At 34.2% G+C, this 121,896-nt stretch overlaps 6 protein-coding genes across 10 annotated transcripts; 1 reads left to right on the top strand and 5 right to left on the bottom strand.

Annotated features, from left to right (window-relative positions):
• Positions 1-49,016: 49,016 nt before the first annotated feature.
• On the top strand, positions 49,017-53,609 carry LOC128224692 (uncharacterized). Its single transcript, XM_052934666.1, has 2 exons — positions 49,017-49,478; positions 50,893-53,609. Exons 1-2 carry the CDS (start codon positions 49,165-49,167, stop codon positions 52,247-52,249), a joined length of 1,671 nt encoding a protein of 556 aa, XP_052790626.1. The 5' UTR covers positions 49,017-49,164; the 3' UTR covers positions 52,250-53,609.
• Positions 53,610-55,957: 2,348 nt separating this feature from the next.
• Positions 55,958-66,940, bottom strand: LOC128224004 (N(G),N(G)-dimethylarginine dimethylaminohydrolase 1-like). Its single transcript, XM_052933581.1, has 6 exons — positions 66,687-66,940; positions 64,766-64,870; positions 64,338-64,440; positions 63,868-64,067; positions 62,742-62,873; positions 55,958-61,252 (listed from the first exon to the last, which is right to left on the bottom strand). The coding sequence occupies exons 1-6, from the start codon at positions 66,870-66,872 to the stop codon at positions 61,070-61,072; spliced, it is 909 nt and encodes a 302-aa protein (XP_052789541.1). The 5' UTR covers positions 66,873-66,940; the 3' UTR covers positions 55,958-61,069.
• Positions 66,941-73,247: 6,307 nt separating this feature from the next.
• Positions 73,248-78,863, bottom strand: LOC128224528 (bifunctional protein HldE-like). The gene is made up of 2 exons (XM_052934405.1): positions 78,806-78,863; positions 73,248-74,798 (listed from the first exon to the last, which is right to left on the bottom strand). Exon 2 carries the CDS (start codon positions 74,759-74,761, stop codon positions 73,325-73,327), a length of 1,437 nt encoding a protein of 478 aa, XP_052790365.1. The 5' UTR covers positions 74,762-74,798; positions 78,806-78,863; the 3' UTR covers positions 73,248-73,324.
• Positions 78,864-82,350: 3,487 nt separating this feature from the next.
• Positions 82,351-90,245, bottom strand: LOC128223127 (bifunctional protein HldE-like). 5 transcript variants are annotated; one of them, XM_052932394.1, is made up of 4 exons: positions 90,108-90,245; positions 86,827-86,899; positions 86,276-86,613; positions 82,351-83,901 (listed from the first exon to the last, which is right to left on the bottom strand). In XM_052932394.1, the coding sequence occupies exons 3-4, from the start codon at positions 86,278-86,280 to the stop codon at positions 82,428-82,430; spliced, it is 1,479 nt and encodes a 492-aa protein (XP_052788354.1). In that variant the 5' UTR covers positions 86,281-86,613; positions 86,827-86,899; positions 90,108-90,245; the 3' UTR covers positions 82,351-82,427. The 5 variants fall into 5 exon arrangements, with proteins under 5 accessions (XP_052788354.1, XP_052788358.1, XP_052788356.1 ...); XM_052932398.1 differs by having other exon boundaries at positions 85,552-86,613; XM_052932396.1 differs by lacking the exon at positions 90,108-90,245 and adding an exon at positions 88,446-89,160.
• Positions 90,246-93,969: 3,724 nt separating this feature from the next.
• LOC128224442 (uncharacterized) lies at positions 93,970-111,165 on the bottom strand. Its single transcript, XM_052934283.1, has 9 exons — positions 110,026-111,165; positions 108,364-108,392; positions 106,555-106,590; positions 102,186-102,245; positions 101,662-101,787; positions 100,985-101,067; positions 99,995-100,122; positions 99,206-99,329; positions 93,970-98,491 (listed from the first exon to the last, which is right to left on the bottom strand). The coding sequence occupies exons 1-9, from the start codon at positions 111,163-111,165 to the stop codon at positions 98,370-98,372; spliced, it is 1,848 nt and encodes a 615-aa protein (XP_052790243.1). The 3' UTR covers positions 93,970-98,369.
• Positions 111,119-119,229, bottom strand: LOC128224076 (N(G),N(G)-dimethylarginine dimethylaminohydrolase 1-like). The gene is made up of 6 exons (XM_052933722.1): positions 118,976-119,229; positions 117,055-117,159; positions 116,627-116,729; positions 116,157-116,356; positions 115,031-115,162; positions 111,119-113,541 (listed from the first exon to the last, which is right to left on the bottom strand). The coding sequence occupies exons 1-6, from the start codon at positions 119,159-119,161 to the stop codon at positions 113,359-113,361; spliced, it is 909 nt and encodes a 302-aa protein (XP_052789682.1). The 5' UTR covers positions 119,162-119,229; the 3' UTR covers positions 111,119-113,358.
• Between the last annotated feature and the right edge of the window lie 2,667 nt (positions 119,230-121,896).

Here is a 121,896-nt window from a genome sequence, read left to right on the forward strand (position 1 = left end):
CAGATTATCTGTATAATATTAGCATTAGACACTGAGAAGTGCCGGAGCTGACTGTGATAACATAACATGACGGAACAGGCCATTACATTAAGTTTTATTGTTTCCAAGATGAAAATTGTCAGCAGATGTGTATATATTTGCGAAAATTAATATTGCTTAAAATATATGACACTATTCATAAACAACTAAATTCCTCAAATCAATGAAACACTGAATTTATCAAATAACTAAAAAAAAATCTCAAATGACTGAACAACTAAACTGCTCATATGACTGAAAAACAAAAATTGTCAAATGACTAAACAACTAAATTTCTGAAATGACTGAACAACAAGCTAGTGAATAAATATGCTGAACATATTTTCGCAAAAATTGCATATTGCATTAGAACTGCAGTTATAAAAAATACTGATGTTGGAAATTTAAGAATAAAACTGCGACAGTGTCAAGGACAATTGTCCAACTTTTTACTGCAAATCATTCTTACGAACTATAACTATTAGTGTAATGTCAATATCAACACTTTTATGATGGGCAGAGATAAATAAATAATACCAGAGATTTACAACACAAAATAATACAATTTCCCGGTAAATCGGTAAACTCTGATGGGACAAACCGTTAAAACTTTTCACAAATTTGAACATCCAGAACATTTATAAAGTGCGTTGCTTTCTCTTGCTTGGCTTGATATATGCTAGTTCTGAGATCAAAGTGATATCTTTGTGCAAATGGAAGATATTGGACCATTCATTTCTGAATCATTTTCGGGCAGATAGAAAGAAACTTATGATAATAATAACAATAAATCCCTTTCGGTTGAAAGGAATATACCATTAATTTCCTAAAGTCTGGCACCTGTTCGTTGCTGATATTACATAAGCAATAATGTATAATCTTCGCTTTCTATATACTTATAAGCATATTTTTAATAGTGTATACGAAAGGAAATTCATCACTCGGGAATAAGAATCAATATAAACAGCTATTTTTTCATTATATACAATATTGCAACTGTATTTATTTAAACTATTGTATTGGAAGAGTCATTCCCTACCATAAACATACAACGTGGAATTTCACATTTTTTTGTGACTGAAAAAAACCTAAATTTTTACCAATTAAGGAACGAGGCATGTTAGAAAAATATACCTTACATGTAAAAAGGGTACTAACCAAGAAGAAGTTTGCAATTTTTGAAGCCCAATGCGGCTTTTTACTTTCCAGTCGCTGAGGACATTAGTATCAGCAGCTATATTTTTCAATGATTAGGTAAATGTCACTAACAGTTGTTTTCAATTACTGTGACTTACTTTTCGCACAATCATACGTGAACACTTCAGGTCAAAAAAATGATTGACGACTAAATCTTGATCAAGAAATCTTCTTAAGCGCCCGACAAAGAGTATCGTTTTGATATTACAACCGACCTTTTGATCTGTTTGCCATAAAACAAGATCATAGAAAGCATTTGGCTGTCTGCGCTTTTCCCCTGCGTTGATACATCAGATTTTTTCACCATTTCTGGGGTCGTGAGATTAAGCTGATCATTTAAGTCAATAATACAATAATCAAAATGCCGTCGAGTATCCTTCGAGATATAAAAAGGTAAATGATTCGACAGCTTTACGAACAGTTGTCTTATACATAAGGCAACATCGGCAGCAGAAAACGGTTTTAAAGATAACTCTAAATCTTCGAGAAAACCAGTCGCGAACTCCAACGCTCACCTCAATTAAAAACGAAGTAGAGAATAATATTTTGATATCGAAAAAAGGAGTTGAAGCAAAAGTTGAACATTCGTCTATGTTTCATAGTAGGAGAATAAGAGCATCGCTTAAGGATCTAAAATAGACATGGTATAAGTGTCATAAATGTTAGTAAATTAATGTTGATCTATTTCCATTTTTTTTTCTTCAAAACCTAAAAGACATGTATCATAGTTGTTATTTTCAGGACCTGTCAAATAAATTTAAATAAGTCACTGAAGCCACACACAGTCTACCACATTTGATAATATCAATTGCAACCAAACATGCCTTCATCGAGTGATATTACAAAACATTTGGTCTCGAATTACAAACTGGAATTTTCCGATGGGAACTAGTAAATGTCACACTTTAAAAGATAAAGACGATTTCCAAAGCTTTATATCCCCCGATATTTCAAATGTCATAGAGAGGACATCAACACCAAACGATCTCCTAGTTTATTGCTTAGGCCAAAAGGAAATGGTTTAGTAAGGGTAACAACCTTTTCAAAAACAGATAGGGAAGGTATTTTTTGTTATTTTTATTAGGCTTTATATAAGAACGCTTTAGACATCTATGGGGAATGGCGTCAACCTTATATTGTGTATACTGTTTTAAATTTTTAAATTACATATAAAACACATGGTACGGTCGGCGCCTTATTCGTAGATATAGGTAAGGCAACCCAAGCCAAAAGGGATAAACAGATATACCTTCTTCAAAAAAATATGAATATGTAATCTGAAATTCTTATATTTGTATTTCATGTCATCACATGATATCATTTTTTAGTAACGCTTTAATTTCATTTTCAAATGCGCTGGCACCTGCTCAACAACCCGGTAAATTGCAACGTGTATAACAGTATAAATGCACAGCATCAATGCAGATCCGATATGCACTATCATGATTTTGGTAACATAATCTAAAAATCTGATACTGACTTCACAATATTTTTCTTCTTTATTTCGACAATTGTGACACATTTTCTATAACATCATAATTAACGGTAGTTTTTTGGCACTTAAAAATGATTTGTTATCGCTATTGCGCATTTTAACTACTTTGATAAATAACTATGATTGATTTCCATAGCAAATTGCAGGCAAATTGGAGACGTGTAATACCACACATATAATAGAGTTGTTCTGTCTTGGCATATCAATTTTCCTTCTGCAAAAGTGTCAATGATCGTTCATGTAGACATAACAGATAAATCTCTTTAAAATGTATTTATTTCCAAATTTATACGAAAAACTACAGAAACACGTACAGTAGTCAAAAGTTTAATCGTAAACCTCGTGTAATGGCACAGGGTCAACGCCAAAGACATAAAACACAAAAGCAAACAATCACAAACCAGAAACATGAAACACCAGCACAAAACTTCACAAACAACACAATACTTATACATTATATTAAAAACTAGGGTGTTTATGAAGGATTGTTAAGTACAGCCTTGTACCGGTCAGTAAAATGTTACTTTAACATCTACACGTACGAGTAGCTACAATTAGCAGTACACAACAGGTGTTCTGTTTTTGCAAACAATTATGCCTCGTGCAAAAGTGTAAGTGATCAATCGTGTAGACATTAAAAGAAATAATTCGAAATAACATTACATTTTGATTTAAATTTAACAACAGCGATTGCTACACATAGCGGTTTTATCACAAATACTGTTTCACAACCTCCTAGTAGTTTGGTAATGATAACAAACATATGTCGAAATAATGGGGTACAACTAAACATGTTCAGATATGGACAACTTATACCAGACTTAATAATCTCTAAATGAAGTCATAAATAGGACTGAAAGACAATCACCAAATGAATCCAAAACACGTTACCTTGTTGGAAATCCTCATGTTTTGTTCGGCACTATTTCACAACCTAATCTATTGGTTTATATTTGCACTGTAACATTTTTCCTACATGCAGTTACTTAATCCAATATATCTAGGAACTTCCAGCGCGCGCGTTAGAATATAAATATTAAATAGTAGGATTAAACCCATAAGAATAGGTGAAACAGTGCTAGTAAGAGCACCCCTATACACAATAAAATGGACCGAGCTTCTTTACCAGATAAAAAAACGATAGTGCAGACCTAGAATGGCACTTTTGTTTACGACCATATTTATATATAAAATAATTCTAGCATTTTAATAATAAATAATAAGTTTAAGAACGAACACAGTTGACAATGTAAGTTAATATTCATTATCATGAATGTATTTCCATATTACCGTATACACCTGTAAAAGTCATCAGTCTAGGAGTTATCATAAAACTATTAGGAGCCTAACCCCGCCTGGTCATTTGTCCGCGGCTGTTTGTATTAATAAACTAAAACCAATACGAAAGTTTGTTCGTTTAGAATGTTTATGTTATAGCGTTGTCATGTACTTACATGGTTTGGGGAGGGGGATTTTCTTCACATTGGATAAAAACCGCATAACTTTTCAGCTAACTATGTTATCAGACTTACAATTAACATTCCTAGATCCGCGTTGTCATTTTTCCGAGGTTGTTTGACAGAAGGGGTCCAAGAAATCCATTGTATTAAAAATCAATGCATTAATATATTCAGACTAATAAATTTGGTTAAGTCAATGGTTGCCCCACCTGGTCATTTGTCCGAGGTCGTTTATCTACAAGAACTACAACCCATACGACAGTTTGTACGACAGAATGTATATTTTATAGCGTTATCCTGTACTTAAACGGTTTGGAGAAGGGGATACTCTTCACCTTGGAAAAAACACCGCAAAACTGATGTACACTCTTCAGCTGGATTTGTCATTAGTCTTACATTTAACCCGCCTTACTCTGCCTGGTCATTTCTCCGAGGTTGTTTGACAGAAGATGTCAAAGTAATCCATTGGAATAAACATCAATGTGTCAATATTTATTGACATAATACATGTCGACTCCCTAATTTGGTTAAATGTATGGTTGTTTGACAACAAGCATCATGTTAATTATGAAGTTATTACAACAACAATCACATAAACGTGATACAATCAAACCTTCGAATATATCCCATATACACGAATGGAGACACGCAGATTTGTCATACCGCGCAACCAATTAACTATTAAGGACTACGAGACTCGAATTATAAGCGGATTACTTGTATTTGACATAAGATATAATGACATGAGACAGAACTGTATGTAGTGAAAAACATAATTATTTCCATTTAATGGATATAACGTAAGTTCATATGTGTCGGGGCTATCTGTGAAAACAAAGCATGACTGATTCCATGTATTGGACATACGATAGGTTGACATGTGCCGGAGCTGTCTGTGATAACAAAACATGACGGTTACTAGTATTGGACATAGGTCAGGTTGACATGTGCCGGAGCTTTCTGTGACAACAAAACATGACGGATTCCATGTATTGGACATACGATAGGTTAACATATGCTGGGGTGGTCTATGATAACAAAACATGACGGATTCAAATTATTGGAAATACGATAGGTTGACATGTGCCGGAGCTGTATGTGATAACAAAACATGACGGATTCCATGTATTGGACAAACGATAGGTTGAAATGTGCCAGAGCTGTATGTGATAACAAAACATGACGGATTCCATGTATTGGACATACGATAGGTTGAAATGTGCCGGAGCTGTCTGTGATAATAAAACATGACGGATTCCATGTATTGGACATACGATAGGTTGACATGTGCCAGAGCTGTCTGTGATAATAAAACATGACGGATTCCATGTATTGGACAAACGATAGGTTGAAATGTGCCGGAGCTGTCTGCGATAACAAAACATGACGGATTCCATGTATTGGACATACGATTTGTTGACATGTGCCGGAGCTGTCTGTGATAAAAAAAAACATGACTGATTCAATGTATTGGACGTACGATAGGTTGACATGTGCCGGAGCTGTCTGTGATAAAAAAAACCATGACGGATTCAATGTATTGGACGTACGATAGGTTGACATGTGCCAGAGCTGTCTGTGATAATAAAACATGACGGATTCCATGTATTGGACAAACGATAGGTTGAAATGTGCCGGAGCTGTCTGCGATAACAAAACATGACGGATTCCATGTATTGGACATACGATTTGTTGACATGTGCCGGAGCTGTCTGTGATAAAAAAAAACATGACTGATTCAATGTATTGGACGTACGATAGGTTGACATGTGCCGGAGCTGTCTGTGATAAAAAAAACCATGACGGATTCAATGTATTGGACGTACGATAGGTTGACATGTGCCGGAGCTATCTGTGATAACAAAACATGACGGATTCAATGTATTGGACGTACGATAGGTTGACATGTGCCGGAGCTGTCTGTGATAACAAAACATGACGGATTCCATGTATTGGACATACGATAGGTTAACATGTGCCGGAGCTGTCTGTGATAACAAAACAGGACGGTTACTAGTATTGGACATACGATAGGTTAACATATGCCGGGGTGGTCTGTGATATCAAAACATGACGGATTCGAATTATTGGAAATACGATAGGTTGACATGTGCCGGAGCTGTCTGTGATAACAAAACATGACGGTTACTAGTATTGGACATAGGTCAGGTTGACATGTGCCGGAGCTTTCTGTGATAACAAAACATGACGGATCCCATGTATTGGACATACGATAGGTTAACATATGCCGGGGTGGTCTGTGATAACAAAACATGACGGATTCAAATTATTGGAAATACGATAGGTTGACATGTGCCGGAGCTGTATGTGATAACAAAACATGACGGAGTCCATGTATTGGACAAACGATAGGTTGACATGTGCCAGAGCTGTCTATGATAACAAAACATGATGGAGTCCATGTCTTGTACATACGAAAGGTTGACCTGTGCCGGAGCTGTCGGAGATAACCCTTCATAGCAAAACGTTTATTCTCCTCTGAATAGCTACTGCGTTGATTTTAACTAGTATCAAAATCTCAATCGCCAGAACAACTAACTAGGAATTTGATAAAAAGTAAACCAATCACCTTTTTTGGCAAACGCCTATAAACATGATAAATAAGAATCGCGAACATTGCAAAGGGAGGATGAGAGTAATCCGGTTGTTTACCCCATCTACATAAGGTAATGGATTATATCCCAATCAGGGGCACTTTCTCATTGTCCTTAAGAATTGATGCCAGTAATGTTCTCTACCCAGAAAACGGATGCGATAATGATTATATAAGCTATCAGCTATATTCACCATCGATCTGAAAGAATATGGTATAAATGACATTGCATAAGAACTGCGTCAAAAATGACGTCGTTTTCAGACGTCTAAACATAATTTAAGAATAAAACTAAGACAGTTTCATGACATGACAACTTTGCAATTTAAAAAAGCAGTTCATTCGAACGACGCCAAATAGGATGTATCCATTATGCAGTATTTCGACGTGCTTGATGTATGCTAATTCTTAGACAAATATATGATGTCTGATGTGATTAAATGGACGATATTAGATCATGTCTGCTTGAACATCATGCAGATTGCAAGAAAGTGATCATAATAATTGCTCACGATATCGAAGGATATTTTTTATTTCCCAATGCTACTCTAATTGATTCAAGGATTGGAAATTGAGGTGGTAATATCAATTTATAATATTACATTTCGAAAAATGACATTTACGAATTTTCCATAAATCATCCTACACCTAACAGTACGCGAAAACTTGCTTCAATTAATGTACTGGTAAATCAAGCTTAGGGAAATATCTTATGTCTTCACCGTGTCAAAATTTCGGAACATTAAAACGTATAGCATCCAGTTGCGTCAAATAGATTTGGTGAAGAAAATATTTGGTTGGAATCACATCACCAAGATGTATTTGTACTTTTATTGCGGACTAAGATTAACTATTCATTAATTCTATTGTAAATATTTAAGGAATGAATTGCGGGGTTGATGTCATTATCGGGGTATGAACGCAATTGGGTTGGTCAATGTGTGTGGAGTCCCGCAATTCATTCCTTATATTTACACCAATAGTACATTATTTCATTGAAGAATTGTTAAAAAAAAATCATTTCATTTAAGAAAACCTTTAAGTAATCCGTTCTTACCCATTCTGAAAATAGAACGACCCGACTATAACCGGAAACATTTTTTCAAATGACGTCACAATAACGCGGGAAAAGATCAACCACTTGAAATCACTTTAAAACGTAAAATTGAAACACTTCTGGTACCATTATATTTAAAATATAATAAACTTACACTTTTAAAAATGTTGATCTATATTTTACGGGACCTGCAGACACAATACAACCAATAACAAGAGCAATAGCTTTCATGTATATTGTTATGCAATGAATTACGATCCGAACATATCCGAAGATGTTGCGTTCATCGATTGATGAACGCAATTGCCGAAAGGCAGTTCATTTACGGAATGGAAGTTGAGGTGTAAATATATATTAGTGGAAAAATGGTATTACGCATGATAACTGTTTCATGAAACAGTGGATGAGTGTGTACAGTTTATACATATTTGTTTTGCATTTCAATGCACGTTTTAAACAAAAGGGTGTATTCATGAAACATGTGCCAATTTCCAAAAAAGAAACTTTTATCATCTTGTTAATTCTTAAGAATTAAATGAAAAAAGTATTTTGGGCAAGCACGTGTATTTCATTCCGCTATTGCACGAGGTATAAACAACGGTCCAACAGACAATAGCGTCACAAAACAAAACTAAACAGACTACAAGAACATCAAGTTGTCATTATTCCTGGAAATGGTCAGGGAAACAGGATTGTACTCGGAATTTAAACCTACTGATTATATCTTGGAAAACACAGCAACACGTCACTGACGTTTTGTTGATATTGGTGTAAAGACACCACGCTTGTGTTGTGTAAATCTATATGTAGTAACAACACTGATGTTGTGTAAAGCTATAAATAGAACCAACACCGAAGTTGTCTAAATCTATTTATAGTTACAACACTGATGTTGTCTAAATCAATATATATTAACACCACTGATGTTGTCTTAATCTATATATAGTAACAACACTGATGTTTATATGTCCATTCGTATATAGTATCGACACTCATTTTGTATAAATCTATATAAATTTACTCTTCTCACCGTCAAATCTAGCTATTAGCGCATCAGTCGTTTGTTGATTGCATATTCAAAGGCGTTTGTAGGACGTTTTATATACTATGTATTTGTGACTATGTTGCATGGACGTTGTCTCTCGTCCAGTGCTTGTTAGTCCTTTGCCTTGTGATTTAAAGCATGGTCTTTGTCAATATTGGGCTGGGCTTTCCATTGCTTTATTCTAATGTGGAAACAATCCGTTTCAAACTAAAGTAAACGTTAAAACATGCCAGATTCAATAACTGTTCCTAGAAGAAGAAATGCAAAACATCGTTGATGTTATTTCCCGGACCACATTTATGATCTACATAAACAATTTATTCCCATAGGCGATGTAAGACTATATTTGTGTCGGCCCTCAAAATGATTGGAGCTTTCCGAGAGACCTGTTAAATGTGACACGTCAAAACATTAAGACATCTCTTTCCTACAAATTAAATCCCCGTTATTCCGCATGTGATGAGAGAAGAGTGATATGTTTAGCTCTTTCCTAGTGTCTTGTTTTCAGAATTACTTTTAGTAGTACCTCAAATGTGAAAATTTGACCACGTAAAAATTAAAATTATACTGGTTATTCATAATTTGAGTATTGAAACAGCTACTTTATTTTTATTTCCCAACGCACTGGCAAGAATTGGATCATTTACTATATCGTAATTAATAAACATTTCAATTTATAAAGTTTCAAAGCTCTTTACTATCTCAAACAATCTTTATCACATTCATTGGTAGTGTAACGTGCGACGCCGTTGTCTCCGATTTCGTCATTTGCGTCACCTTTTCGTTAACGCGCTCATCGACGGTGTTATGTTGGCGTTTACAGGATGCTTTCAAATCGAACTTTTTTGTTTGACAAACTTAATTAAACAGGAATTCCGCGAAAAGAATATGACACCTGCTGAAATTTTAATTTGGTCAAATTATTACGATTTTAGGGCAAGTATCATATAATTATAGAGTAAATTGCGATTCAAGATTTTATGTCCATGAAGATAGTAGCCAAGCTTGGATAATAAATGTTCCCGTATGAAAGCGGAAACGAGTGTGATGCCGTGGTCATGGACGACGACACCTGGCAACATTATCCGAATAAGTCTGACATGCTACCCAGGTGACATAAACAATATCAGATATCGGACAGGTACAATAACGAAACACCCAAATGCTTTCCAAAGTCATAAACTGCATATTCAAACCTAACACAAATATGTATATGAAAAGTAACAGAAACAAGTTCAGAACTCGGAAACCACGTTTAAAAGCACAGGGTCACGCCAATAACACAGAACAGCAAAACAAACATGCACAACAAAATCAAAACTCCAAAACAACACACTCTATCATTACCGTTAAAAAACGGACATTACTAAAGCATCAAAATTGACAAAATTTCCGTGGCTAGGCCATTTCAGTGAAGCTGCCGATCAAAGATCAAATAAAAAGACCTATAACAAACAAAAACAACATCAAATGAACTTTAAATGGATTACCCTAAAAGTATAAAAGAAATAGTAACTACTTTTAGGTAAATACTCCACAACCACATAACCAAGAACGTATATGTCCAATGCAGCGTTAATTTCCAGCTTACTTAACCCATCACCATAGCGCACGTACATCTCACACGCAAATCTCTAACGTAAATCTATCAATTATTTAACACAAGGATTAAAACCGTACGAGTGCGAGAAACAGTGTCAATAAAAACCTTTCTCTGCTTAATTAATGGACCAAGTTTCTTTATTGCAGAGGATTGTTTTAAATATACAAATGGATCGATGGCGTTTTTGTTCATGACCTTTTGTATACGCAAATCAAGTAACGAAAACTAATATTTAAATTTTCAAAAATAAGTAAAACAAAATTGGAATTTGGAACTTGGAAATTGTACATTTTAAAGAAACTCTTTAAAAGAAAACAAAATTCCGGGAATCGGTTATGCCCCTGTCAGAAACACTCATCATTTGCTAGTATATATTACATTGGCCTTGACTGTTGACCTACTAACCCAATATCTACAACAAGTCATTTAAAGGTATTGATCGAAAACGAAAGTGTGTTGTGAACAACGCTGAAGACGCGGTCGACGACGCCTGACAACTGTAATCCATTCGAAGGCGTCACATTCTAAACATTTTAATCAATCTATAATGAATACAATCTTTAAATGCATGCTGCTATTTTATTTAAAGATCCACACACCTTTTTACAAGAAGTGTGAATTACAATTTATATTTTATGAGTATATTCTATACTTGATATAAGTCGCGAAACTATAAAGATATTTAATTATTATGTAAACAGATATTAACGTTTGACGCTTACTCTTCTGCTTGGATAAGCGACTTTAGTTGGCTATACCATCAGTCTCAGAATGGTATGTCGAATCTTACTAAACGAATGAACACCAGTAAATTTGTCGTGCCATACATATCAAGTCCCGGCGCTGAAATACTTTATCAACAAATTTACGTATAATATTAGCAATAGACACTGAGATGTGCTGGAGCTCTATGTGATAATAAAACATGTCGGAACAGACAATTTCATTAGTTTCTATCAGTTCAAAAATAAGAATTGTTAACAGATATGTATATGTTTGCGTTAGTTATATTATATTTGCTAAAATATATGGGACGGTTAATAAACAACCAAATTTCTAAAATTGCTAAAAAAAAAAATTCTCTAATGACTGAACAACTTAATTTCTCATATGAATGAAAAACTTAATTTCTCAAATGAGTGAACAGTTTAATTTCTCAAATGACTAAACAACTAAATTTATCAAATGACTGAACTTCAAGCTAGTGAATGACTATGCTGACCATGTATTCGCAAACTATTGCATAAGAACTGAGGATATAAAATAGACCGATGTTGGGTCGTTTTTCGAACACTTAATTCAATTTATGAATGAAACTGCGACAGTGTCAAGGGCATTGTCCAACTTGTTAGAGCAAATCAAAAAACGACACTATAACTGCTCTTGTAATTTCAATATTAACACTTTTAAGGGCAGTCAATACAACCAGAGATTTACATAAAAAAACAATACTATTACCCGGGAAATCGGTAAACCCTGACGGGACAAGTTTTGAAGACAATTCGCAATTTTGAACATCCAGAACATTTATGAAGTGCTGTTGCTTTCTCTTGCTTGATGTATGCTAGTTCTGAGATCAAAGTGATGTCTTTGTGCAAATGGACGATATTGGATCATTTATTTCTGAATCATATTCGGGCAGATCGAAAGAAACTAATGATAATAATAATAATAAATTCCTTTCGGTTGAAAGGAATATACATACCATTAATTTCCTAAAGTCTGGCACATTGCTGATATTATATAAGCAATACTTTATATTCTCCGCTGTTAACTTATATAATAAATCTAGAATTGGTCAGGCCACACTTCATAGAAAGAGATGAAGAAGACGAAGAAGGAGAAGAAGAAATGCGTTGATTCATTCATAGTATATACAACTTATGTATTTGAAATAGGTCAAACTGAGCCTTTATTAAACATTTCAACATAATTCCATGCATATAAAACAAAGAAGAACAGGTCTATACCAATGACATTTTTAAATTCAATAATATATTTGACTCGTGATATATTTTAGGATAAGGGCCTATCTTAAGTGTTACTAGTAATCAGTTACTAATCAACCTATAATCACGTAATATATTAATTGTTTTAATAATGTATACGAAAACATATTTAGCACTTGGGAATACGCATCAATATAAACACATATTTTAACATAATTTAACATATAACAACTGTAACTTTGTTGAATTCCATTCTTGGTGAGTCAAATTCCTTACGTAAACTAACAACGTATAACTTCACAAATTTCTATGACTGTAAACCAACCTAAATTTGTTTCACCAATTAATCAACCAATGCATGTAAGAAAAATACATTTAACATTCAAAAAACGGTACTAACCAAGAAAATAGTTTGGCAGTTTCGAAACCCAATGCTGCATTTTACCCTTCAATCTTTTATGACAATAGAATTACTATATGTAATAGTCTAAGTGTATTTTTTCACAGAAATGTCACTTAACAATTGTTTTTAATTATTGTGACGTACATTCAATTTTCGCACAATCATACGTGAACACCTAAGGTCAATAAAATTATTGACGACTAAATCTAGACGTGTTGAATGCCTCGCCGTGCCATAGTTTACTGGTTTCCTGTGTTCAGAAAGTGTCTTGCACCTGATTAATCTTCTTAAGCGCCCGACAAAGATTATTGTTTTTATATCACAACCAACCCTTTAATCCGTCTGCCATTAAATAAGATCATAGAAAGAATTTGGCTGTCTGCGCATTTCCCCTGCATTAATCCGTCAGATTTGTTTCACCATTTCTGTATGTATGCTTTTCTTTAGACCTTTGGTCAAAGATAACCCGTAAAAATGCAAGCACTTATTTCCAACGGGGTTCTGGGGTCGTCGGATTAAGCTGTTCATTTAAATCAACAATATAATAATGAAAATGCCGTCGAGTATAACAATAGCTGTGACAGAGACAGCGCGCTCGACTATTCCGCCGCTTTTCAGTGTAAGGATTGAAAAGTTTTGGTGAAACATGAATGGATCACTGTAAAATTAGGTTAAATTTCAATGCAATATATGATGTATTTGCTGAGATATTAACATAAATGTGGTTACATGCAAAATTTTAAGCAGATTTTCTAAGTCCAATAATAAAAGGCCATTATTTGCAAAATACAGTTATCTAACTTGGTTAATCAAGTAAGTTGGGTGGTTGAGTACCATTGTACAAAGTCTCAATGCAATACATTTATTTTAATTAGTAAAAGTGACACGTTAAAAGATTAAGACGATTTCCAGAGCTTTATATCGGCAAATTTAGTCCCCCGATATTTCAAATGTCATACAATGAACATCAACACCAAACGATCTCCTAGTTTATTGCTTAGGCCAAAAGCAAATGGTTTGGTAAGGGTTACATTCTATTCAAAAACAGGTGAGGAAGGTAGGCTTTTTGTTATTTTTTAAGCCTTATATAAGATTGTTTTCGACATTTTTTGGGACTGGCTTCAATTTAATATTCCTTATAAAGTTTTAAAGGTTCTTAAACTACATATAAAACACAAACTTAAAAGCAATCGTTCAATAAAAATGGTATGATCGGCGCCTAATTCGTAGGTAAGGTCGGATAACTCGAACCAAAAGGGATAAAAAAATATTTCATCCAAAAAAACATAAGATCATGTAATCTGAAATCATATTAGTTTTTCATGTTATCAGTTCATATTATTTTTTAGTAAGGGTTCAATTTCATTTTCATGGGAGTGCACCAGCTGAACATCCTGGTGAATTACTACATAAATATTAGTTTATTGTACAGCGTCAACACAGATATGATATGCAATATTATCCTAAGAGTTTTGGTAACATAATCTATCTTTTTCAATCTAAGACAGACTACACAATCTTGCATTCTCCAATTTCGACAATCGTGACACATTTCCTTTTACATCATAATTAACAGTAGTTTGTTAGCACTTAAAATATATTTGTTAACGATATTGCGTGTTTAAACTAATTTGATAAAATTAATTTGATTGATTTTCTAAGGCAGAGTGGAGACGTTTATGAACATTTCCCAAAATATCATAGAGCTGTCCTGTTTTGGCAGATCAATTTACCTCCTGCAAAAGTGTCAGTGATCCGTCATGTAAACATAATAGAGATCATTCGAAGACTGCTTTACTTTCAACTTTACCATCTACCCGTGAGATTAGTTACACATATCAGTATACAAAAGTACCTGGTGTTCTGTTTAGGTAAACCATTATGCCTCGTACACAAGTATCAGAATCGGTCATTTAACTACTAAATATGCTAGTAGCTTGGCATAGCAGTACAAAAATACTGTTTCCCAACCGCCTTATAGTTTGGTAATGATAATACGTATACGTCGAAATAATGGAGTTTCAACACGTTCAAATATGGACAACTATATCCAGAAATGCAAGTCATCAATAGGACTGAAAAACAATCACTTAAACAACATAAAACAATTCCACAACACTTTACCTTGTTGGAAATCCTCATGTCATATTCGGCTCGATACCACAACCTAAACTATTGGTTTATATTGCATTGTAACATTTATTCCTACATGCATTTCCTTAAGCCAATATACCTAGAAACTTCCAGCCCGCGCGTTAATATATCGAAAACTAGGATTAAAACCATACGAATGCGTGAAACAGTGACAGTAAGAACATATCTATACGTGATTAAATGTGCCGAGTATCTTCATGGGAGACAATAGGTTTTGGAAAACGATATTGTAGACCTGGAATGGCAATTTTGTTAACGACCTAATGTATACACTAGAAAACTCTAATCAGATAAAAATTGAACAGAGTTGATAGATGGACACTGTATACGAACTCCATCACCAATGTGCAAACCAAATTTGAAGCATCTACAGCAAGTTAGAAAAAAATATTTTAGTGTTGCCCGGATGACGAGAAGTAACAACAATGAACCGATCTTCGTAATTTTCAAGATTCTTTTAAATTAAAGAACTTCAACTCGTAGGACAAAAGAATAAAAAGAATAATTTTATTTTATAAAGTTATCATAAACTTGATATAACACAGTACGGTTAATAACTCTTCATCTTGGATAAATGCCACAAAACTGATGTAAACCATTCAGCTTGCTATGTCACCAGTCTTACAATAACCATGCCTAGCCCAGCCTAATCATTTCTCCAAGGTTATTTGGCAGAAGAGGCCAAAGTAATACACTAGATTAAACATCAATGCGTTATCATTTATTGACGAAATGCATGTGTTATCTCTAATTTCGTTAAGTGAAAGGCTGAATGACTACAAGCAACATGTTACTTGTGAATATATTACAACTTGAATCCCATGAACCTGATAAAATCAAGCCTTAGATTATATCCCATATACACGAATGGAGACACGCAGGTGTGTCATGCTCCGCAACCAATACACCCGAATGACTATGAGACTTGAATATATATGTGGATTGTGTTGTATTTGACATAAGAGAGATTAACATGAGACAGAACTGTCTGTTATAAACAAAAACAGAAAATATTCTATTTAGTAGATATGACATGGGTTGACATGTGCCGGAGCTGTCTGTGTTAACAAACTATGACAGGAAAATGATCAAATTAAGTGATCTCCTTTTTTAAATATTATATATATATATGACACTAAAGATATATAAAAATGTTACTAAACATTTGGTTTTGATGTACTAGTATATTCCTTCTTGCGACATTCGTTATGAGCCCTTCATGCAAAACGTTTACTCTCCACTTAATAGCTACTGCCTTTATATAAACTAATATCAAATTATCAACTGGCAGTATAACTGGCTATTTAATATAATCTAACCAATCACTTCTTTGGTAATCGTCTATAAACATGATGATTGAGTATCGCGAACATAGAAAAGCGAGGATGAGAGTTGTCCAGTTCCGTAGCTGTTTCCCTCTCATCCATGAGATTATGGATCCATCCCCGCCAGGGGTACTTTCTAATTGTCTTATTGACACCGGCTATGGTCTGTAGAAAACGGAATCGAGGGATTCTATAAGCAATAAGCTATCGTCACAATCGATGTAAACGAAAGTAGTATAAATGACAATGCATAAGAACTGTGGTTAGCATGAGAAAACATAGGGTCGCCATTTCAAGGAACTTTGGCAAAAAAAACTAGGAATAAATCTGCGACAATTTTAAATTAAGTAAGCAGTTCATTCAAACGACGCTAAATTTTCTATAGATACAATGCATATGCATTCTTATAAAACAATCGATTGACAGTGAACGAAATCCAAGGTTTCTATTTACAATACAAATGATTTATTCCTCGGAAAACCGGTAAACCTTGAAGGATCGAAACCTTAAGACAACCTCCAGTTCGTAATTGAAATCCTTTTGCTTATTCGTGCCATTTATATGCTAATTCTGAGACAAAGAGTGATGTCTGCTGTCATTAAATGGACGATATTAGATAATGTCTGCTTGAACATCCTGCAGATTGCAAGAAAGTGATCATTATAATTTCTCACGATATCGAAGGATAATTTTAATTCTCCAATATTAGGTTAGTTGATTAAATGCTCATTGGCACACGCAAAATGGGACAGGATAGATAATTAAACATATTAAATAAAACTACGCAATTACACGCAAGGAATTCATAATTTTTATTATCAGTATCGTTTGATCTGCCCAAATGTTCCTAAATTTAAAAGCCGACCAAAGGCCATATTTGTTGGTATAGATTGTTTATTTAAACTTATTTTGTATTTGTCTTTAAAATTACGATGACACTCGTTAGAACGCGTTTATATCAAATTATGAGTGGTAAGAAATTGGTAATTTTCAAACGCTTTTCAATTTAGAGAAGACATGATTGTGTAGTCTCTCTCATATTTAATCAGGAGAGATTACTCGTATTACCAAAGTTCTTGGTATCACATCGTATCCGTGATGAAACTGTACTGTAATAATGATGTACATCGAGTAATCCAGACTGTTCAGCAACTGCCATCGCATTTGAAAATATGGTTAAAACATTACCAACAATTATAATTTAATAACATGGAATACCAGTATTATAATTTCATATAACGTGGTCATATGTTTTATATGTAAGAAGAGTTATATTAAAAAATATATCCCGTAAGCAATAAACTAGAAGAAAGTGTTGGTTTCCGAGACCAGCTGTTTTGTCATATTACCCGGTTAAGGCATATTTGCATGCTACCGATATCATCAAATGCAATATATTGTTTATGTTGTCGATGAAACAATCTTTTTAATTAGATGTATTATACAGTTCCAGCAACGACGGTGATTTTATTGCATTTCTGGTTTTAGCTCTGTTATTAGAATTTCGGCTATTGCCCGCAAGAGATGTTATCAAATGTCATAGACTGTTTGCGGTGTCGTTGGAGCATGTTGTTTATTAAATTGTATTCTGGTCCAGGAGATTACAACTGTGATGTTTTACATTTGTAATTAAATTGCAATATCAGAATGTGTTTATTTTTTATTATCAATTCCTTTTTGGAACACATTCTATAGCGGTTTAACAAATTTGTTCAAACGCAGGAAAATAATAAGAGTAGGTGGGTGGGCAACCGGTCATAAGTCAACGTCTTTCGGTATGACGCCGTCGGGAATTGAACACCAGAACTTCAACACCCAAAGCTATCGGGGCGGTTGATGCCAATTTGTTTCTAATATATCCATATTTAATAATACCTTATGCAGGACATTAATTCTCCGTTTTGTATGTTAACTTATCTAATAAACCTAGAATTAGTCAGGCTACCTTCAATATAAGAAAACAAATAATAGAACACCTTTATTGAAACTAGGCATGGTCTTTTAACAAGTATCACCAATTAATGAACAAGGTATGTTAGAAAAATATATTTAGCATTTTAAAAAACGGTAACAAGCAAGAAAATATTTTGCCAGTTTCGAAACCAATTGCAGTCATTTACTGTTAAGTCTTTCAGGACATTGGTATAAGCAGCTATATTTTTGCATTGATAATGTAAATGTTACTCAACAAGAAGTTTTCGATATTGTGACTGACTGTCGGTTTTCGCACAATCGTACTTGCGAACTTTAGGTCAATTAAATGATTGGCAGCCACTTATTCCCCTTTGTCTTAAATCACCGTAGCAACGAAAGTTTTTATCATTCTGACTTTTTTTTAAATATCATGTAAAGTGACTGCCCATACTTAGGCAATTTAAGTTCTTTTTAAGAGATGCATGTGTGATCCCTTTATGCTATATATTAAATTGCATTTTATTGTGGTTGTCATGGTAACATTTTGATTGCCATTCAAAACTTTTATCATGATTTTACAAGACTTTTGTCACCAGTTCAATAATATGTTATTTTATGTATGAAATATAACTACAAATTATATAAAGACATGAAGAAACAGGTTTTGTTTTATTTCTATATCTAAAAAAATATGACACTTTTTGACACTTTCATGGAACAATTTATCGACCCCTGTGCTTCTTTAAGTCGTCATAACAACAAAAGTACGCAAGATTTTGACCTCAAATTTTCGCCAAAATGTTTCTAATGATGTACTCTATAACCTTTGTACCCCTTTTTACAGGCATCGACACATATTATTGTATATATTAAGTAAGACTTTAATAGTATTAATTAAGACTTTAATTTTATTTTCAAATGCGATGGTTCTGCTTATCGATTCGGTCAATTACTACATGTATAACCATAATTGTACAGTGTCAACGCATATACGATATGCAATATTATCGGAAGAATTTTGGTAACATAATCCTTTTTTAAAATCTGAGACATACAACCAAACTTTGTCTTCTCCAAATAGTAAACGGTAGTTTGTTGGCATTTAAAAATGATGTGTTGTAGATATTGCGCGTTTTACCTTATTTGATGAAATAACTATGATTGATTTTCTAAGGCCAAGTGGAGACGTGAATGAGCATTTCCCAAAAAATAAAAGTGTTATTCTGTTTTGGCGCATCAATATTCCTCGTGCAGTGTGTCAGTGATCCTTTGTGTAGACAAACATCTACACCTGCGAGTCGCTACACATAACAGTACAAAAAAGTAGAGTTCTATTTTGTCAAACCATTATGGCTCGTGCAAAAGTGTCAGTAAACTATCTATAGACTTTCAAAGACACATTTTGAAAACTACATCACATAGCAGTCCAAGCACAAGTACTGCTTCGCAACCTTATAATAGTTTGGTAATGACAACACGCATATACCGAAATGGAGTACAAGCTTATACTAGACTTCATAATCTCTAAATGCAAGTAATTAATAGGATTAAAAGACAATTACTTAAACAATATAAACTGAATCTAATACACGTACCTTGTTGGAAATCCTCATTTCATATTAGGCACTATTGGCTTATATATGCACTGTTACATTTACTCCTACATGCAGTTACTTAATCCAATATACATAGGAACTTCCAGCGCGCGCGTTAATATATAAATTATTGAACAGTAGGAATAAACCCATAAGAATAGGCGAACAGTGCCAATGATAACATACCTATACACAATAAAGTGGCCCGAGCTTCTTTACGAGAGACAAAAATACGATAGTGTAGACCTAGAATGGCACTTTTGTTTACGACCATATTTATACATAAGTAAATTCTAGCACTTAAATAATAAATAATAAGTTTAAGAACGATCACAGTTGACAGTTGATATTCAATATCATGAATGAATTACCATATCACCGTATATACCTGTAAATTTCATCAGTCTAAGATTAATCATAACGCGATTAGGAGCCTAACCCCGCCTGGTCATTTATCCGAGGTTGTTTTTCTACAAGAACAACGATCCATACGACAGTTTGTTTGCTTAGATTGTATATTTTATAGTGTTATCCTGTACTTAAACGTTTGGGACGGGGGATACTCCTCACCTTGAAAAAACACCGCAAAACTGATGTACACTCTTCAGCTGGCTTTGTCATCAGTCTTACATTTAACCTGCCTTACACTGCATGGTCATTCGTCTTAGGTTGTTTGACAGAAGCGGTCAAAGTAATCCATTGGATTAAACATCAATGTGTTAATGTATTTGACGACATACATGTAGACTCATAAATTTGGTTAAGTGAATGGTTGTATGACAGCCAGCGTTATGTTAATAGTGACTACAATCCCAATAACCTAATAAAATCAAACTTTAGATTATACCCCAAATACACGAATGGAAACACGCGGATTTGCCATACCGTGCACCCAATAAACTCTCAAGGAGTCAGAGATTTGATTTCTTGTATGTGACATGAGATATGTTGACATGGCTGTGATAAACAAAAACATAAATAATTCCATTTAATGGATATAACGTAGGTTGACAAGTGCCGGAGCTGTCTGTAATAACAAAACATGACGGATTCCATGTATTGTACATACGATAGGTTGACATGTGCCGGAGCTGTCTGTAATATCAAAACATGACGGATTCCATGTATTGTACATACGATGGGTTGACACGTGCCGGAGCTGTCTGTAATAACAAAACATGACGGATTCCATGTATTGTACATACGATGGGTTGACATGTGCCGGAGCTGTCTGTAATAACAAAACATGACGGATTCCATGTATTGTACATACGATAGGTTGACATGTGCCGGAGCTGTCGGAGATAATCCTTCATAGCAAAACGTTTATTCTCCTCTGAATAGCTACTGCCTTTATTTTAACTAGTATCAAAATCTCAATTGCCAGAACAACTTACCAGGAATTTGATATCAAGTAAACCAATCAACTTTTTTGGTAAACGCCTATAAACATGATGATTGAGTATCGCGAACATTGCAAGGGAGGATGAGAGTAGTCCGGTGCCGTGTTGTTTACCACATTTACATAAGGTAATGGATTATATCCCAATCAGGGGTACTTTCTCATTGTCCTTCAGAATTGACACCAGTAATGTTCTCTACCTAGAAAACGGATGCGAGAATGACGTCGTTTTCAGACGTTTACGAATGAATCTAAGTTAGTTTCACGACAACTGTACAATTAAAAGCAGCAGATCATTCGAACGACGCCAAATATTCAAAAGATGTATGATTTCTGCAGTACTTCGACATGCTTTAGATGCTTAGACAAAAAAAATATGTATGTTGTGATTAAAAGGAACGATATTGAATCATTTCTGCTTGAACATCATGCAGATGGCAAGAAAGGGATAATAATAAAAATTCCTCACGATTTTGAAGGACTATTTATATTCCCCGAATTTATGTTAATTGATAAAAGAAGATCAAATAAATAAGCAAACAAGTAAACTACGCTGTTACACGCAATGTCCAGTACAATGTATTATTTAGTTATAAATAGGGATATATTATAAACAAATTAAGTAAAACCGCCCCGATAGCTTCAGGTATGGAAGTTCTGGCGTTCAATCTCTGACCGCGTCATACCGAAAAAAACATTAAAATTGTACCAGTCGCCAACGTACTTAAGGCTCGTTAACACTTCATTTTTTTGGCATCGAAGCGTTTTTAAAGGCTACTCAAATTATATTCCAGCGTCTGAAAATACTAGTAAAATCGCTTTAAAATGTGCGTCCAAAAAGGATTTATATGTTACAAAACTACATCCTGATATTGCGATAGAACTAGAAATTTAAAACATCACCTTCGTAGTCTCATGGATTTAAATAATCAATATGCTTCAACGACACAAGTCTATAACATTTGATGACATCGATTGCAGGCAAAGGCCTATTCATTTATCCGAGGTTGTTTGACAGAAGAGATCAAAGTAATCCATTGGATTAAACATCAATGTTTTATATATATTGACAAAATACATTTGTATATATATATAATCCCTTATTTGGTTAAGTAAATGGTTGTATGACAACCAGCATCATGTTAAATATGAAGTAATAACAAGTAAAATCCCATAAACCTGATGAAATCAAGCCTTAGATTATATCCCATATACACGAATGCAGACACGCAGATTTGACATGCCGTGCAACCAATAAGCTCCAAAGGACTCCCAGACTGGAATTATAAGCGGATTCCTTGTTTTTGACATAAGAGTTACTGGCATGAGACAGAACTGTCTGTTAAAAAACATAACTAAATTCATTTATTTTATATAACATAGGTTGACATGTGCTGGAGTTGTCTGTGATAACAAAACATGACGGATTCCATGTTTGACATACGATATGTTGACATGTACCGGAACTGTCCCTGATAAGAAAAAAAAACATGACAGGACAATCACATAAGGTTTTCTCCTTCTTATGAATATTAGATATTTATTTGCGTAAGATTTTGCTAAAGATATATAAGACTTTTATTTAGCATATGGTGTCGATATGTATGCATTCTTGCGTAAGAGCCCTCCATTGCACAACATTTATTCTCATCTGAAAAGCAACTCCCTTTATTTTAACTAATATCAAAATCTTAACTGCCAGAACAACTAGCAAGTAATTTGATAAACGACTATAAACATGATGACTGTGAACATTACAAAGCGAGGATGATAGTAGTCCAGTGCCATAGCTGTTTGCCCCTCACTTATGACGTTATTGAGTCTATCCCCATCCGGGATACTTTTAAAATTGCCTATCAAAACGGAAACCAGTTATAGGCTCTACCCAGGGAACGGACTCGGGAGTGATTCTATAAGCAGTCAGTTATCTTAACACTCGATCTAAAAGAAGGAAGTTTAAATTGGCATTGCATGGGCTCTGCGGTTAGAAAATACACACCATATGGTCGCCATTTCAAGGCAAAAATTTAAGAATAAAACTACAACAGTTAAGACAATTGTGCAAATCAAATAAGCACTTCCTTCAAACGACGCTTAATGTTATGTAGATAAAAAAACTAAAATTCTATTTTTTTCTGTTTATAATACCAAATAGATATTTTCCTCGGAAAAAAACGGTCAAAACAGAATGATCGAAACGTTCAGACAACATCCAGTACATTAATCAAGTTATCATGCTTTCTCATTCTATATATATATGCTAATTCTGAGACAAACAAAAAATATGTCTGTTGTGATGAAATGGACAAAAGTAGATCATGTCTTGAACATCCTACAGATTGCACGAAAATGATAAGTCTAATTTCTCACGATTTGCAAAAAAAACTATAACTGCTCATGGCTTTTTTATCTTTTTATTTTCCGCGTTTTAATATACTGGTAAAATCGCTTAAAAAATACGTTTCAAAAAGGATTTATATGTTACAAAACCACATTCGGATGTTGCGATAGAACTAGAAATGTAAAACACCACCGTCGTAAAACCCTGAACATTTAAAATACGGTTAAAAAAACGATTTTAACCAACGACAACGCAAACAGACTATGACATTTGATGACATCGATTGGGTGCAAAATGGTAAAGTAAACGCAGTCTAATAATGATAATACCATGAAAACTACAGGGGCTAGCCACTCGTCTAAAATTCATAAATAACAACAAAACACGGACAAGCCCAGTAGTCGAAATTCATGTTAAAGGGCATACGACAAGGGTCCAAACGACAATGTTAACATATTAACATATTAACATCAATTACACTAATACAAACACCAAAAACAAACTAAACCCTGTTTAGAAGCAGATTGCAAGGGCCGAAACGAAGTCGAGGCGGAAAACTATTTACTCAAAACACACAAATACAGGCACCACAAACGAAACGATGAGACAAGACCAAGAAATGCCAAAATATCAACGTCGTTATTTCAAGGACATTTAAACAGACAGGTCTTCCAACGACACCTTTAATGACATTATATCGTGACATCGATTGAGGGCAAAAGCCGGAATTCTGAAACCCCAAAAAAATATACGGAATTTCCAGAACCTGTTAAATACATTACAATAATCAACCACACTATAAACAATCTACCATATTTGATGATAACGATTTCATGCAAACATGCCTTTACTAAATGATATGACCAAACAAATCATTAGGTGTCGGATCACAAACTATATTTTTCCAAAGAGACTAGTGAAAGTGACTTCTCAAAAGATTAAGACGATTTCCAAAGCTTTATTACCGGCTAATAAAGTCTATCGATATTCAATGCCGTAAAGAAAAGACCCAACACATAATGATATTCTAGCTTATTACCTTCTGAATATATTTTTCATAGCAAAGACATATGACCACATTAACTGAAAATATAGTATAATTATGTCTTGCCCGTAAAATATTGGTTGTGTTATGTAAATGGTTGTGTTATGTAAATGGCTTCATCGTTCTTAATTTTCAAATCATGACTGCTCTGGAAGTAAATCAGAGACTACACAATTTGTTTCCTCTTGTACTTAAAGAATGTATTATTTACTTCATTTCTCCTAACATAAACTGAATGACTTTTCAACGTTTATCTATGACCTCAAACTTACCTAAATTTTATTAATATTTACAAATTTAAAAAATAGATATATATATATATATATATTTATGCCTCATCGCAAGCATCAACCTGAAAACAATGACAAATAATGTAAATAAAATATCGAGCCTTAGGACACAGTTATTATAGTTCCTAGTGTTTCGATATCTGCTATTAAGCCGGTGCTTCAGGGGTTGCATTTATCAATAGTGTCATTTAAAAGCCATATCTTACAAGTGGCTTTGCCGCGAGGGAAATATTTACTTTTAGTGTTCACGTGGTGATATATATTGCCCTCTTACACTAAAACGAACATTTTTTCTTTGTAAAAAATCTTTTTACTTGCTAAGTAATTAACACAAATGTATAACTGATATTTTAATGGAAAACCGCGCGAAAATTTCAAACAAATGACGTCATACGTAAAACGAAATTGAATGACGTCATTTGCTCCCGGCATTGTATGCGTTTATGAAACCATGTTTACAATGAAACAGCTAAAATGGAAAAAAAGCAATGAAATTATGTCTTGATCAAATTCACTATTTCAAATGGGTGATATAATCCACCGTTATATGTTAATAAACAAACCGGAAAGCATTCTCTGTATTGGATATCAGATAGATTAGCATGTGCCGGCGCTGATTGTAATAACAAAACATGACGGATCACACAAGTACCAAATCTAGACATTGAATGCATAAGAGGGTGCTCAGCCTTTCTTTTGCTTTTTATATGCTAATTCTCAGACAAAAAAGTGACGTATGGTGTGATTTGAGCATTCTTGTATCTATCATTTTAGTAAAATACGAGCAGTACGAAAAAAAAAATTAAAAAAATAATAATAATGATAGTAATAATAATAATAATAGCAAGAAGAAGAAGAAAAAGAAAAACAATAATTAATAAATATGAATAATAATGATAATAATAATTAATAATAATAAAAAATAATAATAAAATAATAATAATAAAATAATAATAATAAAATAATAATAATAATAATAATAATAATAATAATAAAATAATAATAAAATAATAATAAAATAATAATAAAAAATAATAATAATAATAAAAATAATAATAATAATAAAATAATAAAAATAATAATAATAATAATAATAAAAAATAATAATAATAATAATAATAATAATAATAATAATAATAATAATAATAATAATAATAATAATGAGTGAACCGTATTTGATATATCACTTAAAACCCCAAGTTGCTCGATCAAGTGTCGTTCTTAATATTTAGGATAACAATGAGTTATGTTACCCAATTATATGATGGCCCTCTTCAATTGTTTGAAGTATAAAGTCAATTAAATAAAGGGTAAAGAAGTCATTAGTGAAAATTTCAACTTGTTCTAAAACTGTAACCGGACACAATGTGCCCTAAATCTTTAACCTAAGCTCCATATTTTTTATATTGGATTATATGGAGTTATGTAACTTTATTGAGTAATGGTCCTGAACATGTGTGTGAAGTATGAAGTGATTTGAAATAAGGGCGTTGGATTATAAATGAAAATTCAACTTTGCCCTGAAACTTTAACCGGACGCTGTCTCTGACTAAGCCGCCAACGCCGACACCGGTGCGAGTCGTATAGCCCTTCTTATTCTTCGAATAGTCGAGCTGAAATATCATTCAAATGAGGCCATAAATATTCTGTTAACAATGAGGAACGACAAAACACTTTTGACGGGCAGAAAAAATCAGACAGAGTTTTTTTTTGCTTTAAAAAAAAACAATCTTAGAAAACCGGTAAACCACGAAGGAATGAAACGTTAAGATATTTAAAACATTCAGACATCAGATACATTTTAAGTGCTTTTACTTTCTTTTTACTGTATATATGCTAATTCTGAGACCAAAACTGGTGTTTGTTGTGATTAAATGGATGATATTGGATCATATCTGCATTATTAATGGATCGTTCTGTCTGATCGCAAGACATCGATGACAATAATAAATTCGTCAAGATTCAAATATTATTCATAACGAGAGCAGCCATAAGCTGCGATATCACCCGCCGAATTCAGAACAGTATCAACTTCCCCTTACGACAAAGGATAACAATGAAAAGTAACAAAGGGCATATATCAAAGCATACAAATTGCAGACTATTGGTTTCTATGTACTTCTCTTTTCCTAAATGAGATATATCTGTGTATGAAGTTTAAAGTTAATACCTGAAAGACTTTCGAAGAAGTTATGCTTCGGATCAAATATTAGTATGAAAATTTACAAAGAGCAATATCTTAATAATACTGCACCCTGAGGTATGGTTTCTATGTAATGCCCTCCTGAATGAGAAATATCTGTTTATAAAGTTTGAAGTGAAAACCAAAGACTATGCAAGTTATGGTTCGTACAAGATTGCCCGGACGCATGCACGCACACACTAACACAAAGTCTTACCATTACTATATCCCCTACGCATCACGGCGGAGGATAACAATGAAAATATCATAGCATATATATAGCAAAAAATAGCATATGGTATAGGTCGTTTTTGAATAAAACATTGAATGCTCTTGTACAAGCCCTAGTTGTTACAGTTCAAAAATAAAGCCTTATATAATTATGACCTCGTTGGGTTATTTTTCATAATGATAAACAAAAGACTGCATATTTTGTTACTGAATTTGCTTGATTAGAAGTATAATATTATTATAAAGAACATATTAAAGGACGAAACATAAATGAGATTTGTATTTTAATACTGTCAAAGAAATAGTTTAAGTGTACACGGAATAGATGTCAATTCGATTTGATAGCTGATTACACATCCATTTCCAATTCGGGTGCATGACGTAGGCTTCAACTGCCTCTAGACAACGGCAACCTTAACTGTTAATCATAGTTAATTCACGCGTGCGCAGAGGGCACTTATGAAAAATAGATGACCTTAGCAAAGCAGGTAGATCGACAAAATGCTTTCAACAACAATAAATTTTTGTATTCACCGTTAAATTTGCTCTACATTATATGGAACTACAGGGTAAATCCTCAATTGTCATTGGCCCATAAATATGTGCGAACTCCAAATAATCGAAGGTATTATTTCACAGATATGGAAGACAATATATTTTCCAAAACAGTACAACAATAACTGAAAGTAAGAACAATTGATTGCGGCCCGAAACAAGCTCGTCTAAAACCGTTATTTAGACCTACAACCGTGACTCAATTCGACCAACAATTGTCGAGGTGTGTAGAGTAAGCCCCGTTGGATATAAAACAAGTAAAACTGTATTTTCTCCGTGTTTTCGTTATCTCATCTTAAGAAAACTAGAACCGATCTGAGCCACATGCAAGATGAGCCACATAAATAATTCGACAGCTCCATTGAAACCACGCGATAACACGCAAAGTCCTAATATAGTGTTAGTCGTTTGGGAGCATTTGGTATCTTGTTAAATGAAAAACACCCGCGCCGAAAATAGTAATGCAATAATACGCCGTGCATAAATTTGCTCTTAATTTGCATTAATGTGGCGCATATGTGTTTCGGGAAAGCGGTGACACAATAATCCACAATTTTTAACTGATTCAAGGGCCATCAGTGTACTTTAAGTCTATAACTTGGTATAGGAATGCGCTATACCCTAGGAGTTTAATTTCACGTGCGATTCGTGCAACACACGGCTGCATGTTTCAAAGACTATTTTTACAAATATTTATGCAAAAAGCTACAGAAACAAGCTCAGTAACAAAAGGTTTAAACATAAAACCGGTTTATTGGCACTGGGCAAACGCCAAAGACACAGAAAATCACAAACAAGAAACATAGAAGAACAGCACAAAGTCAAAGTTTATCACTCTAGTCTTACTTGAGGCAGCCACGGGCTTTACCCAATGAGCACAATTTCACGTGCGTTTTGTGCGACACAAGATTGCATGATTTAAAGATAATTTTATGGGTCATAACTCTGCACTTATTTTCCGAAGCAATAAAAAAACTCAGATGCACCACTTCACATGCTGTTCAACATTCTTGTCAAGTTTCATCACCATGGGTACTACATTTTTTAAAATACCAACGACATAAGATGGCATTGCTCTATAAGCTATGTTCACTGAGTCAAGGGCCATAACGTAGTATACATTAACCGAGGCATAAAAAACACAGAAGCACAACTTCACATCCTGCCTGTTACAAATACAGAACCATTTTTCAGTCTCTATTCTGGTGCTGTTTAAGACAGACTTCAAGGACAATCGTGTCGTCTCCAATTTCACTCATGCGAGACAAATTTTCTTTAATTGAATATTCAGCGATGGTTTATGGCTCTCGAAGGATGCTTTTAATTGTTTTTTGCACCTTTCCACAAATTTAAGGAAAATAACTGTCATTAGTTTTCTAAGACAGACGTGGATAAACATACAAGCGGAAAAGCTATTAAAAACACTGTTTCAATTCGCTGCACATGTGTCCAATAACATAAACAAGAGGGCAATGGTGGACTTAAATCGCTCAGCTAAGTGAAAGTTTTAAACCTCTGTTTTTTATGAGATTGGATTGTTTTGTTGATTTATGACAATGCAACTAGGGATAAACTATGATCGAACATTGTCAAATGTTGTAGTGGTTAAGGTCATCCAAGCACAACATTGATCCTTTTTTTTCGAATATGTACACATGGTCCAAATTATTTTGCTGTAGCTTACAAAATAAGACAGCAGGTCAAAACTCATAGTATACGTCATTGGAAGACAACATTAATATTTTATTTCAAAACTATACAAAAAACGAAAGTGCAATGCTGAAATTTCAAAAATAAGAAAGAAGGTCAAAAGGTCACAGTGAATGTCATCCAATGACAAAACTAATATTTGTTTAAAACAAACGGTGCAATAGGTCTAAATGTTATTGCTGAAGCTTCAAAAACAAGAACGAAGACCAAAAAATATTGAGAAATCTTTGACCCAAGGGGCATAGTTTGAACAAACTTGGTAGAGGGCCATCATATGATGCTACATAACAACTATCAAAGGCCTGTCCAAGTTGTTTGAGAAAAGAAGATTTTCAAAGATGTCCCTAAGTGTATAAAAAAAACACTTGTGAAGGGCGTGGCCAGTTTTGTCTCCAGGGGCATAATTTGAACAAACTTGTTAAAGAAACACTAGACAATGTAACACATCACATAGCTCAGCTCTCGGCCTAAATGATTTTGTTAAGGAAGATTTCTAAAATCGTAGACATTCCGTATTTGAAATAAACTAATGAACCAATTGTTGACAAAGTTCTCTGGCGTTTTATTCGTCATCGTGTGCAAATACACACGAAATAACACTACAAAGAAACAATAAATAAAATTCTACAAAACATTTAATAATACCATGTACACAAAACCGGCTCAAGCCGACGTCATAATTGTGTCGGTAGACGTCAAAATAATGTCACATATTATGCCTTCTCAAAGAATTCGCCCTGATGTGCGATACACTTATGGTGGCGTCTTACCCAGTTCTCATAAACGTTTATGAACCAGTCACAGTCTGATGTGCAATTGAATGTTTGTACCGCATGGCTGATCTCAGTTCTATCATTGAATCGTGTTCCTCGCAAAAATGTCTTCAACTTTGGAATATATGCGAAATCCAATGGCGCAAGGTCGGGGGATTTGGTGGATGGATAGCTCGCTGGAACCCTAACACATCGATGTCGTGTTGTGTGTTCCTAGAGGTATGGCTTGGGGCGTTGTCCTGGTGCAATACTACGTTTTCAATTTGAGCTGCCATGTCTGGGCGCTTCTTCCGTAACGCATGCATAACATCATGGAATCTGGAATGAGACAAAATACAACTTCCTTAGTTTGATGAATAAATGTTATAAGAGTTTTAAAAATTTAACCATTTAAACAATTTAACCAACTTCAAGCATAAACGTTTTTATTATTATAATAGTTTTATCTTAAGTTATATTTTTATCTAAAGTATTTAAGTAATTTATTATTAACCAACCTGCGAATAGTAGCACGAATTTCACTGTACTGCAATCCTTGTACTTCGGCCGCCCACGAGATGTACACTCTGTATTACCGGCGCTAAATCTACCATGCCATTTATACACAAGTGCTCTTGAAACATTATTGTAACGTTCTGTGAATTTCATCTGGCGTAACGTATTGATAGGTGTCATTCCTGATTGTACACAGAATTGAATAGCTGTTATGTGCGCCGCTTCTTCGTCTGACGTCGCCATTTCTGCTAATCACAGTTTGTGATGATGTAATACTATCGTGTGTATCGTTGTCAGTAATAACGTCAATATTGTTTTAAACTTAACATGATGACGTCAAACAACGGCGTCGTCATACGATATGATGTTTTCCCGGGGAAATTGATGCAAATGTCTTCTCAGAACACTTTTATCAGAACTAATGAATTTTCTAACGATTGTTTATCAGACTGCGCCGGTAAGGTATACTTGTACATTAAAAACAATGTATGAAATCTATACTAAACAATAACGATTCAGTTTTTCTTGATTTTTTTATTTGTTATATATTGAATAAATTAGATGCAACGTTTTTTTCATATGTGACGTCGTGTATTTTTTTATCAACAAAGTCTACGATTTAGTGGGACAGCCCTCGTAGCTCAGCTCTCGGCCTCAAGGATTTTGTAAAGGAAGATTTCTAAAGATTTTCATATCGGTTACCATGGAAACCAGAGCTCTGCATTTTTTTGAACAATTTTGATAGGTCGCCATCTGAAAAACATCCCTCTGAAGTTTCATCTAAATTGGCTACACGGTTTTAGAGGAGATGTTGTTTGAAGCAACTGTTAGCGGACGACGGACGACCGACGGAAGACTAAGAGAATACTAACCCTGAGCACTACGTGTTCAGGTCAGCTAAAACAAACATAGTATTGTAGTCGAACACATTTCATGGCATTGATTCCAGGCCAAATAAATTATTTTCGTTTTAAATATGCTTTTATATTTTGGTGATTGTCTGATTCGGAATTCCAACAAAAGTCCCCTAAAAAGTATTCGAAATACTACATGTAGACATTGACATACGTTCGAAAATAAGTCACCCCTACTTTATCCACCGTGTAGTTAAATTCTGCTCGTTTTGAAATACTATTATGACATATATTACCATCATTAGTTTTAATCATACCCGGGGTCAACTTAATAACATTTTTCTTAAGGGATCATAAACGGAAGACACCTGTTGAAACCAAATGTCACATCCTGAAGTCAGGTATCCATCCGTTCGAATATTTCTACCTTTGTTTTTTTGTGTTAGTATAATCTTTAATATGCTAGTTTTACAAAGAATTTCACATGACGTTTGGTGTAGGAGAGCTCTTAAATTTTTCAGTTTAGTGTTTTAACGTGTATATATATATATATATAAGGCTGCTTTAGATATTAAAAAACACAAAACGCCTAGAATCCCGATTGCATGGAAGGAATGCTTTGAGTACGAATTATGTGTATAAAACACATTAAGCATGCAACAAGGTTTCATTGTCAACATTTTTCAGCAATTCCACCATTATTCCAACTGATAATGATGTTCAAATTTATTGTATGCAGATCACCTTTCCTCCAAGTAAAGAATTTATTATTATTGAATAAAACGCAGATCAATTTCGTCTCCGATAAATTTGACTAGCACATACATCGGTGTGCACATTATTACCTACCTTCTGTGCTTAAATATCCGAGAAGAAGTTCATTGTTTTAGTTGTTAATTAAATTCTTCTTTAACTTAAAGATGCACTCTTACTCCCAAATAAGACTAACCACAATTAATAATATTGTTTTAATATTGCAAAAAGGATGAATAAATGTCGAAAATAATGTTTCAAATGAAAAATACCGAGTTTAATTTGAAAGAAAAGACCATAAAAAAGCTATTTCTACCTTATGAGACTATAGTACACCACAGTAAATATTTTAGCATTCACCAATCATTTAATATTGTTGCGCTTTCTGCTATTAAATACAAGGTTACAATCTTGTTCTCAGTAATTTATATTTTCATTAAATGCATTATTTAGTAAGTAGTTAAAGGTTTATCAGTCAAAATTGATGTTTGTTATACATGTGAATGTATTGATTTTGAATAAGAGTGTCACTTTAAAATGTAGAAATCTGCTAAAAAAAATGGCGTCCCTCCAAAACGTTGGTGTCCTTCGGATCTCGGACATCGTCAGAGTCGAACACTGTAAATTATAACACACTTAAAAGTTAAACCATAGGAGGCGGTGCAAGCCAAGCGAGCAAAACTTCCATAGACATTAAAATGTTAATAATATGTTCTACCTTATAACGGTTTCCCAGTAACAAATTTATGATGCAATTCTTCACAATTAAGCTTAGTACATAATAAAAATTGACATTCATTGTCTGGAAAAAAAATGGAATAGTGTTTTGTTTTGTTTTTAATATTTCTTGAAAATTGATAACAGCTAAAAAGGACTCGTTAATAATTTTGCGACTAGAAACTTTTTGAGAAAATGATTTCCTGGAGCAATAACATATTATTGCTAATCGTTATTTGAAGTAAAATCCCAAAAGCTTGTAGCAAAATGAAAGCTTGCATCAGACAAAATGTAACCATAGGTATAAGTTATTGAAGGGCTACACTCTCGGGAAGCGTGTGCTATGTATAATTTCAATAACTCGGATAAAGAATGCAGTTATTTATATTTTTACGGATATCAGATTCTAATTTGACAAGACAACAAATGCCAAGGAGGTTATGTTTTCTTATAACGACATGTTGATGTTGCATACCGATTTTAAGTAAAACGAATATAGACAAGCAACTAGCAGTTTTAAAATAATCACGCATTTTCATCTATGATTACCTTTTAAGGGTGACATTCTGTCTTTACACTATGCTTCAAAGGCTATTATGAGTAACAATCTCATCGGAGCACTCAACGAATGGGCATTGCCCTAGTGCGATTATAAAAAAAACTTACGCATCCATTGCTGAACACATAGTGAACAGACAAAAGTGGCCTGTTGTAAAAGAATGTGCCCCCTAATAGATCATAACGGCCCCAGGAAATTAATAAACATAAATTCAGACGGGTAATCGTTGGTGAAAAGTATAACATTTGCGATTTCCACAAGTACGTAATGAATGCTTGTGATGTGTTATTTTTTAACCAATTACATGTTGAGAGTAAAATCTTGGACATGGACCGAATGCCTTAAAGCTAATAGATAAGCTTATAGATAATTAGTTTCTGACATCAGGAAGATATCTGGGTCATAAGTTTGCTTAAAGACATGAACTTCAATCAATATTTATATGAAAAATACAGAAACAAGCTAAGTAGCCAAAAGTCAAAACATTAACCACATTTAATGGCACAGGGTAAACGCTAAACACATAGAACACAAAAATAAACAATCACAAACCAGAAACATGGAACATCAGCACAAAACTCCACAAACAACACAGTACATATATATTGTATAAAAAAACTAGGTGTGTTTATCAACGATTATTAGGTACCGCCTTGAAACGTTCAGTAACATGTTAATTTACTAGGGGTTTAAACCAGTTTGTGTGCACTACCTCATCCTTATCCCAATAAAAACTAATTATACAAGTTAAGCCTGAAATTTCAATGGTAAATTCTATTAAGTTGACAGCATTTTTTGTGGATTTTCTTTCTTTCTTTCTGAACACGTTGGCGACTCCAAATATTGTATATACAAAATGGCGTGTACGGTGATATATGTACATAAAAGATATTTTCTGAGGGTGTTTGCTCTTTTCAAGTTAATTGCAGTCTGATTGAATATTGTTAAACTCTTTGACTAGCCATTACTCCATAGATGTATTCATCTTTTCGAAAATCTCAATCACATACTGACTGTCAGTAAGCTGAATAATATATCATCATCGAAGGCTTTTGCATTGGTTGCAACCATACAGTATGGTTTAACAAATGTCTGACTTTGTAATCCGCAGCTAGGCATCCCCTTGTGTCACATCAGGGTTCCTAAAATTGTGTGTTCACTGGCTTATTACCAATTAGAACTGTGTTCAAATAAAAGGGGATGAAGGAGAGGTGATGTCAAATATTGCACACCCTTAGAGACGCCCGCTCTTACGTCGATTCCAAGATACGCCTCTGCAACTTCCCATGCTGGTTAACATTCCTTGTAGGTTCCATAACTCAGGCGCATATGTTTATCGCGAAAAGGGTGACAAAAGTGTCCATACTGTATATGGAATGTTAGACTACGTTAAGAGCTATAACTGGAGGCGGCAACATGCTGTACCCCTAAAGCACAACCTCATGTGCTTTTTAACATAACCTTCAAGTTTCATCACTCAGCCTAAAAGGCTTTTTGGAGACACAAGCTTGCATGTTTTATAAGTTTTTTTTAAGTTAAGGGATGACTCTGCGCTTATAGGCCGAAACAAAACAAAAACAACGCCAACAAGCTATTAACCAATTAGCATGCTGTTTTACATTCATATCAAGTTTCATCATTCTGAGAAATACATATTTATAAAGATACGCGCGAAACAAAGAGCGGATGCTTTGTAGCATACATTTTCACTAAGCCAAGGGCCTTAACTCGGTACTTATTAGAGGCGACACACAAAATAGTATAGAAGCAGAGTTTCACGTGCGGTTTAACACTTCTGTATAGGTTTTTCCCTCTGGGTAAAAGTGTTTGGAGATACGCGTGACAAAATATTTTAAGTGGTAACATAAACATTAATTACAAATCTACAAGCTTACAGAATCATTTGAAAGTCTCCTTTCCAGGGCTTTTGAAGACAGACTACAAAAACAGTCGTGTCTTCTGCAATTTCACTCACGCAACTCATCTCTTCTTTAATTGAATATTCAGCGGTGGTTTAGGGCTCGTGCAGAATGCTTTTTATTGTTTTTCGCTCATTTTAACAAATTTAAGTAAAATTATTGTCATTCGTTTTCTAGGACATGCGTGGGTGAATATGCAATCAAATCCTAGATCTCGGCCTGACACACGGAATTAAACAAAAGTCTATTGATTTCAAAGGCATGTTTTTTCATCGACTTATGGCATTAATTCAGAGGAAAAAAAAACATATTTTTCATCGATTTCCATATATTCAAAACTGTGTTCAAATTAACAATTATATCTACGTCATCGTTATTAACTTAAAAATATATACTCCCCTGGAAGTTACAATGATACACTTGTGATCTGCAGTATTTCTAAGAATATTTGACATAACTGTTTTAACTGTACTTGCGTTAAATAAGTCATTGAGCACATCCTCAACTATTTCATGTTTAAAAGATAACAAAAATGATGAAAACAACATGTTAACTTTAACAAAGTTCCGAATATCGGCCCAATAGTGTATAATGGTGATTTCCGATACGTCTCCTGAAAAGGTATCAGAAATCCTACATGAGGACATTGGAAAAATTATTTTCGAAATTAACTCAATTAAGTAAACTATGTTATCATGTGCTACCCTCTTAAGTCGTAGCTACTCGTTTTTGAATATCAAAGACAAATTCTACCTTTGGACATTAACCACTACTATGTTTAGTCGTAGTCAAGGTTAAAATTTAAAAAGTCTAAGGTGGCGGTGCAAATAATCCAGCAAGCCGTTTATGGACTTCTAAAATGTTACATAATATGAACTACCTGATTATAACGATTTCCCAGCAACCACTTTATGATGGCATGATGTGTTCAGAAACTGCAATTCTTTACAATAAAGCTTAGTTCATAACAAAAGCCGACATGCAATGTCATTGTCTGGAAATGTAGGTTATCATTTAATAGTTCTTGAAAATAGAGAAAACTTTCTCCTAGTTTTGCGACTCGCAGCTGTTAAGGGAAGTGTCTTCCAGGAGAGAAAACAAGTATTGCAAATCGTTTAAATTACATGTAGTACACATAAATAACTGAAAGCTTGCACCAGACATAAATGTATATCTTTTTTTCCGTTTAATGTTGTCTATTTTGTAATACGATTGCACCCAGATTGCGCCGCGCATGCGTAGTCTTTCACGTTAGGTTCGTAAGCAAACTGTTTGTATCCCTGTCGCTCAAAAGAATAGCCGCAAACACGTTTTATGAACACATGGCTGTTCTCGCTCAAGTTAAAACCTAATTCCCGATAAGTGCTGACACGGATTGCTGTTTCTCAATACCATCAATAGTCTCACAGAAAACAGCTCAATATCGAAACTTAATGTATTTTAAAGATTGTATGAATAGGTAATGCATGCTGGTGCATTCTGGTGCCTTTCTATTTGAGAGTCCACATTTAGCTGTTGTTATGGGGCGTTGAAAGTGTTCCACAGAGCATACAAACGCTATGCCACATTCCATGACCGAAATGCGAGTTTATGTCTCTAATGTATAGTTTATTTACAGCTTGCTTGTCCAATAAACCGAGCGCATGTTTATCTTTTAAGTATAAGGCTACATTATTAAAACCAAACAAGTGCATGAAACGGTGCCAATAAAAACACTATTCACATATAAGCAATTCATGTAAGGTTTCCTTACGGAGAAGTATTGATTGTATGGCCACACCAAATTAATGTTTAGTTCCTCGGATTTTTGCCAAAAAAAATTGGAGCGAGCGAGCGAAAAAAATTGAAAAAAAATTGTCAGTTTTCATAAAAACCGAAGCGAGCGAAGAGCGAAAAATATATTTTTCCTTATATTCAATATAAATGAGAAAGATTGTTCAAATAATTGCCCTTAAACCCATTTTAATTCCATCTTGAACTGAACCTCTAATGGACATTGGGAAAATGTCGGAATACATACTATTTATTCATCCGTGTTTAGTACAAACATTATATGGATAAATCTAATTTCTTATATAAGTAAAACATACTTTAATATGACGATCATTCATAATAATAAATAACCCTGCTTTTAGTAAAAAGTTTGAAACGACTTATATAAATCTACCTGAATCAGTTTAACATAATATGCAACTTCAGACATAACTTAGGATTGATTTTGGATTTGTAAAAAATGATCACTTACACACTCGCATCATCAAACATCAGACTCCATATAACAAAGACTAAATTTTGTTTTTATTATCACAGGAAATGCAATGACATGTGCTTATTAAAACAAAAAGAACAAGAGTATTTTTCAGAGTACTTTTTTTGGTTATTAAGATGTTTTTATGCACCAGCCAATTGTATATGCCCCCCCCCCCAAGTCCGGAATAGCGGGGACTTTGACTTCCGGTCTCTCAAAACCCGGGTAAAATACCCGACCTGCAGGGACACACTGCTGGTAAAATCCCTGCCAAATGGCCCCGCAACCCCGAATACCTATGTGAGGCCCATTCCAGAATATTTTCAATATGAAGACAAAACCACATTCACTAGGCACTGCGGGGCCACCTGAAAGGTAAAAACACAGCCCATTGCCTCTGCTGTACCCGGTATACCACGGGAATAAGGGTGAGGGGTAGGCGGGGCAGTGGTTACAATTGACAAGTGCATTACAATCCCGGATTATGTTGCAAATAAAAACAAAATATAAGGTGATAAACTTAGGCTTACTTATATTGAGGTATATCCAGACCAGTGATTATATCGCTATTTGTGAAAAGATATTTGTTCAAAACTGTTGCTTTGTCAGAATTTGATCAAAAATGAGCTTGATACATCAATCTGGACCAAACAATGACTCATGTTCCAGTTAAGTTGACCTGTGACATCTTCAGCATCGTCGTAACGAGGTAAAATGTTGGTCCCTTGTATTATGACTTGAATAAAATAGTACTAAGTTGATCATTCCGAGTTCCATTCAAATCGAGTCACTAATTACGCAAAATAATCGCTACCAGTCTCAGATACACATGCTTTATTGCGTAATGATTGCTTTAAATAATGATCCTTTAGTGTATGAGACGATCAACAATGACTTCAAGCATGCTCAAAACATATTTATTGTCAAAAATAAGATTTAATTTCCAAACTTCGAGCCACATTGTTTATACCGGAAGCGGCCATTTTGATTGAATTTATTGAACCCATGCTAAACCGATCGATATACAGTATAAAAACACTACGCATCGGTAACTTCCCTTTACAAAAACAAGAAAACTAGCGTAGAAAAATAATACTTGATTATTTTTAGCCTTTTAATAAATTATTACCTGAAAAAAATCTGCTTGGCGATCAAAATGGAGGTGCGGGCGCACAAAAAAAATAAAAATATTTTTTTTACATTTCCAAAAAAATAGGAGCGGTAAATCCGCGGAACGAAATATCAATTTGGTGTGGCCTATACAACCATTCGTTTATTTTTTGATGAATTAAGATCATCTCTTTTAATGAAAATTTTATAAGAAAGCAGCATTTTGGTGATGGTGATGTATCTGCAAGTTCATTTTCACAATCCTTTAATGATGCTGAACATATACATTTACGAGGAGTGGCTATTTCTTTTCTTGTAAGACGACGGTGTTTTGTAAGGCCATACCAAATTGTTGTTTATATTTAGCGTCAACCCTTAGTATTAAAACCTATCCCGATATCCTAAAAATAAGAGACGAATCCCCTTAAACGAATTCAGCTATAAACCATGTTTACATGCACAATGCAAGCGTTCAAATGACAGTAAACGGTACATATAACACATAAACACGACAAACATCACACATATCAAAATAAATTCATCAATAAATGATGGGATAACCGCCTTGGTGGTCATATATTTCAGAGATTACATGAATAACAGAGCTAAAGACAAAAATATATATGATGACTATGCTGTTTATATTCTGTCATAACTAAGATATTTTACAAACCTAAGGATGCATTCTTTTCATTTTGAGTATTTCGAGATACATGATTTGAAAAATGAATAAGTCTTACAATAGGCCAGTAATAATAAAAGCGAATGACAGTGTGGCATTTAAATATCTGTCGGTGAATAGTCTGAAGGGATTTAACACTTATTAACAAGGAAATAGACAGTTAATGGGCCGATTATATAGAACTTTGTTAAAGAAACAACGTTGTTAACGTCATCGTTGTTAACTTTCAGATTATTTTCCTACTCTGGAAGTTTCTCTTGTACTTTGGAGTTTTTCAGACAAAATTTGAGACAAGCTTTTCAGCTGTACTTGTTGTAAATAAAAATACTAACATATCACTTAATAGTTCACAGATTTACACGATGTTGTAAATCATGTTATTAACTTTAATAAAGTTATGAAAACTCGGCCCTTTGTTCCAAAAGGGTTGAATCTTTAATACTATAGCAACATTGTATTCTGCTCACTGCAAAAGATCTTAAATTAGAGCGAAACAAAACTCTTGAAACAAAATTCATGCATTCTCAACTTCATGAACAATCCATATCAAAATATATCTAAAAAAAATACTACAAAGTATATAAAAACCCAATGTTACCCCTCGTTATATAATATTCCACACATATATGAATGATTTGCCATGCCTTACAGCCAATAAACACCCATGGTGCCATTTTTATTAGGATATGAACTTCCATTATACTAAATCTGTATAAAAGTCCCAAATGACAACTAATTGATTGCTTAACTTCGTCAATTTTGAGTTTAATTTTAATACTAACTAAAGTTCAATTCTCACAAATATGAAGCAACATTACTAAAATATAACAGAAAGATAATTTCAATTTAAAGCTTAAATCGAATAAGACCTCTATGGAAACGTTCCCATCTGTGCAGACTCGAAATATTTCATCATCGGATTGCCTTTATTGTGTGTAAGAGAGATTGACATGTGGCGGAGCTGTCTGTGAGACAATTAAAATGTCGGAGCAGACATCTCGTTTTCAATACGTGAGATATTGATGGATTTTTAGATACTTGAGTACTTTATTGTCGGAAACTGTTACAAAACGGTGTCCAGGTCTGTTGCTCACTGTGATACTATTTTCCCAGCCAAATCATTAATGCTCTGTTTAGTTGACCCTGCCGTTTAAACTTAAAACGTCGCAACCATTAAAACAGTTACATACGTAACAAGCGTATGAAACACACCTTCGTTCATTGAAGTTCTCAATTGGCAAATATAGTAATACTGTATCAAATTGAAAATATTCCATAACTTGTGTTTATTCTCTGCGTGGCGTATGCGTGACAATTTATAAATTAATTTGTAAATAATTATTCCTTTAAATCGTGTTAGCTCGACTCGAAATTGCACATTGAAATGTTTTGTATGCCGACATAAAACTGTTATTTTGATCTAAATTACGTATTGAATGCGTTTGTTTTCAATCGGAGGACCTTTTTGATAACTGATTCAATGCGTTTGTTTTCTAGCTGCGAACTGTATCGTAGAATACCACAATCCTGTCTAATGTCATCTTACGTTCAGTGTGTGACTGTGTGAAATAAGGTTTATTTCAAAGGCAACGGCAACAGTGTCATTAAAGGGGCACACTATAGATTGATGACAAGAAAATCATAACAAACAAGTGACTTAATAATGCATTCAATATTTCAACAAACATCCATCAACCTATATTGTGCCTCTTTAAGTACAACCATTGACTATGAATGAATATATGCGTGCATTTGAACACGTTCATACTTTAAATACATCTCAGATCTGGATTTCAAGTTAGTTCATTGGCGTGCATGTACATATGGTTATATAAAGAGCAAGCGTAAGAAAGTGGATACTCATGGAAAGAAACAGATAGTGTTTACTTTAGTTAAGTCCTTGCAAATCACTCATTACTATTACAAATTGCATTTCTGAATCACCAGTGAAGTTTTTGTTATTGGAAGCATTGAATGCTCCTGTTTTTATTCCCGCCCCAAACCATCAGGTGCATTTCAAATTAATGAACATCTGACGATTAACTAATTTACTTTAAACATAAAACAGACTGTAGTGAATTGGCATACTAGTATACCTAAACGTATCACATGAAACTAACTAAAGAATAGACGGGTGCGTGACCCTGCAAAGCATCTACTAGTATACAAGATTAATAATTTGAACTGGTTCTCAAATTGTTGTGCAGACAATGTTTTCACAAGAGTAATGATGGTGTCCTTAAGCTTTGACCTACTGAAAAAGTATATAATTGTCTGGTCAAGGGCTTCCCGCTTCTGACGATACATAGTCCTAGGTCAAAGAATTATCAACATGTTGTTCGGACATAATTTTCGTTTGAATATATATTGACCGTGACTTTGACCTTTGATCAAATTACATCAAAACAAGTGAAAGTGAAAAAGGGTCGAAAAACACTCCTTTACTGGTCAAGGAAAACTAACCACCTGAGTTTTACCGTCCTACATCAAACTGTTCTCAATTTACAGCTTTAAGTAAATGAACACTACACAAAAAAGGATGGGGGTATTTGGCGTCTTTTCGTTATTTTTATGCGAAGTTACTTTTATATTTATAAAACACGTTAAAATTTCAAGTGTTTGGGTTTTATAAATATGAATATAAAGAGATTGAGCTAGTACTATTAACATACCAACTAATAAGTTGCAATCAACTTTTCAGGATGGCAATAGTTTTACTACTTTCTTCTTTGATTGGAAATAATATGACTTTGTGTGTTGCTGGAAATTGGAAAATAAACACATTTTGTTTGGTAATTAGGCACATATTCGGCCCCTAAAAAAACCTGAAAAAGGGGCAGAAAAAACGGAGATATGAATCAAATTGTAGTTGTTATATTACCCTATTACGAAAGTTGTTCAATTGTTCTGAAATGTAATAAATTTAAATTTATTTATACCTGGTTTTCAGCTGTGTTTTGCTTTCCTTTGTTTATCTTCTTAGTCAATGTTGACGAATAACTAAGGGCAGTTACTCCGTCAATTATGAACTGCCCTTAGTTATTCGTCAACATATTCATACAACTAATAATTATAGACTATGATCGGTATTAAACAGCAATTACATTTCAAAACGATTAAACTTAATAAATATAGTACAATCCATATGCATACCGATTTTAAAAGAAATAAAAGCAATACTTACGTGAAAAACTACAGAAACAAGCTCAGTAGCAAAAAGTTTAAACATAAACCCGGTTTAGCCCGGCAAGCCACTGCCACTTTTGAAAATAATCAGTGTTGTTCGATAATAAAAAATAATGCAATAATATTTAGCTCTTGATCCTTTTATAAGTCGTTGGGTTTATTCTGTACAAATAAAAAAAAATTATAATATTATTATATTATTCCAATCAAACGAATGACGATACTTTGATGTATCATGCCTAACAACGCGTCCATTCGCTGCATTTTGGTGGGAGCTCATCACATTCCAACATAAAAAGGAGAAAGTAATTTACCCAACGAGAATAATTTAGCAAAAAAAAGAATGTGATAATATAACATGAACCAAAGACATCTAAACGTTACACGACCTAGAAAAGAGAAGGAAGAGTGGTCCGAAATGGGGCCGAATGGGCTCTGTTTACGCCAATATGTTTCGTTTGCAGTGCACCGAGCCCAAGGGAGGCTAAGAGCTTCGCCTATCCGATGTTATCAGAGCAAAAAAGAGACTCGACAAATAAACAGCTGATTCCCTTTATTGGAGATAATGCCATGATGGATTGACAATGTGTCGGAGCTGTCTGGGATTGCAATAGCATGTCGGAGCAGACAATTACATTAAGGTTTTTTGCTAGTTGTCTGTATATTTGCGTAACTTATCGCTAGAAATATATTAATTTGCGTCAGTGATATGCGCCTTGCTATAAAATGGTGAATTCCCTGTATAGTTTATAGCTTGTATCATATTTGATTGTTTTCTTTGTTTTACTTAATGAATTAATTATCATATCAGCACGGTAACTAGTAAGCTGTGCTCTAACCGTGCAATAAGGATCGCGAGGATAAATTTAAACTACATTTCAATCTATGCACGCGAGTTTTTTTAACTTCTTTAGCAACATGGTAAACTTGCAGCTACTTTACCCACTATCATACTTAAAATTATTGAAAGAATACATTCTCGGGAAGAGTACGTTGTGTATAATTTCTATAACTCGGGTAGTGAGTACAGCAACGCATGCTTAATCAGGTATTCAGATTCTAACATGACAGAACACCTAATGCCTAGGCGGTTACATTTTTATAACGATATGTTGATGTTTTTGTAATGTGTTTTATCGTCTTGTGGTTTTCAGGGTTTCCCGTTTAGAGTTTCTTCATCCGTAAACCTTTAAATGTGTTTGAACTAGAACTTTTTTTCTAAATGAAAATGACACTGATGCATGCTTTATGCGTCAAAGAATTGTTGCTTAAGAGTTGCATAGTGGTAGATCCGTGGTCTAGTGGTAACACTCTTGACTCTCAATCCCAATCCCCTACGCAATGATCTCCCTTGACAAGCAGAAAAGATATCTGCCACCATGAACAAGTATAGCTGGATTCCTGCTGTTTAAACTATATAAACCTTTTTTTCTTAATGTTTTTTCTTCTATATTTTTGGATGGTTTATTTATAAAATTTCAATCAGTCAATTTGCAATGAGGTACAAAAATATATTTTGAAATTAAAGATAATTTACAATCTTTACCGATATGATGTATGGTCATGTGATGTGTATGTTGGCAGAGAATAATGTACTGTAACGGAAGTAACACTGCGAGGAGTTTGTGTCAATCAAGTGGTCGCAGGTCGATTCCCTGCCGCACCATTTAAAACAAACTTATCGTCTTCCGCGAGGGACGTTAAATGGGGGTCCCGTGTGACAGTGTTATACACTGGTGCACGTTAATGACCTAGGGTAGCTCTAACCAGGGTTACATTTTGTCTGTGCACTATGCTTCAAAACCTAATTATATGACTAACAATCCCATCGAAGCACTTGCCGGATGTGCCTTGCCCTAGTGCGAGTATAAATAAAATTACAAACCCATAGCTGAAGACAATGAGTACACCAAGAAGTGGTCCGCTGTGAAAGAGTGTGCCCCCAATAACTCACAACAGTCCTTGGAAATTAACAAACATATATTCAAATGGGTAATTGGTTGTGAAAAAGATAACATTTGCGATTTCCACAAGTCGGAAAATGTATGCTTTGGGGCGTTTATACCAAACACATTTTGAGAAAAAATCCTGGACATGAACAGATTGTCTTAAGGCTAATTGATGAAAAGTTTCTGATAACAGGAATATATCTGGAACATGAGTTTGCGTCAACACATAAACTCCTGTAAAACAACTACTCGACAGCTCGGGAACAACTATTTATGTCTCTTCAATCTAACAGAAATATCAGTTCTGTGACTACTATTTATGTCTAAACACGTTGACGACATACATTTTATATACCTAGTAGTTTAAGGTAATCAATAAACACATAAATGAAGCTCTCTGGTTTTTTCATTTCTCTTTTGAAGGTTATTGCAGGCTGACTTTATATTGTTGAATTCCTTATTGAATATTCAAACTAGCCAATTCTTTAGATGTTGACATTCGTTTCGGAAATGTCTGCCACATGAAATCATGTTTCCGTCAATACCATACAAACATTCAATGGATTGAATAGCATTGCATTGCTTGTGTACGACACACCGAATTCGACAGTGTGTCGTATACGACAGTTTGTCGAATCCGAAAGTTTGTCGAATACGACTAATGGTCGATTCAGTAAATAAGGAACTTGGTTGAATATATAAGAGAGTGTTTTTCTCTGCAAATTGCATGTATATCTCATATCGGAACGTTTAAAAGTAGAGTAGGTTTAACAGTTCTATACCTATCATTCGGATAAATTACAACTAAGTTCACTTATGCAACGCGCTTTTTATTGAATATTTCCCTTGACACCTTGCAGTAACGTCACCTGCAACACTCTAGATTCGAATTATACGCTATAATCTCAATAACTCGGGTTGCTGATCAAGTGACTTTACTAACACTGCTTCGCGGAGATTTTTTTTCCGGGTATAAATCGACAAGCGTAAAATATAGAGAAAATGATCTGGAAATGCTTGTTCAAACTGTCTCAGGCAACTCGTGTGTCAAGTTTCAATGCAGATTTATGAGATAGCTTTTACTTTTTCTTTCATAGTAAACTTGATCATGTCCAAGCTCTTTTTATGGGCATCCTGGACCATACCAGTGGTTACCTTTGAGTAAATAAAAATATGTATATCGTGTTCTAATAAAACCTAACCTATTACTGTGAAATCATTAATGTTCGTGGGCATGAAATTTCGTGGTTTGCCGAAAAAAAAAACTTGAATTCGTGGATTTTCATTTTTGAAAAAAAAAATCGAAGATGCGATCGTCCTAGATCGTCTGCATAATATCCACGCGATTGCCCGTGATTTCCGTCATTACGTCACTCGGTTTATGACACTCACTAATGTGGTACGACATGCCAATTAGTGCATATACCCATGTCACTTATCGATTTAATTGGGAATAAAGGTAATAAAAGAAGATGTACCCTGATCATAAATACAGATAGGGGAAGCCATTGAATGCCAATTAAGAATTTTGCAAACTGTGAAAACACCGAAAAGGTGCGTATATTGTCACGTTCGGTGCTTAGTAACCTTCAATATACTAGTAATCGATTAATTATTTTATTAAATAAAAAAATCGAGTATGGACACTCATCACGCACATCTTGTAAACTTGGAGATTTTCATTAACAGCACACGTTTAAAACGTGCTTATAACTGTCATTTGCTGCATAAAACACATTTAATTGATTTGGTTAATTATTTGTTAAAGGCAGTTATAATATATTAACAGAATAATGATCGTAAGTTATACAGTGAGACAGGTTTTAACACTGTATACTGCGACCTCTGTAAAGAATATACTAGAGTATGTACGTCACAAGGCAATTGAAAAAGTGAATAAAGGGTTTATATTTCGTGGGATCTTGAATTCGTGGATCACCCAACCCACGAAAACCACGAACATTAATGCCCCACGAACATTAATGATTTCACAGTATATGGTTTCGAATAACAGGTACGCTGTCTTTTGACGAAATTACAGATAGTCAGTAAATGTTTATACCTAGCATTCTTTCTATACCACCACGCATGCCAGGCTTCGGTAGCTAAGTATAGCGGATATTCAAAATTTGAACATTTCGCCCCCCATGCATGTTCACGCATGTGTGAAGTACAGATGCAAGCGAATGCTAACATAATGAAAAAATATTGCAGCGCACATTTCAAGTGAAATGTATACTTTCTTAATTGTTCATCTGATAACATTCTTAAAGTATGTCAACCGCAGATGTTTTTGCTACGCTTATTTGTGAACTCTACTCCAAGGGCAGTAATGTCAGTGCGTCCATGCTTCCCGGTTCATTGTTTTAAGTGGAAAACGTCCTCGATTCGGTGAGTATTATCACTGTTTTCTATATGTTTCAATGATAATTTTTAGAAACGAACTTGTGCACCGAATGAAGAGCTGGATAAATAATTTTAAACAAATGAAACTGGGATAATATCACTTTTACTATGTATATCCAGTGTCTCCTTAACTATCTATGCGACCCTTTGATGCATTTCACGTCAAAGTAGATCATATAATTATCTTAAGTTAACTGATATGCTGCTATCAAATATTATTGTAACAATCTTGTCAAACTGATTAATTAATAAGTTACTTTAATACCAGAAACATGAAAAACTGCACTGTTCTTAAATATGAGTATTATTTTAATTGTTGTCAATCGGTAATCAATTGCTTTTTATATATTAACATGCTTTGCAGACAATTCAGCTGGTGTTCGTCTTCCTGATTAGAAAGACAAGATAATAGAGTCGGCATGCTAACTTGAGACAAAGCCTGGACCATACATGCGTATACCTTTCAGTATAAAACAATTAACATGTTTAACTTGTTCTGCTTCGACTGCTTATTCTGATTCTGCATCGAACAAAAATTAAAATTAAAACGCCAGACATAAAAGGTGTTTAAACATAAAAAATGGCCGTATAGTGCCCATGTTAAGTGCGCAAGCCGTCGAAAAGAAAGAGATACAAAAAAATAATTAGCTAAAATAGGTACAAGAATGGTACACTGACTAAAAACACAGTTTCAAGTCACGCAGTTTTCTATTTTCACTTTGTAAACAAGCAACCGTTCAGCTTATACATTCAATAACTTTTTTGTTAAGGCCTCTAGAAACATAGGTTTAGAAACGAGAGATGCTTACAGTGATATAAAGTAACTTACCAGGTCATAATATCTTCCAATAACACTATAATACTTTAACAAACCGCCATTTTGTTCCGCATCCAACATTTCCCTAATTTAAGATGCCGCAAAAATAAATTACGTTGGAACCCCTGATCTGTGGCCAAGTGAATACTATTCAAGCAGAGAAAATAAATCAAAAGTTATGTCGTTTATTAATTGTATTTGTTTTGTACCATAGTGTCAATAACAATGTTCAATAAATAGTGTGCGGTTTAAAAGGGTTATTAGTACTGCGTGTTGATTCGGGTGGTTGTATTCGACTCGAATGGACTTTTCAGATTCGGATTTCATGAGTCGGATATGACAATTCAAATAAAAATCCAGTACAACTAACCCTTTTGTTATATTGTTTTACAGGTTTAAAAAACTCAAAAGACACATTATTGCATTATAAATATCACTTTAATGACGCACTTATTTGTTTATGACGTCATTTAAAGATCGCGCAATAATACTTAATACTAAGTTAAATTGATATAAATTTATTTTAGCTCGAGCGTGTATGAAACTTACAGCTTTATAAATACTCTCAAGTCCGCTTCTTTGGTCAAATTCAGTGAACCAGTACTGAGTGTCCATCTGAGAGGTCACAAGAACGTTCCCCGACCGGGAATCGATCCCGAGACCTCTTGGTCGGGAGGCAAACACTCTTTTTGAATGGAATACAGCTGTATTGCACAAGGGTGTAACACGGACTACCATTTCTCACTTTTTGCATTCATAACGCATAGTGTTGTTGTTTTTTAAGAATACAGTATTCAACTTTTAAAAATAGCATTCAAGTTGGTGCTTTTACATGGTACAAGAAAGAGTAGCGAAATAGTATTGAATTGTTGTATGCTACTAGTGTTGTCTTCTGCGTGTTTGACAACATTTATCTCCCCTATATATAAATTTACATTTTTCACTAGCCTCTGCTGTTAGATTGAATAGTTGTGTTCGCGGTTCGCAAATAATCGAGTTTCAATGTTTTATGTCTTATTGCCCTAGTGCAGATAATAAAAGTGTATGTTATAAGTTTCAACGTACATTTTAAGAGTTAAAAAATACAGTATTTTTGAACCAGAGAAGAAGAATGGCTTTTAGAGGAAAATCCATTGACAAGGATTATATCCTGATTCACGACTACAGTTGTTGTAAGTGTGAGGAAAATGACCTGAGCGCTGAAGCCCAGCACTTCTGTCCCCAGTGTGAACATTATCTGTGTGATAGGTGTGTAAGGATGCATAGGGACTATTTCAAAAAGCATATTGTGTATGGGCGTGGAGAAATTCAGAAATGGGTTAGGTTCTCTATCGACAGATGTGAACAACATGGCAAAGAGCTAGAGGTCCACTGTGATGATCACCAGGAACTTTGCTGCTGTCTCTGTGTGGCCCTCAATCATAGGTATTAAAGTACTGCAAGTTAAGTGGCATAAACTTAATAGTGTTTTTTGGAGGTTTTTTGAGGGCCTTCTGCATGGGTAAAGTCCAAATATTTAAATGTACCGAAATTTCGTTTCTAGCTCTACTTGCCAAAGGAAAAAAAGAGCTTATACGATGGCGGGTTGTTTGTCGTCCCTGCGTCCGTAAACAACTGCTTGTGAAGGAAAAAAATCTTCATCTTTGTTTTGGTTGGATCTCAATCAAACTTTAACTGTTGTTAGATATCCATGAGAGATCGGTTCCCTTCTGCTTTTACAGCTTCTTAACAACTATCAGGTATTGAGCCTCAATTAAGTATTTGATCATCACCAAACCTAAATAGTGGTTAAATATTGATATATTAATTAGAACTCAGTTTGTTCCGAAAACCAGCCAATCCGCCAAGTTCATGACTTGATCATTGGCCTTGTAATTGTCAAAATTGCTTCGTACAACTTGTAAAAACAATAGAGCATCCATTAAATACCAAACTAAGACTTAAGTTGCATATTGATGAGACCTCGGTTCCTCTCGAAAACCAGCTAGATTCGCATATGTATGACTGGATTATGCCCCTAAAATTGTAAAACAGTAGTTGAAGAAGAAGAAGTCAACTTCCGGGTAGTCAGTGCCGCTAAGAACATTGTCAGACAGAACACTCGCGTTGGCTAAAAAAAAATGTCCTCTCATTCAGTTTTCATACTGAAATTCAAGTGATCTAACGCAATAACCATTAATATTCACACGCTTATTGTATGAATATTTCTATTCACCACTGGACAGAGACAGAGGCTGTTTACACCGTCGTTAAATAACAGTTTTGTTAACAACAATATTTCTATCAGGCTACATGTCTCGACATACGAAATACTTACTGACGTTGATGAACATTGAAGTCAAATGTCGACGTCATGAATACAATGTATCGTACCTCATAATTCTTTACATTGTGTTATTGTTGTTGTCAAATAAGTAAGCCTTGACCGTTCGATTTTTTTAAATAGAACTTTTATTAAACACTAACACAGAGAGCACTTTTTTGTGAGGTTGTTTTTTGTCTTACCACTTTTTGCTTACAAGGAATACAACATTATGTCATTATAACAAATATTTTAACATTTGAAAACAGAGTAACTGGCTGAGAATCTCCTTTTATGTTATATAATAAAGTATATGAACAAATCGGGCATGAAAATATACACATATTTTCAGTTATATACCATGATGTTACATTGTTTTTGCTGAGTATAGTATAATTGATATAGGTTTGTGTAGAGTAAGATTGATTTTGCTTATTGGTAGAATTCAATTATTTTGTTCCTTTAATGTCATTCCATCCTTAGTCAATTATTTTGTTCCTCTTAATGTCATTCCATCTTTAGTCAAATGTATTCCAGACTGTGTAGCAGTATCAGTCACCTGCCTGACCTGGCCAGAGGCTTCCTGAAAACAGCAAAATTCAGACAAATACCGGAAGCAATGGACGAGATCAGCAGGAGATTGGACGAGCTTAAGAATACCAGGGTGAAAGACCAAGCCTCAGTTAATGACACTTACAATAACTTCATGGCTCAAATCAAGGCTCTCCGTAAAGAAATAAATAAGATATTAGACAAGCTTGAGAATGATACAGTGAAACACTTCGAAAGCATTATTAAGGATTTGAAGAAGGATGTGAAAGATGATCTGGAAAATTGTGACCGTATGAATGACCAACTTGAGACCATGTTTGACATGCTCCAGCAGATTACTGACAAACACAAGGAGACAAGTACTTACATTTCATTCAAAAAATGTCAGACCAAGTTGAGTGAAGCCTACAGTCTTGTGCAAGAAATACAGAAAAGGCCAAATGTAAGAATCGGGTTCAAATTAGATAAAACAGTTTTACCATTTCTAAGAAAGCTAAAAAACCTTGGCAATGTTCGTTCCATGCCAAAAGAAACCTATAGCATGCATGTGTACAAGGCTCAGAGTTCAGCTAAATATAATGTTAAAATAAAGGAGGATCTGAATGAATGCCATATTGTAGGTATATGCGAGTTACCAAGTGAGGACTTTGTTATTGCTGACTGTTACAACTTCAGAGTGAAGCTGCTGAACGTAAGTTATCAGGTCATTGATCATTGTAATCTTCCTGCCTGCCCAAGAGACTTGTGTCACATTGCAGAGCAAGAAATAGCTGTAGTTGTTAATGCCGATTGTAAATTACATGAGGTCCACTTCTTCACAGTGTCCAGAGGGAAGCTACAGGCAGTGAGACAGTTTAAAACGGGCCATGAATGCTTCTCAATTGCCCACCATCAGGGCCAGCTATATGTTGGTTCCGACAATGCCCTGTTCCTGTACGCAATGAATGGACAGCTAAAGAAAAGTGTATATGAACTCATTTCTGGTGTTCACACATGTGCTGTAAGTCCTGATAGGGAGAGAATTTATATTACAAATACTTCTGCTTCTAAACTGATGATACTTGACAAACATAGTCAAGTTTTATCCGCATTAGAACATACAAATCTAGTAGAGCCAACTGGACTATGTGTCAGCAACAGCGGCCATGTTTTTGTTTGTGGGTCTATGTTCAACAGTGTTTTACAGGTTGACATGGAGGGCAGACAAAAGCTGACCACAGTGGTCAGTGGGGAGGCTAGTGGCTTGTATTACCCTCAGTCAGTGTGGTTCAGTGAACAAACGGGCAGTCTGATTGTTGGGAATAATGAAGAAAACAGTATACTGGTTGTGAAGCTGTGTTGAATTGTGGATCAGACTCTAGTATTTCCAAAGAAAGAAAAGTGTAAAAAGGATAAAAAAAAACCACATGTAGTCGTCTTAGAAATATATATGAATAATACATTTAAATGAAGCAGAAACATCCCATGGACAAAACCTCCCATGTATGTTTTGACTAGGTGGACCAAACCTCCCACATCATTTTGAAAGGGTAGACAAAACATCCCAGATCATTTTGACACTCAAAGCCTGTTATTTGTTAACAGTAACAATCATTTACTTTTATAAATTATTAATTTGTAAAAAAACACATTTGTTCTGGTGATAAATGTGAGTCCATACTGACAAACATTTTTGGGATCTAAATGTCCAGGATGGGATGTTATGTCTACCATGTCTAAGTGATCTAGGATGTTTTGTCTGCCTTGTCAAAATCTGCATGTGGTATATTTTGTCCACCTTGTCAAAATCTGCATGTGGTATATTTTGTCCACCTTGTCAAAATCTGCATGTGGTATATTTTGTCCACCTTGTCAAAATCTGCATGTGGTATATTTTGTCCACCTTGTCAAAATCTGCATGTGGTATATTTTGTCCACCTTGTCAAAATCTGCATGTGGTATATTTTGTCCACCTTGTCAAAATCTGCATGTGGTATATTTTGTCCACCTTGTCAAAATCTGCATGTGGTATATTTTGTCCACCTTGTCAAAATCTGCATGTGGTAAAACCGTATATTTTATCCACCTAGTCAAAATGACGTGGTATATTTTGCCCACCTAGTCAAAAATGACATGGGACGTTTTGTCCATGGAATGTTTTTCCGGATCCTAATAATTACATACAGTTTAGACCTAACAAGAACTATTATGTGTATTGTAATATGAAGGCTGGATGCTCAAACTGTGTTGAAGAGCTCACATGTACATTTACATTTATATGGATCGCTTTCAGTGATTTTTGGTGCAGATTACTACTCTTTCCCTTTGCGAAATTTTTTCATTTCCCCCATTTTTATTTTTTAAATAAATTTGCAATTTGTTAAATGCAGATTACATTAATGAATAAAAAAGGGATAAATTTCTTGAAATATCAAAAAAATCTTGACATGACTAACTCTTTTACAGAAGTATGTATGCATAAAAAAGTGAAAACATATATATTTTCCAATATATTTGCTTTACATTAGCTATAGCCTCATTTTGTATTTTTTTCAAAATCAATTTTTTTCCCAATTTGCATGGCACAGGCGGTGAAAATTTTTCCCCAAAAAAATCACTGGCTTTTGTACTAAAATACTACTCACATGTTTATAACTTTTCTCGGGATAAATTGCGTTATCGTTGTAACCTATGATTCGAATTTTGTTTATTTAAATGTTAAAAATAATCAGCAAAATTGTTACTGTTGTAACTATGTTCTATTATATTTTTATTACTGTTAATTATGTTCTATTAGTTAAATAAACGTTAATCATTTAATTGACAAGTAGCTTTCTCGTGCTTACACAGGAGCTGCCTTCTTTATATGCGAAATGTCAACACACGGAGGGGGGGGGGTCTAATTGGAGCGTAATTGGATCTAAGAACGATGTAGTTAATCGGATTACTCGTTATTAATAACTGGCCAAAAGTGTGAAAGAAGTCAATGATGTATGACCATAAGGTTGACTTTAGCTGCATATTCAATACCACCCGTCTGGTCACTTATTGCTATACATACATAAAAGAACAGGGTCATAATGGAAAGATCCAGGAAAATTCATATTCAAGGATACATTTTAAGTGGGGGTTTTAATTATTTAAGACATATATATTAGAATATTTTCCGATCTTGTATGTGTTGCCTGTGTTGAACTATAATACAGTGCATACAAAAACATAACATATGTATTTACGGAAGAAATCCCCGTTATAAATTCAATACTTTTATCCAATTCTTATTAAACTTGGTCAGAATACTTGACTGCATGTTTTCTTGAACAATTGTTTATATGGATCACCTCAGATCAAAAACTGGCCACTTGATCAAATCTAAGGGGGAAAATCCCCGTCATTAATTCAATAAAACAATATCCAATTGTTATGAAACTTGGTCAGAATACTTGTCTGCATGTTGTCTCGAACAGTGATGAATATGGTCAGTCACCTCTGGTCAAAAACTAGGTCACTAGGTCAAATCTTAGGGGGGGGGGGGAATCCTGTCATAACTTCAATACTTTGTATCCAATTGTTATGAAATTTGTTAAGGATACATGGCTGCAGGCTTTTTTGAACATTATTAATATGGTTCACCTCACGTCAAAAACTTGTCACAAGGTAAAATCTTCGAGAGAGAAAATATCCCCATCATATATTCAATAAAAGAAATCAAATTGCATTGAAAAATGGTCAGAATAATTGTATAAATTTATGTTGTCCTGAACAATTATGAATAGTGAGTAGTTTTTTAAAGTAAATTTGTAAATATAAGTTTATATTTATTGCCAGTGAAGTGTTTTATTGCAAACATAATTGCGAATCCCAAGAGTTAAGTCATAAAGTTTAACTGCTAATTTGAAATTACTACCTGATCTTTTTGCAGTGTAGTTAAAGTTTACAAATTTCTGACATTGTTAACCGTCCATATACATCCGAGGTTGTTTTCAACAGAAAATAGCCGAGAAGTTCCGAATGAAATCTTATAGCTTCTTATGACCAAATTGCATTACGAGAAAGAAACAATCTGGGAATGAACCGAATGCCTTAAGGCCAATTGATCAATAGTTTCTGACAACAGGAATATATCTTGGACATACGTTTGCTAAAGGCATGAACTCTTGTGAAATTGGTCAAGAAAAACTAATTAGGTTCCATCAGGCTATATAGGTCAGCCTCTGTGTCTGAATTATTGCACCATTCATAAAGTGCTTTTAGACATAAATGAAGTTCCATCAGTCTAAATAGGTAAGCTTAAATTATTGCAACTTTCATATAGTGCTTTTAGACATGAACTCTTGTGAAATTGGTCAAGAAAAACTAATTATGTTCCACCAGTCTATGTATATAGGTTAGCCTGAATTATTGCAATTTTCATATCATAGTGAACAGAAACATGATTTTAGGGAACAATATTTTTTTTCAAAAATAATTTGACAACCACACGAGTGTTTAATCTACCGAATGGCGAGTGAGAAAATTCACGCTTACGACCAAAACTGAGGTTATTTTGTTTTCTTTTACGCAATTTGATGCAGGCTGAATTAAGGACGTAGAACTCGTTTTGGAATGGTCAAACTAGCCATTTCTTGAAATGTTGATAAACTTTGCCTCATCTTGGAACAAACGATACTAAACATGTGTAACATTATTTTTTTTAATCTGACCCATTCACGAGTTTGGTACGAAGACTCCGGACATCGTGTTTTGGGCAAACTACTAAATCCGCACTTTATGGCGTTAAATATTCATACATACATGTACACATAAAATTACTTAAATCTGTTGACCTTTTCATGAGTTTTCGTCCGGACAAAAAACACCGAATGACTGACTCGACAGACAAGCCAAAAAACACCGAATGACTGACTCGACAGACAAGCTCACCCCTATACAGCCATACAGTTTTGATTTGTGGGGGTATAATAATATTTACAACTAGAGGTAATATTTGACGTCAACATTGAACTGAAATTACTAGCGCCATGACGTCAAAAAACAATGGTGCGCAAGCTATTTAGTAAAATGTACAAACTAGCGTTTTCTATGTATATTTTACGGACATGGATAATTTAAGGTGTACAAGCAACATGGCCAAGCATGTGTACAAGTCAAAATAATGACAAAATGATAGATATTATTAACAACAAAATGCAGTTATGTATTATATAGTTTATTTAATATAAATTGAAGCAATTCCTACAAGGCAAAATGTATACTCTACCCGAAAAATACAAAATATTAACTTTAATTTGTTATAAAAAAATAAAATAAAAAAATTGCTGATTCTACATTTTTTCAAACTTACAATATTTGCTTTAATTGTAATTATACTGAAATCGTGCAGGAGAAAGATCTACACAAAGTTCACTTGATTCTATATATAGTCGAACCCTGTTTGCTCAACTCCCAGGGACCTGGCGAAAATACATCCAGCCTCGCAAAGTTTGATTTTTAGTATCAAGAAACTGGTCCTTTAAATCCAGTTCGAGTCTACGTGGAATTCGAATATTTTTCCACAAATATTCTTACTTCTAGTAGATGATCTACATCACATGTATTTTACTTAGTACAAAAATAATTTCATTTGTTGTTTAAGCTCCTTTTTCTTATATCAATAGCACAAAATGGGAAAAGTAGAAATCACCTGATAACAAATATGTGGGAATGATACAATATCAAATCAATTCTAAATATAGTGCTAGGAATTAAAAATTGGTTGAATAACATAATCGACCGTCAGAAATAATCGATTGAGCCATTTTCATCAGTTTTGTTTATTCGTAATTTACAGATATGATTAAAATAAGTGAATTTAACAATGTACTAACTTGTTTTTTGATCATTTTCAGTATTTTTTTAGTGTTAAAAATTTAATTTACTTAAACTAATAGGAAGTAATTTATACTGTTTGTGTTTCCATACTTTATATATTATAAAGAATGAAGCCAGATAGTCAACATCGATTATGTGATCGATTATCAGCGACCTTAATCGTATCGATCGATTATCAGCGACCTAAATTGTATCGATCCATTATCAGAGACCTAAATCGTAAATGATAGATTTTCAACAATACTATCCTAATTTAGTGCTATACATAACTATACATAGCTATTGACTGACATTTAAATGTGATCAAAATTTAATCTTGGTTTATGCTTTGCTTCAACAAGTGTATAGGTTAATTAACACCAAATAAAAAAATATCTACAGACTAAACACTTCTACAATTATGATGAAAAAAATGTTTGTACATTTCAAGGTGTAAAATCGAAACAGATGTAATACGTCAATTTTGATATCACTTCAAACTTTTCATACTTTCACTGCCTGATTCACACAATTGAGAGCTCAAAGTTTAGCGTTTGCTGTCATGACACATTCTCATTCATCAGAGGTTTAGTTTAAACTTATTTATTTTTACAATGATTGTGAAACAAGTTTTAACAACATTATATTAATCGCTCTCGTTGGCACGATGTTACGCGAGAGTGTGGTCTTGTGTTGTGGGGGAAACTGGAGAACCCTGGAGAAAACCCACTTGCCCGACTTGGTGACCACTGACCACTCACATGCGCTAACCACTGTGCAAGCCGGACAACCACTGCACTAACCGGACAACCTCATCAGAGGTTTGACAATGATATATCAGTTGAACGCATAGCATCATTGACCTGGTGTATGAGAATGTCAAGACAGGGCCCCCCCCTTAAGAGTTTTGTACACGTCTAGTCTAGTTGAGCTACATACATTCTTTAAATAGCTTAGCTAAGTATATGGGAAAAAAGGAAGAAGATATTGCGGGCTTTATACTAGTCTAGTTAAATTTCACAACCTTATTAATGTATACATACATATCTCTATTAAAAACATAAATTTCACATCAAATATGGCTATACATGTAAATTATATGAAGCAAGAAATTCAACACCTACATGTACTTAAAAAGCAACAATCGTATTCATCAGTTTAAACTTTTCTACTCATCATGCATAAAAGTCAATCATATAGATTATAGTGTTATATTGTTCATACATGTATGTACTGCAATTTTGCTCAATTTTAAAGGGACTCACTCACTCTGTTTTGCACCAAAAATAAGTTTTCCCCAGAAATGCATCTGAAAACACTTATATTATAATTAGTTTACACTTTGATATTGAAATTGCAGAAAAAGATATGATTTGACACTCTTTATTTTGAATTAAAAAAATCTGTTAAAAGTGCATTTCACAAACCATGAGCAAGTCCCCTTAATATCAAAAATATTTTTTTGCTGTAAATTTTAAGCAAGTACCTTGGCATCCTGGGATGCCAATTCAGTTTTCTAGATTTAAATTCTCAGGTATGTTTTTATGAGAGTTGAATTAGTTTAAATTGCTTAAAAATGAACATAAATATACATAAATCAATATTATTTTTTCATTTAAATGTATGCATGTTAAGTCATAGCAAGCGTCTATACAAATATCACTATCGCTACATAAGTATCAACTATTATATAAAATAAACTAGTATGTAAATACACATGGAAATGTTTGTGTACAAAATATAGTAATACAACTTCATAATTGCACTTAAAAGCAGATTTACAAATCTCTCAGATACATATGTACATGTTTCACAACAAGCATTCCATTAGAACCTGAGGCAAATTTCGAAACAGATTCGAGATTCGAGACTCAGACTCAGAAAACACTTAAATCTATCAAAATACAAAGACTTATCTTAATTCCATTCGTTTAACCAAAAATAAATGAAAATAATTGATAATTTTCAGAAAGTAATAAAACTGAACAAATTTCATCATCAAAACTCATCTTGAAGGAAAGTTACAATGGAATGAAGATTTGAACTTTTACCACTTGAGTCTGAACTCAGACTTACGACTTGTTTTTAATCATGACCACAGAGGCTCCATGAAAACCTTCAGACTTACATGGGCCATCCATCACACATAAAAATTAATTTATCTGTCTAAAGTCAAGTTATCAATTTTTATCAAAGTTTTTAAGTTCTTAGTCCAAAGATATTTTGTAGCCAAAGAATTTTGTCAATATTTTCAAATTAAGCATGTTGTGATAATTTTATGTGATGTATTTTCAAGTACGGCTTAATGTAATCATTTTTCTCAATGTATTATGTAGGAATTGTTCATCAAGTATATCTTAAACTGAATAAACAGCAATAAATCAATCAATCAATCCAGTGGTTGAAATTAGCACAAGCCCGCAAGCCCTGCACTGGTTAAGCGTCTTTCGGGCTTGCTTAAATTCTGAATTTTATATAGCAGGGCTTGTTAAAAAATTTGATGCCAAGCAATATTATAAGAATTCCGGCTTGTTCATCCAAAAGACTTATTTTGATGACTGTCAATCAATCAATCAATCATTCAATCAATCAGTCAGACAATCAATCAGATCAATCAATCAATCAATCAAAAAGCCACAAAAGTTAACTTTCTAATGCTTATAAATGTATACTTTGCCCTGAAATGGCCACACAGACCTAAATGTAGTGTTATAATGATAAGCAATTTAAGCAAAGTGTAAAATAAAAGTAATCCTTGTTTTAAAGTATTTAACATTTCTGCAAACAAGAGCATGAAAATTTTTAACACCTACATTTACACTTTATAGCTCTGTTAAACTTAACAGAAAACTAAACAATTTATTTTTTGTTTAAAAAAACAAATATTTATATTATATCATACTCTCATGTATATCAGTTTTTTACTTAATGACAATAAGAGATTCAAAAAATAAATTGTTATAAAAAGGTAGGGAACTAACAACACTCGAATCAATGCAACCTAAATGTGATCACTGAAGACCTTGGCTTGTATATAGCAGTAAAAAAAAATTCAGAGTAAAGTAATGCGCAGCAAAGTGTGAGCACAAAAAGCTGTATTTCACGAGTAAACTTACAGTTTTGGTGTTCACAATGTGAAATATATTACAAAATTACACCTTCACAGATTTTTTATTTTTTTTTATTTCATGTTTTCAATTCATTTAAAAATAAAAGTTTATTGATGTTATATAAAAATTATTTTAAATTTTCAAATTGGAGCCAAATTAATGACGATATTCCAGAAATTATGTCTCTGATTTTTCTTCCCTGCACAATTATGTATTTACAGCGGTTTTTTTCAAATATCAGGCTTATGTAGGAAAATCAGTGAAACTAAATCTTGATAAATTCACCTTTTCAATCAGTGAATATATCAAGATATATTCTACCAATATTGTTCAATAAACCATGGAAAAAGCATGAAACAAAAATTTGTTTGTCTTACAGTGATAATGTATAAAAACACCTCGTAAAATATTGTATTAACAATTATTCATATGTACAAATTAAACTGCTGTATATCTTAACAGACATGGAATGAAAATGTCACACTTATGATGGAAAAACTAAACATAAATCATTATTAAATTAAACATAAATTGTTATTTCATGATGACCTTTTGTTTAATAAGTTAAAAAAGCGCAAAAATACAGTACTAATTCCTTATAAATAACTACCCGGTATATGATTATAACTAGTCATGAAATGAATTAAGGGCACAAACAAAATAATGGGGCAGAGGAATGGTACGAGTTATTACAATGCTATTAAAACTAAAAACTTCCAAATGCTTTCAGCATCAAAAACCTAGTGTTTTTATAAGGGCTATTCCAGTAAAACATATAACCCCCGCGGGAAGACACTTTTAAAGTATACCAACCCCCTACAGAAGCAAATATACCATTTCGGGGTCCAAATAAGCAAAAAAGACACCCACACATATACTATTAAAGTAACTCCCTCCCCCTGGGGTATATGTTTTACTGGAATAGTCCTTAGTGACAAATATACCTGGTATATCTTGTAACGGGTTTCTTTAAAACTTTTAGGTCGAAACTTGTTTATTATTATAATGACTGGAAATCATGTTCTTGTATGTATATAAACGCACTGTTTAACAAATTCAAGCATAAGTTTTATATAAACGCATTGTTTACCAAATTCAAGCATAAGTTTAATGGCTGACAAAAAATACAAGGCTATAAAACCCCTGTTATAAGAATACTATAAAAACAAGCTTGATCTCTAAAATGTTTCTGTCTTGACGTACATGGTTTTAATTAGATTGGTCTATTTAAGTGTTTTGATAGTTGCGTATCGGTCCATATCTTCGTCTTGCAAGTTGGACACGAGTTTTCGTGCACGCTTTTCCTTGTTGATCAGAAGTACGAGACTAGACAATGTCACGCGCGCCTTCGAAAGCTCGTTGATTGAAGTCTGGTGGCGAGGGTTTAAAATCTTTTCGTCCAGTACCTGAAAACAAATAATGAAAACTTATATCGGCTTTATTTTTGAGTTGGAATGACATATAACATGATTTTAAGGTTTTAGCCAGGTTATATAAAGGACAAGGTGCTGCAGAAGAGGGACAGGGTTCTAAGGGAGAAAAGCCTTTAAAGGGCACATTGTTTCAGGTTGTGAAGAATTGGATCCTCAAAAATTTGACAGTAAATGTTATGGTGGTAAATAAAGAAGTCCAACTTCAACACAAATCATTTATTAATAAAACAACGTTTTGGCCTTTTGACCTTCATCAGGTTGTATGTATATAATAAACAGGAAATAATGTCAACGTCAAATGACGTCAATGTTGATAACGTCAAAATATCGCATACTTGCGCAAAATAATCTCTTATAGAATTCTTATAACAGTAAATGTAAGGAATTGTGCTAACATGGAAGTAAATATTAGGTTTTAACTGCCAAATATGTCAAATTGGTAAGAATTTATAATCACATTTTTAAGTTTTAATCAAATAAATTATAAATAATTAGGCATTTAATTACACCAAGACAGGGGGGTGCACATGCTGGTCTCCATGACGGCAGAAGGGTGTTTCCTAAAAAGGACACCTTTCCATAACTCTTAAGCTAAAACCATGTTAATCATTTAGTATGATAGAGGGTTTAATAAACCACCCAGATAGTCTGTAATAAAATATCTGCCTCAGGTTAAGAAGGTCCCGTGTTCAATCCCGGACCTTGTCATACAGAAGACATTAAAAGTTGGAACCCGTAACCTCCATGTCCTTTAACTTACCCAACGTTCCTATCAAGTTTCAGACAATTTTCTTACTACATCAAGGGCCATAACTGTTGTAAGACCGAGAAATAGGTCAAACAAATAGCAAGTTCACAACTGCCTATGCTGACCAACATCCCTATGAATTTTCATGACTGCAGGTGAAATACTTTTGGAGATACATGCAATAGAATATTTTTATGAAGTGAAGCGACACATGAAGTGACAATAGCAAAGTCTATAGTATATGTATGTTAAAACTGTGACTTTTCGATGTATACAACAATAGCAGCAAAAGTATCATTTCAACTCCAGAAGACATTCCCCATCGGTTCTATTATTCAGTGAGTTTAAAGCTGCACTCTCACAGATTGACTGTATTGAAACTTCTTTATTCTTTGTCTTTGAATGAGCCAATTTTGGGGGTTTATTTCTGGAAACCAGTTATGTAAGACTGCTGACTAAAGAGCAGATTGCAGTTTTCATATTTACATATGAAAATTGATGTTTGGTTATTGCGAAAACCGTAACTTATGTTTTAAGATTTTTGTTGGACAGTTTTCCAAACAATTGAGATCTATTCTATTGTGTGTTATCTTATATGACAGAACTGAAGGCAGTTATTCAAAAATGAGCTGATTCTGAGACAAAAAAGGAGGTCAAAACTGTCAATTTTTGGGTGTGCAGCTTTAAGTAAAACTTAAAACAACATAAGCTTACACTCCAGCAAACATCCGCCATCTCATCTCGTGTTCGGTGAATGAGGCGTCCATTCAGGTAAATCATGTTGGCCGCAGAGTCATCTTCCAGCTTCAGAAGTTCGTAACTGAACTGGGCCTGCTGCTTGATTTGCTGAAAAAAAATGAGAAGGATTAGTGTCCCAATATGGAACTAGATGCAGGGCATTAAAGGAAGTTTGAAAATATATTATTCTCTATAGTTAAAAGCTTGTATGTTGAAAATATCAAAACCTTGGGTCAATATTACTTTTATGGTCACAGCTTTAATCAGTATTGTAGTAAAATTATTACAATATAAATCTGTGAATTTGGCAATTTATTGTTGCAAATTATTTGATTTTAAACATACTAAATGAAAATTAGTGGAAAATTATTGTATGTGGGAGCCTTACTCTTCAACATTTCAGTGAAAAATTTCCAATATTGATGGACAGAAAGTTCTAGTTTTAAATTATTATGGACGCCCTGTATAATGTGATCCCTGCTCATTTGATTTGCATGGTGGCAGTGATTACTGTACTGTAAGGGAAGTAACACTGCAAGGAGTTTGTGTTTCAAAAGCTTCATGTATACCATGTGACAAATTGTGTCATAAATGCACGTTGGAAGGCATTATTTTGCTTCGAGGGAAGATTTTAAACAAAGATAACTTCACTATTTCTTCACTGTTTTAAATGAAACAAAAGGGAAGTCTACACCACTTACAGAGCCACGCCTTTAGTGTTTTACCAGAGATTGATTGAGAGTTTAGTTTCTTTAAACACTTCGACGAACGTTTTCACAAAAAAGCTGTCTGACGGAGCACTGTCAAAACATTATTTTGGAAACAGATTTGTTGAAGTGTTTGATGAAACTAAACACCTTATCTAACTCCAGTAAAAAAATGAAGGCGGAGATCTTTAAGCTTTGTTTCATTTAAAATGGTGAAGTAAAAGAAAAGTTATCTTTGATTTAAGTCTTCATTTTTAGCAAAATATTGGCTTCCGACGTAGCTGCTAGCATATAAAACATAATTTATCACGTGGTATACACACACTGAGCTTGCATAAAGCAGGTTCTTGTACAAATACATGCACCATTTACCAGTTTGAACAATTAAACCATACCCTATAAATCTTTGTGCCACAGTCCGACGAGCTGACGGCGATGACCTGCCTGCCTGCCATACTGCACAGAGACTTCAGATGGAGAGCTTTTGTCGCCTCCATGTAGATCGGAACGACAACATATTCCGGGAATGCTTCAGCAACAGCCTGCGCTCCGGCCTCATTTGTATTCTTTCCAATACCGACAAAGATTTCCTTTCCTTGGATAGTAGAAATATGTCTTGAGATACATAAACTTTTAACTTATAAACTTTAAAGTTTTTTTTAACTTATGAACCTTTAAGCTTTTAAACTTATGAACCTCTAAGCTTTTAAAGGCACTTGCTCACGTTTTTTGTCCAAACAATTAGTTTTGCAGGTAGTTCATCACAAAACACATATATTATTATCATTTTACTCAATGATTCTAATTTTTACTTCTTTAATTCTAGTCTTAAAACAATCTTATTAAAGAAGGATCCTTATCTTACCAGTAAACAGTACATCTCCTCCATCTAATGTAGCGGACCCATCATGTATTTCTTGAATTCGAAGTTTAAGGTCGGACTTTAACACTCGTCTGATCTCTTTTGTCTGAAACATATCATACATGCATCAGCATAAACAGACAAGAGCTGTCACTGTAAATGATAAATGCCCCTGAATAGGTACTCGGAGGTGGGATTCAAAGGTCATTTAGAAAGAGAAATAAATAGCACTGAAATGTGTAAGAAGAATGGAATGTGACATGTTGTCTTGATGTGTCAAACACAAATCAATACTATAAGTGTTCTAACAATATCTTTACTGAAATGTAGTAATTGCCAAAATAGGGTGATAACCTCAAGCCATACAATCTTTATTGAAGTTGGGCCCTGGATAGAACTTCATTCATTCTACACTATCACTTTTTACTGACCTCTCCTTGTCTAACTTTCAGTCCTGGCCGAGTGATCAAGGCTGTTCCCCCAATAATGACTGCACAGTCCTCTACACAACAGCAATCTTTGTAGTCTTCATCCTCCTAAAATGTTAACAATCAACCATCAGGACAAAACTAACAGGTGATTATGTTTTTGTGTTCATTTTCCCTTTTTAAGGGATCATAATGGCAGACAATGCGAATGTCCGTCGGACAGTCGGACATGTCCGGTATATTTCAATTTTGACCGACGAAACTTTTGTTTTGGTCGGTCACAATGTCCGGTGAAAAATTAAAGTCAGCACCGTTTAATTTTCGGAAAATTTACTTTCAGTTTCTAAATAAATGTTCAGAGTTATTTTTATATCATGATTATTCAGCGTGTTAATCCGTGTTTCACTCTTTGTAAACCCCGTTTCGACATGTTTCCGTAAAAGCCGATAAAACGCGTAAGGTTCCAATTTCAGCTGGTACTCTAATACTTTTATTTTACGGAAATGTTTGGAAATTACAAAATTCCGTATGTAGTGGTTCCCGGCAATCGTGTTAATTAAATATGATGATTAATATACCGAGCTGACTTTCTTTCCGCTCTGTTTAACATTGCCAATAACAAGAACTCTTCTTTCGTTTTTGCATAAATGTTGTGCCTGAGTTTGACTTCTAGTACAATTCGTTACATTTTATAACCCTTTTGTATCTTTAATTTAAAGATGAATAAAAAGAGTAAGATCTAGCTGTTTCATGGGTAGACGAACCAGATATGAGTTTTTTGGGGAGGCAAGGGAAGAAAAAAATAATGACATTTATAAGATCCGAATATTGATTTTTTTACATTATGTTTGTCTTTTTTTGTAATTTATTATAGTACTGTAGGACAAATCTAACCAAAAAGATCTAAACCTGTTCAAATGGGGAATTACAAAACTTATTTAAAAAAGAGGCTTAAAATCAAGGTTTAGGCTGATGTTACTGAATACTGTTCGTAACATTGCGACAGGTAAAAATTTGGTGCGACAGGTAAACTTTCAGTGTTTACCTGTCGCAATGTCCTGTGAAGAAGGAAAAGTTTTCGCGTTGTCTGTAATGGGGCTGAATTTCTGGCCCAATTTCAGCTAAAAAACACACTCTGATAATAATTATGTAATTATAACTGAAGGTTCCTTTGGTTCGTCAGACAAATTGGTTTAAAAAGACAAATTTAACATCTTTCACTTATTTTAAAATAAGAGATTAAGCAGAGCTAGGCTATTATTTCATGTACATAAAATCTTGGAAAATTAAATACGTCATGATTTTGGATAATTTCGTATAATACTGCTTCAATCAACATGAATACAATCACGACATTAACTAACATAAAGTATTCAACCCATGTTGATGTTGGCCATTTATACTTAAAAGTTAAATTATAGGAAGACCCTCAGCTAGTCCAAATAATTGTACGTTTTCAGATTTTTTTACGTTTTTTGATATGGCAAATCCTTCACGTAAAAATTGTATAGTATCAACGGTAGGTATTTCCATCGGGATTCTGGGTTAAAGCATTTAACATCTAAAAAGTATCATAAAAACAAGAAATATTACCAGATTATGTTATTTTATATCAGTTCCATACATAAAAATGTCATATCCTAAGAATAGTTATGAGTTTGACATGTTTTTTTTCATTTCTTGCTGTCAAAACATAGCGATATATACATGAAGGGCACCTGCAAGGCTTCAGGGCACAATTTTTAAACAATCGGAACATATTGGCCATGTAAGAACCCTGTATAACACGTCTATAATTTTAGACTAGAGCCTCAGCCTACAGTACAGTCTCAATTTTCCCGAATTTATTTAATCTAAAACAGAAATATTAATCAAGAGTTCTTACTTTATTTTAAATACATTAACAGAGAGCGTTAAATATGACCTGTAGCTCGATGATATTTAGAGAACATTTCCTCAAAACATCAACCAACTGCCGATGCTCATCGCGAGCGGCCTCGTAATCGATTTGACGTCCTTCTGCAAGTGCTCCACGTTCAGCAAAGCTTCGCGGGACGCGGCAGATGATGGCATAGTTGTAGGAAAAAGCTGTGGACCTTGTGGTGGTCATTTTTGTTTAAAATGGTTACAGTTGTATGGTTTTAAACACAAGCATACGCGGAAATAAACAGGAAGTGAGTAATGCTGGAAAAGTGATTTTTGTGAAAACAGCAATTCAAGGTGGGTTATAGGTTACGTTCCACCATTAATTGTCGTTTCAATCAACGCGCAGAGACTAAACTCCCTTGGTTTATTCCTGGGAGTAAGATTAAGGGGAGGAGAAAACAAGCTATAAATAATAAGTTAGTCTGAATACTGCTGTCGTCGGTCTTAACGGGATTTTTCACAGTCAGATGGAAGACAATTGGCATGTGTCAGATCATACTGAGCACTCATATACAAGTATTAATTAACGAATGAAGACGATTGAGTGAAAAAAATAAAAAAAATAAAGTTAATAACATTATAAATCATGGTCCGTAAGTTTCTCATGATGGTCCGTAATGTCCCCTAATATGGTCTGTTATGTCAATAAATCTGGTCCGTTATGTCTGGTCCGTCATGTCCATGGTCCGTAATGTCCGTAATTCGGTCGATGCGGGGTGATACAGGAATCCATTGGATTTAACGTGAAATCCACTCGAAAAGTGAAATCCACTCAGAACACAATCATTTTAATTAATAAATAAAATTGATTGTAATTTTATTGAAATATGCTCCATAATGGGTGTATGTTTCAAGTTTTATTGAAAATGGTCAAAAAATGAAAAGTTACAGAAATTTTCGAAAATTAATCGGAAATCGAAGTGAAATCCTGTCATAACCAGCGGCGTACCTGCCCATACGCCCATTACATGCGTTTAAATGAAAATAAAGACTTGAAAAAATAAAAATGGTTTTAAAGGGGGAAATGAACTAAAAATCGAACCCTTACCCGAGTAAGGGGTAGACTATACACCACTGACGAACACATTAATAAATTTAAAGGTATATGGCAGATTTCACAACTGGGTGACCATAAAGGTCCCGGCGAATATTGATTTTTAAAATTTATTGCAAATTAGTGATTTCAACATATTTTAGAACATTTGCAATGATTTATTCATGCATTTTTATAAAAAAAAAAGAATTTTGTATCACCATACCACTGTGCTAGTGTTTAATTGGCAATTTCGTTTTCTTTTACCTAAAGTATATGAAAAGTTAACGCACTGTTGTCCCCCTTGGCACATTATCGCTGTTTCTTTACGATATCCGAATGATGTTTGTGAACAAGTTGTTAGAGCGGTAAATTTTAAAGTTAAATGTCGTCTTCACCCCATCCTGATGTTTTTTTGTGAATCGTCTGCTCCTCTCTCATGCCAAGAAAAGCCATCTCTGTTAACAGAGCGTTGGGATGCTCAAGAATACAAATTTCCTACTAGGGTTGTATTTGATTTCCCCCATATACTAATAATAAAGCTGCCCAAACCTGAATACACCAAACATACAGCAGATACACTAATTTAAAATGTTTGGAAGGTAGTCTCTATAATATAAAACTGTTTTCCGTGTTTCAATATATCGTTCGTGATTTTAAATGTAATTGCATAGAATATTGTTTTATGATATTGTTGTACAATAGATGAGTCAAAATTCAGGGTTATTTTTGTTTTATTATTGAACTAATTTCAAAATAAGTTTGGATTTTCCATAGTTATATTTAGTGGAGATCAATCCCAGAACGAGGCTGCTCGTCCTACGGGAAGACCCTCCGTTGGTGATCACGTCATTCGACCGGGAATTTTCGATTATGGCCTTTTTTACAAATACGAATGCTGATAAATTGAATTAATTTGGGATTTTATTTGTTCAAAATATTTTGCTTTTTGTTGGATTTATTTTCTGTAAAAGGGAAATTTCAGAGGCTAATTTTAGGAAAATCAGGGTCCGCGTGTACCGCTATTGCAAAGGATCCCGGCTATAAATGTAGCGAATAATAATAGTAGTTTACAACATTTCTTAAATATTCATTTTGGTAATCGAATATTCGAATATTCGATCGAAAGAATTACCGAACATTCGAATATCAATTTTGCCATTCGTTTGCATCCCTACTCTATATTGAAGTAATGGGTATGCAAAACATTCTTTAAGACTGTACTAGTGCATAGTCGCACTTATATATATATATATATATATATATATATATATATATATATATATATATATATATATATATATATATATATATAGGCCTAAACATGATTTTTAAAGAGGTAAAGGCGTGAAGGCTAGCATATAAAGTTTTCTTTCTGTATACTTGAAGAAAAAATAACGAAGCGGGTATTAATTCATAAAAATAGTCATGGTTTTTTAGTGTTTTTTTTTTAGATTCAATGGTGGGAAAGTGCGAAAAGCACACGCGGGCTGGTTCACCGCGGACACATGGCTTATATACTCCGCCTCATCTGATGGGGTTTACTGTGCCCAATGTTTCTTGTTTTGTGACCAGGACCCAAGATGCAAAGCCCTCTCTAAGTTCCTGTTTCAGATTGGAGCAACATTAAGAAAATCATCAAAAAAAACATGAAGCTTCTTTATATCTCGCAGATCAGAAAATTGGTGCCGACAACTTCTGTGCGGTTATGAGAGGAGAGAAGAAAGACATCTAGTGTTGCATGGCCACACAATACAACATTATTGTCGAAATAATCGCCTCATCCTGACTGGAATCGTTGACACGGAATTGTTCTGTGGTAGACAAACATTGCCTTGCGAGGGCATGAAGATGATATGGGGAAATTTAAGGCTCTATTAAAGCCTCAGGCTAAACACAATGCTGTGTTAAGTGTACATCTACATGAAGGGGACCCCCGCAAAATGTACTAACCCTCCCCCCCCCCCCCCCCCCCCCCCAGCATAAAAAATGAGCTGATAGGAATCATTGGAATATTATATCAAGCCAAATTGTTAACCGTTGTAACGCCGCTGGTGTTTTTGGCTTCATTGCGACGGATGCTGCTACAATGATGCAGTTGGCCCTCTCTGTCAGTTACGTACATGAGGACGAAGCTCGGGAGGACTTCCTTGCGTTTGCGGAGTGCGCAAGTACCAAAGGAGAGGCTTTGGCGACAACATTCATTAAGAATCTTCAAGAGGTAGGATTACTATAAATCAATCTATGAAATGCTATTTTCAAACTGGAATTGATCTCTACAAGATGCGCGGGCAAGGTAACGATGGCGCTAGTAATATGTCGGGTATATACCGAGGGGTGCAGGCACGTATCAGAGCACTGTATCCAGACGCCATCTACACCCATTGTAAGGCCCACTGTCTGAATGTGGCCATTATACACGCATGCAAGGTCGGGTACATATGATGGACATCGTGCAGACAGTGGCTTTTGCATTTAATTACTCAGCCAAACGCCTGCTGAATTTCAAAGAGCCATTGGAAGCTGACGCATTGAGTCGTGCTAATATGGAGGAGAGAAAGCGGCTCCAGTCCCTCTGTGAAACGCGAAGGGCAGCACGCGCAGACGCCCTTCACACATTTCTGGGTGACTACAGGTAAACTTTGAAATGAAAACAATTTAATTATATTCATCGTGTGTAACGTTGGCACATGCAATTAAAAGATTTGAGTCTCATATAGAATCAAGGTATCATCTATCTTTATCCGTTTATTTAGTAGGACTACGCTTATCCCTCAGTTAAGTGACTTCTTAATTTTCTGTACATAATTTAATGATTTTAAGAACATTATTCAGTTGATCTTTATTTATGAAATTGGGTACGAATACAAATTTAAGAACTGTGGTGACATCGCTTGAGCAACTTGATGACGATGGAGATACAAAGGCATCTGGTCATAAAACACCAGTCATGCACTTCAGCTTTATTGTGTCGCTGTTAGCAGCAGAACATGCTACTCTTCTAGACTTCTACTCTTGTTCCATTTTCGACCGCATTGCAGAGCAAAACCTGTGACCTGGTTAAAGCTGCTAACGACACTAAGGTTGTGATAAGGCTGCTACAGGTACATCGTGTTTTAGGAGGAGTAGCGGTTCTAACCCCCTATCAGCCTAATCAGATTTCCGATACATTTGTTACACTTTACGGTCTGCGATTAAAAAAGTATTAAGTTTATCATCATGGCATTATCAAAATAATTGTTAAGTGCTTCTGACTATTTTCTAGTATTAGTAATTAAAAGCTAAATATTAAGTAGGTAAGGCCATGAAATATACAATTGCAAATCCTTATTGAAATAATTACATACTCCGTCAGGTAACATTCAATATTTGTTTTTTGTAAATCGATTGTACGTATACATGTCTAGGAATAAAAACATTAAATATTTTTTATAGAATGACATAAGTGATGATGACACATGGGACACCCTGTACGACAAGGCCGCGAACATTGCCGCCGACGTTAGTGTTGAGCTGTCAATAGCCAGGAATGTTGGGCGTCAGCAAAACCGCGCCAATGCTCCAGCACATACCATTTCCGAGTATTGGAAGGTCAACATGTACGTACCGTTCCTCGACCACTTGCTCACGGAGCTCAACGACAAGCTTATGCAAGGCAATGATAGATATAAGGTTGAGTGGCGGATATCATCTCAGGTTAGAATCTATAAAAAACTTTAATACATCCCTAACCTTAATTGCATTTGTTCAATAATGTTTTTGTCTGATAGTTTTTCGTAATGTTCAACAAACATAACAACTTGATCGGTTTGTATAGAAGTGTTCAATAAACATAAATAAATGTTATTGAAATCACAAACATAATTTATTGGTATGTTGGTAGTTTGAGACATCTATATATTTAACTAAATTTATGGTCCAATTTATTTGTCCACATGCGTTGAAATCTATAGAACAAGCTATGTCATATTTTCAATTGTTTTTCACAGGTGCAGAGAACTAATACCCGTTCAATAGTGCCAGGAATTATTCGGAGGGGTTCGATCAAGTTTGGACGTTGACAAGGCGACTTTTCTAAGGGATTGCGCAAGGTCGCAAACTTGGTGGACAGACCCAACATTTGCAGATGGCCGCCCACTTGCTCCAGAGGAATTGTCTGATAGCCTCCATCTGGCTAGACAAGAGTCACACCCGAGCATCAGAGTGTGCATGATGCTTCTAATTGTGATGCCAGTGTTCAGGGCGACCGCGGAGAGGTCATTCTCTACCATTCGTCGTTTAAAAACATATCTGAGGAGCACCAGCGGAACTGAGCGTCTTAGCGGTCTCGGGTTAATGAGCATAAACCAGGAGAAAGAGATCAATGATAAAGAAGTTGTTGATACATTTGCAAATAGAAAGAGTCGCATGCTTGCATTGTCTTTAAAGTGTGAGGAGAAAATGACAATGAAAACAAGAATATCGCTGGAAGCGATGAATGCTCACCATACGCAAGTTTACTATGAAAAGGCAGAACTTGTCATATGCATCTTCGGCACCCCAGCGTATCATAACCTATATGATACCCTGGGCAAATCAGCTGTAAAAGTCTCGTACTCCTGAATAATTAATAAGGTGAAATCCAGCCGCTTGATTGGTAGCATGAGACACACATCATGCGGTGCGGAAATGACCGAGAAATTACGGATGTAATCTCGGTTTGAAATAATCCAATGAGATCACGGCTTACAAATCGTTTTAGGCAAGATATGGTTAAATATGCCGAAAGCTCTTCACAAAGGAGATTCTTTTCTATTTGTAAACGGCTATTTCATTGGTCGGAAAATGCTTATGAATATTCAAAATTTACGAAGTTTCCCTAGCCAACTTACGCTAGGGTGCCGAGAATGGTCGTATGATGCTACATAATAATACCAAAGGTCTAGGCCATGTGGTTTGAGAAAGGAAAATTTTCAAAAAAATCCCTAATGAGTCTTTAGGAAACTTGTGAACCCAAGGGCCTGGCCAATTTTGTCCCAAGGGGCATACTTTGAACACCCTTGATGGAGGACTACTGTATGATGCTACATCCAAATATCAAGGGTCTGGACCTAACGGTTCCAGACAATATTTGTTGTATTAAGTTGTTCTTATATAAGTTTATAATATAAGGACTCTTGTGACCCCCGGGGCGGGGCCAGTTTTCACCCCAGGGGCGAAATTTGAACAAACTTGGTTGAGGACCATTAGACAATTTAACACAACAAATATCTACGGTCTATGCCATGGTTTTTGTCAGGAAGTCTGTCCCTTCGGTTGCCATGGCAACTAGAGTTCCGCATGGAATTCATTTTTTTAACAATTTTGAAAGGGCACCTTCAAAGGAACATCTCAGTGAAGTTTCATCAAAATTTGACAGGCGGTTACGGCGGTGATGTCGTTTGAAGCAATTTTTGACGGACGACCGACGCCTGACGGTGGGCAATGAGAAAAATTCACCCAGAGCATTACATGCTCAGGTGAGCTTAAATACAGTGAACAGTTACATTTATTGTTATATAGTGTTTATTTATGCCTACTATTATCATTATTATAATTATCGTTTACATACAAATATTGATCATCTATATCTGTTTAATTCTGCTAATAAGCTTTGTGGTGCTTCGACCACCGCCCGCCTCCAACGACCGGAATTCCCGGATGTAGGGGTGTCTACGTCTCGCATCTGCTTCAGAATAGTCGGCTCCTTTCACGTGCACATCCGGCTCAAGCATTTGAAGGATCCAGCTTGGGGTTTCCTCGGAAAAAGGGACAATGAAGTCTACATAGCGGCTCTCCACAAGGTGTGCTAGGCGGTCCGAAAGAGGACAGACGGGGCGTGTTTCACCTTTGAGCATTCTCACTGATTCGTCAGTATTTAAAGCCACGATAAGAATATCTCCGCATTCTTTAGCTTTCATCAGAAACTCTATATGTCCATAATGGAAGAGATCAAAACAGCCGGAGGTTGTAATGATCTTACAATCTTTAGGAAGAAGCCTTTTTAGGTTTGCAAGTTCAGCTACTGACGAGACGACTTTGTTACCGATGACGTCAATAACGGAAACAATAGTGGTACCAACGTTACTGGCTGCGTTTGCGGCGCATCTGTTTGCCAAGCGGCAGATTGATGGAAGTGGCCAGCCGTTTATCAGACAGATCGCGAGGACCGCAGACACTGTGTCACCAGCTCCAGTTGCATCCGTGGCGCGCGTGCGTTCCGCATGAGGGATCATTTGAAAACGCTCGGTCTCCTGGTAATAAAATGCCATTCCGTCGGCTGCTAGAGTAACTATGGACATCTTGAGATCCAACTGCTTCACAAATTCCTTACTCACTTGTTCTACTTCACATTCCGTTTCTGGATAAATACCAAGGAAATGTCGAACATCGGCCCTGTTGGCTTTAACAAGAGTCGCCCCTTTGAAGATATTATAATCACCCCTTTTAGGGTCAACGATTGTCAAAATATTTTTCTTCCTAGCTTCCCTTATGATATGGTCGACAACTGTTTTGGTTAATATGGATAGCTTTGTATTAAGGCGATACTCTGCTAAGACAATCGCGCTGTATTTTCTTTCCTGGAACAATTTTTGAAACACAGACAACAATCGCTGCTCGATATCTGGTGTTATCTCTACATTCTTAAGCTCATCATGGCGGAAGACGATCTGAGTGCCGCAGAAGAATCTGTTGGCTCGGAGGGTCGAATATCCAGGAATCGCAACCAGTCCGTCGGTCGATAATTCGCGTCGTTCAAGCTCTTGCGCGACCACCACATCCTCTTCCCCAATTGCTGTGAGAAGGTCCGCCTCACAATGGAAGGCTGAGAGGTTGTGTACAACATTAGCCGCACCTCCAAGTCTGACGTCACTTTTGGTTTCGACGAAAATGGGAACCGGCGCCTCGTTAGCAACCTGAGGAATGTCGCCAAATTTGTCTACGTCAAGGATTACGTCACCAATGACAAGAAATCGATGATTCAGGTTTAAACTAAGAGCGCTTGGGTCTTTTTCGTCCATGATATCGGTGCTATTTATAACAAGCTTCGTCTGGGATCTGAAACGATCAAATTATGTAATGTTTAGTAGTTGCATTGATACAAACGCACAGCTACTGTTTGTTCATCCAGAACAGAACAGATTTTTATTTACGTAAACTACATAGTTTCTTGTGACACATAAATACATTTAAACAAATTAAACTATACGTAATATGGTAATAGCACATAGGATGGATCTTATAAGGAATATATAAGCTTCACCATGTAAAGGATATAAAGCATGTCCACTTTACAAATATAATTGGCAAATAGTGTTTAGTTCAAAACATAGTGAATATTAACATAATGAGAACAGTGGTATAAATCTTAGATACAATATTTCATTGCATTACATGTACTGAACGTGCCTTTGAAACTTCGTATATATATTTACTTAACATAAATACTTCAGATTTATTTTCTGATGACAGTAACTGTACAAGTTTAAACATGCTAGGCCGTAGTCTATAATAACGCTTTATATATTTATCTCAAGTTTGTTGGTAAAACGGACAGATAAGGATAAAATGATTAATACATCAAGTGCATCATGCAACACGATTATTTTCTCGAATCCATGGACAACAATGTTATGCAAATGCTCCAATGGATGGAATGGTATTCAGGTAAAAATTGCATTATGCTTGATGACATTTGTATTTTGTCTTATGACCACTCCATTGCGCATGTTAACATTGTGCGTTCCATTCTGCTTATTGCTTGTTGCCTGATGTATGTGTATTAAGCTTCCTTACTATCCTTCCTTTGTTGAACAATGCATGCCTGTGTTCACGATTCAAGTGCTTGTTATCGCGTATAGATGGTTGCATCATTCATACTTGTACATCTGAAATATGTTTTTTCACCATTGCAACATTCGTTCGTTGTATACATTGTTCCCTTCTGTTTCGCCTGGCTGCATTCTAAATTTGTCAAAAGGTGTTATGACGAAATAGACAGGCAGATGACCCTTCATCGCATTTATTTTTACGAAAGGATACGGAAAATGTCGAAAATATACGATTGCACTAGTACAGGCGCTTAGAGTAACTTCCCTTTGTAGCGAACAAGCCATGATTTCTGGCACTATTGTTTATCCCTAAAATGTTGATTAATATCATTTTGAGTACATATAATGAGATAAACAAGACATCTTAACATATTTCTTTGATATACAAGAAATAATTGCTGGATTTATGTCGTAATCGGGATATGAACGCAGTTGGGGTGGTTAAAGTGTGTGGTGTCCGAAATGTTATTTTATTTTTTACGGGACTTTCTGACACAATACAAACAAGATAAACAATCTCATGTATTTATTATGATGCGATGATTCGCGATCCGAACATTTTCAAAGATGTTGCGTTAATCGGATGATAATCGCAATTATCGAAAGGGAATTTCAGGAAGTTTAGATGTAAATATAGATAAATAAAACGATTTCTAAATAATCAATTATGAGGATATTCTGACATACAGCTTGTACATAAGACTTCCTTTGTCATTGCAGCACCAGAAATAAATGTATCTACCTTAATTGGTAAATTTAATCTTTATTGCCGACAATACTAAAATGCGTAGTGACTTTTAATACTATAGAATATTTTTATGGCTATTTGCTCAGCTGTGTCTTATTTAAGCTAGCTATTACAATAGCTAAATTTACAGCGTATAAGTACTTATAGTATAATCCTTTTTAATCCTAAAACTCGGTTTACGAGGCTATTTCAATGTGATATTTATAAATATAAGTTAAAGCGATTTACCTTTTAAAAATACACATATGTTTTTTTAAAAACGAAATGAAAAACACAATTAAATTGGCATGTGCATGTAAATGATTTAAAAGCGACCATATTTATGCTGTATTAAGTTCAAAGAGTAAATTTGCAAGTATTTCAAAGAACCGCTAGTTTTACGGAGGTTTATTGCGTGCCCTTCTGCGTTCATACTGCATTAATAGTTTAATGCATACACAAAATGCGATCAATTCTTATACATGTATTTACCTTTAAATAATTCATTCCTAACGATGATAAATTGGTTTGAAACGTTCTATGGAACGAACTGCAGTTCAGTTAGTATTATGTAAGTATTATGTTAAAGAAAAGATCTTCTTCAAACGGATTGTTACAAGAATTTCAGTGGCTAACATTTACAGACAGATGAAAATACGATTGTGCATCCCTAGTCTATAATACCCTTAATGGAATGGCTCCGAGGTATATATCTGAATTACTAATCTTGAAAATAATGAACACTATTCTCCGAGAGCAACTTTAAAACAAGATTTAGTTTTGATACAAACACTGCGAACTAACTATTTAATGGATTATTTTTCGTATTACAGTATGAAGGTTTGGAATACTATGAAATACGAATGTGTAAGTGCGATGCAGATGTTTTATGGTTTACCAATTGCATTCTGTTTTTGTGTGTTTGTTTGTTTGTTTTTCTTCTTAGAAGGCCAAATTGTAAATTATTTGGTTTGAAATTTATATTAATATACTCCTGCAAATAATGCATTGATACTTTTAAAAATGCATAATTATCTTTTAAAAGACAAGAAACTTACTTATGTTTATAAAAACAGGTACATATACTCCGTTTGGTAATTTGAAACTAAACTGTTTGATCTGTCTTCACGTGTATAAACTCCGGTTCTGTATTTGGAAACTAAACTGTTTGATCTGTTTTCACGTGTATAAACTCCGTTTAGTATTTTAAAACTAAACTGTTTGATCTGTTTTAACGTGTACATACTCCGGTTGGTATTTTGAAACTAAACTGTTTGATCTGTTTCAACGTGTGCATACTCCAGTTGGTATTTTGAAATAAACTTTTGATCTGTTTTAACGTGTATAAACTCCGGTTTGTATTTTGAAACTAAACTGTTTGATCTGGGAGGGTTTTCAGAATGAAGTTTTAATTTGACTCAATGATTTTAACTCTGTAAACAAATTATAACTGGCTGAAACCTGATCGCTTTCTGTACCCTCTGACATACTGAATTAAAACAACATAAAATGAAGTTTATAATGGAAATAAAGCTGTTTGTCTAACATAAGTTGTTTGTTACAAATCCTTGTAGATTCTATTCTGATATTGTTAATATCTGAAAGTTAGAACATAATGATGTCAACTCTTCATTATTATTAAAGTGGACTTAAAAGCGGTCATGCACAAATGTTTCTATAAACCTTTTACCATTCAACGTACTTAAGTTCTTTTATCGTAACACAAGTGAAAAACTTAACTTAAGAAAATGACTATAAGTTAGGCCTAAAAAAAATATGTCTGTTTCGGGTAACCCGACCCTACCTATATAAATGCGCCGACCCTAACTATTTTTTTCCGTTTCTGAGCAAAAAAAAAATATTAGTCAGCGAAAAGAGAGTTACGAAGGGCGGATAAATGCAGATTTTAATCAGAATTATTGTTTATATGATAAAACAAAGTCAGGCAATGACAGTAATGTAGGAAAGACTGCCATGTGCAAGAAAAAACTTACGACAGATTTTGAATTATTTTTTTAAAAATAAAAAAAAAATCCCGACCTACCCTACCTTAAATTTTGGAAAGGTTACCCTAAACAAACAATCTGTTTTTTGGCCTTAGGAAATGACTTATATGCTTATAGTTTGTTATGAATACCTTCTTGATCAGTTCGATTTACTTTAGTGTCAAAATTATTCACATTTATTATTTTTATACTGATATCTTAAAGTTGACTAGACAATATGTCCAACAAACACATTGATTATTTATCAAAGATAGCTCTGTCAAACAAAAAGGCAAAGTAGTGCGTAGAAAAAGGACAGCAGGGCGCCGTAAAAGGGCAAAAGACAAGTATAAAATCATTGATGCATTTTATATGCATATAAAGTGCACATACCTATGCAAAATATATATATACATTGCTTATTCTAACCAAATCAAAAACAAAACAGTTGTCAATAATTGGCTGACAATTGCATATATGAATTGCATTACGAAATATGTTTTTTTTTTAAAACTCACTTACCTTTGGACAGATGATATCCTCAACTAAAAACTTTTCCACGACAATAAATCATTCATCAATCTTGAGAGATGAAAAACCTGTTTTGACGATTTATGAAGCATGAAGTTCAACGCATATTTCCGAATAGAATTTGAACGCCATTCAATATACTTAAAATGAAAGCAAAAATGCGCTGAACCGTATGAAAGAGTTTATATGCATTGTATGATGAGAGGCTTTGGCGACTACATTCATTAAGAATCTTCAAGAGGTAGGCTCACTATAAATCAATCTATGAAATGCTATTTTCAAACAGGAATTGATCTCTACAAGATGCGCGGGCAAGGTAACGATGGCGCTAGTAATATGTCGGGTATATACCGAGGGGTGCAGGCACGTATCAGAGCACTGTATCCAGACGCCATCTACACCCATTGTAAGGCCCACTGTCTGAATGTGGCTATTATACACGCATGCAAGGTCGGGTACATATGATGGACATCGTGCAGACAGTGGCTTTTGCATTTAATTACTCAGCCAAACGCCTGCTGAATTTCAAAGAGCCATTGGAAGCTGACGCATTGAGTCGTGCTTATATGGAGGAGAGAAAGCGGCTCCAGTCCCTCTGTGAAACGCGAAGGGCAGCACGTGCAGACGCCCTTCACACATTTCTGGGTGACTACAGGTAAACTTTGAAATGAAAACAATTTAATTATATTCATCGTGTGTAACGTTGGCACATGCAATTAAAAGATTTGAGTCTCATATAGAATCAAGGTATCATCTATCTTTATCCGTTTATTTAGTAGGACTACGCTTATCCCTCAGTTAAGTGACTTCTTAATTTTCTGTACATAATTTAATGATTTCAAGAACATTATTCAGTTGATCTTTATTTATGAAATTGGGTACGAATACAAATTTAAGAACTGTGGTGACATCGCTTGAGCAACTTGCTGACGATGGAGATACAAAGGCATCTGGTCATAAAACACCAGTCATGCACTTCAGCTTTATTGTGTCGCTGTTAGCAGCAGAACATGCTACTCTTCTAGACTTCTACTCTTGTTCCATTTTCGACCGCATTGCAGAGCAAAACCTGTGACCTGGTTAAAGCTGCTAACGACACTAAGGTTGTGATAAGGCTGCTACAGGTACATCGTGTTTTAGGAGGAGTAGCGGTTCTAACCCCCTATCAGCCTAATCAGATTTCCGATACATTTGTTACACTTTACGGTCTGCGATTAAAAAAGTATTAAGTTTATCATCATGGCATTATCAAAATAATTGTTAAGTGCTTCTGACTATTTTCTAGTATTAGTAATTAAAAGCTAAATATTAAGTAGGTAAGGCCATGAAATATACAATTGAAAATCCTTATTGAAATAATTACATACTCCGTCAGGTAACATTCAATATTTGTTTTTTGTAAATCGATTGTACGTATACATGTCTAGGAATAAAAACATTAAATATTTTTTATAGAATGACATAAGTGATGATGACACATGGGACACCCTGTACGACAAGGCCGCGAACATTGCCGCCGACGTTAGTGTTGAGCTGTCAATAGCCAGGAATGTTGGGCGTCAGCAAATCCGCGCCAATGCTCCAGCACATACCATTTCCGAGTATTGGAAGGTCAACATGTACGTACCGTTCCTCGACCACTTGCTCACGGAGCTCAACGACAAGCTTATGCAAGGCAATGATAGATATAAGGTCCAGTGGCGGATACCATCTCAGGTTAGAATCTATAAAAAACTTTAATACATCTCTAACCTTAATTGCATTTGTTCAATAATGTTTTTGTCGTGATGTTCAACAAACATAACAACTTGATCGGTTTGTATAGAAAGTGTTCAATAAACATAAATAAATGTTATTGAAATCACAAACATAATATATTGGTATGTTGGTAGTTTGAGACATCTATATATTTAACTAAATTTATGGTCCAATTTATTTGTCCACATGCGTTGAAATCTATAGAACAAGCTATGTCATATTTTCAATTGTTTTTTCACAGGTGCAGAGAACTAATACCCGTTCAATAGTGCCAGGAATTATTCGGAGGGGTTCGATCAAGTTTGGACGTTGACAAGGCGACTTTTCTAAGGGATTGCGCAAGGTCGCAAACTTGGTGGACAGACCCAACATTTGCAGATGGCCGCCCACTTGCTCCAGAGGAATTGTCTGATAGCCTCCATCTGGCTAGACAAGAGTCACACCCGAGCATCAGAGTGTGCATGATGCTTCTAATTGTGATGCCAGTGTTCAGGGCGACCGCGGAGAGGTCATTCTCTACCATTCGTCGTTTAAAAACATATCTGAGGAGCACCAGCGGAACTGAGCGTTTTAGCGGTCTCGGGTTAATGAGCATAAACCAGGAGAAAGAGATCAATGATGAAGAAGTTGTTGATACATTTGCAAATAGAAAGAGTTGCATGCTTGCATTGTCTTTAAAGTGTGAGGAGAAAATGACAATGAAAACAAGAATATCGCTGGAAGCGATGAATGCTCCCCATACGCAAGTTTACTATGAAAAGGCAGAACTTGTCATATGCATCTTCGGCACCCCAGCGTATCATAACCTATATGATACCCTGGGCAAATCAGCTGTAAAAGTCTCGTACTCCTGAATAATTAATAAGGTGAAATCCAGCCGCTTGATTGGTAGCATGAGACACACATCATGCGGTGCGGAAATGACCGAGAAATTACGGATGTAATCTCGGTTTGAAATAATCCAATGAGATCACGGCTTACAAATCGTTTTAGGCAAGATATGGTTAAATATGCCGAAAGCTCTTCACAAAGGAGATTCTTTTCTATTTGTAAACGGCTATTTCATTGGTCGGAAAATGCTTATGAATATTCAAAATTTACGAAGTTTCCCTAGCCATCTTACGCTAGGGTGCCGAGAATGGTCGTATCATGCTACATAATAATACCAAAGGTCTAGGCCATGTGGTTTGAGAAAGGAAAAATTTCAAAAAAATCCCTAATGAGTCTTTAGGAAACTTGTGAACCCAAGGGCCTGGCCAATTTTGTCCCAAGGGGCATACTTTGAAAAACCTTGATGGAGGACCACTGTATGATGCTACATCCAAATATCAAGGGTTTGGACCTAACGGTTCCAGACAATATTTGTTGTATTAAGTTGTTCTTATATAAGTTTATAATATAAGGACTCTTGTGACCCCCGGGGCGGGGCCAGTTTTCACCCCAGGGGCGAAATTTGAACAAACTTGGTTGAGGACCATTAGACAATTTAACACAACAAATAGCTACGGTCTATGCCATGGTTTTTGTCAGGAAGTCTGTCCCTTCGGTTGCCATGGCAACTAGAGTTCTGCATGGAATTCATTTTTTTAACAATTTTGAAAGGGCACCTTCAAAGGAACATCTCAGTGAAGTTTCATCAAAATTTGACAGGCGGTTACGGCGGTGATGTCGTTTGAAGCAATTTTTGACGGACGACCGACGCCTGACGGTGGGCAATGAGAAAAATTCACCCAGAGCATTACGTGCTCAGGTGAGCTAAAATACAGTGAACAGTTACATTTATTGTTATATAGTGTTTATTTATGCCTACTATTATCATTATTATAATTATCGTTTACACACAAATATTGATCATCTATATCTGTTTAATTCTGCTAATAAGCTTTGTGGTGCTACGACCGCCGCCCGCCTCCAACGACCGGAATTCCCGGATGTAGGGGTGTCTACGTCTCGCATCTGCTTCAGAATAGTCGGCTCCTTTCACGTGCACATCCGGCTCAAGCATTTGAAGGATCCAGCTTGGGGTTTCCTCGGAAAAAGGGACAATGAAGTCTACATAGCGGCTCTCCACAAGGTGCGCAAGGCGGTCCGAAAGAGGACAGACGGGGCGTGTTTCACCTTTGAGCATTCTCACTGATTCGTCAGTATTTAAAGCCACGATAAGAATATCTCCGCATTCTTTAGCTTTCATCAGAAACTCTATATGTCCATAATGGAAGAGATCAAAACAGCCGGAGGTTGTAATGATCTTACAATCTTTAGGAAGAAGCCTTTTTAGGTTTGCAAGTTCAGCTACTGACGAGACGACTTTGTTACCGATGACGTCAATAACGGAAACAATAGTGGTACCAACGTTACTGGCTGCGTTTGCGGCGCATCTGTTTGCCAAGCGGCAGATTGATGGAAGTGGCCAGCCGTTTATCAGACAGATCGCGAGGACCGCAGACACTGTGTCACCAGCTCCAGTTGCATCCGTGGCGCGCGTGCGTTCCGCATGAGGGATCATTTGAAAACGCTCGGTCTCCTGGTAATAAAATGCCATTCCGTCGGCTGCTAGAGTAACTATGGACATCTTGAGATCCAACTGCTTCACAAATTCCTTACTCACTTGTTCTACTTCACATTCCGTTTCTGGATAAATACCAAGGAAATGTCGAACATCGGCCCTGTTGGCCTTAACAAGAGTCGCCCCTTTGAAGATATTATAATCACCCCTTTTAGGGTCAACGATTGTCAAAATATTTTTCTTCCTAGCTTCCCTTATGATATGGTCGACAACTGTTTTGGTTAATATGGATAGCTTTGTATTAAGGCGATACTCTGCTAAGACAATCGCGCTGTATTTTCTTTCCTGGAACAATTTTTGAAACACAGACAACAATCGCTGCTCGATATCTGGTGTTATCTCTACATTCTTAAGCTCATCATGGCGGAAGACGATCTGAGTGCCGCAGAAGAATCTGTTGGCTCGGAGGGTCGAATATCCAGGAATCGCAACCAGTCCGTCGGTCGATAATTCGCGTCGTTCAAGCTCTTGCGCGACCACCACATCCTCTTCCCCAATTGCTGTGAGAAGGTCCGCCTCACAATGGAAGGCTGAGAGGTTGTGTACAACATTAGCCGCACCTCCAAGTCTGACGTCACTTTTGGTTTCGACGAAAATGGGAACCGGCGCCTCGTTAGCAACCTGAGGAATGTCGCCAAATTTGTTTACGTCAAGGATTACGTCACCAATGACAAGAAATCGATGATTCAGGTTTAAACTAAGAGCGCTTGGGTCTTTTTCGTCCATGATATCGGTGCTATTTATAACAAGCTTCGTCTGGGATCTGAAACGATCAAATTATGTAATGTTTAGCAGTTGCATTGATACAAACGCACAGCTACTGTTTGTTCATCCAGAACAGAACACATTTTTATTTACGTAAACTACATAGTTTCTTGTGACACATAAATACATTTAAACAAATTAAACTATACGTAATATTGTAATAGCACATAGGATGGATCTTATAAGGAATATATAAGCTTCACCATGTAAAGGATATAAAGCATGTCCACTTTACAAATATAATTGGCAAATAGTGTTTAGTTCAAAACATAGTGAATATTAACATAATGAGAACAGTGGTATAAATCTTAGATACAATATCTCATCGCATTAAATGTACTGAACGTGCCTTTGAAGCTTCGTATATATATAAACTTGACATAAATAGTTTAGATTTATTTTCTGATGACAGTAACTGTACAAGTTTAAACATGCTAGGCCGTAGTCTATAATAACGCTTTATATATTTATCTCAAGTTTGTTGGTAAAACGGACAGATAAGGATAAAATGATTAATACATCAAGTGCATCATGCAACACGTTTATTCTCTCGAATCCATGGACAACAATGTTATGCAAATGCTCCAATGGATGGAATGGTATTCAGGTAAAAATTGCATTATGCTTGATGACATTTGTATTTTGCCTTATGACCACTCCATTACGCATGTTAACATTGTGCGTTCCATTCTGCTTTTTGCTTGTTGCCTGATGGTATGTGTACTAAGCTTCCTTACTATCCTTCCTTTGTTGAACAATGCATGCCTGTGTTCACGATTCAAGTGCTTGTTATCGCGTATAGATGGTTGCATCATTCATACTTTTTCACCATTGCAACATTTGTTCGTTGTATACATTGTTTCCTTCTTTTTTGCCTGGCTGCATTCTAAATTTGTCACAAGGTGTTATGACGAAATAGACAGGCAGATGACCCTTCATCGCATTTTTTTACGAAAGGATACGGAAAATGTCGAAAATATACGATTGCACTAGTACAGGCGCTTAGAGTAACTTCCCTTTGTAGCGAACAAGCCATGATTTCTGGCACTATTGTTTATCCCTAAAATGTTGATTAATATCATTTTGAGTACATATAATAAGATAAACAAGACATCTTAACATATTTCTTTGATATACAAGAAGTAATTGCGGGATTTATGTCGTAAATCGGGGTATGAACGCAGTTGGGGTGGTTAAAGTGTGTGGTGTCCGAAATGTTATTTTATTTTTACGGGACTTTCTGACACAATACAAACAAGATAAACAATCTCATGTATTTATTATGATGCGATGATTCGCGATCCGAACATTTTCAAAGATGTTGCGTTAATCGGATGATAATCGCAATTACCGAAAGGGAATTTCAGGAAGTTTAGATGTAAATATAGATTAATAAAACGATTTCTAAATAATCAATTATGAGGATATTCTGACATACAGCTTGTACATAAGACATCCTTTGTCATTGCAGCACCAGAAATAAATGTATTTACTTTAATTGGTAAATTTAATCTTTATTGCCGACAATACTAAAATGCGTAGTGACTTTTAATACTATAGAATATTTTTATGGCTATTTGCTCAGCTGTGTCTTATTAAAGCTAGGTTTATATTACAATAGCTAAATTTACAGCGTATAAGTACTTACAGTATAATCCTTTTTAATCCTAAAAATCGGTTTACGAGGCTATTTCAATGTGATATTTATAAATATTAGTTAAAGCCATTTACTTTTTAAAAATACACATATGTTTTTTAAAAACGAAATGAATCAAAGCGCTGATAGCGCTGCACGAACAGTGTTTTATACGGGTTTTCACCATTATGATTCACGATCATGTGTGTATTAATAAGGTGCACAGTGAATCTAAGTGTCCCCGTGTAAAACAACCACAGGGGCCGGCCCAGGTGTATTTTCGAAGTTGTTTTGTGGCAAAAATAGGCAAACTCTTTCTAATGAGCATGATGGTAAATGAAAAATTAATATTTTATTGACAATAAAATTAATGTCGCTGTGTAAGAAGGCAAACAAGGATGGAGAATGTAACCAATCCAAGCAGAACTCCATCATGTGGTGTTACATATGAGTATATATATATACTAATCAAACTTTACTCATTAGAAAGAGTTTGCCTATGTTTGCAACAAAACAATTTCGAAAATACAACATATTAAAGAGAAAAAGTTTCTTAATTAAAATGATGAAAATCTAAATAATTGATTTCAAACAATTGTAGATGAAACACCTAAAAGAGTTATTAAATCCTCAATAATTTCTCATATTTACACCAAACCATCAAAAATAGAAATCGATTCATTTCAATAACATTCCATTTTCAATAATAAATGCACAAACATCCGTCTATACGTACACCATAAAAAGTGTGTATATACAATATATAATGCAACTCTCTTCTATTTCTATATCGTCAGGTTACTCGTCACACTTTAGCACATTTGTTATTCCCACGTGGGGAATCACGTGATGTTTTAAGCAGGGAAACTGGGCGATCATTGAGATCAATGAGACGATTGTTGCTTTCTAGGTCATTCCAGGTTTTAAGATGAGAATACATTTGCAATTCCTAAGCGAGGGTTGGTCTATATGTCCAGGTTACCATATGTAGCAGTTTAATAGTTCAAACAACAAACACAGTGTTCTTCAATATCTATTCAACATTATCGAATGTAGATGTAATATCGGAGCGTCCTGGAAATATAAATATAAACAATCATAAGATAATGAATAAAAACATGTGTATAAGTTAACATCGTAAACAGTCTAATATCTTATATGATTTAATCGTGTGCAGTGACAGATTAAATTAAATGGCTAAAGCATATAAAACACACACATAATACAAGCGATTACAACAACAACAACACAGTACATCATAAAACAAAACATTGACATGTAACTTACTGATTTATGGATTCAAACACTCCTACTCCCTCGTACTCCCATGGTGACTTCTGTTATCCATGCATGTTATCATCTGTAACCAAACCCACATATATTAGTATATGGAAAGAGGCTAAAAGAATATCATGGAACTGCCATTCTCGTTTTAAATACAAAATCTGCTGATGTCGTAAAATACATGACAAAACTAAATAAATGCAGCTGAATGAAATAATGATCATTCCAATCCATTACTAGCCCAAGACAAACACAAAAGACTACAAATGCAAATCAATACTAACCATCAGAACATCAGATTCCAAGTAAAACAATCAAGTTTTCTAAAACAAAGTAAAACAAACATCTCTGTAGACTTCATCTGTGCACGACAATCAATCAAGCTTGAAATTTCCCGGTTCTTCTTTACAAAGTCAAGGGAGAGAAATCTGATTAACTTGCAATATCTCATTACAGGATTATCTCTCTTCGACAGTAAATTCACTTGGCTTCATCATTGTGTCACGTGATTGATATGATGCGCTTTGAGTGGATAGTAATTCTTTGTTTACGTTTCGATGTTCATTCATTTTTTGGCGCAGGGATACTACTTTAATGTTATCTTTATCTAAGTTCAACAGATTAAATTATTTAAATAGATATTGCGTTATGATTGCTTCTTGCTTTGTCAAATCTACCTCGGTTATTGGAAACATAGCTTGCAATTTATAAAGTCTGCACTTTTTCAAACTATATTTTTGGTGGTAAATCGGCTGGCGACATTTGTAACTATTAATTGGAATTTTCTGTTGTGAGTGTCGAGATTGTGGCTACACTGAACAGGGTTGAAAACAACCCTGTTCAAAAATACAATTAAATTGGCAAGTGCATGTACATGATTTAAAAGCGACCAAATTCATGCTGTATTAAGTTCAAAGAGTAAGTTAGCAAATATTTCAAAGAACCGCTAGTTTTACGGAGGTTTATTGCGTGCCCTTCTGCGTTCATACTGCATTAATAGTTTAATGCATAAACAAAATGCGATCAATTCTTATACATGTATTAACCTTTAAATAATTCATTCCTAACGATGATACATTGGTTTGAAACGTTCTATGAAACGAACTGCAGTTGAGTAAGTATTATGCAAGTATTATGTGAAAGAAACGATCATCTTCAAACTGATTGTTACAAGAATTTCAGTGGCTAACATTTACAGACAGATGAAAATACGATTGTGCAACCCTAGTCTATAATACCCTTAATGAAATGGCTCCGAGGTATATATCTGAATTACTAATCTTGAAAATAATGAACACTATTCTCCGAGAGCAACTTTAAAACAAGATTTAGTTTTGATACAAACACTGCGAACTACATATTTAATGGATTATTTTTCGTATTACAGTATGAGGTTTTGGAATACTATTCCCGATGAAATACGAATGTATAAGTGCGAGTCAAATGTTTTATGGTTTACCAATTGAATTCTGTTTTTGTGTGTTTGTTTGTTTGTTTTTCTTCTTAGAAGGCCAAATTATAAATTATTTGGTACTAAATTTATATAAATATACTTCTGCAAATAGTGCATTGATACATTCAAAATGCATAATAATCTATTAAAAGACAACAAACTTACTTACATTTATTATAGCGTGTACATACTCCGTTAAGTATTTTGAAACTAAACTGTTTGATCTGGTTTAACGTGTATAAATTCCGGTTCTGTATTTGGAAACTAAACTGTTTGATCTGTTTTAACGTGTACATACTCCGGTTTGTATTTTGAAACTAAACTGTTTGATCTGTTTCAACGTGTACATACTCCGGTTGGTATTTTGAAACTAAACTGTTTGATCTGTTTTCACGCGTATAAACTCCGTTAAGTATTTTAAAACTAAACTGTTTGATCTGTTTTAACGTGTACACACTCCGGTTTGTATTTTGAAACTAAACTGTTTGATCTGTTTTAACGTGTGCATACTCCGGTTGGTATTTTGAAACTAAACTGTTTGATCTGTTTTAACGTGTACACACTCCGGTTTGTATTTTGAAACTAAACTGTTTGATCTGTTTTAACGTGTACATACTCCGGTTGGTAATTTGAAACTAAACTGTTTGATCTGTTTCAACGTGTACATACTCCGGTTGGTATTTTGAAACTAAACTGTTTGATCTGTTTCAACGTGTGCATACTCCGGTTGGTATTTTGAAACTAAACTGTTTGATCTGGGAGTGTTTTCAGAATGAAGTCTTAATTTGAGTCAATGATTTTAACTCTGTAAACAAATTATAACTGGCTGAAACCTGATCGCTTTCTGTACCCTCTGACATACTGAATTAAAACAACATGAAAATGAAGTTTATAATGGAAATAAAGCTGTTTGTCTAACAGAAGTTGTTTGTTACAAATCATTGTAGATTCTATTCTGATATTGTAAATGAATTATGTCAACTCTTCATTATAAATAAAGTGGATTTAAAAGCGGTCAAGCACAAATGTTTCTATAAACCTTTTATCATTCAACGTTCATAAGGGGTTTTTTTATCGTTAGACAAGTGAAAAACTTAACTAAGGAAATCATGACTTCATGTTAGGAAATGACTAATAGGCTTATAGTTTGTTATGAATACCTTCCTGAGCTGATTGCTTTACTTTAGTGTCAAAATTATTCATACCTTTTATTTTTATGCTTATAACTGAAAATTGACTAGACCAAATATGGCCAACAAACACATTGATTATTTATCAAAGACAACTCTGTCAAACAAAAAGGCAAAGTAGTGCGTAGAAAAAAGGCAGCAGGGCGGCGTAAAGGGCAACGGGGCTCTCCTTTTACTATTTACCGCCATCTATAGCACTGATGTCAGTTTAATTAATTTAAGTATGCTGTGAATTATACTTGAACAACGGTAACTTAATATTTTCATGTATAGCCTATTACCAGTATGAACGTACTACACTACAATCATACTTCAAATGCAAATTTGATTAAAACCGTTTTAGTTTTTAATAAACACACTTGTTTACTGAGACAAAATCATTGAGACAAATTGAAACTATACCATGACAGCCGTCAATCCTCTACTAAAGATTTACATCACTGAGTTATGAGAAAGGCAAGTATAAAATCGTTGATGCATTTTTATATGCATATAAAGTGCACATACCTATGCAAAAAACTATATAAAGATTACTTATTCTAACCAAATCAAAGACAAAACAGTTGTCAATAATTGGCTGACGATTGCATATATGAATTGCATTACGAAATATGTATATATTTTTTTTAAAAATCACTAACCTTTGGACAGATGATATCCTCAACTAAAAGCTTTTACACGAAAATAAAATCATTCATCAGCCTGGATAGATCCAAACTTCTTTTGACGGCGGTTTATGAAGCATGAAGTTAAACGCATATTTTCGAATAGAATTCGAAAGTCATTCATAGTACTTAAAATGTGTGCAAAAATGCACTGAACCGAACATGCGTACTTGAACGAAATGTGCCATAGGCGAAATAAACATTAATCGGTCAGTGGGCTATGTATTTGCCTTGTTTCAATGCCTTTTTAAGCAATAAAAATTATATAAATGGTTGTTTGTTTTTTAAAGTTACCTCTGTTTTCGCCATTTTTACAACTTTTTTTATTTTTTGTCTTGGAGAGGGCAAATATTTGCGTAGAAATCTGCAAACCAATGATGTAAGATTGCTGACAAAAAATCAGATCGCAGATTTTCATGTTTCCGTTCGAAAAGTAATGTTTTATGTCTTAAACCGTCACTAACAGTTTAAGAAAAATGCATAAAACATCATTTTTTTAACTTAAATATAACAATCTGCGATATAATTGTTTTGTCAGCAGTCTTATATAATTGGTTACCTTAGATTTTCGCAAAAATTGGTTCGTTCCAAGACAAAAAATAAAATAGTTGGCAAAACGTTCAATATGTGAGAGTGCAGCTTTAAGCATAATGTTGGTATTTGCCTAATGTATATCTTCTTTGAAGACCACAATTTTAATTAGCGTTAACAACGCTAATAACCACTTAATAACAGCTTCGATGTTGCGTGACTGTTTGACTGGCATTATCATGTAATGTTACCAATGTATTGTTAAGAAGTCAAAATATCTACCACTTTTGTAAAAGTCCTAGTGGCCTTGTGGTTCAGGCGTCGGTTTTATATTTTTTTCTTGACTGAACTGGCTTTATACTTGTTGATTCTATAACTGTATATTTTTCTGCAATTTCGATATTTAATATAAAGTAAAATAATAATAAAAGAAATGTTTTCAGATGAATTACTGGGAAAACTATTTTTGTTCCAAAAACATGAGTGAATAAATTTAAAGAATTAACCTCATTACGTTTTAAACCTAACACAAATAAACAAAGGTTTATGAAATAAAACAATAATCTATAAGAATTGAATTGTTTATGTTATTAAAATGTCTAAATATTTAAGATATATCACTTATATATATATAATTCTCAGGGGCAATTTCAGGAATTGACGTTAGAGGGCGGGACCTTTTGACAAACGCCCCTCCCTCAAAAACTAACTTGATACAGTTTAAATTAATTGCATGGGGATTTGAATGTATACTCCCCCAAGGAATTTTAACTATTCCAAGTCTGAAATGGTGCATTTTAAGCACATTTAATGCATACTTTTTTTCTTTGATATTGACATGGAAGTTAACTTGGACATTTTTTTTTTTCATTTTTTTGTTGTTGTTTTTTGGGGGGGCGGGGGGTGCTCCCCACCCACTCTGAATCAACCTAGTGATTTTACATTTTTAATATGTACTGGTAATGCTGTACTTGATCAGTACTTTAATGTCCTGATGTGCACTGGTGCACCTGCACTTAGGTAGAGTGTAAACCTTGTTTAACATTTAAATAAGTTTATACAACGAAGTAGTTATATACATGACAATGAGCAGTTTTTTGGATTAAATAATAGTTAGATGACATGAAGGAATATCTTAATGGTTAAGAATGGGCGGAGTGACCCTGAGAACGAACCCTTCTTAATCATTTAGATGTTTCTTCAGGTCATCCAACTGATTTAGAATACAACCTCATTGGCTGACACATTATCAATTACGCAAAGAATGTATATTGGATGAGTTGAAGTAGGTGGACCTACATCCGCAAGCACATGTGAAAGTTGAAATTTATAATGATTACGCCTTGTTCTTAATAAATCTGCAATTTCATTGGCTAAAATATAGGTTGTTCTAAACTACTTTTCCCCCTCGCATCAGCAATTTATTAACACAATTTCTTTTGATATAGTACAAGTACATAAAAAATCTTAATGCATGGGAAGTTAGGGTGGGAATGATCTTGAATTTAATAAAAATGAATTCATATATAACATAATAGTGAATATTGTATTTTACATGTAAAATTCAACAAGTTATTTCAAATGTTTAAAGATGCACTCTTACTCACAAATAAGATTTACCACAATTAATAATATTGTTTTGATGAACTTAAAGGGATGAATAAATGTCTAAAAACAAATTTGGTTCTTATGAAGGATAGCGAGTTTGAATTGAAAGAAATGTGCAGAAAACACGATTTGAAAAGTAAATCTTTTAGTTATTATTTTCCATAAATGCATAATTAAGTAAGTATTTCAGGGTTTATCACTCGAAATGTATGTTTGTTATGCATGTGTATGTAATGATTTTGAATAACATTGTCACTTTAATTAAAGTGAAAATAACATAACAGAGAAGATTGTATTTTAGATGTAAAGTTATTTCAAATGTTTAAGAATTTTCAATATTCAATCACATGCAGAAAACTTAGTATATTGAACCCATGCACTGAAATAATGTGATTATTAAAGCTGCCCTCTCACAGATTGAACGTTTTGACAACTTTTTTTTTTACCTTTTTTGTCTTCGAAGGAGCCAATTTATGTGAAAATCCATGGGAACCAGTTACATAAATCTGCTGACAAAAACCAGATCGCAGATTGGCACATTTAAGATCAAATATTGATGTTTTATGCATTTTTTCCTAACCTGTTAGTAATGCTTTTAGCCATAAAACATTAATTTACAAACACAATTATGAAAATTTGCAATCTGCTCTTTTGTTAGCAGTCTTATATCACTGGTTTGCAGATATATACGCAAAAATTGGCTTATTTGAAGACAATTGTTTTTGTCAAAACGGTAAATCTGTGAGAGTGCAGCTTTAAGTTGCTGAAACTTCAAATAACTATAAAACTGTTTGATAAAGAAGAACTTCAATAATACCATTAAAATGAGTGTGCTGACATTGAAGTTAATGACATTTAAGTATTGATTTATTAGTTATACATTTAGTAATGGTTAAAGTGACTCGGTTTGCAAAATGCACTTTTTTATTATGAAAAAAGTGTGGCAAATCATAAGGAGCTTTAAAACAAAAATACCAAAAGCTAGAACTCTTCAGCAAATGTTGATATTTGCTCAAATATCGTCTTTGAAGACCACAATTTTCATAAGTGTTTATAATGCGATTGAAAATTATTTACGGCATTGGGGTTGCATGGCTGTGTAGACTAGCCGGCAGTTTTTTTCTTGACTTTATGGGCCTGGGTTCGAACCCCACTAAAACCGATATACCTTTTTATGCTATAACTGTAATTTTTTCTGCAATTTCGATATCATAGAGTAAAATAATGATAAGTGTTTTTAGAAGCATTATCGGGAAAACTAATGAATGTTCTAATGCTATTAATGTCGTATAACCATTTTATTTTGGTAAATACATATACTAATAACCCTTGAACCAACTTATATTTTGTCTACTGACCCTGCCTCGGTTTAAATCAACCAATTCACCTGATTAAAATCACAGCTGATTTCCGATTGACAAAAAAAATGTATGGCAGATTTGAAAAATAATATTATTTTGACCACTAAGTCATTATAATACCAAAAAATGAGTTGTTAATTTATACATTTATTGCAATATATATCTCAAACAACATAGAACATATAATAACAAAAACAACAAAACATTTTCTAGCATCAAAACTAGAATGTTAAGTTATTCAACATGCAAATTGCATAGTACAAATGTAATACAACCAAATTACAATATGTTTAAGTACAAAAGTAGGGGGGGGTGGGGGGGGGGGGGGGGTGGGGGAGGGATATATTTAAGGCCTTTGAATTATTGTCTTATTTTTTACCCTTTAAATTTAAAAATACAGGTTTTAATCTGCCAAAAATACAATAACAAAACTGTGCCAACAATTTTCGAAAAAAAATAATATGTATATACATATTCCCCGTTAGCTCGAACTAGATGTAAAGGACCTATTTCTTTATTCTAAAACCAAACATTCCCGCTTGGCTCAAATTTTCGGAGGCTCAAGGTATTTTCGCCAGTCCCAGGGAGTTCCAGTGATCGGGGTTCGACTGTATATATATTTATATATATAATATATATATGTAAATGATATGACTTGATTTAATACTATTTGTAAAAATTATAAATTAAACCCTGTTTGACATGTATGGGTGAAAATTAAAATAAACAGTCAGCTATATGTAAAAGAAAATATCATAAAGTCTCTTGGTTTGCTGTTAAAAAGTAAACATATTCACATTGTATGCTTAAATTTATTGTACATTTAAGCATTAAAAAATAATAATATAGAATTGATTCCTTAACAAGTGTTCATACACATATATATAGAAACATAGATGCATGAATTTGAGTTATTGATTAAACTGCAGTTTAATTATAACCTGCGTACATTACGAGCAATGCAATATGTTATATGAGCTGCAACGCTTGACTTTGGGTCTTTAAACATACATACATAAGATAATTGTTTGTTCCAGTGTAAGACCATAATATATTCAGGCTGTCCAGTGGCCCTAAAAATTCCTAATTTTTTTCAGTTTTGCTAAAATTCCTAATAAAACTCAAAATTCAAATTCCTAAAAAGGCCCTTATTTTTAATGTCAGTTCCTACTTTTTTTCATTTTACTTCTCTAATTGCCTTAACAGTTGAAAATACAAACTAATAAACTCACTATTTCATGTTTAATGTGTCTTTAATGTAAAATAACAGCTGAGACAATGTAACCCTGGTGTATGTCATTCCTGTACTTAAGTTATTTCTTGTTAAATTTGCAGAGGTAATTCCATTATGATGTTAACAACCACCATATTTAGCCCTTAATTTCCTTATTTTAGCCCTAAATTAGCTCTACAATTTATTTTTTTTATCCCTAAAATTAGCCCTTATTTCATGCCAAAAAGTGCTGGACAGCGTGTATATTTCACCGAGTGGGCACCAAAAACTAATGGCGACAATGGTGAGTCATGTACAATAATCGCGTGACGCCAATCATTATAATAACATACAATGATCAAAATCATATTAATCACAATATCACAGTGAATTACCCAAATAAAGTTACTCCCTATTATGCCATATTATCAACGACCATATCCACAACTCCACAGTAGTCAGATACATGCATTAGCATGTGACATGCTACCCAAAACTATTGTCATGGTCAATGGAGCAAGCACTTGTATGACTTGAAATCGTTGATAAGATAACCTCTATGTTTATAATAACACGTATGAAAATAAAACTTAAAATATCTACATAAATAATTTTTCAATTTCTATCTATAAACATGTTCGAAAATAAAACATTATATATCTACATAAATATATCTTCAATTTCTATCTATATAATACAATACAATATCAATAAAACTCTGAAATATTTAAAAAACAACAACTCTATAATGTAACAAAGAGTATATCATATATACCTATATATGATGTGATCATGTAGCCACGTTAACATGTTTAATGTTGACTTACAGGTTAATACACAACATGTCGCAATAATCATGTCAAGCTGTTAACTTATTACCTTTTTTTTGTGACATGTCATGTCATGTTACTGCCAAATCAACATTAAACAAGTCAACTGCTTTCATGGTGACTTGCGAGTTTTAACATGACATCTGACAATTATCATGTCAAGCTGTTAACTTATTACCTTATTATTGCGACAAATGTCATGTTATAATTACAAAATCGACATCTTCCAAAAAAATAAAAATCATCTTGTTTCATAGTGACTTACAGGTTATAACATGACATGGCTATAATTATGTCAACCTGTTCACTTATGACCTAATTATAATGACATACTAGCATGTTGTGTTATAACTGCAAAATCGACATCTTCAAAAAAACAAAGTCAACTTAGTGACTTGCAAATTATAGCATGACATGTCACAATAATTATGACCATCTTTTCACTTATTAACAAGATAAGTCAACATAATTATTGTGACATGTCATGTTATAACTGCCAAATCAACATTAATCAGTCAACTTGTTTCATGGTAATTTGCGAGTTATAACATGACATGTGGCAATGATTTTGTCAACCTGTTCACTTATAAACTAAATACATGTACGTCAAATTAATTGTTGTGACATGTCATGTTATAACTTGCAAGTCAACATCAAACAAGTGAATTTGTCTTATGGTGACTTGCGAATTTTAATGGGACAATTGTCACAATTATAATGTCCATCTTTTCACTTATTAATTAGATTTGTCAAATTATAATTTCGACATGTCATGCTATAACTGTCATGGTGACTTGCCAGTTATAACATGACATGTCGCAATAATTATTTTCCTACTTTTCACTTTTTAACTAGGAACGTCAGCATTATTATTGTTACATGTCGTGTTATATCTCCAAAGTCAACATTAAAAAGGTAGACTTGTTTAATGTTTCCTTGCAGGTTATAAAATACCAAGTCGAAATAAAATCGAGTCTACATGACCAGTGTTCTCTGAATAAGAATCGTGTGCCATCAAAATTGGATGGTTAAAATGGCAATAGTTGAAGCCCGGAATTATAAATATTCCAGTTTTCCCAAGCTAATTCACCGGTACGAACAAAATTGTACTGATTTAATAAACACACTCTACTTTGGAAACAACAGAATCATTGATCTGCTACATTAAATTCAACAGCTTAGTTTAAACACTATATATTTTACAACAATTGTGAAGTTCTGATAACTTATACCAAGTCATTCTCGTTGGCACGATGTTGTGCCAGAGTGTGGTCTTGTGTGTTTGGGGAAACCAGAGTGCCTGGAGAAAACCCACTTGTCCAGCTTGGTGACCACAAACCAACTCACATGCGCCCAGGCTGGGAATCGAACGCGGGTCGCCTTGGTGAGAAGCAAGTGCCATAACCACTGCGCTAACCGGACAGCTTGAATTTCACCTTTTTATTTGTTCTGCCATCGGAAAACCCAGTTATGTGTACTCCAGGTTACATGTATTGGGCCAGCTCAAATTTGGGAAAATAAGTGTATTTCAAGTGGAATAAGTAGTAGCTGGTCAGTCATTTTACTATTTGAGACAGTTAAACCGCAAATATTGAGAACTCTGCATGACTTGATGATCAAATCAACCTTATGTACAATATACTCTTTGATGAAAGTAACATCAATAAAATACCATTTAAAAAAATGATCAACAAATTTAAATACTGATGGGTTGCTAATAAATACTGCGATGCATGTTCTATATTTTTCATTAAATAAAGACAAATGAAAATAGTTTATCTAAGGACAAGCTCATTTTTATATGATAAAAAAGAAAAACATAGTTTATCTAAGGACAAGCACATTTGTTATAACTGCTAAAATTACGAATACAGAATAATTTTTAATTTACTGCATACATTAATCAATTTCTAACTAAACTCTAATAACATATTTTAAATAATCGTCCATCTAACGTTTGCATATAAAAATAAAATAAAATGTTTGTAACAAGCATTTGAAAAGTATGTGAGTTTTAAATATATTGCGATTCTGTTTTTAAATCTTCTCAAATATGGATATGAATAAAAACGTTTCAGTGAAATATCAACTCTTAAATCATTCTGGGACCCTTTTATCAAGTTAGTTTCGAACTATCATTTTTTGCGAATTTGTTAATTAATGTAGTAATATTATCAATTTCGGATTTTTTTTTATTTATTAGTCACCAAAAACACAGCTAGTTTTAATATTCAAATAACACACTCTTAAGTGTTTTAAGGCAATATTTAACATGAATGCTTTCAACTAAAAGTCAAACTTATAATCTATTTCACATCATTTTATAATGTGATCCAATTATTTTTTATACCATAGCTATTAACATACAATGGCTCTTAAACAATTTAAATATGTCCTATGTTGTCAAGGTTCACTGGTTGGTTGGTTTCCTAGCAACGAACACCAAACACCAACTGGTTACTGCAAATGGTTATAAATTTGCACGGCAAAGGTCATCAAGTACCTTTCTGACTTCAGTGATTCATTGCTGAGTTTCTTAGCATCAATCACCAAGCACCAAGATAGCAACAGTTGCCTAGCATCAATCACCAAGCACAAATATGGCATCAGTTGCCTAGCAACAACCACCAAGCACCTAGCTGACTGAGGCTTCTGTGATTGGCTGCTGAGACGCCTAGCAACAGTAGCTAAGCAACTAGGCTACAGCAATGGGTTGTTGTGTTGTCTTGGTAACCAATGACTCTCTGTAGGCTGGGGTGAGCATATCAGAGCTCTTCAATAGTTGTGATAGTGCATAGTCACAAGGCAGAGTTTGATCTGAAAATAGAAAACACATTTTTTGTTATAGACCGTCTTTTATTAACAGAAACTGTAACTAAATTGAGAACAATTTAAATATTCTTCTCAAAAGGGCATTGTGAACTGTCATTACAATAAAAGTTGGCAGAGGCGGATCCAGGAATCAACGTTATAGGGGGCGTAGCTTAGGAGGGCAACCTTTTGACATGCACCCCTCCCTCTGAACCGAAAGTGTATGGCATAAACTGTTTGCATATGGATTGGGGGTTAAGCAATCAAGAAAAATTAACAATTGGTAGTAGGAAATGATGTATTATGGGCGTATTTTATTATTTTTTATCTCCTAAATTGACATAAAAAGTAAACTTTGACGATTGTAGAGGGGGCGCGCGCCGGATGCGCCCCCCTCTAAATCCGCTAGTGGTTGGTACAAAAATAAGATGTGGCATTAATTTTGTTCTCAGCAAAAATTACAATAAATAGAATGAGACAGTCTAACTGGTACCTAATTCAGTCAACCACTGCTGGGTAATATACATGAGGGATGGGACACAGTACTTGACCTCACCCATAGACAGAAACTTCTATAAATAGAACACTACAGCCCTGCTGATACCTGTTTCAGTTCAATTCTGTTGGGCAATGTACATGAGGGCAGGGACACAGTACCAAGTCTGACCAAATCAACTGAATTTTCTATAAATAGAACACTATATGCATCCCTACTGGTACCTGTTTCAGTCCAATTCTGTTGGGCAATGTACATGAGGGCAGGGACACAGTACTGGGCCACACCCATAGAGTCTGGTTCCTTGCTGTTAGACATCCAGACTGGTAACATCACATGCTCATAGTGCTGAAAGGTAGAAAGAATAATAATGATAGGTAAAAACTTAATTAATGATATCTAATCAAGGGCCAGAACTCTTTGTGCATGAAATGTCAAGTAAAATCTAGGTGTACAACATTTCCTTCAAAAGCTGAATAATATACAAGAGTGCCAACTTTTGCAAAAACGCCTGTCCTATAGTTAGGACACAAAGTTTGGTGATAATTGTTTGTATGCTAGCCAAATTTAGTGAGCGGATACTGTAAATATGAAATTCATAACTCTAGAGTGACTAAGACAACGAGGCTGGTTATCGAACATGTCTGAGATTTTATACCCATACACATTCTGATTAAATTTGGTGATGATGTGACAAATGCATCTAAAATTATTGCTCTGACAACATAGTCTGGACGCCGCCCGCCGTCTGTACTTGGTAGGGGAAACTATCATAAGTGCTGTTCTATGAAAGAGCAGTCAATAAATAAAAGATCAGTAACTTTTAGAACCACAATATTTTGCGATTCTTTCACTGATTCTAGGCACATTATTCAAGAAATAAAAGATGCATCATGGTAATCTTATACAGACAGCCTTCCACAGAGCGTACAGGGTTAAACTCCATGTTGGCAAACCCTCTGGCCCCCCCCCCCAACCCCACCCTCACAATAGTTTGAGGCATAAAAACTCACTTGAGGATAGCCTACACGACTGTCTAAGATGCGCAGATCGTCAGAGGTAATCTTATACAAACAGCCTTCCACAGAGCGTACAGGGTTGAACTCCAAGTTGGCAAATCCCCCTGCTTCCACACTGGTTCCTGCATGTGAAAGGTTAAATGATAAACTGTTACAAGTATCTTTCATATTTCTGGTGTGGTGGGAAAGATACCAAAGAATATGTTTTATGGTATTGCAAACAATGCTAAATTTACTACAAATTGTTTTTTTGGTAGTTCAACATTTTCAATAGGCGAATTTATGCATTTGTCAAAAAAACACCTGAATATTTGGAAGTTGCAGGCGCTAATTTCTTAAACAAACTGAATCCTCTCTTTAAAGCTCATCCGACATTTAGAGATAAATGTTTTGTTTTTAAAGAGTATTACACCATTTTAGGCAAAATTATCTAGGTCAACTATCACTGTTATGTTGAAACAGAACATCACAGCCCTCTTTTTTCCGCCGCCAATTTATCGACTCAAATAAAAAAATTGAACTAAGGTCTGAATTTGCATATCGGTCCAGTTTTGTCAAGGCATTTGACGGTGTTGATGTATAACATTCAGGTGTAAAAAAGGATATTTGTTATAATCATTATTCATGGTTCATCTATGAACACATGTATATGCACCCCTCCCTTCCCCATTTAAAAAAAATGGATGAAAATCTAGCAAGTTTTTTTGGCCTTAATATCATGAAGTACTTTTTCTAAAATATCTGTTAAATTGGACAGGTAGCATGTTGTAAAATTTGTAACACCATCATTTTAGTACTGGCAAACATCGTAAACTAATCTTTTGCTATTTGTTTGTACGCGTCATGATTTATTCCCAATTTCATATAAAATACTCACAAAATTTCAGCAATCTATAGTAATGAAGAAGCTGTTAAAAGGTTAAAATAAAAACATAGTTGTTATCTATTGAATTTCGTTAAAGCTTTCTCCAATAATCTACTGACCTCTTTTGTTGAAGACGAGGTTGAAACCCATCAAGAGTCCCCAGTAACGAGACGTAACGTCATGACCCAGATAGCTGCTCAGTCTAAAACATAACAAAAACTTTAGCATTCAAGAGGTTAACACCTTGAAATTTAAACGTTGTATTAAGAATTTCTTCTCGATTTTCATCGGCATTTCCTTGATGCGCCTAAGTATGGAAGCTCAAGACTTATAGTCATGTGTCTACAGTATGATATAGTGATGTGAACAGTCAAACCCCGTTGGCTGGAACTCGCTTTGCTCGAGTTCCTTGTTGGCTCAAACTGGATGTAAAATACCGATTTCTTTATACTAAAGGAAAGCATTCCCGTTCGGCTCGAATTTTTCAGGGCTTGAGGTATTTCCCCAAGTCCCTTGGAGTTTGAGCCAACCAAGTTCGACTGTTTTAACAAGATTAATATACATTATAACTCATGTAAACGCATTGAAATGATATTACCTCAAAAAGGTACAATATAGATATGACTTTTGGTTTTAATTTTGACTATTTTTTTTATTATTTTTCCTAGTCAATGTGGAAAATTTTACAAATGGTTATAAGTTTTTTACTATATTTTCTTTTTATTTTTCCTAGTCAATTTGGAAAAATCATAGAGCAAAGTACACCAGCCAAACTTGATAGAAAATAATACCGTACCTGTCTGGGTTCATATCAGGCCCGTATGCGAAATAGTAGAGGTATCCCGCGGGTGGTCGGGCGTTTATCTGGAAGCACAGCGGCGGAAATGGCGGGCTTTCCACTACGGTCCCACTTGAACCATGCCTTAATTGGATAAATCATGATTAAATTGTATTAAATACGGTTGTCTAAACCTATTTCATGTAAGGTGCATAATAAAAAGTACAGTCAAAACCAGTTGGCTCGATGTCGCATGGACCAGCTAAAATACTTAGAACCTTTCGAATATTGAGGCAAGCAGGAATGCTTACTGTGTTGTTTTAGCAGTATTCAACTATTTCACATCTAAAAGTTAACAATGATATCGTTAATCAGGTTGCAAAAAAAAATACATAGAATATTTTAATGAGCATAATTTATTTTCATTTTTTTTTATCATCAACCATTTCACATTAAAAGTTAACAACAGTATCGTTAAGCATGTTGTTTGCTTAGAAAAGTTATAAACAATCAACCCATGAATTATTAAGTTAATAACCTACTTGTTCTTTGCCAGGGACTTGGTGGTGGCAACGACCTTGAGATTTGCTGTATCTTCTGGCCTGGAAAAAACAAGAAAAATGAAGGCTTAAAAAATGTTTACATTAATTATCTAATTAATTTGAATAGTGAAATTGAAACATGTATTCAAAAACACAGTGCAACATGCTTTGACATTCAAAGGACTGAAAATATTAGTATGTTAAAATTAGTTGTTGTTTTTTCAAGAATTTAATTTTGAAAATTGATATTCACAAAAATGGTTTACAGAAGTATTAATGCTATTTAATAAAATTAAAATCAGAATAATTCATTTCTAAATCACCATTAAAGTTGTGACACTGAATTGAACATGTTTTTAAATGGGAAAAATAAAATAAACATTCAATACAAAAAAGAATTGTGCAAAAAAAAGATGGTGGTGTTGAAATGATTTTAATTTTCCCAAGAAAACATTCATTTCTGCCTAAGTAAATTATTTTTTAAAAGCTTAAGTAAACCAAATAAAAGATAATCATAAATTACTAAAAACTTATGTACTCTTTGGAGGCTAATAGAAATAGTACAAAGATGATTCTGAGAAAATGTTTATTTAAACTTTTATTTCCTCCCTGAAAAATTACCAATTGAAAGTCAGATTTAATCTTACTAAAAAAAATCACAAATTATGGAGACTTATAATAGTAATATATAGACAATTCCAAGATTATTTTTTTTCTTTTCAATATTTTTTTTTTAAAACACATGGAATAAAAAATTATGTCTACAAATTCTAATAAATCACATATTTGTGGTGACTATCAGTACAGATAGTGGAAAAGGGTTGAACTAAATGCAATTAGACATCGTAGAATGTGAAACACTAACTACAATGAGATATCGTAGAATGGGAAGTACTAGAAAGTGGTCTACAAAACGAAGAAAACTGAAAGAATATGAAAGAGAGGTATTTAATACAGGCCATGATTTTTTAGGGGTTTTTCCCATTGTTAACTTTAACAAAGTTGTGAACAATAATATCGTTAATCAACATTTTCACTTTTTAAGTTAACAACGGTGCCATTAATCACATTTTTAACTTTAACAAATTTCTGAACAATGCTATCGTTAATCAGGTTGTTAACTTTTGTTTTATCTCCATATTATAATGAGCAAATCATCAATTATTACATGTTTAAAAGTTTAGAATGATATCGTTAACCATGTTGTTAACTTGGACAAAGTTCTAATCAATCAGTCCGTCATTATATTTTACAAGTCCCTGTATATGAGGAGAATGCTGGGACTTATATAAAATTAATACTGGAGAAGGATATAGAAAAATCTTAGCATGACCTGTCAGAGGAGGATGGAAAAGATAAATATAAAAACAAAATATACCAAAAATATATATATATACAATATAAATTTGCATTTTGTCCATGGATGAATAATATTTCATTTCCGCTTATAACTGATATTCATATTTGCCTATTTTTTCCTACATGACTGTGTCTTGCAGTCCATATAAGAAATTTCTGAAACCGATTTTGTATCAAAAGTGTCTTTCATGCGTATGTAGGCGGACCAAAATTTCCAACCCCAGGGCACGTTCAAAAGCTGGTAACAAAGCTTCCAGAGTTTAATAGCCCATGGGTCAATTTTTTTTATCGAAACTGCATTCATATAAATGATACTTTTTCTTGCATTTTTATACTTTCATATATTTATTTTTTTACTTTATAAATGCTTATTTTATACATTAGACCAAATGGCATATGTCTAGATGTTGGATGACGTCAACATCATGTCACAAAGTGTTTGAAGTCAACATCAAAAAGATAATGAGGAATGTCGTGGTTTTCATGTTTCAAAATGATAATATTGCGATATTTTTTTATCAGTCTTATTACTTTGACTGTGCCCTTCTAAAATGTCTCACTTTTAACGGCATATCTTTAACTTTTAAAATATGATTCTGAGATTTCACAAATTGTGGCACGTGAGTCGTCTCTGAACGTGGTTGAAGAAGACAGGGATTTGCTCATCGATAAAATAACAGAAAAACACCTGTCTGTTATGCAAGAAATTATCTTATTTTTTATAAAGACACTGCGCCTGTGTCCATGATCTCCAATGTTACAGTTAGAAGTCAGAGCTGTGACTAATAATTGTTGCAATTGGCTTTTATATGCTTTAAAGCTGCACTCTCACAAATTTACCGTTTTGGCAACTTTTTTATTTTTTGTTTTGGAATGAGCAATTTTTTACGTAAATATCAGCGAACCATTGATAGAAAACTACTGACAAAAGATCAGAGCGCAGATTTTCATAATTCCGTTCGAAAATTAATTTTTTATGGCTTAAATGTTACTAACGGTTTAAGAAAAATGCATAAAACATCAATTTTTTAACTTATATATGAAAATTGGCTATCTGATTTTTTGTCAGCAGTCTTATTTTACTGCTTTCTATGCATTTTCGCATAGATTGGCTCTTTCCAAGACAAAAAATAAAAAAGTTGTCAAAACGTTCAATCTGTGAGAGTGCAGCTTTAAAATGCGCCAATAACAATATACAAATATGAAATCAAACGTCTGTTTGAATTGGTAGGAAATACATATTTTATAAGGGCGTACCATTACTTTGATTTAGTTACGAACGTTTTAAGAACCAACTGTTGTGACCATATCGAAATATAGCTTAGTGCCTCTCAAATGATGTAGAATCACTTAGGAGTCATTTGCTGACCAAATTTGGTGATAAGTGGATAAAGGCTTCTGAAGTAATTGATAGGACAAGACCAATTTTAGGTTATTCATATAATTAACGTATGATTACTCTGGAATGACTCAAGCGACACAACTCGTCAGATATTTTATGCCCATACACTTTCTGAGCTTGTGATGGATTTGGACAATTTAATAAGTTTTCTAAAATCATTGATGGGATGGGACCGATTTTAGGCAATTTTCATAATTAAAGGGCGAATACTCTTGAGTGACTACAGCAATATGGCTGATTATTGAACTTGGCCGAGATACACATTCTGACCAAGTTTGGTGATGATTGGACAAAGGCTTCAAAAGTTGAACAGGACTGATTTGAGGTAAATTCTATAATTGAAGGGCGATGACTCTCAAGTAACTACAGCCATATATGGCTGGTTATCAAACTTATCTGTGATAATATGCCCATACACATTCTGACCAAATTTGGTGATGATTGGACTAGAGGACTGATTTGAGGTAAATCCAAAATTGAAGGGTGATGACTCTCGAGTAACTACAGCAATATGAATTGTTATTGAACTAGTCCGAGATATTATGCCAATATACATTCTGACCAAATTTGGTGGTGATTGGCCAAAGGCTTGTAATGTAATCAAGCGAACAACATTTTGGACACAACACGCAAGAGTGGCCGCGGGTCTGCCCTTATGCTGCAGGTATAAGTATACTACATCCTGTTTTTTAAAATGGATGTATAATAAAATGTTAACTGAAGCTTTGGAAGCCAAATCAACATTTCAGGTAATTATTCATAGAAGCCTAGTTCTAATGATAATAGCAAAAAGAAAAGCCATCTATATCTTAAAATTAATTGAGAATCTAAGGCTCTCGTTTAAAATCTAAATTCTATTCAATGACAAAGAAATATAATGTTTTTAGATGATTCCATCCTAAAGTTGCACTCTCACAGATTTACTGTTTTTACACCTTTTTTATTTTTTTGTCTTTGAATGAGCCAATTTCTGTGTAAATATCTGCAAAGCATTGATATAATACTGCTGACAAAAAATCAGATTGCAGATTTTTACATTTCAGGTCAAATTGATGTTTTATGCATTTTTCTTAAACTATAATTACGATTTAAGCCATAAAACATCAATTTTCAAACGGAAATATGAAAATCTATGATCTGATTTTTTGTCAGAAATCTTATATCATTGGTTTTCTCAGATATTTACGCAAAAATTTACTCTTTCCAAGACAAAAAATAAAAAAAAGTTTAAAAAACGGTATATCTGTGAGAGTGCAACTTTAAGATGTATTCTATTTTTTTTAATATATTTTGTACCAGTATCTTACATAGGCAAAATACTTTCTCAATAAGTAAATAAAGTATAAAATATATTGTAAGATAGATATCGCGACTTCAGAATTTCATTACTTACCGAAAACATTTTTTAATTACTTTTTTTTTAAAAATCCAAAATATCCTATTTCAGTTTTATCACTTAAATCAGATTCCTAATTCACAGCAAACATCACATAATAATTTTAATGAGTTTAGAATTTTAAAGAAATTTAAAAACTAAAACAAAAAATTGTGGAAAATCACTTGATAAGCCAAGCGGCGGACAAAATGCAAAATCTACTACAAACTTACCTTGGCGCTCTATGTGAGCGCATAATCTTTTTAAGACTAGCATATAAAATAACGAAAAAGTTAATTACATTAATATGTTAGCATAAAAGTTTTAACAGACTGAAAAAATTAATTGATTTTATTTTAATTATCAAGTAATTAGAATATTTATTAATACAAACCAACTATTAATACAGTATATTAATTATTAATGTAAACTTATTCTTGTTAAAAACACTCAAGAAAATACATACATGACTGTACAAATATCATTTAAAACAAAATAAGATTCAACTTTGAGTCATTCAATTTCTTTGAGTAATTCAATTTAGGCCTAAAAAAATACATTTGGTTCATGTTACCCGACCCTAACTACGAAATAGGTGCTGACCCTACCGTTTTTATAGTCAGTAGGTAAAAAAAATGAAAATCTAAAAATAAATAAAAAATATATTTATTTTTTTTGAAGTGTGTTTTAATATGTAGTTAAATGCCTTGGATGCTTTATTATACAAAAGATTACTTTAACACTATTCTCCAATGATGAAAATAACATTCTTATATAAAGCCTAATAAAAAATAAAAAAAAAGCCTACCTACCCTACCAATTTTTGAAAAGGATGTAACCCTAACCAAATCATTTTTTTAGGCCTTGCAGTTACCTAATAATACCTTTTTTGTCATAATATAAATCTTCAACTCTTCAACTATCAATTTTAATTTGAATAATCATTTTCATATAATTCAGAAATAACTGACAATGATCACATTGCTTTTATCAAGACAGAATTCAGCTTTTAAAAAAAAAAAAAAATTGTAATAAGCCAATATGCTTGGGTATAATTTGTGGTGCATCCAAGGATTTTAGCCTCAAGTTATCACTTAGTGTCTGCAATGTTTCGCAGATGACACAACAACTCGCTGATTCTGCAGAGTTGCACTCAGAATTAATTAAAGTTTAAAGGGACTTGACACCAGATTGTGCAAAAATCGGCAAATACAGTTTTTCTCAAAACAAGCCTAGAATTGTCAACACAATCTAGTATGAGGCCGATAATACATCAATTTAAAGGATTTTAAATATTTTGTTGCTGTCTCAGTTGTGTTTACCTGTTTAAAAATAGCTGATATTGGTTTCCCAGTTTATAGTGTGTATATTTAGCATGTGAAGGTCATGTGATTATATATAAGTACAGTATACATGTAAATACCGATGCTATTTTTAAAGTTAATGGTATTGCCATTGTAGAAAAAAAGAAAGATTTAATTGGAAAAATACAGCAAAAGATACATGTGTCAAAAGCGATGTGATACATAAATAAGTAAGATTCAATGCGTTGTATACATAACGATATGAATTTCATGTAATTTTTTGACATTTTTTTTCTTTTTCTGGCAACTGAATTATCTGGGGTCTAGTCCCTTTAATAATAATAATATTGTCTAAAATGTTGTTTTTTTTGCAATTGTTTTTAAACTTTGGGCCTATTTCCAGTGATGCATCAAACAAATTCAATATTTAAGCATCTAAATACATGAACTAAAATTCTGGTTACACTCAAGGGAATTCATCTCAATGTAAAAATTATTCTCAAATATAAAACACATAAGTTTGCATTTTTTAAAGGAATTTAACGATATTTACATTTATAAGGATGTGTCTTAAAATTAGCTCAGGTTTTAGATTTTTTTAAGTCCATTTTAGAATAATTATTGTAAGAAAATTATTGATTAGCAGAACGAAAGATATTATTAAATTTTTTGTAAAATCATCAAAACCATTACTTTTTGAATTAGTTTTCATTTCAAGAGATACAAACATAAACTTACATTTCTTTGCGATCTTTTGCTTTTTGAATCTGAAAAATGATATCATAATTTTTTGAAATATTATGTTATCTCGTTATTAAATAAAACATTTTAAACATCATTTATTCTAATAATTTTTCTAATGATATAACACTGATATAGATAACCATTTATGATTATTATGTTCCCGGTTATCTGAGCTTGCTTAAACTGCACTCTCACAGATTGACCTTTATCTTTTTTGTCTTAGAATGAGCCAATGTTTGCGTAAATGTCTGAAAACCACTGAAATATTTAGACTGCTGGCCAAAGATCAGATCGCAGTTTTTCATTTTTACATTCAAACATTGATGTTTTATGCTGAAAAACTCATTTTTCTTAAAGCATTAGTAATGTTTGAAGACAAAAAACGTCAATTTTCAAACGTAAATACAGTGGAAACTCATTAAACCGGATCTCCACAAAACCGGAATCCTCGGGATACCGGACTTTATTTCAGAGTCCCCGTTTTCCCCTTCTATTTTCAATGTAAAAAACTCCCTACAAAACCGGAACCCCGGAATTCCGGATATCGGACAAAAAATCGAGAAAATTTGTTAGTTGTCAACGTAATTTTACCTCACAAAACCGGACGTTTATTTGATCAAACATGTCAAAATAATTTTGTGTATTAGGAATTCGCGAATCGCATGTCACTTTGTTTTGACAGCCAGTGCGTCGTGAAATATTACACCTGGATTGTTGTGTTAACTCGATAATCGATAATGATGATTGCGCTGTGGATTGACTGTCACGCGATAATCAAACGATAATCAAACTTGTGAAAAGAAAATTGATTGAAACATTTATTTGTTTGTTGCAGAAAATAAAGAACTAGAAACGGTTATTTAGTGATCATTTTGAAGGGTTGTTTTATCTAAAGACTTCTGTGATTGAATCAAATTAGAGCGATGCATTAATTAAACTATCAAACATACTAAACAAGCATTAAATTAAGCGAGTTGTTTTATTTCAAGACTTGGAAAAAAAGATAATTATAAAAACGCAGAAATGTTTAATTATGTATGCAAGTGCTTTAATCATGTCTTAACCTCCATCTAAACGTTGTAGAATTGAACTGTCCCTAGAGGACAAAAGCCTTTAAAGGTTAACCCAGTTAATATTTTGAGTAAACTTACTCCGTACATCAAATCCTCACTAAACCGGAATCCTCATTAAACCGGATTTTTTGCCCAGTCCGGACCTTGTCCGGTTTAGTGAGTTTCCACTGTATTAAAACAGTGATCCGATATTTTGTCACCAGTCTTAAATCACTCAGGTTTCCAGAAAGATTGGTTCATTCAAAAACTAAAAATTAAAAAGTTGTCAAAAGGTCAATCTGTGAGAGTGCAGCTTTAATTGCATTCCATCTAGTTACTATGAGTATATCAACTGCTTTTCCGCCAGGCACTTCGTTCTTGTAAATTGGCATTTTCTTTAGAAAAAATGCAATTTACAAGATCAGTGTCTAAAAGAAACGCAATTTACAAGATCAAAGTGACGGAATGAAATTCTATTGATAATCTCGGTATAACCAGAGGTAACATAATTGACCAGCTTGTTACTGCCAACAAAATTCTGTTGCACCCTGATTTTAACTCTACTGAATAAGGTCTAAGTTATATTAGATTTAATAAAAATTACCTTTTCTATTGGGGCTAACTGGTCACAAACAAGCTCTAACAGGTTTTTTTTCCCATCGTCTCCTCCGTCAAAGTTATCCCCCTGGGTCAGATCACTACGGGCCGTATCTAGTCCGAGGTCACTTGTACTTTCTCCAAAGTCCATGCGAGGTATGTCAGTTAATGTTGAGCTTGCTGTTTGCGTCATTTCAGACAAATTTTCTGTCGACCCTCGTCCACTATCAGTTGTTAATGTGGTTACACTTCCACCGCTTTTATTATTAACAATGTCTGATCCCCTGTCCTGTGCATCACTATGATCTTGCGTGGACAGGTTTCTAGTTTTAAGGCTGCCAACTGTATGACTGGGTGTAATAAGTCTAGCGCTGAATTCTCCAAAGCTTTCGCTCCTGTCCATACACCGCTGTCGGTAATTTTCAAGCAAATATGAATAATCATCTCTGACTGAAGCTACAGGTTCACTGCTGACTTGTTCAGTCGGAATTTCCGGTTCACCAGTTTTATCATTGTCATTAGACTCATCAACAGGCTCATTGACAGAATCAGCATTCGTTTCTTCAGCTTCTTTAAGAGAAGTTTTTATATCTCTTCTCATTAATGCAAGCTCTGTTTCTAAAGTGTCAAAGTCAATAACATGACCTGGTTTCAAATCAATATCACCATCATTGTTGTCAATAAAAATAGTTTCCATTACTTCTTCTTCACCATCCAGCATAAACTTAACTTTAGTCTTATGCTCTCTAGTATAAAATTCCTCTTCAACATCCTCATGACCAGCAAACTTTGGACCATAAGAAAAGAAATCCATAGACATCATATTGTTCAAATCTTTTGCCCTACTTGACCGTCGATTATGTGGGCTTGCTGATCGGCTTCGCCCACATTTCGGACTTTCAGGGCGAAGGCTAGTACTTACTGAGCTACCATGGAGTACAGTAGAAACTTCTAGTGTTTGAGTGTGAGCCTTGCTGGCTTTTGATCTATCAAACCTTGCGCATCTCTCCTTTCCAGCACTTGGGGGTCTATAACCCTTTGCTAAGGCAGGTCTTTGACCATTTGCTGAGCCAGGTCTTTGACCATTTGCTGAAATCATGACCACAGAGGCTCCATGAAAACCTTCAGACTTACATGGGCCATCCATCACACATAAAAATTAATTTATCTGTCTAAAGTCAAGTTATCAATTTTTATCAAAGTTTTTAAGTTCTTAGTCCAAAGATATTTTGTAGCCAAAGAATTTTGTCAATATTTTCAAATTAAGCATGTTGTGATAATTTTATGTGATGTATTTTCAAGTACGGCTTAATGTAATCATTTTTCTCAATGTATTATGTAGGAATTGTTCATCAAGTATATCTTAAACTGAATAAACAGCAATAAATCAATCAATCAATCCAGTGGTTGAAATTAGCACAAGCCCGCAAGCCCTGCACTGGTTAAGCGTCTTTCGGGCTTGCTTAAATTCTGAATTTTATATAGCAGGGCTTGTTAAAAAATTTGATGCCAAGCAATATTATAAGAATTCCGGCTTGTTCATCCAAAAGACTTATTTTGATGACTGTCAATCAATCAATCAATCATTCAATCAATCAGTCAGACAATCAATCAGATCAATCAATCAATCAATCAAAAAGCCACAAAAGTTAACTTTCTAATGCTTATAAATGTATACTTTGCCCTGAAATGGCCACACAGACCTAAATGTAGTGTTATAATGATAAGCAATTTAAGCAAAGTGTAAAATAAAAGTAATCCTTGTTTTAAAGTATTTAACATTTCTGCAAACAAGAGCATGAAAATTTTTAACACCTACATTTACACTTTATAGCTCTGTTAAACTTAACAGAAAACTAAACAATTTATTTTTTGTTTAAAAAAACAAATATTTATATTATATCATACTCTCATGTATATCAGTTTTTTACTTAATGACAATAAGAGATTCAAAAAATAAATTGTTATAAAAAGGTAGGGAACTAACAACACTCGAATCAATGCAACCTAAATGTGATCACTGAAGACCTTGGCTTGTATATAGCAGTAAAAAAAAATTCAGAGTAAAGTAATGCGCAGCAAAGTGTGAGCACAAAAAGCTGTATTTCACGAGTAAACTTACAGTTTTGGTGTTCACAATGTGAAATATATTACAAAATTACACCTTCACAGATTTTTTATTTTTTTTTATTTCATGTTTTCAATTCATTTAAAAATAAAAGTTTATTGATGTTATATAAAAATTATTTTAAATTTTCAAATTGGAGCCAAATTAATGACGATATTCCAGAAATTATGTCTCTGATTTTTCTTCCCTGCACAATTATGTATTTACAGCGGTTTTTTTCAAATATCAGGCTTATGTAGGAAAATCAGTGAAACTAAATCTTGATAAATTCACCTTTTCAATCAGTGAATATATCAAGATATATTCTACCAATATTGTTCAATAAACCATGGAAAAAGCATGAAACAAAAATTTGTTTGTCTTACAGTGATAATGTATAAAAACACCTCGTAAAATATTGTATTAACAATTATTCATATGTACAAATTAAACTGCTGTATATCTTAACAGACATGGAATGAAAATGTCACACTTATGATGGAAAAACTAAACATAAATCATTATTAAATTAAACATAAATTGTTATTTCATGATGACCTTTTGTTTAATAAGTTAAAAAAAGCGCAAAAATACAGTACTAATTCCTTATAAATAACTACCCGGTATATGATTATAACTAGTCATGAAATGAATTAAGGGCACAAACAAAATAATGGGGCAGAGGAATGGTACGAGTTATTACAATGCTATTAAAACTAAAAACTTCCAAATGCTTTCAGCATCAAAAACCTAGTGTTTTTATAAGGGCTATTCCAGTAAAACATATAACCCCCGCGGGAAGACACTTTTAAAGTATACCAACCCCCTACAGAAGCAAATATACCATTTCGGGGTCCAAATAAGCAAAAAAGACACCCACACATATACTATTAAAGTAACTCCCTCCCCCTGGGGTATATGTTTTACTGGAATAGTCCTTAGTGACAAATATACCTGGTATATCTTGTAACGGGTTTCTTTAAAACTTTTAGGTCGAAACTTGTTTATTATTATAATGACTGGAAATCATGTTCTTGTATGTATATAAACGCACTGTTTAACAAATTCAAGCATAAGTTTTATATAAACGCATTGTTTACCAAATTCAAGCATAAGTTTAATGGCTGACAAAAAATACAAGGCTATAAAACCCCTGTTATAAGAATACTATAAAAACAAGCTTGATCTCTAAAATGTTTCTGTCTTGACGTACATGGTTTTAATTAGATTGGTCTATTTAAGTGTTTTGATAGTTGCGTATCGGTCCATATCTTCGTCTTGCAAGTTGGACACGAGTTTTCGTGCACGCTTTTCCTTGTTGATCAGAAGTACGAGACTAGACAATGTCACGCGCGCCTTCGAAAGCTCGTTGATTGAAGTCTGGTGGCGAGGGTTTAAAATCTTTTCGTCCAGTACCTGAAAACAAATAATGAAAACTTATATCGGCTTTATTTTTGAGTTGGAATGACATATAACATGATTTTAAGGTTTTAGCCAGGTTATATAAAGGACAAGGTGCTGCAGAAGAGGGACAGGGTTCTAAGGGAGAAAAGCCTTTAAAGGGCACATTGTTTCAGGTTGTGAAGAATTGGATCCTCAAAAATTTGACAGTAAATGTTATGGTGGTAAATAAAGAAGTCCAACTTCAACACAAATCATTTATTAATAAAACAACGTTTTGGCCTTTTGACCTTCATCAGGTTGTATGTATATAATAAACAGGAAATAATGTCAACGTCAAATGACGTCAATGTTGATAACGTCAAAATATCGCATACTTGCGCAAAATAATCTCTTATAGAATTCTTATAACAGTAAATGTAAGGAATTGTGCTAACATGGAAGTAAATATTAGGTTTTAACTGCCAAATATGTCAAATTGGTAAGAATTTATAATCACATTTTTAAGTTTTAATCAAATAAATTATAAATAATTAGGCATTTAATTACACCAAGACAGGGGGGTGCACATGCTGGTCTCCATGACGGCAGAAGGGTGTTTCCTAAAAAGGACACCTTTCCATAACTCTTAAGCTAAAACCATGTTAATCATTTAGTATGATAGAGGGTTTAATAAACCACCCAGATAGTCTGTAATAAAATATCTGCCTCAGGTTAAGAAGGTCCCGTGTTCAATCCCGGACCTTGTCATACAGAAGACATTAAAAGTTGGAACCCGTAACCTCCATGTCCTTTAACTTACCCAACGTTCCTATCAAGTTTCAGACAATTTTCTTACTACATCAAGGGCCATAACTGTTGTAAGACCGAGAAATAGGTCAAACAAATAGCAAGTTCACAACTGCCTATGCTGACCAACATCCCTATGAATTTTCATGACTGCAGGTGAAATACTTTTGGAGATACATGCAATAGAATATTTTTATGAAGTGAAGCGACACATGAAGTGACAATAGCAAAGTCTATAGTATATGTATGTTAAAACTGTGACTTTTCGATGTATACAACAATAGCAGCAAAAGTATCATTTCAACTCCAGAAGACATTCCCCATCGGTTCTATTATTCAGTGAGTTTAAAGCTGCACTCTCACAGATTGACTGTATTGAAACTTCTTTATTCTTTGTCTTTGAATGAGCCAATTTTGGGGGTTTATTTCTGGAAACCAGTTATGTAAGACTGCTGACTAAAGAGCAGATTGCAGTTTTCATATTTACATATGAAAATTGATGTTTGGTTATTGCGAAAACCGTAACTTATGTTTTAAGATTTTTGTTGGACAGTTTTCCAAACAATTGAGATCTATTCTATTGTGTGTTATCTTATATGACAGAACTGAAGGCAGTTATTCAAAAATGAGCTGATTCTGAGACAAAAAAGGAGGTCAAAACTGTCAATTTTTGGGTGTGCAGCTTTAAGTAAAACTTAAAACAACATAAGCTTACACTCCAGCAAACATCCGCCATCTCATCTCGTGTTCGGTGAATGAGGCGTCCATTCAGGTAAATCATGTTGGCCGCAGAGTCATCTTCCAGCTTCAGAAGTTCGTAACTGAACTGGGCCTGCTGCTTGATTTGCTGAAAAAAAATGAGAAGGATTAGTGTCCCAATATGGAACTAGATGCAGGGCATTAAAGGAAGTTTGAAAATATATTATTCTCTATAGTTAAAAGCTTGTATGTTGAAAATATCAAAACCTTGGGTCAATATTACTTTTATGGTCACAGCTTTAATCAGTATTGTAGTAAAATTATTACAATATAAATCTGTGAATTTGGCAATTTATTGTTGCAAATTATTTGATTTTAAACATACTAAATGAAAATTAGTGGAAAATTATTGTATGTGGGAGCCTTACTCTTCAACATTTCAGTGAAAAATTTCCAATATTGATGGACAGAAAGTTCTAGTTTTAAATTATTATGGACGCCCTGTATAATGTGATCCCTGCTCATTTGATTTGCATGGTGGCAGTGATTACTGTACTGTAAGGGAAGTAACACTGCAAGGAGTTTGTGTTTCAAAAGCTTCATGTATACCATGTGACAAATTGTGTCATAAATGCACGTTGGAAGGCATTATTTTGCTTCGAGGGAAGATTTTAAACAAAGATAACTTCACTATTTCTTCACTGTTTTAAATGAAACAAAAGGGAAGTCTACACCACTTACAGAGCCACGCCTTTAGTGTTTTACCAGAGATTGATTGAGAGTTTAGTTTCTTTAAACACTTCGACGAACGTTTTCACAAAAAAGCTGTCTGACGGAGCACTGTCAAAACATTATTTTGGAAACAGATTTGTTGAAGTGTTTGATGAAACTAAACACCTTATCTAACTCCAGTAAAAAAATGAAGGCGGAGATCTTTAAGCTTTGTTTCATTTAAAATGGTGAAGTAAAAGAAAAGTTATCTTTGATTTAAGTCTTCATTTTTAGCAAAATATTGGCTTCCGACGTAGCTGCTAGCATATAAAACATAATTTATCACGTGGTATACACACACTGAGCTTGCATAAAGCAGGTTCTTGTACAAATACATGCACCATTTACCAGTTTGAACAATTAAACCATACCCTATAAATCTTTGTGCCACAGTCCGACGAGCTGACGGCGATGACCTGCCTGCCTGCCATACTGCACAGAGACTTCAGATGGAGAGCTTTTGTCGCCTCCATGTAGATCGGAACGACAACATATTCCGGGAATGCTTCAGCAACAGCCTGCGCTCCGGCCTCATTTGTATTCTTTCCAATACCGACAAAGATTTCCTTTCCTTGGATAGTAGAAATATGTCTTGAGATACATAAACTTTTAACTTATAAACTTTAAAGTTTTTTTTAACTTATGAACCTTTAAGCTTTTAAACTTATGAACCTCTAAGCTTTTAAAGGCACTTGCTCACGTTTTTTGTCCAAACAATTAGTTTTGCAGGTAGTTCATCACAAAACACATATATTATTATCATTTTACTCAATGATTCTAATTTTTACTTCTTTAATTCTAGTCTTAAAACAATCTTATTAAAGAAGGATCCTTATCTTACCAGTAAACAGTACATCTCCTCCATCTAATGTAGCGGACCCATCATGTATTTCTTGAATTCGAAGTTTAAGGTCGGACTTTAACACTCGTCTGATCTCTTTTGTCTGAAACATATCATACATGCATCAGCATAAACAGACAAGAGCTGTCACTGTAAATGATAAATGCCCCTGAATAGGTACTCGGAGGTGGGATTCAAAGGTCATTTAGAAAGAGAAATAAATAGCACTGAAATGTGTAAGAAGAATGGAATGTGACATGTTGTCTTGATGTGTCAAACACAAATCAATACTATAAGTGTTCTAACAATATCTTTACTGAAATGTAGTAATTGCCAAAATAGGGTGATAACCTCAAGCCATACAATCTTTATTGAAGTTGGGCCCTGGATAGAACTTCATTCATTCTACACTATCACTTTTTACTGACCTCTCCTTGTCTAACTTTCAGTCCTGGCCGAGTGATCAAGGCTGTTCCCCCAATAATGACTGCACAGTCCTCTACACAACAGCAATCTTTGTAGTCTTCATCCTCCTAAAATGTTAACAATCAACCATCAGGACAAAACTAACAGGTGATTATGTTTTTGTGTTCATTTTCCCTTTTTAAGGGATCATAATGGCAGACAATGCGAATGTCCGTCGGACAGTCGGACATGTCCGGTATATTTCAATTTTGACCGACGAAACTTTTGTTTTGGTCGGTCACAATGTCCGGTGAAAAATTAAAGTCAGCACCGTTTAATTTTCGGAAAATTTACTTTCAGTTTCTAAATAAATGTTCAGAGTTATTTTTATATCATGATTATTCAGCGTGTTAATCCGTGTTTCACTCTTTGTAAACCCCGTTTCGACATGTTTCCGTAAAAGCCGATAAAACGCGTAAGGTTCCAATTTCAGCTGGTACTCTAATACTTTTATTTTACGGAAATGTTTGGAAATTACAAAATTCCGTATGTAGTGGTTCCCGGCAATCGTGTTAATTAAATATGATGATTAATATACCGAGCTGACTTTCTTTCCGCTCTGTTTAACATTGCCAATAACAAGAACTCTTCTTTCGTTTTTGCATAAATGTTGTGCCTGAGTTTGACTTCTAGTACAATTCGTTACATTTTATAACCCTTTTGTATCTTTAATTTAAAGATGAATAAAAAGAGTAAGATCTAGCTGTTTCATGGGTAGACGAACCAGATATGAGTTTTTTGGGGAGGCAAGGGAAGAAAAAAATAATGACATTTATAAGATCCGAATATTGACTTTTTTACATTATGTTTGTCTTTTTTTGTAATTTATTATAGTACTGTAGGACAAATCTAACCAAAAAGATCTAAACCTGTTCAAATGGGGAATTACAAAACTTATTTAAAAAAGAGGCTTAAAATCAAGGTTTAGGCTGATGTTACTGAATACTGTTCGTAACATTGCGACAGGTAAAAATTTGGTGCGACAGGTAAACTTTCAGTGTTTACCTGTCGCAATGTCCTGTGAAGAAGGAAAAGTTTTCGCGTTGTCTGTAATGGGGCTGAATTTCTGGCCCAATTTCAGCTAAAAAACACACTCTGATAATAATTATGTAATTATAACTGAAGGTTCCTTTGGTTCGTCAGACAAATTGGTTTAAAAAGACAAATTTAACATCTTTCACTTATTTTAAAATAAGAGATTAAGCAGAGCTAGGCTATTATTTCATGTACATAAAATCTTGGAAAATTAAATACGTCATGATTTTGGATAATTTCGTATAATACTGCTTCAATCAACATGAATACAATCACGACATTAACTAACATAAAGTATTCAACCCATGTTGATGTTGGCCATTTATACTTAAAAGTTAAATTATAGGAAGACCCTCAGCTAGTCCAAATAATTGTACGTTTTCAGATTTTTTTACGTTTTTTGATATGGCAAATCCTTCACGTAAAAATTGTATAGTATCAACGGTAGGTATTTCCATCGGGATTCTGGGTTAAAGCATTTAACATCTAAAAAGTATCATAAAAACAAGAAATATTACCAGATTATGTTATTTTATATCAGTTCCATACATAAAAATGTCATATCCTAAGAATAGTTATGAGTTTGACATGTTTTTTTTCATTTCTTGCTGTCAAAACATAGCGATATATACATGAAGGGCACCTGCAAGGCTTCAGGGCACAATTTTTAAACAATCGGAACATATTGGCCATGTAAGAACCCTGTATAACACGTCTATAATTTTAGACTAGAGCCTCAGCCTACAGTACAGTCTCAATTTTCCCGAATTTATTTAATCTAAAACAGAAATATTAATCAAGAGTTCTTACTTTATTTTAAATACATTAACAGAGAGCGTTAAATATGACCTGTAGCTCGATGATATTTAGAGAACATTTCCTCAAAACATCAACCAACTGCCGATGCTCATCGCGAGCGGCCTCGTAATCGATTTGACGTCCTTCTGCAAGTGCTCCACGTTCAGCAAAGCTTCGCGGGACGCGGCAGATGATGGCATAGTTGTAGGAAAAAGCTGTGGACCTTGTGGTGGTCATTTTTGTTTAAAATGGTTACAGTTGTATGGTTTTAAACACAAGCATACGCGGAAATAAACAGGAAGTGAGTAATGCTGGAAAAGTGATTTTTGTGAAAACAGCAATTCAAGGTGGGTTATAGGTTACGTTCCACCATTAATTGTCGTTTCAATCAACGCGCAGAGACTAAACTCCCTTGGTTTATTCCTGGGAGTAAGATTAAGGGGAGGAGAAAACAAGCTATAAATAATAAGTTAGTCTGAATACTGCTGTCGTCGGTCTTAACGGGATTTTTCACAGTCAGATGGAAGACAATTGGCATGTGTCAGATCATACTGAGCACTCATATACAAGTATTAATTAACGAATGAAGACGATTGAGTGAAAAAAATAAAAAAAATAAAGTTAATAACATTATAAATCATGGTCCGTAAGTTTCTCATGATGGTCCGTAATGTCCCCTAATATGGTCTGTTATGTCAATAAATCTGGTCCGTTATGTCTGGTCCGTCATGTCCATGGTCCGTAATGTCCGTAATTCGGTCGATGCGGGGTGATACAGGAATCCATTGGATTTAACGTGAAATCCACTCGAAAAGTGAAATCCACTCAGAACACAATCATTTTAATTAATAAATAAAATTGATTGTAATTTTATTGAAATATGCTCCATAATGGGTGTATGTTTCAAGTTTTATTGAAAATGGTCAAAAAATGAAAAGTTACAGAAATTTTCGAAAATTAATCGGAAATCGAAGTGAAATCCTGTCATAACCAGCGGCGTACCTGCCCATACGCCCATTACATGCGTTTAAATGAAAATAAAGACTTGAAAAAATAAAAATGGTTTTAAAGGGGGAAATGAACTAAAAATCGAACCCTTACCCGAGTAAGGGGTAGACTATACACCACTGACGAACACATTAATAAATTTAAAGGTATATGGCAGATTTCACAACTGGGTGACCATAAAGGTCCCGGCGAATATTGATTTTTAAAATTTATTGCAAATTAGTGATTTCAACATATTTTAGAACATTTGCAATGATTTATTCATGCATTTTTATAAAAAAAAAAGAATTTTGTATCACCATACCACTGTGCTAGTGTTTAATTGGCAATTTCGTTTTCTTTTACCTAAAGTATATGAAAAGTTAACGCACTGTTGTCCCCCTTGGCACATTATCGCTGTTTCTTTACGATATCCGAATGATGTTTGTGAACAAGTTGTTAGAGCGGTAAATTTTAAAGTTAAATGTCGTCTTCACCCCATCCTGATGTTTTTTTGTGAATCGTCTGCTCCTCTCTCATGCCAAGAAAAGCCATCTCTGTTAACAGAGCGTTGGGATGCTCAAGAATACAAATTTCCTACTAGGGTTGTATTTGATTTCCCCCATATACTAATAATAAAGCTGCCCAAACCTGAATACACCAAACATACAGCAGATACACTAATTTAAAATGTTTGGAAGGTAGTCTCTATAATATAAAACTGTTTTCCGTGTTTCAATATATCGTTCGTGATTTTAAATGTAATTGCATAGAATATTGTTTTATGATATTGTTGTACAATAGATGAGTCAAAATTCAGGGTTATTTTTGTTTTATTATTGAACTAATTTCAAAATAAGTTTGGATTTTCCATAGTTATATTTAGTGGAGATCAATCCCAGAACGAGGCTGCTCGTCCTACGGGAAGACCCTCCGTTGGTGATCACGTCATTCGACCGGGAATTTTCGATTATGGCCTTTTTTACAAATACGAATGCTGATAAATTGAATTAATTTGGGATTTTATTTGTTCAAAATATTTTGCTTTTTGTTGGATTTATTTTCTGTAAAAGGGAAATTTCAGAGGCTAATTTTAGGAAAATCAGGGTCCGCGTGTACCGCTATTGCAAAGGATCCCGGCTATAAATGTAGCGAATAATAATAGTAGTTTACAACATTTCTTAAATATTCATTTTGGTAATCGAATATTCGAATATTCGATCGAAAGAATTACCGAACATTCGAATATCAATTTTGCCATTCGTTTGCATCCCTACTCTATATTGAAGTAATGGGTATGCAAAACATTCTTTAAGACTGTACTAGTGCATAGTCGCACTTATATATATATATATATATATATATATATATATATATATATATATATATATATATATATATATATATATATATAGGCCTAAACATGATTTTTAAAGAGGTAAAGGCGTGAAGGCTAGCATATAAAGTTTTCTTTCTGTATACTTGAAGAAAAAATAACGAAGCGGGTATTAATTCATAAAAATAGTCATGGTTTTTTAGTGTTTTTTTTTTAGATTCAATGGTGGGAAAGTGCGAAAAGCACACGCGGGCTGGTTCACCGCGGACACATGGCTTATATACTCCGCCTCATCTGATGGGGTTTACTGTGCCCAATGTTTCTTGTTTTGTGACCAGGACCCAAGATGCAAAGCCCTCTCTAAGTTCCTGTTTCAGATTGGAGCAACATTAAGAAAATCATCAAAAAAAACATGAAGCTTCTTTATATCTCGCAGATCAGAAAATTGGTGCCGACAACTTCTGTGCGGTTATGAGAGGAGAGAAGAAAGACATCTAGTGTTGCATGGCCACACAATACAACATTATTGTCGAAATAATCGCCTCATCCTGACTGGAATCGTTGACACGGAATTGTTCTGTGGTAGACAAACATTGCCTTGCGAGGGCATGAAGATGATATGGGGAAATTTAAGGCTCTATTAAAGCCT

Source organism: Mya arenaria, chromosome 17, assembly GCF_026914265.1.
Source record: "Mya arenaria isolate MELC-2E11 chromosome 17, ASM2691426v1".
Lineage (NCBI taxonomy): Eukaryota > Metazoa > Mollusca > Bivalvia > Myida > Myidae > Mya > Mya arenaria.

Coding starts and splice junctions, on each gene's coding strand:
- LOC128224528 (XM_052934405.1), bottom strand. CDS start 74,761: ATGGACGAAAAAGACCCAAGCGCTCTTAGTTTAAACCTGAATCATCGA.
- LOC128224442 (XM_052934283.1), bottom strand. CDS start 111,165: ATGGATGGCCCATGTAAGTCTGAAGGTTTTCATGGAGCCTCTGTGGTC. Junction 100,123..100,984: donor CCTCGTCTTCAACAAAAGAG/GTCAGTAGATTA, acceptor TTTCACATGCAG/GAACCAGTGTGGAAGCAGGG. Junction 98,492..99,205: donor ACAGAATTGGACTGAAACAG/GTACCAGTAGGG, acceptor TTCTATTTTCAG/ATCAAACTCTGCCTTGTGAC.
- LOC128224004 (XM_052933581.1), bottom strand. CDS start 66,872: ATGACCACCACAAGGTCCACAGCTTTTTCCTACAACTATGCCATCATC. Junction 64,441..64,765: donor TGAAAGTTAGACAAGGAGAG/GTCAGTAAAAAG, acceptor GATATGTTTCAG/ACAAAAGAGATCAGACGAGT. Junction 62,874..63,867: donor GTGGCACAAAGATTTATAGG/GTATGGTTTAAT, acceptor ATTTTTTTTCAG/CAAATCAAGCAGCAGGCCCA.
- LOC128224692 (XM_052934666.1), top strand. CDS start 49,165: ATGGCTTTTAGAGGAAAATCCATTGACAAGGATTATATCCTGATTCAC. Junction 49,479..50,892: donor TGTGTGGCCCTCAATCATAG/GTATTAAAGTAC, acceptor AATGTATTCCAG/ACTGTGTAGCAGTATCAGTC.
- LOC128224076 (XM_052933722.1), bottom strand. CDS start 119,161: ATGACCACCACAAGGTCCACAGCTTTTTCCTACAACTATGCCATCATC. Junction 117,160..118,975: donor TAAATATCATCGAGCTACAG/GTCATATTTAAC, acceptor TTAACATTTTAG/GAGGATGAAGACTACAAAGA. Junction 113,542..115,030: donor TGGCGGATGTTTGCTGGAGT/GTAAGCTTATGT, acceptor ATTTGTTTTCAG/GTACTGGACGAAAAGATTTT.